This window comes from Taudactylus pleione, unplaced genomic scaffold (assembly GCF_031769625.1).
Source record: "Taudactylus pleione unplaced genomic scaffold, aTauple2 ptg000080l, whole genome shotgun sequence".
NCBI classification, from domain to species: domain Eukaryota; kingdom Metazoa; phylum Chordata; class Amphibia; order Anura; family Myobatrachidae; genus Taudactylus; species Taudactylus pleione.
The window spans coordinates 8765166-8897149 of NW_028284482.1; the positions used below are offsets into that span (position 1 = coordinate 8765166).

The 131984-nt window shown below is 44.2% G+C and overlaps 1 protein-coding gene across 1 annotated transcript; it reads left to right on the forward strand.

Annotated features, from left to right (window-relative positions):
- The first annotated feature begins 66788 nt into the window (after positions 1–66788).
- EMP1 (epithelial membrane protein 1) lies at positions 66789–120053 on the forward strand. The gene is made up of 5 exons (XM_088468047.1): positions 66789–66876; positions 114544–114655; positions 115552–115654; positions 116721–116864; positions 118994–120053. Exons 2-5 carry the CDS (start codon positions 114578–114580, stop codon positions 119146–119148), a joined length of 480 nt encoding a protein of 159 aa, XP_088324173.1. The 5' UTR covers positions 66789–66876; positions 114544–114577; the 3' UTR covers positions 119149–120053.
- Positions 120054–131984: the final 11931 nt, after the last annotated feature.

Consider the following 131984-nt stretch of genomic DNA (forward strand, 5'->3'; position numbering starts at 1 on the left):
TAATTTGCCAGCAAACTTGGGGTACCTCACGTGCTGCAGACGTCCAACAGCTGCCCTTCCACTGTCATCTACGCATTTCACCTAGTAAATAGACTTCCTCAGGATGTAGTGTAGATTGTACTCTTACCTCTTTATAAACCTCCTGGATATCCGGATCTATGATCATGACTCCGCCTTAGCATTGCTTCATTCACTTGCCCCCGGCAGGATGAAGACGTCATATCCGCCCGGCAGGTTAGAGACATCACTTCCACCAGCGGGGTGGCTGCGTCATTTCCTTTCCACAAGTCAAGGACGCCACTTCCACCCGGCGGGATGGAGAACCCATTTCCACTTACAGTAAGGGCAGGCCAGGATATGTAATGGCCGCACAGTTACTTCCGCCTGGCTTGGAGAAAGTATCATAGCTGCTGCTAACAAGGGCGTAATTGGGAGTTGAAAAAGACCATATGGTGTCTTATTTTTGGTATCACATTCCATTCAATGCAGGATACAAAAATATGTATTCTGCACCATTTCAGTATATATAAAAAAAACATATAGTCCTAAAAGCTGGTATCAATCACTATCGGTATCACCATCATCATAAAAATACCAATATACCATGGGATACATAGGAATCTATTTAACAATCCCACTACCAGCTACTATCATCATCTAGTACAGTTCCAGAACCAGTTATAACCACTGTACAGGATTCAGGTATACAAACTCGATAACATAACATAAACAAAAACAAAATAATATAGACATACCCAACAAACATACAACATGCATAGTACATAATATAATAAAAGGCCCCATAAAAAAGTATATTCTAAATATTACTAGATGTTTAATCTAAGAGTTAATTCTTAAGAAAAGGTGTGAGCTCAAAATCAATATTAAGTCCCCTTGGTTGGAGTGTCTCTAACTCAAAGATCATTTTGTTTTCTTCTTTGAGTAAATTATCACTCAAATCTCTCCCTCTCCATGGTACCTTTATTCGTTTAAGGCCTACAAAAGTTAGCTTGGAGGGGTCGCTATTGTGTTTAAGGCCTGCAAAAGTGGGATGGAGAAAGATCATCACTGGAAAAGTTCATTTCCTCTATTAATCAGAATGATGACAATTTGGAATTCACCAGTGAAATTAGTGACACCACGATGAATTTCCTTGACCTTACAATCTTCATCGAGAATAATAAAATCGAAACAAAGACCTTTTCGAAACCAGTGGATTGCAATAGCTATCTTAATGCCAATAGTAACCATCATCACCAGTGGATAGCCAATATCCCTAAAGGACAATTTAAATGGCGAAGGAGGAATTGTTCCAGAAGGAAAGATTGGGATGAACAATCTAGAGTTCTCGTCAAACATTTTGAAGAGAAAAATTATGATAAAAACAGATTAGAGAAGAATTGTAAAGATGTCTATCAATTAAATAGGAATACCCTCTTACAATATAATAAAAAGAAAAAAGAAAATATGCAAGAGGAGAGCATCCTTTTTATTATAGAATTCTCAGGATAGAGTAAACTCTTAGAGAAATCACAGAAAAAGCACTGGCACATTCTGATGGCTGATGAAGTACTTGGTCCTTTCCTACCAAAGATACCCAGGATTATATACAGAAGAGCTCCAACTATAAGGAACACCTTGGTGAGAAGTCATCTCCATAAAGAAAATGAAAAAGGAACATGGTTAAAAGGGAACACATTCTACAAATGTGGTGGATGTATTGCATGTAAAAATACCAATAGCCATACGACTAAACCCATATTAAGTGTAATTTCCTATACCACAAAAAATTGTTTTAATATCAAACAAAAACATTTCTGTCATTCCAAAGGAATTGTCTACATGCTATCATGTCCCTGTGTATATCAGTACGTAGGAAAAACTATACGGAAATAATCGATACGTGTCAATGAACATCTAAACAATATCAAAAACAATAAAGAGAATCACAGTGTGTCTAAACACTTTCAAGAAAAACACTATAGCGACCCCTCCAAGCTAACTTTTGTAGGCCTTAAACAAATAAAGGTTCCATGGAGAGGGGGAGATTTGAACAATAATTTATTCAAAGAGGAAACCAAAATGATCTTTGAGTTAGTGACACTCCAACCAAGGGGATTTAATATTGATTTTGAGCTCACACCTTTTCTTAAGAATTAACTCTTAAATTAAACATATAGTAATATTTAGAATATCCTTTTTTTGGGGCCTTTTATTATATTATGTACTATGCATGTTGTATGTTTGTTGGGTATGTCTGTATTATTTTGTTTTTGTTTGTTATATTATCGAGCTTGTATACCTGAATCCTATACAGTGGTTATAACTAGTGATGAGCGAGTTCAGTTTCATGAATCCGAACCCCCCCGAGCCCCCCCGTTCCGAGCCAGGAACCGAGTCCGGCTCGGGTTTTCCCACCTGACTCGGATCTGAAATCGAGGCAAAACATCATCATCCTGCTGTCAGATCTCGCGGATTCTGGATTCTATAAAAGGTCCCCGCGCGGGCGCCATTTTTCACTCCGGCTGTGGACAGTGAAGAGAGAGGGTGGGAGTTAGGGCTGGCTGGGCTGTGTTGTGCTGCTGTTGTCCATAGGGGCTGTGTCCACTCAGTCTATAGGGGCTGACTGGGCTGTGTTGTGCTGCTGTTGTCCAAAGGGGCTGGCTGGGCTGTGTTGTGCTACTGTCATAGGGGCTGGCGGGGCTGTGTTGTGCAGTCAGTTGTCCATAGGGGCTGTGTCCACTCCAAAGTCTATAGGGGCTGGCTGGGCTGTGTTGTGCAGTGTCCCATAAAGGCTGTAGTCCTAAAGGGGTGCTGTAGTGTTGTCCAGGGGGGTGATCTGTCCATCAGGGGTGCTCCCTCCAAGTGCACAAAAAACAATTATTTTTTCTGTGTTTGTGAATTGTGTGCGTTGTAGCCGCACGTGCATCAACAAAGTAGCATCAAGTGTGCGCCTGTGTCATAAATTAAGGGCCGGCTGGCTCATCTGTTAAAGGGTGGTTTAGCCCCCAAAGTGCACTCCAAAAAAAAAAAAAAATTCTTCTTTTCTGTGTTTGTGAATTGTGTGCACTGTAGCCGCACTTGTATCAACAAAGTAGCGTCAAGTGTGCGCCTGTGTCATAAATTAAGGGCCGGCTGGCTCATCTGTTAAAGGGTGGTTTAGCCCCCAAAGTGCACTCCAAAAGAAAAAAATAAATTCTTCTTTTCTGTGTTTGTGAATTGTGTGCACTGTAGCCGCACTTGTATCAACAAAGTAGCGCCAAGCGTGCACCTGTGTCATAAGTCAAGGGCCGGTATGGACATCTGGTCTGGACTGAAGGACCTGCCAACAATTTCTGACATGTCTACTGTCACTGCATATGATACTGTCACCATTGACAGAATGGTGGAGGATTACATCGGTGACAGCATCCAAGTAGGCATGTCAGACAGTCCGTACCTGTACTGGCAGGAAAAAGAAGAAATTTGGAGGCCCCTGTACAAACTGGCTCTATTTTACCTAAGTTGCCCCCCCCCTTCCAGTGTGTACTCCGAAAGAGTTTTTAGTGCAGCCGGGAACCTTGTCAGCAAAAGGCATAGGAGGTTGCTTCCACAAAATGTGGAGAAGATGATGTTCATCAAAATGAATTATCAATTCTTCCAGGAAGACCAGCCTCTAGAAAGTACAGAGGGACCTGTGGTGGTGAATTCCAGCGGGGATGAACTAATACTCTGTGAGGATGAGGACAACACTGAAGAGGGTGAGGAATCTGTGGATGAGGAGGATGAGGATGACATCTTGCCTCTGTAGAGCCAGTTTGTGCAGGGACAGATTAATTGCCAGCTTGTTTTGTGGGGGCCCAAATGAACCAATCATTTCAGCCACAGTCGTGTGGCAGACCCTGGCGCTGAAATGATTGGTTTGTTAAAGTGTGTATGTCCTGTTTATACAACATAAGGGTGGCTGGGAGGGCCCAAGGACAATTCCATCTTGCATATCTTTTTTCTTTGCAGTATATACTCTTTGGGGCCTAGTTTTTCAAACTGCCATCCTGTCTGCCACTGCAGTGCCACTCCTAGATGGGACACTTGATTGTGACGCCCACTTGTGTCGCTTAGCATAGTCATCCAGCCACCTCGGTGCAACCTTTTGGCCTAAAAACAATATTGTGAGGAGTAAAGTGTTCAGAATAGACTGGAAATTAATAGAAATTAATGTTATTGAGGTTAGTAATCGCGTAGGAACAAAAAAAACCAATTCTGTGATTTTAGCTGTTTTTATGCTTTTTTTCCAAAAAAATACAAATCCAAAACACAAAACCCAGAACCCAAAACACCGAAGGGTGGTTTTGGCAAAACCAATCCAGATCCAAAACACAAAGAAAGATCCAGATCCAAAACCAAAACACAAAACACGAAAAGTGGCTGGTGCACACCCCTAGTTATAACTGGTGCTGGAACTGTACTAGATGATAGTAGCTGGTAGTGGGACTGTTGAATCGATTCCTACGTATCCCATGGTATATTGGTATTTTTATGATGATGATGATGATACCGATAGTGATTGATACCAGCTTTTAGGACTATATGTTTTTTTTATATATACTGAAATGGTGCAGAATACATGATATTTTTGTATCCTGCATTGAATGGAATGTGATACCAAAAATAAGACACCATATGGTCTTTTTCAACTCCCAAATACGCCCTTATTAGGAGCAGTGATGATACTTTCTCCAAGCCGAGCGGAAGTTACTGTGCAGCCATTACATATCCTGGCCTGCCCTTACTGTAAGTGGAAATGGGTTCTCCATCCCGCCGGGCGGAAGTGGCGTCCTTGATTCGTGGGAAGGAAGTGACGTGGCCACCCCGCTGGAGGAAGTGATGTCTTTATCCCGTCGGGTGGATATGACGTCTCCATCCTGCCGGCCGGAAGTGAATGGATCGACGCTAAGGCGGAGTCATGATCATAGATCCGGATATCCAGGAGGTATATAAAGAGGTAAGAGAGCAATCTACACTACATCCTGAGGAAGCCTATTTACTAGGTGAAACACGTAGATGACAGTGGAAGGGCACCAGTTGGATGTCTGCAGCACGTGAGGTACCTCAAGTTTGCCGGCAAACTACTCTTACTGATTGGACTTACAATACCATCCTCTACCAGGACTTACTTTGGATTAAGTGAGACTGTCTACATGACCATCCAGACTACTGATTGATTTTTTCTGGACTATACTCTGGGAGTAGGACATCTCACATCACTCCTTTTGGATTCACTTAGATCCATACCTATTTATAAGGAGACAGAGTAAAACGCTCAATAGATTGTCTGTCCCTTCTTATTCATTAGCAGATCCTATAGAGCTACTGCACTGTATGTTTTATGTTCTATGTTTTGTGTTGTGAGTTTGTATGTTTTTATTTATACCGGTATTACCTTTTTATTTATTCAGTATATATTTATTATGATATAAAATAAATTAATTTACATTTCGCATTACATTGCTTGAAGTTATTATTATACCACACGGACATTACAGGAAGCTCTAGAGGGCTTCTGGTTTTCTTGTTTAGCTATTCTAGGGAAGGTGAGCCCCTATTTCCCCTCTTAAGCAGCATCCTGTGCTTTGAAACATTTGCGCTACCTGCAGACCGCTTTCTTTTAATCTGCAGATAATATACCTGTGATCTAGTATGCCTCTAGCTCTTATGGTCAGGAGCGCCGAGAGGAGGGGGGGAGGGAATGGGTACTAATTACCTGGGCCTGGAATTGCTGGAGGGGCCCGGCGGGGGACGGGTCAGATGTCGCCCATTCTCCCTCTTACCTCAGAGGCAGCCCAGCTGGGCTGCACTGCAGTGGGAGACTGCTCATTGCTGCAGCAGCAGGAGCAGTCTCCTCTCCCAGTGGGGGGAGCGATCACACTAATCGAGCCCCCCCTGGATTTGCGCCAGACTGAGTGTCTCACAGTGCCCCACTCCCCACCACGTATAATCAAATCAATCATAATGTTTAGAGGTGACTTGATTTACAAGCTTCCTCGTTAGTTCACATGGTTTGGGCCTAGAGTCCTAGATTTAGATTTTCTGTTCTGCTCATATGTTTTGTATCTCTGGAGCATAGTTACTGAGTTTGTGGCTGCCCCCTCAGTAAGAGAGCAGTCAAGTGGGAGGTGAGGGAGGCGAGGTGTAGTCAAGTGGGCGGTGCGGAGGATATGATGGCGCAATTACATAATCATCGCCCCACCACAATGCCACAATTACCTGAACTGGAAAGTAGGGGTGGGCCATGATGACGCAATTTAGAATGAATCGCATCCTCAACAAGCCTGGACCATTCACTTCATTCAGGAAGCTGCTCGGTAGCAAGGGGGCTCTGAAAGACTTGCCTACTTTCTGGGAGATTAGGCAAGAGGTATTTCCAAGTGAAGTCCCATTATCCTTTCTCAGCCATGCCTGACCACAGATCCACTAAGGAAATAATTACTATGTTAAATTATAGGACCAATACTCTTAGACAATAAATTTAAAAACTACAGAAAGGCAAAAAAGCAACTGGCTCTTAGTTATATGTAAGAGGTGGTGCGGTGCAGTGCCTGCTGCCGGGCAGGTGTTCTTCAGTTCCTTACCTTGCGTTGCACCCTCTCACCTTCAGGCCGTGTGTTGAACGGACGGTCCTGGAACTCCCGAATAGGACATGGACATGATGACCTAGGAGGAAGGAGACGATGTGAGTGCCGTCCCTCCTCACGTCGACCGACACGCCCTACCGAACCAAGGGATAAATTCAGGTTTTAAGTGAAGATCATCATTGGCACTTTTGGCCTCAGATCCCGAATTTTCACCTATCGGTACTCACGCACCAGGTGAAGATCCGTCCTTGCATCGGGTTGCAAGGTTCACCGTCCGCCCAGAAGGAAGGAAAGATAGGTAGTGACAAACAAATAGGGAGAGACAGTACACACAGATATTTCTCACCGTGTCCACTCGTGCTCTTCGTCCGCTCACTCGCCTACAGGTCCCTGTAAGGAGATACACAACACAGCCGTGCAGGGCCTAAACCTATGTCAAGCAACTACACATACTAAAACGGCATCACCCTCAACCTGCAGTGTGTGTAGTGCGACAGATATAACAATAACTAAACTTTTGCCCTGCATGGAACACCAACCACAGACTATAAGTATACAAGAGCAAAACACGGTGCTGTCCCTTTAAATGCCTGCTTCCTACCTTTCCAGAGCTGGCCAGCTCCTCTTCTCAGTGACTGGGGAAAACACTACCTCATTGGTGGGAGCCGTACAGCTCTCCACCACTGCTCACACCTCTAATCATCTATGCGGGGCTACCTTTCTATATGAGCGGCACACCTAATGGGCTCAGGGCCCTGGGCCTAACGCCCAGGGTCTTACCAGCTGCTCAGGGCTTATGCCTGCCTACTGCAGGGTACTCAAGGGACTTGGGCCTACCGCCCAGAGTCCCCTTTTTCTATATTGTAGCTCAGGCCTAGATGCCTGCCTAACGGTGGGCTCTGGTAGTGGCCTGGACCTAATGCCCAGACCACTTTTTAATCGGGCTCAGGCCTATTTGCCTGCCTATCTGTAGGGCTCACTTAGCGGTCTGGGCCTAATGCCCAGACCACCTTATATCTTGGGTGGCTCGGGCAGTTGCCCGCCTACTTTATTATTTAGAGACCTGGGCCTAGTACCCAGGCTACTCACACCTGATTAAGGGCCAATCCTTTAATGGGGCCTAATGCCCGCTATTGTGCCCCGGGCCTTGTGCTCGCCTATTTGCGCACGAGCCTAGTGCCCGACAATGCCCCACGGGCCTAGTGCCCGACAACCCTGGTGGTCTAGGGAGGGGGTAAAAGGGTAGGCCTCACGGAGGGCCTACCTACTATGTTGGAAGAGGCTGCGGGGGGGAACTTCGTGACGCTCTTTTACTTCCCTCCCCCGCAGTCCTCTCCGGTCCTCAGCCGAATTCTTCGGCCGCTGGCCTGTCCTGGCCAGCGGTGCCGCCTCTTCTTTTCTTCTTCCAGTCGGCGCCGCCTGTCTTCTCTCATGACAGCGGCATCTTCTGGCCTCTTCCGCGGCCGCCGCCCCTGTTGACGCGCCGATCTTCTGCTCTTCGGGAGGTATTCTCTCCTCCCTCTCCGCCGCCGAACTGACTTTTCCCACTCGGTGCCGACTAATACAAGATGGCGTGGGTGGGCGGGGCTATGATGCGGCCAGAGCCAAACACCCGCCGCACGGAGCGCCACGCCCATGCTTGACCGGCGCTGGGAGCAGGTACTCTGTCCCAACGCCGGCTACCCGCCGCTTCTTGACTGCTGGACACCAAGCTCCGCTGAGCTTGCGCCCGGAGCCAAGCTTCTCCCGGCTCCACAGTACCGCCGGCACTGGTGAAAGGGACCAGGCGGTCCCTTCACCAGGTGCCCGCGGCGTCTGCACCGACACTGGGGACATCACTGTCCCAGCACTGGCAACAGATGAATCCCACAGAGGACACATCACCTGCCCCTGCAACTCTGCTGATGCTGGGATCAAACACTTGATCCCAGCACAGCCTTCCACATATATTTCAGTTACAGTTAAACAAATCACAGCACACTAGTTTGCATCAAATTGGGGATTAAAAAAGGATTCATAACATTCTTTGCTAGAAGAGTTTTGTTACTACTACACACAGCAATGCCATGAGGCTCCTTTGAAACCTGAGGCAACTCCTGCACTAGGTAACAGAGCTAAGCTTCACTCCCAGATATCTCTATTTCTCCTAGGTCCAAATCTATCATTGATGTAAACATCTCTCACTCACAGATCTCTGTGGGGCCTATAAATCTCCGGGGCCGCATGTTGGTGGTGGATACCTAACTGCTGGATTCAGAATTGCTCCAGTGAGGGGACAGATGTTCCAAAAAACAGATGTCCCCGTTATCCCTAACACTGCTACTGAGCTCACGCATGCGCACGGCCTCAGGGCTTGCCATGCACAATCAGACACATTTTTAAAAAGTTGGTCACCAGCCTGCATTTCAAATTCAAGGGGCAGGATGCTTAACAGTGCAAGCTGTGACTGACTCTCCCTCCTCCCTCACAGGATCATCTAATGCATTGCTATCCAGCATTTCAGTCAGGTCATTATCCAACAACCCAGTGGGGGGTGGATAGCTCATGACTGGGTCAGTGGTGTGTGACAGGATCACAAGCACAAGCTCAGCAGCAGGGAGTTTGAGGCTAAGGTTTTCTCTGTCATAGTTAGTTGGGGCTAGAATCCTTTCTTCCCTCTCATGACCCATCTTAGCACAGAAGGACATTACACACTGGGAATCATGTACTTTGGCTCTGATCTCTGGACCATCAGTTGCCATACAAACAGGGGTAGATTCTAACACATCACTGACGCTACCAGGTTCCATCTTGAAAACATCCTGTCTTCCTAGATCTGCTGGAATGAGGGTCTGTGTGTGAGTGTGGGGAAACTTTGGATACGCAATGTTACTGTCCTCTGTGACTGCTAGCAGACCACTGGTTATTCCTTCAGGGATTACTGCACAGCTCCTCAGTGCTGCTTCCTCCCTGGTACTTATTATTATGGCAGGAATCACATCAGACATATGTTTACACATTTCGTTACCATCAATCCCTGGTACTTGTAACTTTGCCAGATTATTTGCACCAGGGACTGGAGTAATTCCACCAGTACCATATACCGTGGGACACTTGGCTATGCCAGTAACTGCACCTTGTTGCACAACCCTGACACTTCTCTCCAAAAATATGTAATTTTCCTCCTATATGATATCTGGTTTACCTTCCTGGTATTACTGGCTGATTCTATCATTTTTCCCTTCCTGGGGCGGGATGCAGTAAAACTTACCGCCGGACATCGCCATTGTACAGATCGCATTTGCACTAACATATGCGATCTGTACAGCAAAGGACAGCTCTTTCGATAAGAGTTGTCCTTTGCGATCTCTCCTGCACAGTGGACTTCCGGGTTTATGACCCGGGAGTCCATCTGCGCATGCGCAGTGACGGGACGGCCGTGGGGCATCCTGGGAGGGATCTGATCGTATCCCTCATAGGCAGCGCAATGCGGTAGAAGCCCATAGGCTTCTATAGGGTAAGGACAGCAAAAGCTGGCGTTTCCCTCCGCATCGCAGCCCGGCGGCCAGGAGATTGCTGCATACGGAAAATGCGATAAACAGGGGTTTTACCGCATTTTCCGTTTGGTGCATCCCGCCCCAGATCTGCTCGACTAACTGTTGCTGTTACAGATTCCAGGCTAGGGTCAGTTTGCTGTTCAGATTTGAAAGCATCCCTCTGGAATACCTGGGCATTGTGAGGAGTTAGGGCAGTAGCTGTCCTGCCCTTTCCAAATTCAGTGTCTGAGATGGAATTGTGTACAAGGAGGGAGGGGAATGAGGGGGACTAACCTTTATTGAGCTGGTTTTCACTCCTGCAAGGGTTAACTCACAGCCCTTCTGTGCTGCTGTGGGCCGGGTCATTATTGTAAATTAAGGGGTTGGACTCATTGTTGCATACAGTATTAACCTCAAATACCAATAAGGGAGCAGTTATCAAATCATTTGCTAACCCCATATCACACATATTTGCAATGTAACACGTTTCTGCCTGCCTAGATTCTGGCCCTGATTCAGAGCCGGACGCTCTGACAGAGCGCTCGCTCTGAATCAGGGCCGTCCCTCCTCCTTTTTGGAGCGGCCTCCTGGCCGCTCGCATAGCTGTGGGTGACCACCCACAGCTATAGCGAGCGGCCAAAATGATGGTCGCGATGGTCAAGACCATCGTGACCATCGGGCTTGCGACGAGACCCTGCGGTAGGGTCTCGCTGCTGCAAGCCCTGGAGTGATTTTGGTTCTATCAGAGCCAAAAGCACTCCCACTGACATCACTAGTGATGTCAGTGGGGCCGGCCCCAGACGGTAGGCGTTCCCATGGGAACGCCTCCGTCTGGGCAGCCACGCCTCTGGCACGCCCACCAAAGGGGGCGTGCTGTCAATCACCATCGACAGCACGCCCCCTTTGGTGCGAGACCCATAACGACAGCTTGGCCGTCGTTATTCGGGTCTCGAGCATGCGCACGGCGGAGCCGCCTCCCTCGTGCGCATGCGCACTTGGGCAACATCGACCCGCTCACGACCGCTCAGCGCTCGCAAGCGTGTCTGAATCAGGCCCTCTGTCCTGGGAATTTGCAAAGGGTTAGTCTCTGGGACAGACAGATAAGCAGTATTTTTGTCATCACATACGATTGTACTCAGGCTGGGCTGGTCAGCAGCAGGCACCTGGGGGAAAACTGGGTTAGATTGTACTGTTGCATTACTGAAAACATCACTCTCAGTTACATATTTAGTTTGCATTTTCCCCAAGTCACATCCAAGTAACACTGTAGCAGGTAAAATGTCCAGCACCCCAACATCCCGGATACCTCTCCCAACTCTCCAGTCAAGATACACTCAAGCCATAGGCACCTCTGGGTGCACCCCACCCACTCCCCCACAGCAATAGTCTTCTGTCACGACCAGGGTTTCGCGGCGTGGAGGTTTGCGGTCCTTACCGGTGAGGGCGCTGTGGAGCGGTCCTTCTGTCGGGGGAGCTGGCATGTGGAGACTGGCATTGGCTGTACGCAGAGGTCTGCCAGCATTGGACCATCCTGGAAAGGGTAAGTCTAGTGGCATTTCTGTGTCACAGGTGTCTGGGCGACGCCATGTTGTCTTTGGCCATGTAACTTAGCAGGCCAATCGTCTGTATGTCATCTTCTCTCTCTGGCCTATCACGTTCCGCTACTGGGTACTTAAGGGTGTTTGGAGCTCCCTATAGTTGCCAGTGCAACGTGTTCACTGCATAGCTGTGAGAGAGAGTTCTCTGCGCTTCTGTACCCAGACTGGTGTTCTGGTGCTAGCCCTAGCTCCTTGTCGGTCTCTGGCTCCCTGTATAGCCTGCACCGCTCTGCCTAGCCTTGCTCACTGCTAAGATCAGTCCTGTGCCTTCCACCAGACTCACTCCTCCCTGAACCTGTCTCCTCAGTTAACCCACTCCTGCCTGCACCACTCTCCACAGTTCACGCTTCACAGCATTTCCGGATCTCCAGTTCAGCCAGCGTCACTGCATTATTGGATATCCCCTTCAGCCACTTTTCAGCAAACCAGGATTTTCACTTCACTCCCACAGTTCATCTGGATTCATCTCTGCCACTGATCTGGACATTTGTTACTCCCATTCCCTGCAGATCCCTTCAGCCACATATATCAGTTTATTTATTACTGGACTTTAGTTTATCTTTATTCATGTCTGCAAACAACCACATTAAAACAACCCACCTTTCAGTTTAAACCTGTGTCTGCTCCTGTTTCCACCCCAGGTCCACAACAAATACAGACTCTGACATCTTTCCTGGAATAATATTCTCTGGGCCCACTAGGGCTGGGTGGATGAGTGTCAGGTCTGCACCAGAGTCTAATAACCCAAATGCAACTTGGTGTCCTACCTGGACCACTTGTAGATTGTCCCAGGAGCATCCTTGGGGCCCTTCCACACAGAGGATGGCTGGCACAGGTTTCCCTGCCAGGCCACTCACAGGAGAGGGTGCTGATTTTTTCTTCTTGGGGCAATCGACACTGATGTGCCCCATCTCATTGCACGTAAAACACCTGCGGCCAGTTGCCAAAACAGGTTTTTCCCCCACCCCCCAAAAGGTGCAACAACAGTTGGTTTTGCAGGGTACCACAGGGGTGATCCTCCGGGTCGTCTCTCTCTCCATGCTGCTTGTCCTGGCGTCCCCCAGCTCTTCTTCATCACAGAAGCCCGAGTGCTGGTGTACTTGTCTGCCAGGCTGGCAGCCTCCTGAGACATTTTGGGATCCCGATCTAGGACACACTCTTTGACATCCGCTGGACACAATGTGAGGAACTGTTCCTGGAGAAAGAGGTCTTTTAGCTGGTCAAAGTTCGTCACCTGCAATCCATCAACCCACTGATGCAACAGGGTTGACAATTGCGCTGGACTGCACTTTGAGTCTCTGGACTTTTGTCGGTAAGCCTCAGGGGTGATGTTGAATCGCTGAAACAAGGCTTTTTTAATCGCAGTATAATCACCATCCAGTTCCTGGGGAAGATCTGCAAACACTTCCAAAACTTTTCCTCTCAGCCCAGGGGTTAAATAACTTGCCCATTCACTGGGGTCCAGTGCAAAGTGTTGGCAAGTCTTTTCAAACCCCTTCAGGAACATATCAAGGTCACCATCCTTCTCCAACACAGGGAATTGGTCGTCCTGGTGCCTGGCGCTCCGCAGCCTCTCAGTCTGCCCTTTTCTCTGCAGCTTCAGCTTCCTCATCAGCTCAGTGTGCAGCAGCCTCCTGGTCAGCTCAGCGTGCAGCAGCTTCCTGGTCAACTCGGCGTGCAGCAGCTTCCCTTTCCACAGATGCTTGGTAGTGCTGCATCAGCTGCAGAGTTATGGCAGGGTCCACGTCCTTCATATGCCAGGCAGCAGTTTGAAGGTAACTCTCTAGTGCAGACTCACTTGATCCAGCAGAGGTGTCCGACCCCACTGGGCATCTGTTGTAAGATCCAGTACAGACTGTGCCTCTGCAGCAGGGTTGTCCATTGTCTGGCTACGTTCAGCAGCAAGACTCCGATCCGCCACTTGGAGTAATTGGGCCAGTCAATCCTTGTTCTGGCCCTTCCAGGCAATATTTCTCTCCATACACATGAACACAAGGTCATCCCTTTTCTGTTGCAGATACTCTGTGGTCATTATGGACCTCAAACTAATTGCCAAATAAAATATAAAAGAAAAACAAGGGGGGAAGGGAACAGAAACTATTTGCTATGTATGTCCATTTAAAAATCTAAACCTTGAGCGTAATTCTCCAGTGAATTTATGATGTAATATCTCTCAAAAATCACACACCATTAATTCACTTAAGTTCTTGTGATAGAAACAAAAATTATCAACATCCCACTGCTGCCACCAATTTGTCATGACCAACCAGCCGATTCTCCATATACCTCAATCTGAGAATCGCCAACAGTGACTTATGATTACCTCAGCATGTGCGGCTAATCTAACACGGTACTGCCACCACCACCGAAGTTCACGGGAGTTGTTAGGTTCTCCCCTAAAATATCAATAGTGCACACTCACTTACATATAGGTATGTGGCTTTGACCTCACAGACTTGTGAATTTGATAAGAACATGGAGAATACCCTGGATTAAGAATGTTTAATCTGAAAAATATTTCCAAGGTTATTGATTACAGAAAAAAGTAATACAAATATGTATAATACAAAAATATCACAAATAAGTTTCAGAAAATAAACCCAGAGTCTTTACACTTCTTTGACCCGGTTGTGAAGGAGACACAGAAACATTGGATCCAGGCCAGTTGTCAGGACTCTCCTTAGGCACAAGAACCTTTATCATTTTGGGAGAAGCACAGTTATACCCTCACAGCTGCATTAGCCTCCACCCTTGGGGTTTTTAACTCTTTCTTTGCTGTACCATGGACATTAAGATATGGGACACACCTTTTCACATCATTGTGTATAGGAGGTAGGGTGTCTATAAACGGTGGATGGGGTTTTAGAAACCAATATGCAGGTAACATACTAAACATTCCTGTCATCTCCCTCCTAAAGGATTTTATATCCCATGACCTGGGTTGACCAGGTCTGACCATCTGCATTAAGGATGTATCTCTCCCCAACTTTATGGCCTGTAGAGATAAGAGATGGTTATCTGGATGCCTGGTTCCAGGAAGACAGAAATCTCCCCCAAGCCTTCTAGGAATACAGGTCAAATACAGGCCACTCCCTAGAAACAATTTTGATACACACTTATATGTACTGTATATTTACATTCACATTACATCAGTCCTGGTGATTATTATCCACAGGGATCCTATCAGATGTCTCTTTGCAACCTCGGACCTCCTTCCCAAAGGAAAGAGGGAGGCTCCGGGAACCAACAGCATCTGAAAATGACATTGGTTCCTGCAGATAAACTTTCAGTTTTCAGAGTTTGCTGAATACTAGGTGGCCCCATCAGGCTCCCTAATAATGCATGAGCCCGTTACTAAAAACATGTGAAAACTTGCATCCCATAATGGATAATGAATAGGCGCCTACTGTATGTCTGGAATTACATCCATCTCTTCCTGCATAAATAATCCCTATTTATGTACACCAAAAGATATGCACTGGATCTAAGATTCAGTTAAGGATTATAAGGGAGATTCAATATCAGTTAAAACTTTGAATTTTGCCAACTAAATTGAAATCTTATTTTTTGGGGGGCAATTTCCATACTCTGATTTCCACAGGCTGAAATTACAGATAACATTGAAGCCTCCCACCTGCTTAACTGTAATATGTCAATTAAGGTTCATATTTAGTTTGGTATTTGGCAAAATCTTGTCAAGGGATTTAGCATTCAGCCAAAGCCTAAAACCTGGATTTTATCAAATGTCTTCTTCCTATTTAGCTCTGTATATCTTCCATTTGTGACAAGAGTGGGTGTGGTATGACTTGTCGACATTCAGTATTTAGACATCAGAATGAAGTCTGGTTCTAAATGTTGACATTCAAATTGTCAACATGGTCATTAGGTCAGGGCCGAAATTAGGATTTCTGTCGCCCGGGGCAAGACAGTAATTTGATGCCCCCCACCAATAACAAAAACAACAACATAGAGCATAAAAAGGATGTGTGGTTTTGTGACACAGTAATGCCCCTTACAATACATTATGCCACGGTAATGCCCTTTACAACACCTTATTTCATAGTAATGCCCCTTAAGGGTATACATTATGTCACAGAAATGCCCCTTACTACAAATGATGGAACAGTAAGGCCCCTTACACATTATGCCACAGTAATGCCCCCCAGTGACAGCAGTCCCCCCAGAACTGATGTCACAGCACTGCCCAATACAGTTCCCTCTTACCTGGTCCGGCGACGCTGGGGTCCGGGCTGGCATGGGACAGTGGGCGGGAGATCCCCGGCGCCCACTATCAGCTGTTTCCCTCCTTCACTGGCAGCTGTGTGCAGGTGGCCGCAGCTTCCATAGGAGCACGTGCGCCGCTTTGCTAAAAGATTTATAGAGGCAGGCACAATAATAGGGGACTAATTTGAACTCTGACCTATAAAAGGAAGTTCCTGGGAGTGCTCCAGTGACAGAATATAGGCTCCATTACCATACTCCAGCATTCCTGTGCGTATCCTGATTATCGGTTCTGACCTTGGCATTACTCTGATTCTGTTTGACCCCTGGCTCTGTGTTTATATCTGGTTCTGACCTCGGCTTCTCCCTGTGACCCTTTTCTGCCTGCTCCCTGGTACCGATTTGTCTGTTTGGCTTTGACCCGGCTCGTCGACTATGCTAAGTCTCCTGCACTCCAACCAAAGTTCACCAGCACCTGTATAGGGAAACCTAACTTGAGGGCCGTGACCTGTGTGTCAGACGCAGCCAAGTCCATACCTTCTTGCGAGGGTCCCTGGTGAATACCGCCAGCACATTAGACTCTGCGCCTCAGGCCTCAATTCCCTGAATACAGGGCCTGATTCAGAGATGGATGCTCTGAACGAGCGCTCGCTCTGAATCAGGGCATTTTTTTTTGTTGTTGTCCGGCCTCCTGGCCACTCGCATAGCTGTGGGTGACCACCCACAGCTATTGCGAGCAGCCAGGTTGATGGTCACGATGGTCAAGGCCATCGCGACCATCAGGCTTGTGACAAGACCCTCGTTGTAGGGTCTTGTGGCCGCAAGCCCTAGAGAGATTCTGGCTCTATTAGAGCCGGAAGCTCTCCCACTGACATCACTGGTGATGTCAGTGGGGCCACCCCCAAATGGCAGGTGGCCCCACTGGTGATGTCAGTGGGGCCGCCCCCCAATGGCAGGCGTTCCTTCAGGAATGCCTCCGTTTGGCCAGCCACCCCCCCCTTCCCGCCTACCAAACGGGGCAAGCTGTCAATCACCTTCTTTGGTGCGAGATCCGGAGCGACGGAGCACCCGTCGCTAGCCGGATCTCGCGCATGCGCATGACGGAGCCGGCTCCATCGTGCACATGCCCAGTGGGCAAACATCAACCTGGTTGCGAGCGCTCAGCGCTTGCGACCGGGTCTGAATCAGGCCCACAGTCTGCATCCACAGTCCATCCGAGAGTTTGTGACAACTGACAGATGCAACACTATTAAAACCAGACTTTCACAGGGATCATCCAGTAAGCAGCCCGCGTGGTGGGTGAGCTAGAACAGGGATCTGTCAGTGCCACTGTCATTCTAATGTGGCGCCAGTCGCGAACCGATTGGAGCTCGGGGACCGGCAGCCACTGTTTGGATAGGCAAGCTCTGATAGGCTTGCGACCGGAATCACATTAGACAAGTGACTGTGCAGTGTCTCTCAAGGCAGGTCTGCAGTCGGCTGCCTGCAGGTCCCATTGTGTGGCCCAGACCCACACGTGCAACTACCTGGGGCTGCCCCACCTTGGCAGCCTCTCCTCATCACCCCCTTATGTCCGGTGCCAGGGGCACGTGCCCCTTTCGCCCTCCCCCTAGTTGCAGCCCTGATTAGGTCAACAATCAATATGTAGACTTGTATTAGGGTCGTCATGGTTAAAACGTCAACACGTTAAGAATGTCCACATTTAACGTTTTTATACTAACATGTCGACATATGTTTTTTTTGTTATTTTAGACTAAACCTAACTCTGCATCTAACCCTAAACTTACCCCTAACCCTGAAAATCAAAAGTAGAAACTATCTACATTTTTGTGTAAACATGTTAAATGTTGACATTATGAATGTGTCGACATTTTAACTAAGTCTACGTAAATGCTTGTCAACATATTGATTGTCGATCTCATGACCAAGTCTGGTGTTGACATTCTGACTGTCGACCAGATACCATCAAAGGCCAGGGAAAAGTTGTTGATGGGAGGTATTTATGTCCCAGGTTCTTAAATTATGTGTGGTATTTATCTATGTAATGAGCAGCCTAGACTGCCAGACCACCTGTGAGAGGCTGATAAAAGGTGTGGGCAGCCTTTCACTTCCTGGGGAGCAGACTGACAGACCTGTTGAGAGATGAATTTAAGTAATTGCTATATTTAAATATTTAAATGCTGTTTTGTGTTAGTTGGACATTGTCTTCCCACCTTAGAGAGGGAGATTTCTGTTACTTAAAGCCAGACAGGTAAGGATTTATTTTTATGATTCTATTTTGCTACAAAAATAAAACTAGCTAAGGGTACTTGTACGAGAGCCCTGGTCTGGCAGAACCATAAGAAGACTTTTTGGTGCCCGGTGCCAGAAAGAGCACTGGCACAACCCCTTTCCCTCCAAATTGTTCAAATAGGGACATAAGACGCGTGCCCCAAAAGAGGGCGTGGATTCATGGGAAAGGTCCATGGCAAATCTGATTTGTCCCATACGATGATGAAGATATACTGATCCCATTGTACTACTGTCATCAAGGTGTCACTAACAAATACAGTGTGAATCCAATGGCTGCAGTGATGGTACACAATAATTATGCAGTATAACTCACTAGCTCTAGATGCAGGAGAGCACTGCAGCAGGATTTGTCCATCAGAACAGCCGTGCACAAGCCTGGAGTTGGCAGTGTAGATCACCAACTGAAGCTATAGAAAGAGTGCTACTTGTAGCGTATATACAGCAAATTTCAGAGGCAAAGGTACTCGAGGTGTGCTGGTAACGCCTGTGATGGGAATCGGTGGCTGAGTTCATGGCAGTCATCAGAAATTGTGATGCCCAGTACACATGTAATAGACAGGGCCCCCCCTTATTCTTCCTCATCCCGGCCTGTTGGACACAAAGGACCTGATTCAGACCCGTTCGCTAGGGTGCGTTCGTTCGCAGCTGTATGATTTTCGCATTCTGCGCATGCGTATGCATTGCAGTGAGCGAACCAGTGCGAGAGATCGGGAAGCGTTCACTTGTTGCGCATAGACTGTCCAGCAGAGTGAGTGACAGGAGAGGCCGCCTGTGGGTGGTGACAGAGGCTGGTTGCTAGAAACGGGGGAGTTGAGATGCGAACGCAGGCGTGCCTGAGCATCTCAACACCATGCATGTATTATAGGCAGCGTCATGTCACCTGGCTGGTTTTCACACTGAAGTGCTCGCAATGCTAGCGGTAAGGTATGGTCAGCCTCAAGCGCTGCGATCGCATCCGATTGTACCCAATGTACCGATGGTTGCATACACTTCCTGGAGATGACGTGCGCAAGTGGGCGTCTTAAGGCTGCCTGCCAAAATTTGCATACGCTGGATGTGAGCGTATGCATCTAGCGAGCAGGTCTGGATCGAGCCCAAAGTTCTAGCTAGCCCTGGCGACCAGAGAAAGCACATACTAGCCTATTCCCATCATACATTTATAAAACACCTACAGATGTAGCCAGAGGCGTCACTTTCCTGGGTGACACCCGGTGTGGCTGAACTGAGTTCCTTTGCATGCCGTAAGTGCGCACTTTCAAAAAGGGGCATGGCTTCGCTGAAGGGGGCATGGGCGTGACTTACGAAGCCATGCCCCTTGTGTGGGGATTTTGGGGGTATTACCGCCTCCCATTCTTGGCACACAGTGGGCTGCCCCAGCACTCCTGCAGCTTCTGGGGCAGCTCACAGTCTCTCACCTGCCTCTCTCCATGTCCTGGCTTCACGGTGACACCATCCGACAGGGTGATAGCAAAATAGCAGAGCAGCTCTGCTATTTTGGTGTCACCCCCTCATATGTTGTCATCCAGTGCGACCCGCACCCCCCTAGTGACGCCAGTGGATGTAGCTAAAGCATTGCAGCATGGAATGCGCTACTAGTGTGCCCGCATCTGTGACGCGCCTGTGCATACGCACGCCATAGACTTCGGCACCGGCCGATTATGTGTACTGCACATGCTAATTTTTCACACATTCATATGCACTGCAGCAGAGCGGTAACTAGACTTTTTGGTGCCCTGAGCCAGAGAGAGCATTGGCGCCCCACCCCTCCATTTTTTAAATAGGGACATAAGGTAGTGCACCTGAAAAAGGCCATGGCTTCATGGGGAAGTGTCAGGGAAGATATTGGGGTACTCCTGGGGCAGCCAGGAGATGTTGGGGATAAAAGAAGAGGAAGCTACATGTAAGAATGATAATAAACAGGAAAATTGGCAGGCCCAAACAGTGCCCCCTGCCCTGCGGTGCCCTGTGCACTACCCTAGTTACGGCCCTGCACTGCAGTGGGCGTGCCTGAATTGGCTTTGTGAATGCACTGAGGTCACCTACGCAGATAAGAATCCATCACAGAGTGAGTGACAGGCTGTGAGCATTTGGGAGTGGTGATGGGGAGTGGTTGGAGAAACGCAGGTGTGTCTGTACGTTTGAACGCCGTTGCATGGGCGTGCATAAATTATCCACACAGCGATGGCATACGCAACTTGAGTACTAACTGCATGTGATGAGGTTAGCAATTTAAGGTCTGACTTGTTGTAATTGTGCGTGAGATGTCGATGTCACTCGATGTTCCCGATGTATACGCAGGACTGCAAGTTATTACGGTTCTGAGATAGCGGTAGTGGGCGGCAGTGGGCGTCTCTATGCTGGCTATGCGACGGCTGCAATCGCAATAGTGATTAATAGTGAATCTGGCCCAATGTACAGCTCTTTCACAGGGAGCTCTGTCTGTGTTTATATTTTATTTTCTGCACTATACTTTCCATTTATTTATAAATATTTTCTGCTCTGAGGCACAGAATACTGAATTAATATGGTGTTAAGTAACTGTGACCTGTAAATAATAGCAACCATTTAAACATAAGTAATTCCTCTGCATGATATAGATGTTGCACAATTGTGATTCTTATTATGCCCCACAAAGCCTTTAGTGTTTTCATCCTTCCTAAAAGCGGTTATGTAATCCTTGTTTGACTGCTTGCGTTTAAGCTCTTCTTGCTCTCACCCCACCCAATATTATTCATGACTGAGATAAAATATACAATACAGGGCCAGTACCCTTACCTACTGAATCCCTGTGAGTCACTAATTCAGTTAAGTTATATTGAGAAATAGGTGAACCCAAAAGCCTCCTCTTGTTCTTCTACGTTTCAGGTAGAGGCACCAGTTGTCACAGCAACAGTCTTGTCACATTAATGTAACAGGTTCTAAGGGAATCCCACAGAATGCATAAAATGCAATTACTCATTTTAATGTCATAAATTCTACCTCTTCAGTGCTGCTAGAACCAAAACTATGACGTAGTTTTTGACAGAGGGGATCGCTGAGAGAGAGGGGAATGTGATTGCTGAGAGAGAGAGAGAGAGAGAGAGAGAGAGAGAGAGAGAGAGAAGGGAATGTGTGGGGGGGGATCCTTGAGAGAGAAAGAGAGGGGAATGTATGGGGGTGTCACTGAGACAAAGGGAAATGTGAGGGATCACTGAGAGAAATGTGTGTGGGGTGATTGCGGCTGTCTGGTACAATAAAGTTATTTTTTTTTACTTATTGACACAAGGCGCATGTGATATCATTACATCATGTGCGCCGCACCACCAACAGAGGAACCAGCCCCAGCGTGAAGAGACGCAGCCAGAAGACACAGGAGAAGGTAAGTGTGTGTGGGCTGTAAAGGCTGGATGCAGTGACTGGCTGGAGAGACAGAAGTGGTGCTGGTTGGGGAGACACTGGGGTTGGAGTTGCAGTAACACAATGAAGGTGGGGGGATCCCTGCCTATTTTGTCAGTCCAGGGCCCCACAATTTCTGATGGTAGCCCTGCTGGTGAGTAAAGGGTTTCAGTATGGCTAATGCCATCCTGAGATGGTTTAGCTAAGCTTTTCACCACTTGTATTTATTGGCTAATGCTTCTGCCCCATAAAGGTCTATAGGGAAAACGGTAATGGGCGGAACAAAGGTTACCACCATAAAAAATCTCTTTTAACCTCTTTTAAAATTGAGAGAAAATTATATAAGCCAAATCTCCACATTCCCCTCTCTCTCAGTGATCCCCTCCATATTCCCCTCTCTCTCTGTGTGATCCCCTCCACATTCCCATCTCTCTTTCTCAGTGATCCCTTCCACATTCCCATCTTTCTCTCTGTGATCCCCACCACATTCACCTCTCTCTCTCTCTCTCTCTCTCACTCTCTCAGCAATCCCCTCCACATTCCCCTCTCTCTCTCTGGGCCTGATTCAGACCCGGTCGCAAGCACTGAGCGCTCGCAACCGGGTCGTTGTTTGCCCACTGGGCATGCGCACGACGGAGGCGGCTCCGTCGTGCGCATGCGCGAGAACTGGCTAGCAATGGGTGCTCCGTCACTCTGGGTCTCGCACCAAAGGGGGTGAGCTGTCGATGGAGATTGACAGCTTGCCCCGTTTGGTAGGCGTACAGGGGGGGTGGGTGGCCAAACGGAGGCGTTCCTGAAGGAACGCCTGCCATTTGGGGGCGGCCCCACTGACATCACCAGTGATGTCAGTGGGAGAGTTTCCGGCTCTATTAGAGCCAGAAGCTCTCTGGGGTTGGGGCCACGAGACCCTACCACAAGGGTCTTGTTGCAAGCCCAATGGTCACGATGGTCTTGACCATCGCGACCATCAACCTGGCCGCTCGCAATAGCTGTGGGTGGTCACCCACAGCTATGCGAGCGGCCAGGAGGCCGAACAAAAAAAAAAAAAAAAAAACGCCCTGATTCAGAGTGTCCGGCTCTGAATCAGGCCCTCTGTGTGATCCCCTCCACATTCCCATCTCTCTCTCTGTGATCCACTCCATGTTCCCCTCTCTGTCAGCAATCCCCTCCATATTTCTCTCTCTCTCTCTCTCTCTCTCTCTCTCCCTCTATCTCATCCCCTCCATATTTCCCTCTCTCTCTGTGTTCCCCTCCACATTCCCATCTCTCTCTCTCTCTGTGATCCCCTCCACATTCCCCTCTCTCTCAGTGATCCCCTCCTCATTCCCCTCTCTCTCTCTCTGTGATCCCCTCCAGATTTCCCTCTCTCTCTCTATGATCCCCTCCACATTCCCCTCTCTCTCAGTGATCCCCTCCATATTCCCCTCTCTCTCTCTGTGATCCCCTCCACATTCCCATCTATCTCTCTCTGTGATCCCCTCCACATTCCCATCTCTCTCTCTCTGTGAACCCCTACACATTCCCATCTCTCTCTCTCTGTGATCCCCTCCACATTCCCCTCTCAATCTCTCTGTGATCCCCTCCACATTCCCCTCTCTCTCTCTGTGTGTGATCCCTTACACATTCCCATCTCTCTCTCTGTTATCCCCTCCACATTCCCATCTCTCTCTCTGTGATCCCCTCCACATTCCCATCTCTCTCTCTCTGTGATCCTCTCCACATTCCCCTCTCTCTCAGCGATCCACTCCATATTCCTCTCTCTCTCTCTCTCTCTCTCTCTCTCTCTCTCTCTCTCTCTCTCTCTCTCTCTCTCAGTGATCCCCTCCATATTTCCCTCTCTCTCAGTGATCCCCTCCACATTCCCATCTCTCTCTCTCTGTGATCCCCTCCACATTCCCCTCTCTCTCTCAAAGATCCCCTCCACATACCCATCTCTCTCTCTCTCAGCAATCCCCTCCACATTCCCATCTCTCTTTCTCAGCGATCCCCTCCACATTCCCCTCTCTCTCTCTCAGCAATCCCCTCCACATTCCCATTTCTCTCTCTCTCTGTGATCCCCTCCACATTCCCCTCTCTCTCTCTTTGATCCCCTCCACATTCCCCTCTCTCTCAGCGATCCCCTCCACATTCCCTCTCTCTCTCTGTGATACCCTCCACATTCCCCTCTCTCTCTCTGTGATCCCCTCCACATTCCTCTCTCTCTCTCTCTCTCTCTCAGCAATCCCCTCCACATTCCTCTCTCTCTCTCTCTCTCTCTCTCTCTCTCATCCCCTCCATATTTCCCTCTCTCTCAGCGATCCCCTCCACATTCCCCTCTCTCTCTCAGCGATCCCCTCCACATTTCATGATATTGGTTTTACATGCATGTTCATGTCAATAATAGTGAGGACAGTTTCAGACATTTTAATATCTCTCCATGAGATCATGGAAGATCACTTTATTACAAATAATTTATTTTTTTATATTTTTTAATATCAATTGTTGTTTGACATTTCCTGTTTAAATATAACTCACCAGTATGTAGTCATTATATCAGCATTCAGTATGTCAACACTGGAATGTCTGTACAGCACTAATCGCCAAGGCAGCAGTCAAAGAGCCCAAAGTTAATCTGCAACACTGACAGACTGGCCGGAACCAGTTACACCACACAAGGTGTTAACTATAACCAGATAAAAGACCCTCCACCAATGAGCTGCGGGTGCTCAGATTGATTGATGTCTGACAACTGGGACATTGTACATCTATCTGGCAGACCCAGCAGTTCCAGTTCAGCCACCATGTTGCCTGGTGACCAGAGGATACGGCGTGATGGTGACAAACTGCAGGCCAAATGCCCATGTCATGCTGGGAGGCAGTTTTCTGGAAGCTGAGGCTTGATGCTGTGGGAGGAAACGGAGGTGAGGGGCCTGAATGTACGCCCTCCGCATCCACGGGTCTTGGTCATTGGCGAGACCTAGTCAAAGGTGCGGAATCTAACCCACGAGATGGTGTTCTCCAGTGACCCCACCAATCGGGATATGAGCTTGAGCTGCACCCTGAAAGCAGGTCGCGGTCCTTTGGCTAGGTGACCAAAGCCTGCGGGAAAAAGGAGAGATGAACACTCGTAGCCCAAAGGGTCTGTGCCAGTAAGGGGCACGTAGGGACACTGTACTTGAGGTACAAGGAAGTGTGCACTGCGGACACGCTCTACCGGGTTGCCGGTTAGAAAGAGTGGTACTGGAGCCAGCCAGAGATTATGACGCTGGAGAGGTGGGTACGTATAACTTCACTCAGGCTGTGATGGTAAAGCACTGGTGAAATGGATAGTATACTGCACACAGGCAGCGGTGGTAACGCACTGGTGGAATGGAGGTATACTGCACACAGGCATGGTGGTAACGCACTGATGAGATGAATGATATAGCTGCACACAGGCTGAGATGGTAAAGCACTGATGAGATGAATGATACAGCTGTACACAGGCTGAGATGGTAAAGCACTGATGAGATGAATGATATAGCTGCTCACAGGCTGAGATGGTAAAGCACTGATGAGATGAATGATATAGCTGCACATAGGCTGAGATGGTAAAGCTCTGATGAGATGAATGATATAGCTGCTCACAGGCTGAGATGGTAAAGCACTGATGAGAAGAATGGTATAGCTGCACACAGGCTGAGATGGTAAAGCACTGGTGAGATGGATGATATAGCTCAACACAGGAATAGATCACTGGAAGCAAGGGAACCTGGAACGAGAGACCACTAGTAACACTAGCAGCGACAATGGTTCTTCAGGCAACTACCTGATACAAAGGAGCCGGATATATACCCCTGGAAGCCCACTGATTGGTCCACAGTGTCAGCTGACCGGCCAGACTGTCAGGGAAGGAAGGATAGTCAGAGAAGGAAGTGTCATGGCGGCGCCCATGACAGGAACTCCGATCCCCGCGCATCAGGCCGCCTGAGACACCAGCATCAGGGAGAATGCTCAGCACCTCCCCCGTCGCCGCACCAGCCGCCTGACTGCCCGGGAAGTCAGAGGAAGCCGGCGGGACGGTAAGGGACGGCCGATCCCCGGCTGAACTCTGACAGCCCAGGTCTGGGGGTTTCCATGAAGAAGAGAGATGACAATTTCCACACGCTGAGCTTCAGATCCAGAGGCATGTGGTTGGACACGGAAGTACAGTTTGCAGCTCTCCCGGAAATTCATAAAGGTTTTACGGTTCCCAGAAAACCGATCAGGCAGATTGACTTTGGGCTCTTTGACTGCTGCCTAAGTGATTGGAGCTGTACGGACATCCTCAACCCAAAGGGACAGCTCCTGAACCTTCTCAGTCAAAGCCTGCACCTAGGTTGCCAAAACTTGTGCTGGAATCATGCCGGGATCCATCCCTGCTGTAAAGTTTTGGTGGCCGGTGATTAATGTTATGATCAACAAGGAACCACCATGTAAGACCTCTAGGGGTATATTTACTAAAGTGAGAGTTTTTAGAACTGGAGATGTTGCCCATAGCAACCAATCAGATTCTGCTTAACATTTAACTAACACCTTCTAGAAGACAATAGCTAGAATCTGATTGGTTGCAACATCTCCACTTCTAAACACTCTCACTTAGTAAATTTAACCCAAACTTTCTGAGAATTTTCCTTAATCATATTTTACAAGGAGCTTAGAAAATGCAGCACATTAACAGCTGCGGGGCTGCAAACGGGGGAGGACAGACCTGATTACACAGGTAAGCTTCCCCTTCCTCTCCCTACCCTCTACCCTCCCTTTTTCCACCCTCTCCCCTCACTCCACAGCGATCAGGAGGCAGGGTGGACGGGTGCTGATTTATGTGCTGCTCCCTGCATGAAGCATGGCACCCTACACACCAGCGTACTGTGTGTAATGGTCAGGCTGGCACCATGCATTCCATTCCATTCAGCATTGTAGGTATGGCATATGTGCAGCCGCAAAACGTCCCATTAGTGGATAATAATAAGCTGGTGAAGCCTGATTTAAACTCTTTACCTCTCTGGTAGGTTGTCTATGGTTGCCTTTGTTTGACGGATTGCTGGGGGCTATGAATGTATCATGGTAACACCTGGTGTTATCACCTAGTGGTTCCGCGGTAGGCCCACCTGCCCATTTTACTTGTACGTGAGGCATGTGGTTGGAGACGGAAGTACAGTTTGCAGCTCTCCCGGAAATTCATAAAAGTTTTACGGTTCCCAGAAAACCGATCAGGCAGATTAACTTTGGGCTCTTTGACTGCTGCCTAAGCGATTGGAGCTGTACGGACATCCTCAACCCAAAGGGACAGCTCCTGAACCTTCTCAGTCAAAGCCTGCACCTAGGTTGCCAAAACTTGTGCTGGAATCATGCCGGGATCCATCCCTGCTGTAAAGTTTTGGTGGCCGGTGATTAATGTTACGATCAACAAGTAACCACCATTTAAGACCTCTAGGGGTATATTTACTAAAGTGAGAGTTTTTAGAAGTGGAGATGTTGCCCATAGCAACCAATCAGATTCTACTTAACATTTAACTAACACCTTCTAGAAGACAATAGCTAGAATCTGATTGGTTGCTATGGGCAACATCTCCACTACTAAAAACTCTCACTTTAGTAAATTTACCCCCCAGAGTCAAGCTGGCAAGGTCTTCTGCCTATAGCAGGCAACGCTGTTCTCTTAGAGCTGGATGCGCCCAACGGTACTTATGTAACCATCTGGTCCAAAATTCGGGACAGTAGGGGCTTAAACGGCAATCCCGGTGATCCCAAGATGTTAGGCGACTGGTGATGGTTCAGGTGATATGATGTGGCTTGGTGAGCCAGATATGGTTTTGGTGGCAAGTTGCCACATAGAGGGTCAAGATGCAGTACTGATGCCGAGGTCCGACCTTGAAGGCTGAGGTGCGGCCTGGAGGTCCGAGGTGCAGCCTTGAGGGCCATGTTGTGGCACTAGGGCGAGGGTGCAGCCTTGAGGGTTGAAGTGTGGCTTTGCTACCACAATGCGGCCTTGAGGGCCAAGGTGCAGCACTGGAGCCAAGGTGCGGCCTTGAGAGCAGAAGTGCGGCACTGGTGCCGAGGTGTGGACTTGAGGGCTGGGGTGCGGCTTTGGTGACCGGATGTCTGCATTAATAGTTTCAACAGGTAGCACCTCCTTATATATATATTCAGGGTGTGCAGTCTAGGAATTTTTCCCATATGCTCTAATCAGTGTGCTTCTTTGCATGTGACACATTCAATCTGGACTAACACCCCTGCCCCATTGGTTTAAAGCATGGAGTCTGGCATTGTGATGCACACTAGTACAAGGCACAATATAGGTAAATCCTTCAAATTATATACTGTAGTGCAGCTTTGGGTTGATTTTTGGGGCGTGGGTCCCCTGGATTGCTTTGGTTGGTCTGCTTCAGGGCATCGCATTATAACACTTTTCCTTTTTTGCACATTTTAAACACTTTTACTGTTTGTTTATTATATATGTATTTTCACTTTGCTACTCCTTTTATGCAGCCGTAGCTGCTATAATCTATCTTACTCTACACTTCACCTTTCTCATTAGAGCGATGCCCTGGGGTGGCTTGGCTGAGCTGGTTTGGGGGTGTCCTGCACCCTGGATTTGAACCCCAGTATGTTGGGGACCTACCCTACAGAGGTTACCTGGATATAGTGGGTAGGCCCATAACACAGGCCATGATTATGCTAAAAACCTCTGTTTATTGCAAAATTTAATTTCAAAATGTATTTATATATAATTAGCACCTGTTGTTGTGCACCTGTGATCTGTCTTTTTATGTGTCTGCATTAATATTCTCAACAGGTAGCACCTCCTATTATCGTGTATATATATATATATATATATATATATATACAGGGTGTGCAGTCTAGGACTTTTTCCCATATAGATTTGATATTAAAATGATTAGAATAATACAAAGAAGATATTTATAACTTATACACATTTTCTTTGTTTATTGTAATCATTTTTATAGTTAACACTCACCAGCTTTGTGGAGCGCCCTGGGAGATGAAGGAGCAACAGCTCAGCCTCGCTTCTGTATAGTCAGACATTGCTTGCAGAGCTGGGAGCAGGACTACACCATGGGCATGCGTGCGGCATCCATTCAGCTTCACCCGCACCGCTGCTTAGCAAAGCAGAGTTGCGACAGTATGTGTCCCCAACCTCCCAACTGCCCGCGGGACACTTCGGCCGGAGGGTGGAACAGTGGCAAAAACTGCCCTGCTGAAATCGGGAAGGTTGGGAGGACTGCACCCTCTATGGGGTGGTGCCCCAGTTCGGACGCACTGTTCGAACACCCTAAAACCCGGCCCTGGGCCTGGTCCAGCAGTCATTGATCAATAATCTCCAGAATTTGTTTTGGCCATGTAAGATAAAATTCATATATATTTTATTAGCAGTAGAGACCCATTCTTCAAATGCAGCAGAAAATTTTCCTGCCCCACTTTTTTAAAAATGTTTATTTCCTGGATGACTTGTGATTTGATTTTCAGGGCATAATTCACAACTCATTGGCAGTAAGGGTGGAAGATAAATTAAATAATTGCCTTAAATCCTGTGATGTAGAAAAAATGTTGACTGCCAGTTTCTCTAAAGCTGCCCTCCTTTAGTAATGTATTTTCTGAAGGCCCAAATTAATAGAACATTTTTAATTTCATAGGTGGACCTTCATCAATATTCATTTGATATGAACTTGGAATGACCATGGCCTCTTTTGGTCGTACTTTTATGTTTGGCAGTTAAATGTGTATGCACACCTTTTATAGAACTGCCTAAGGTTTTTAAAATAGCACTACAAGACTTGCATTTTGCTCTTTCTGCTAATGACTGTGCCAGACTGACAGTCCCAGGGGGAGAAAATAGTAACTCCCTCTGGGATTGCCTGTCTGATGTGTGATTAGCAAAAAGGCCCTCATTCAGAGTCGATCGCTAGATACAAGCGGTGGCTCTGAATGAGGGCAGCCGCTTGTGGTGTGAAGTGCGGCCTCCTGGTTGCTAGCTAAGCTATGGGTTACCACCCACAGCTCTAGCGAGCGACCAGGTTGATGATCGCAATGGTCAGGACCATCGTGACCATCGGGGCTTGCGACGAGACCCTAAGGTTGGGTCTCGGCAAGCGCAAGCCCCAGGGAGCTTCCTGCTCTGACCGAGTTGGAAGCTCCCCACTGACATCATTGCTGATGTCAGTGGGGCCGCCCCCAAACGGCAAGCGTTCCGTCGGGAACGCCTCCGTTTGGCCGGCCACCCCCCCTGCCAGCCTCCCAAACGGGGCGAGCTGTCAATCACCATCGACAGCTCGCCCCCTTTGGTGCGAGACCCGTAGTGACGGAGCGCCCGTCACTAGCCGGGTCTCGCGCATGCACACGTTGGAGCCGGCTCCAACGTGCGCATGCCCAGTGGGCAAACATCAACCCGGTTGAGAGCGCTTAGCGCTTGCGACCGGGTCTGAATAAGGCCCAAAGTGCTTTCAATGGGAAGCCACTGCTAATTCACATAATGATGGACTGGGAGCTCACAGGAGTGCTGGATTTAACTGGGGGGGGGGGAGGGCTGCACACCCACTTGATTGTTTTTGCCTCAGTCCCATATGACCCTTAATCCAGCCTTGAAATAGATTAAATACTTAAGCTGCATACACACAAAACGATTTTGTTACCAACGATTTTATGAACGATTTTATGAACGATTATCTGACAGATTATCTGTCAGATTTTTTAAAGTGTAATGAATGTTTTTTTGAACTACAAATTATTTTTATATATACCCTTAATGAAATCGTTCAGTTGGTCAGTCTGACTGAACTACAAACTACAAACGTGAACGCGCATGAACGATAATCGTTCATTGTTTTAACTCAGAAAGTGAATGATATTTACAACAATTGAACGATAAACGATATCATTAACGATTATCATTCAAAAAATCGTTGTGTGTGTATGCACCTTCAGAACCACAGTAAATGTGAAGGTTTGCAGAGAGCTGGTCTGGGCACCGGTACTTTTTGGGGGCATGGACTAATTGCTGGAGGTGTGACCATGCCCCCTTAGGAAATAATATAAAGATATATTTGCAGCGCTGTGCGTTTTACAAAGGGGCACTGTGAGCCCCTAAACCAGGGGCAAATCCAGGAGGAGGGGGGAGCGATGAAGCAGCCCAAACAGAGACTGCTACTGCTGCTGCTACTGCTCACCGGTAGCAACCTCCCTGGCCCCACTGCAGCCCAGCACACAGCATCATGAATCTTTTTTAAATCAAGTTAAACTTAAAAGTGAAGCTGAGCCCCAATCATTATTTAAACATTTGACAAACCTCAGTATTATTAGTAATGCGGCACCAGATGAAAATCATATCACTATACTGTTTATAGAGAGTGTGATCTGTGCAAAATGGGTTCTTTTGGCAGATATACTTTTCATTCAAGTAAGACATGTATAGATCAATAAAACAAAGTTAGATTTCTCGATACGTATAATTCTGGATCTTAAAAACAAAATAAGTAACGACGAAAGAAATGCAAATTCAAAGGAACTTTACTGGTATGGTAGACATAATGGAACAGATAGCAAATGATGATTGCTGCTGGAATGTTTGCGTAGTGTAGAGATGTCCAGTGTTAGAAAGTGGTGGCTCTAGTTCCATTAAAAAGTTAATCAAGTTAATAATAAGTGAGCTGAGGGCCTGATTAAGAGATGGACGGTATTATACTGTCACAAGGAAGTGACTGTACAATATCGTCTAACAAAGTGTAAGTGCAGCAGAAGAGGTCTTTAGGAAATACAGCCATGGCCAAAAGTTTTGAGAATGACACAAGTATTGGTTTTCACAAAGTCTGCTGCTTCAGTGTTTTTAGACCATTTTGTTAGAAGTTACTGTGGTATATTGAAGTAAAGTTACAAGCATTTCATAAGTGTCAAAGGCTTTTATTGACAATTACATTAAGTTTATGCAAAGAGTCAATATTTGCAGTGTTGACCCTTCTTTTTCAAGACCTCTGCAATTCGCCGTGACATGCTGTCAATCAACATCTGGGCCACAAACTGAATGATGGCCTCCCATTCTTGCCTAATCAATGCTTGGAGTTTGTCAGAATTTGTGGGGTTGTATTTGTCCACCCGCCTCTTGAGGATTGACCACAAGTAATCAATGGGATTAAGGTCTGGGGAGTTTCCTGGCCATGGACCCAAATTTCTATGTTTTGTTCCCCGAGCCACTTAGTTATCACTTTTGCCTTATGGCAAGGTGCTCCATCATGCTGGAAAAGGCATTGTTCATCACCAAACTGTTCTTGGATGGTTGGGAGAAGATGCTCTTGGGGAATGTTTTTGTACCATTCTTTATTCATGGCTGTATTCTTAGGCAAAATTGTGAGGGAGCCCACTCCCTTGGCTGAGAAGCAACCCCACACACATGAATGGTCTCAGGATGCTTTACTGTTGGCATGACACAGGACGAAGACTTTTGGGGGATGGCCTGGTGTCAAGAAGGGCAGCAAAGAAGCCACTTCTCTCCAAGAAAAACATCAGGGACAGACTGATTTTCTTCAAAAGGTACAGGGATCGGACTGCTGAGGACTGGGGTAAAGTTATTTTCTCTGATGAATCCCCTTTCAGATTGTTTGGGGCATCTGGAAAAATGCTTGTCCAGAGAAGGAAAGGTGAGCACTACAATCAGTCCTGTGTCATGTGTCGAAACTAGATTATTGGCTGAGACAAGATCAGTTTAAAATTGAATCGCAGCAACACCATCTTGCGACTGGCCGCAAGACGCCATTTTGCGAGATGGCTGCCTAAGCGCCATTTTAGATAAACTCACACTTTAGTACATGTGGCGATAATACTATTAGCAAGTTACGGCGATTCACCAGAAGCCTATTTCATGACTTTACGTATTATAAAGGATATATTTCAGAAATGACTTTACAGTATGCCAAAATTGATTGCATTTGCTGAATAAAGCAAATGACTACGTGACAACTAGCTTGTGTAGATAAGCTTCCTGCACAGTGTCTGCCCTCACTACAGGAGGTCTGGCTAGAATACACACCTACATTAGCAAGCTTCCTGCAATGACATGACTTCAAAGACTAGAGTGTCATCTTAGGTCTGTCTCTTGTAGCTGGGCTATTTGCATTTCACACAAGAGACTGGGAGAATAAAGAGTTTTTCCTTTTGAAGCCTGGGACAGGTGGGGGGGGACTGCTGGCAGAGTGGGCATGTGGAACTATCTGGCTCAGCATGTCACACTGTTAAGATATTCACTTAGTGAGAGTTAAGTGCACCCTTCCTCATACAGACATTAATACATCTTTATATCAAACCCCGAATACTCACACATTACATATTCACACATAAGGTTTAATAAGCTTTAAAGTATATGATTTAAGTTAGTTCAGTTAGTTTAAATGCTGAGAAATAAAGATATTTGATAACTAAGGTTTTATACATGTTAAGACAGCCATGTTTGGTTTTGAACTGATGCGTATTCTTTTTATAGTATTCCGGTGTTATCGGTGGGGAGGTCGCATCATACATTCTCTAGTTATGGATCGCAGAGGCTACAAGCAACAAAATGTATATTTCACGAACAACTGTTAGGATGCTACAGGGGGTGGGAAGGGAAAGACCCCAACTGTTAGAGGCAGGGAGAGTCTATTTGAAGCAGCCTGTTAAACGCTCTGTAACAGACGGTTCCCCCATGGGAACCAATGGCATAAGCAAGAAACTTCTCTATTGTCCTGTCTATTCTGGGGGGGGGTATAAACATGTGTGCTCAAACACTGGGTCTTTAGTCTTCTTGCTGAATGCTGATAGACGGAGGTTTTCTTTCTGAATGCCGGGATCTGGTCCAGAGCGCATGCGTATGTATACTGTACTTGGGGTCTGTATAATTCCTTTGCGCTAAATTGTACACAGATCATAGCGTGTAACTGACTGTACTTTTACTTGAATAATACTTTGTGCTTTGGAACCACATGTTCTGAGTCTGGAGTCTCTATTTATTGTATGACTGTGTACGCAAATTAACGTCATTGTTACAGGTTTATTGGAAGGATTTTAGAAGGTATAGGCAGGGGTATATAGAGGTTCATTTTAATATTCTCAGATGGGGCTCGTCCGGGATGAAGTCACTTACCTACTCACATGGCACATAAGGCTATCGATATCTCAGCAAAGGGTGGAGTGGTCACATGCAGGGTTTTCCTGCAACCACTTTGTGCTGAAAAATCGCTATCCGTTTTCGTGTGAGCAAAGGAAGCTGACTAGAATCCAGGGACAAGAAAGGAAAAAGCTTGTTTTCCTTTGTTGATAGAACCTAATGTTTAAAGGGGTGCAGCAGTATTGAATACTCGGATGAGTCGCAGCTTTGCGCACAGCAAAGACTCACTTTTGCGTACGCAGTTAAAAAGTCCATATACAGTTGTGTGGTAGTCGCATTATTGTGTATGCGGCTGGTCACACAATAGTGTATACGTACTTCTGGTTCTACTGCCACATGTTTAAACAAAGCCGTCGAGGTTTACCTTTTTCAATTGTTATCAATATCTGGGTTAACGTTTATTTTTCTGCGCAGGAAAAAGTGTGTAACAGTGAGTATGTGTTGGACAGTTAAGGGTATCGTATGATCCTTAAGGGCTAGGTGCAAGGGTTAGTCTAGCCTCTCGGTAAGCAGCTTACTGTTCAGTACACAGAGCAGGTGTATGGTTTGTTATTTTTGTTAGGGACCGGCTCTCAGTGTGACTGCAATGTTCAATAATATTTGAGCATTGTAGTTGAGCCGCACTAGGTGTGATTGTGAGCTGAGAGAGAATAGGTGAGCGGAGGCATCTAGAATTTCTTCCATAGGTGAGCGGGGGCATCTAGAATTTCTTCCATAGGTGAGCGGGGGCATCTAGAAATTTCTTCCGTAGGTAAGTGAGAGTATCTAGATTGTCTTTCACCAGTTTAAATCTTTATTGAAAAGCGTAGGATTTTGTCTCAGAATGGGAGCCATGCAAACAGTAGAGATGTTAGACAATGATGTGCTGCTAATGAAAGCTCCGATTGGATCAGTCCGTCGTATTATGCATGCTAAGTACGGTACTTATGCAATAAGGTATTGTGATGTATGGTTTAAAATGACGATGAAGAGTGTTAGACCGTTTCCCAGAATTGGTGGTTTTGATAAGGATGTATTAGATAATGTCCGGGATCACATCAGTTTGATACGCTCCCGAGAGAAAAAGGTCAAATATTGTGAATGTTTAAAATTGTGGCAGCATGAAGGGGATGCGTGGCTTGAAAATGTGCAAGCGACGCAAACTAGCGTCGCGAGCGCATTGCCAGAAAATACATCGGCGACGCTAAATTGCAATACGGGCGAGCCGCAAAATGGCGCGCACGTGCGGCAATGTAGCATTGTGGAGAGTATTGCCAGCAGTTCACGCTCACCTCCCCCACCTTATGTGGATGGAGGTGCAAGTACAGTTACCAAAAATACCCATAAAAATGTAACAAGCAATTTGTACCCTCTCTTAAGCAACCATAAAGAAAATGTTTATGATGTGGATGATGAGCCTATTGTAATGTCTGCCATTTCCCATGCTGTGCAAATGATAGATGCTGCATCACCACAACCACGGGTGGTGCCGCCATCTCCATCGGTAACAGCAAGGGAAGTGTTAACACACTCTGCACCCGTAGAGAAAGTTGTTAATACCATACGTAGCAGCAGATTAAACCCCCAGCTAGGTAACCAGGTCAGAGGTAGCAACGCTACCGGTCTGCATCCCATTCGGACGATAACTGTTCCAAATGGAAATGCAGATGCGAACAGTGTAGTGCCCACGAGGGAAGTAGTAATGCATTGTCCCTGGACAAGAGCAGAACTAAATTCCATCATAAATGATTTCCCCGATCCCAAAAAGGAACTAGCCAAATGTCAAAGAGTTTTGAGAAATTTGGGTAGTTCACATGAGCCAACTAATAAAGATTGGCGTGTGGTGTTAAGGGCCTGTCTGCCACGCAATACCGACGTGACAAAATTTATCACGGATTGAGTATTGGATGGTGATGTTCCCTTAACAGACCAAGTAAACCAAGGTAACATTTCCCGCATTGTAACTCAATTGGGTATATATCTTCCAGTAGTAGTTAACTGGAACAAAATTTTCACAATCACGCAAAAGGAGAGTGAAACTGCAGAAGACTATCGCGACCGGGCTCTGCAGGCTATCACCCAGTACACTGGGATAGAAGATATTAAAGATAGCACTCACCACAGGGGAATGATAGTCACGGTACTCATGGATGGTCTGAAAGACTACTTAAAGACTTGGGTTCAGACCTCACAACCTGGCTGGAGGGGAATCACAATAGATAGCCTCATAGAGTCTGCCATAGAACATGATAAAAATATCACAAAAAAAGAGAGAGACCCAGAGCGAAAAACTAATGGCTGTCAGTATCCAAGCTCTGGAAGGAATGACAATAACATCACAGCCAACCTACACACCTGCACCCACACACACACCTGCACCTGAACAATTACACGTCCTCACCAATCCCACACCACAGCAAACACATCCTTACCCCACATATCATACACAACCACAGGTCTCATACTACCCACAAACTTCATACCTCCCAAAATACCCTTATCCTTCACATCCTTACCCATACCCACCACCTTTCCCTCTTGCTCAAAACCCACAACAATCTTTTCATCCACCCCGCTCAAAAACATGTTTTAACTGCAACCAAGCGGGACACATAAGTAAGTACTGCAAAGTAAAGAACACCACACCGGAACACTAGTTTCCCATGGGTTCATAGGCAACCCCAGTATCTTCTCCCAGGCCTTATATGACTGTTTACAATCTTTTCAACCTGCCGATGGATCTGTTCTAGTGTAGAATGTGGACGATTTATTGTTGTATTTAGGTCATGTTTAAATGATATTAAACTGTTGTGCTTTGTCTCCCACTCACAGGACACAAGGTTGATAAGGATAAACGGCAGCCATGCCAGGCTAAGGTCGACTACTCTGAATATTATCCAACCCAGTGGCCCAGGCATTATTCAGAGCAGTAGCTTTTAATAACAAAATTTAATTGCAGGAACCTGTATGCAGATACTATATCCCTAGAATTATTAAAAATTATAGGGGGACTTATTTTACAGGTGACGTTTCCAAGAACATGTGTAAGGTGATGGGTAACAACACTAAGATTATCCCAGACTGTCTTTTCCTTTATTTGCCCCCCTTTGAGATACTGTTCAAACAGGCAGCCTCATGTGAAAATATGATAATGAGGTTACTGTAAAGGGTCTCACGAAGATGAATGCGAATAACAGAAATTGAAAGTGTTATTAACTAACATATTTAATGCAAACTGTCATGATGTCAAATCTGGAGAATTTGTTATGATCCAAATTTTTTTAGCTCAGATTGTTTGACTGATCGGTGGAAAGGTCCATATCTGACGATACTACATCCACAAAGGGTGGCCGAGGAAGATACATGGGTCCATTCCACTCACTATAGGGAGGTTAACCAACCGGTGGAGATACAAGGCGGAGACAAGGCCGATAACGTGGACCTGTCGATTGCAAGCTTGTAAAAAAACATACCATCACCATATCTTCACATGCAATATGAACACAGAGGCAAAAGAAACATGATACCTGGTGATGTGCATAAAGCCACTCAGTTAATTAGTGAGGCAACTGGCTTTCACGTTTTAGTTGCACTGGATCCCACCAGAATTGCTCGGGGTACATTAAATTTTAGATATATTCAGGAACTTGCTAAATTGATAGATAATATCACCAAGATGTACAATGACACATTCAGGTATACAGGGAGAGAATTGAAAGCGTACAAGAAAGAACTGGTGCAACACAGGCTAGTGTTGAATTATTTAACTACTGTTACTGGAGGGTATTGCGTAACGTTAGCCACCCAATTTGGAGTAAAATGTTGCACCTATGTCACCAATGATACCAGCAACCCTAAGGAGGTGATAGACCGGAGGATGGATGAAATTCTGCAGCTAAAATGGGAATTTCGTAAGAACCATAATGCTTCAGTGGCTGAAGTGGGGGAGAAGATAGAAGGATGGGTTTCATGGCTGAACCCAGTGAAATGGTTCTCAGGCCTAGGGGAATGGGTCCAGGAAGTGATCGCCAGCATAGGCAAATTCTTAATCCTTATACTGATTGTCATCATAATAATTGGCATATGCGTCCAGTGTGTTCCTATTGTGTGAAGTGTGGAAAATGTAAAAATAGAGTAAAACGAAAGAATGAAATTATGATAGTGGCCAGTATGAATACCGAGGAAAATACAGAACTGCATTACAACCCTGAGCTAGGAAATACCATCATTTAATGTATTATATTTAGCCATGCATAGAATTTATTATTGAAATGTTATTTTTAAAACACCTCAGATAATGTAAAGTCTAAATTCCCCTTCAAGACTGCTTTTATAAGGCTGGTGCATCCCCACACCTTTCACATGATCTTCCAAGATCCGCGGTGTGCGTATAATAGTAGTTTTATGTCCCCAAGAGACACATTATCGATGGAATAAGAACCACCTTGTGCCATCCCATAATAACACTAAATAATATTTAAATGTAAGCCTAAATTAAATTTTAAGATCAGATTGTGATAGCATGTTGTTTGCTATCAAATGGTGGACTGTCGAAACTAGATTATTGGCTGAGACAAGATCAGTTTAAAATTGAATCGCAGCGACACCATCTTGCGACTGGCCGCATGACGCCATTTTGCAAGATGGCCGCCTAAGCGCCATTTTAGATAAACTCACACTTTAGTACATGTGGTGATAATACTATTAGCAAGTTACGGCGATTCACCAGAAGCCTATTTCATGACTTTACGTATTATAAAGGATTTATTTCAGAAATGACTTTACAGTATGCCAAAATTGATTGCATTAGCTGAATAAAGCAAATGACTACGTGACAACTAGCTTGTGTAGATAAGCTTCCTGCACAGTGTCTGCCCTCACTACAGGTGGTCTGGCTAGAATACACACCTATATTAGCAAGCTTCCTGCAATGACATGACTTCAAAGACTAGAGTGTCATCTTAGGTCTGTCTCTTGTAGCTGGGCTATTTGCATTTCACACAAGAGACTGGGAGAATAAAGAGTTTTTCCTCTTGAAGCCTGGGACAGGTGGGGGTGACTGCTGGCAGAGTGGGCATGTGGAACTATCTGGCTCAGCATGTCACACTGTTAAGATATTCACTTAGTGAGAGTTAAGTGCACCCTTCCTCATACACACATTAATACGTCTTTATATCAAACCCCGAATACTCACACATTACATATTCACACATAAGGTTTAATAAGCTTTAAAGTATATGATTTAAGTTGGTTCAGTTAGTTTAAATGCTGAGAAATAAAGATATTTGTTAACTAAGGTTTTATACATCTTAAGACAGCCGTGTTTGGTTTCAAACTGATGCGTACTCTTTTTACAGTATTCTGGTGTTATCGGTGGGGAGATCGCATCATGCATTCTCGAGTTATGGATCGCAGAGGCTACAAGCAACAAAATGTATATTTCATGAACAACTGTTAGGATGTTACAGGGGGTGGGAAGGGAAAGACCCCCAGCTGTTAGAGGCAGGGAGAGTCTATTTGAAGCAGCCTGTTAAACGCTCTGTAACAGATGGTTCCCCCATGGGAACCAATGGCATAAGCAAGAAACTTCTCTATTGTCCTGTCTATTCTGGGGGGGTATAAACATGTGTGCTCAAACACTGGGTCTTTAGTCTTCTTGCTGAATGCTGATAGACGGAGGTTTTCTTTCTGAATGCCGGGATCTGGTCCAGAGTGCATGCGTATGTATACTGTACTTGGGGTCTGTATAATTCCTTTGCGCTAAATTGTACACAGATCATAGCGTGTAACTGACTGTACTTTTACTTGAATAATACTTTGTGCTTCGGAACCACATGTTCTGAGTATGGAGTCTCTATTTATTGTATGACTGTGTACGCAAATTAGCGTCATCCTTAGAGGTTTATAGGAAGGATTTTAGAAGGTACAGGCAGGGGTATATAGAGGTTCCTTTTAATATTCTCAATTGCCAACAGTAAAGCATCCTGAGACCATTCATGTGTGTGGTACAAACACACAGCAGTATATAACACATCTATGAAACATTGTCATACAGCAGAAAAGAAAAGTGTTGTAAGATGGAATTGTCATTGAGCTCTCCCATCCACCCCTATGTTGGATATTAAAATGCACATTTTAACAAATCAAACACTTCAGCAACAGGAACTGCCACTTTTGTAGCTGAAGTACTTGATTTAGCCCTAAAGTGGCAAGATGTCATCGTCATTATCATCCTCACCCTTATCAGTGTGTACATCCTCCTCACACTATATTAGTTCGTCCCCGCTGGAATCCACCATTACATAAGTCTCTGTACTTTGATGTAATCATCTTTTCCACATTTTGAGGAAGTGGCCTCCTGCACCGATCGCTGAGTACACACTGGAGGGTGGGCAGCTTAAGTAATTCAAATCCAGTTTGTACAAGGGCCTCCAAATCGCCTTTTTTTCCATCCAGTACTCCACCATTCTTTGGATGGTGACCAATTCTTATTTTTACTCGCAGTTCTACTTTTTTTTTTTACTTTTTCATTTTCTATTGTATTTTATTTATTTTAACTTTTTCGCAACAGACAACACACTGTGGTGCTTATATGTGAATGCAGTGTTTGGGGTATGACTTGCAGCATCAGTGCAGCACCATGTGTGACAGAATTAGACTGGGGACTGGACACAGCTTCTGGATGGACACAGCACAGCCACTTAATGGACACAGAACAGCCAATTTAGATAGACGCAACACAGTCATCTGTATGGACACAGTGACAGCACAGCCACTTGCATGGAGTCTGGACACAGCACAGCCACTTGTGTGGAGTCTGGACACAGCACAGCCACTTGTATGGAGTCTGGACACCAGACAGCCACTAGTAAGGAGTCTGGACACAGCACTGCCACTTGCATGGACACAGCACAGCCACTTGCATGGAGGCTGGACACAGCAAAGCCACTTGCATGGACACAGCACAGCCACTTGCATGGAGGCTGGACACAGCACAGCCACTTGAACCAGCAGAGCTCACAGCAGCATGCCTGAGAAATGGCTCCGAGTCCCTTATATGGAATCCAAAACTCATGAGAATTCGACGCCGGGAGGATGATGCTTTGCCTAGATTAGGAATCCAGTTGAGAGTGAGACTGAGTAAGTAGGTGCAGTGGATGTGGGAAGGGCAGGGCCAGATTAACAATGGGGCGGATGGAGCTACAGCTCCAGGCCTGCACATAAAAATAGGCCCATCAACATGACAGCATGATTATCAGGTGCCTAACTGGCCATACATTTTAAGTATTTAAGTCATTTTTCTACTCCCCCCCCCCCCCAACCCAAAAAAAAAAATTGTGCAATTTTTCTATTTCTATGTAGTTAGGGAGACATTGTGTTCATAGTGTAGGGGGGTACACACCAAGGTGACTCTGACCACACCCACACAGCACCGATCACAGCTCTTCCCCTTCTCCTTCATCATAGTAAGGGACCAAGATGACTAGTAGTTTAAAACAACAAATGACTGTGAAACAATCATTTGTTGAGGAACCAAGTATGAAAGCAGCCATCCTGTTGCACAGCATATTTCAGAAGCCATAACAGCTATGCTAGCATTAGATCTGTGTCGAATATCCACCATCAATGCATTTAGTTGTAGACACTTAGTTGAGGTCATATGTCCCGATACCAAATTCCATCTTGATTCCATTTTACCAGACAGCAATTCCTCACCTGTATCAGGATGTTAAAAAAAACTTATTCTTGGCCTAGGAAATGCAATTGTACCCATAATCCACTTAACCACAGATATGTGGACAAGCGGTACTGGTCAAAAAAAAGGTTTTATGACTGTGACAGCCAGCTGGATGGGTGTATCACCTTCAGCAGCAGCAGTATCTAACACACAATGCCAGCTCATTTACAGGCAGGTTGCTCTCTGTATCGGCTTAACTAAGAGCCATACCTGTGTCAATCTGTTGGAAAAACTCAGGGATGTAATAGCAAAATGGCTTACACTGCTAATGTCAGACTAGTATTTATTTGTAAACAAATATTCATCTGTGTTGGTGTCTGGAGGCATGTAATGAAGGCTGGCAGGCCTAAGGAGACCGCCTGGCATGTAGTGAAGAACACTTCCCTGACCGGGAATCAAACGGCAGAGAGATGCCAGATCGTACCCACTAGACCACCAGGGTTGAAAACAAGTTGTTATTTGCAATCAGAGGAGAGTGTGGCAGTAGGTTGACCAGGCTGATACTGGATTAATACTGTAGATGCATAATAAAAAGCTCTTCTTACTGTTACTGGAATGCTGGGTTGGTAAATCTTGGCAATTTATTCACCAGGCTGAAACTGGGTTGTCGCTGTAGTCCAGGATCCAGTAGCACTCAGATGGTAGCAGGACCGGATGCAGACAAAACACCAGAATGGGTAGTAGGTGTTGATACCAGGAATGGCATCAAATGGAACAGGAACCAGGAACACTCACCCCGTAGTGAGAATGGTACACACAGGTGAGTTGCAGGAATGGATAGCTGGAACAGGCTGAGATTCTCTGTGCAGGCAGTGGAATAGCTGCCCCAGGTGTAGATCACTTGCAGGAATCCATATAGCAGAAGGAAGCAAAACTGCACAAACTGGATACAAGTAAGCTCACTCAGCAAGAACTAAGGTTAGACATTATACCGGCAATTAGGGAGAGTCAGCAGCTGGGATATATACCCCTGGGTTACCTGGGATAGGCTGAGCAGAGACAGGTGGTACAGTGAGGCTCAGGCTATCACTTAATTGGCTGTTGATTGGCTGTTGCAGACAGGTGATCGGGACTTGTCACTGCAGTACTCTGTAGCAGGCTTAGGTCTTGCCTGTGCATCTGGGATGTGTTAGAGTATGCTGGCAGAATCGGTAAGTGACCCGATTGCAGGGGAAACAGACCCGGGTTGTGACAGTACCCCCCTCCTTGAGAAGTGGTCTCAGGACATCTGTTTGGTTTCCTAGGAAACTTGGCATGGAAACTGGAGACAAGGAGCATTAACATCTTCAGAACTCACCCAAGATCTCTCTTCAGGACCGTATCCCTTCCAATGGACCAGATATTGGAGTTTCCCATAACAACATCGATCGTCGGCAATGTTCTCAATCTCAAATTCAACCCCTATGAAAAAAGGGGGGAGTGTGCAACGCTGATAATAGATGCAATTTATTATAGAATTAAAACATAACAAACACAAGTTATAAAAACATATAAAAATGATATGGATCCACTACAATTGGTTGAATAGAGATTCTAATAACATGAAACCTCATAAATCATGCATGATATTAACCCTATAGGCACTAATTGCTGCAGCAATATTAAAGGAATGGACACTGATGTAAATGTCTTTCAAATGGAACTTGGAATATGGTTGTAAATCCAACAGTGGGAGAATGGTTTACCAGCTTGTATTCAGATGAAACGAGGATCCCAAAATTAGCGATGGTATCACAACCGACGAACATCCAACGCAAGGAAATGCCTCTAGGAATTAATGCTGGAACCAGAGATGACATCCCAAGTCCAACCAAATGCTCCAGTACAGTTCCTGGGAAGTGTCCAAATAATAGGTGCCAGATATAGGGAGAACCACCAACGCGTTTCACTACCACCTGGTAGCTTTTTCAAGGTGTCTCTATGGCTGATACACAGCCTTCTTATACTACCTTTCATTAGGCTCAATCATCCACAGGTGAATCCAATCAGATATATAAAAATTACACAATAGTAAAAAACAAATACTAGGAGGCAGACACAGACATACATTAATCCAAATTATTAAACTCACTGTTTAAAATAAATATGATACCCAGTCTAGAAAATCACCACGGGTGTATTCTATGTTGATAGGTATTTGTTGTTCAGTAATGGTCACATGACCGGATCAAATTTTTATATGGAGCGTTATAGAAACACATGTTGCGCTCCAAGCCTCTGGCTGATAGCCGATCCCTGATAGACGGTGGATCACGTGACCCGCTCAGATCTTTGTATGGAACGCTACGACATACTGCGCTGCATTCCACACGTCCAACCGGGTCTAATTCCCCATTCAATTTATTATGTTGGTCACATGGTTTCATTAGACTGGAATGCTGCGTCCTCATACACCGCGTGTCAAGTTAACACTCAGATATTTTTAACTCATTAGTCCACATACACCAAATCAAAATAATACATAGGAATGTAATACCGACCTTCTGTAAATTTAATAAACATAATAACCAAAGAAAAAGAAAAAGAAAAAAAGGGAGGGAGAAAGAAAAGTCAATTAAACTATAAATAAATAATTTTTTCCAATTTAGGGGTGTATCAAAAATAAAATAGCACAAAGGACGTGTGGAAAGCAGCGCAGTATGTCGTAGCGTTCCATACGAAGATCTTAGTGGGTCACGTGATCCACCGTCTATCAGGGATCGGCTATCAGCCAGAGGCTTGGAGCGCAACATGTGTTTTTATAACGCTCCATATAAAAATTTGATCCGGTCATGTGACCATTACTGAACAACAATTACCTATCAACATAGAATACACCCGTGGTGATTTTCTAGACTGGGTATCATATTTATTTTAAACAGTGAGTTTAATAATTTGGATTAATCTATGTCTGTGTCTGCCTCCTAGTGTTTGTTTTTTACTATTGTGTAATTTTTATATATCTGATTGGATGCACCTGTGGATGATTGAGCCTAATGAAAGGTAGTATAAGAAGGCTGTGTATCAGCTATAGAGACACCTTGAAAAAGCTACCAGGTGGTAGTGAAACGCGTTGGTGGTTCTCCCTATATCTGGCACCTATTATTTGGACACTTCCCAGGAACTGTACTGGAGCATTTGATTGGACTTGGGACGTCATCTCTGGTTCCAGAATTAATTCCTAGAGGCATTTCCTTGCATTGAATGTTCGCCGAGTGTGATACCATCGCTAATTTTGGGATCCTCGTTTCATCTGAATACAAGCTGGTAAACCATTCTCCCACTGTTGGATTTACAACCATATTCCAAGTTCCATTTGCAAGACATTTATATCAGTGTCCATTCCTTTAATATTGCTGCAGCAATTAGTGCCTATAGGGTTAATATCATGCATGATTTATGAGGTTTCATGTTATTAGAATCTCTATTCAACCAATTGTAGTGGATCCATATAATTTTTATATGTTTTTATAACTTGTGTTTGTTATGTTTTAATTCTATAATAAATTGCATCTATTATCAGCGCTGCACACTCCCCCCTTTTTTCATATTGCTTTATAGGAGGCTGACTACCTCCTTTTTGCAGCTGCTGGGAAGACTTCTCACCTCAGCGCCCTATATTCTATATCTTTATAGTTTTTTTCTCATCTACACATAGGCCCTGAATCAGAGCCGGACGCTCTGACCTCCTGGTCGCTCGTATAGCTGTGGGTCACCACCCACAGCCTATATGAGCGTGCAGGATGATGGTCGCGATGGTCTTGACCATCGCGACCATCGCCAGTGCGAGCAGAAGCCTGCGGTTGAGTTTCTCAACCGCAAGGCCAGGAGTGATTTTGGCTCTATCAGAGCCAAAATCACTCCCACTGACATCACTAGTGATGTCAGTGGGGCCGGCTTCTGAGGGTAGGCGTTCCCTTGGGAACGCCTCCGTCTGGCAGGCACGCCCCCGGCACACCCACCAAAGGGGGCATGCTGTCAATCAACATCGACAGCACGCCCCCTTTGATCAAACACAACGAGCGAAGGAAAGTCCTTTGCTCGTCGCGTCTCGCGCATGCGCACGACGGAGCTCCCTCCATCGTGCGCATGCGCAGTGCACACCATCGACCCACTTGCGAGTGGACAGCCGCTCGCGAGTGGGTCTGAATCAGAACCATAGTACAGTGGGCTGCAGTAATGAGTTGTTTTTCCAATTTTGATAATAGATACAATAGGAGGCAGACATATATATCCAATTGGGATCACCCAGGGAATGAGAAGATTAGTCATAAGGAAGACACTATGAGAGATGAATTCTTTAAATTAGAAGAATTGTTAAAACTAGAAACAAAGAATTGGCTTGATAGTACCAATCTACAGAAATATGTTGATAGGAAAATGATTCCGAGGGGGTTACGGATCTTCAAACCCTCCATTTTTTCTGATCAATCTGAGTTTCAGAAAGAATGGGAGGATATTCTTGACAACTGTTCTATGTTACTTATCAAATTGGTTATAAAATATAGAAATAACAAACTTGAACAGATTGTGAAGGAGATTGAAGATGCAAAACAAAAATTAGAACCAATGAGTACCCTGTCAGGTTACAGTCAATATGATTGTAAGATTACTGAAAAGATACTTAAGTTTGAACAATCTATTACCGATACTAAATGTAAAAAATTTCAAAGGGATCTAGATGATTATACTAAGGGACAAGTAAGATCATATAAGGATAAGATAAAAGAAAGGAAACAATTCTCTAAAACATCTCAAGATCCTTTACATTATCCTATTAGTAATAGGACAAGTTTTGATCATCATCCCACTAAACAATCCCAATATGGACAAAAAATGGTGAGGCAGAGAGTTTTCTCTGATCAACAAAAATACCGCGAGAAGGGTTATAATAGTGATAATAGGAAAACAGAACACCTACCTTTATTATCTCCATCCAAGGAGATTAGGGCCTTTGGGGCACATCCCAAATCTAGACCTATTGGTTCTATTCATACCAGTGAGGACAAACCGGAGGTTTTTTTAGGGAGATCACCCCCATACCATTGAGAATCAGTTTGGACATCCAAACGATACACTCCCACAATCAAAAGAAGCAGAAATCCAAGTATAGAGGGAGAAGAGCAGGGAAAAAGGAGAAATCTATGAAACTAAGGTATAAATATTTGAATAAAACTAATAATTCGATTTTTAATTTGTCATCGAAAGTACTGTCAAAAGACGAATTATCTCTCCTTAATAAAGGTCTTAAATTTGCCCCCTCAGCCCCACACAACATATTTGATCTTTATGTTGATTTAAATCGCTTTATTCGTACTCTATGTAGGAAAAGATTTTTTGCGAAGAAATCTCTTACTACTGAGAGGGATGTTTCGTTTCCAGTACTCTTGGACGCAGATGATGACAAAATATTAAATATATTAGAAGAATTACAGCAAGAAAATGACCCCGATAATCATATTTCCAAAACACAAAAAATCTTTGATGTCAATAAGAGTGGTTGTAAATTAAGATCAGATTTTTTTCCAGTTAGCTTTAAGAGCACTAGTGTTGAGACCTTCTATAAAACCACCTTAGAGGGTTTCAGGAATCTTTGCTCATCTCAGTCCACTAATGCTAGACAACATGGAAATTTGACTAGGGGTGAGAAGAGGGCCCTTAGAAATCTAACACAAGATACCAGTATCATGACCAAAGAAGCAGACAAGGGGGGAGGTTTGCTCATCCAAGACAAGGCTGAGTACATCAAGGAGGCCCTTAGACAACTTTAGGATGCTTATTTTTATACGGTCCTCATGAAAGATCCTACCGCCTCCTTTCTATCTGAACTTGAGACCATTCTTACTTCTGTTTTGAATGATGGGGTCATATCCAGAGAAGAATATTGTTTTCTTTTCCCTTCTTTTCCCACTGTTCCAATTTATTACCACTTACCCAAGATTCACAAGTCCGTCACTTCACCCCCTGGACGTCACATTATTTCGGGTGTTAATTCTCTTATTTCTGCTCTTTCTGCCTATGTGGATTCATATCTACAACCACGTGTCTGTCAGTTGAGATCACATATACGTGATACGACACATTTTTTGCAACTTATACAAGATATGAAATGGAAATCTTCATATGCTTTTCTTACGCTGGATGTACAGAGTTTGTACACCAATATTCCACATCAATTGGGTGTCCAGGTTATTTGCGATATTCTCAATAAAGATGGAGATCTGACTGACAGACACAAGGAATTCCTCCTTGATTCTATCCACTTCATCCTCACTCACAATTATTTTCTTTTTTCTAACACCTTCTATCTACAAACTATGGGAATGGCCATGGGAACCAGGTTTGCGCCAAGCTATGCCAACCTCTATGTGGGCAGGGTCGAGGACCAGCTCATATGGGGGGGCGGGCTTGGAGGCCACCTGGTTCTCTATGGCCATTACATAGATGATCTATTTATAATTTGGGATGGGGATTTGGACACAGCTCTTAATTTTCTACGTTTTCTCAACATGAACACTTTTAATTTGATTTTCACTCACCACTACAATAAGAGTGCTATAAACTTTCTGGATGTGACCCTTGAGTGACAAAATCATCACCTCTAACTACATTAAAGATGTTGGGACAGATGCCTATTTACATTTTCGCAGTGCCCATTATATGCCATGGAAGACAAACATTCCTAAGGGACTTATTCTCAGAATTAGGAGGAATTGTTCAACGGAAGAAGGATTCCGGGAACAATCCATTAGGTTTTTGGAATCTTTCATGAGCAGAGGATATCCCAAACATATTTTAGAGAGGGCATTCAAAGAAGTATCAGAGATTGATAGGGACTCGTTATTACATCCAAAAAAGGAGACAGTGTCAGAAAAAAATGATAATAACCATAAAGAATCCAGAGAGTTGGCCTTTATTAGTAAATTTAATAATCAGTCAAATGCTATCAAACAAATGATCAAATCCAATTATCATATACCAAAAGTTGATCCCATACTCAATCAAGTTCTTCCTACTCAGCCTGAATTCATTTTCAGGAAAAACCGCTCCCTAAAAACCATCCTTGCCCCAAGTTTTATTAAGTCTGTTTCTGAGGTCAAAGACTCGGACAACTGTAATAATTCTTGGTTAAGTAAAAGAACAAAAGGTTTTTTTAGGTGTGGAAGCATAAGGTGTACAACTTGTAAATATGTATTGAATAAAACTACATTTGTTGTTACTATGACAGGAGAAGAAAAAAGAATTGCCAGCTTTATTAATTGTAATACTAGTTGAGTAATCTATCTCCTCCAATGTGATTGTAACCTTAAATATAAAAAAGAAAATATGGAGAACGCTGGACAGAGGTAAATGAATTTAATGTTCAATTAGACATAACATAATATTAAAAAGCTGACATTTAAAACATATATAACAGTCAAAATACATGATTCCTGGATAATAAAATCACCTGAGATCTCCTATAGGGAAAATATCTTATGTTATAGCAAAATGGTAGCATGCACCAAGCAGTTTGTGCAAACATAAAGTTAGTAGCAAAGCATCCCATACATTCCACACAGGAACTGAGGAGCGTAAATATATCAGAATGTTAGTCAACAAAAGGTTTGCATGCATAAAGTAATTCCAGCTGTAAAGAGCTTAAATATGTTGGTCGAACAACGAGACCTCTTAAGGTGCGTTATATGGAGCACTGTAGGAATATCATAAATAAAAAACATAATCATAGTATCCCTAAACATTTCATGGATAAACATAATAGTGATCCGAGCTCTTTAAAAATTATCGGTGTAGAATTTATTCCACCAACCCCACGAGGAGGTGATAGATTTAGAAAACTCTGCCAACAGGAGATTTATTGGATATTCCAACTTAATTCTTTATTTCCGAGTGGACTCAACGAAGCCCTAGAACTCAATGCCATTTTATAAACCAGGGATTTACAGGTGCCACCCTTGGGTGGTTGTTGGTGACTATCCCCAATTGTTTAGTTGGTTGTAGTTGGGTTACTAGATATATGTCATTTATTAGTGTTTTATTTGTAGTGTGTTACATCTATTAGGTTCAGTAGTCTATTTATCCTATTTCAGTACTCCATACATTTTATGATATATATGGCTCATGTTTTATTGATTGGGCTTGATATCTATATCTGTCTTTTGTGTTATTTTATTTTTGATACACCCCTAAATTGGAAAAAATAATTTATTTATAGTTTAATTGACTTTTCTTTCTCCCTCCCTTTTTTTCTTTTTCTTTTTCTTTGGTTATTATGTTTATTAAATTTACAGAAGGTCGGTATTACATTCCTATGTATTATTTTGATATGGCGCATGGGGACTAATGAGTTAAAAATATCTGAGTGTTAACTTGGCACGCGGTGTATGAGGATGCGGCGTTCCAGTCTAATGAAACCATGTGACCAACATAATAAATTGAATGGGGAATTAGACCCGGTTGGACGTGTGGAATGCAGCACAGTATGTCGTAGCGTTCCATACGAAGATCTGAGTGGGTCACGTGATCCACCGTCTATCAGGGATCGGCTATCAGCCAGAGGCTTGGAGCGCAACATGTGTTTCTATAACGCTCCATATAAAAATTTGATCCGGTCATGTGACCATTACTGAACAACAAATACCTATCAACATAGAACACACCTGTGGTGATTTTCTAGACTGGGTATCATATTTATTTTAAACAGTGAGTTTAATAATTTGGATTAATCTATGTCTGTGTCTGCCTCCTAGTGTTTGTTTTTTACTATTGTGTAATTTTTATATATCTGATTGGATGCACCTGTGGATGATTGAGCCTAATGAAAGGTAGTATAAGAAGGCTGTGTATCAGCCATAGAGACACCTTGAAAAAGCTACCAGGTGGTAGTGAAATGCGTTGGTGGTTCTCCCTATATCTGGCACCTATTATTTGGACACTTCCCAGGAACTGTACTGGAGCATTTGGTTGGACTTGGGACGTCATCTCTGGTTCCAGCATTAATTCCTAGAGGCATTTCCTTGCGTTGGATGTTCGCCGGGTGTGATACCATCGCTAATTTTGGGATCCTCGTTTCATCTGAATACAAGCTGGTAAACCATTCTCCCACTGTTGGATTTACAACCATATTCCAAGTTCCATTTGCAAGACATTTACATCAGTGTCCATTCCTTTAATATTGCTGCAGCAATTAGTGCCTATAGGGTTAATATCATGCATGATTTATGAGGTTTCATGTTATTAGAATCTCTATTCAACCAATTGTAGTGGATCCATATAATTTTTATATGTTTTTATAACTTGTGTTTGTTATGTTTTAATTCTATAATAAATTGCATCTATTATCAGCGCTGCACACTCCCCCCTTTTTTCATATTGCTTTATAGGAGGCTGACTACCTCCTTTTTGCAGCTGCTGGGAAGACTTCTCACCTCAGTGCCCTATATTCTATATCTTTATAGTTTTTTCTCAAATTCAACCCCTCCTGGGTCTTGACTGGAGGAGGATTTTGTGGAGAAGATTGGAACCAGTTAAGAATAAGAGGTTTGAGGAGAGACACATGAAAGGAAGTGGGGATCTTGAGTGATGGAGGAAGCTGTAAACGGTACGCCACTGGATTGATGATCTTGATAATAGGGATTGGACCAATAAAACGAGGTGCAAACTTCATAGATGGAACTCGAAGTCTGAGGTTATGTGTGGATAGCCAAAGATGATCGCCCACTTTAAGATATGGAATGGCCCTCCTCTTTCTGTCAGCAAAGATCTTGTAACGAGCTGAGGATTTTTTCAAAGTGGCATGAACTTCCTTCCAGATGTTTGAAAAGTATTGAAGAGATGCGTTGGCCACTGGTACATCAAATGTTGGAAGAGATTGAAACTCAGGGATACGATGATGTTGCCCATAGACTGTTCCAGATGAAGTGTGGTGTGAGTTGTTATGGGCGAATTCAGCCCATGGCAGGAAATCAATCCAATACTCCTGAGAGGAAGTAATATACATATGGAGGAAGGTCTCAAGATCCTGGTTAAATCTCTCAGTCTGCCCATTGTACTGCAGGTGATAAGCTGTGGATGACCATGTTTGATTTTGTAAGGAAGAACAGAGAGCTCACCAGAAACAAGCAACAGTCTCAGTTCTAAACTATTTCTTTGGGTAGACCATGGAGACTAAATATTTCAGCAATGAAGAGCTGAGAGAGATGTGGAGTAGATGGTAATCCTGAAAGAGGTATGAGGTGTGCAACTTCGAAAAACCTGTCGACTACAACCCATATGGTGGTAAATCTTTTGGAGACCGGAAGATTGGTAATACTGAGAGCATGAGGATACAAACTCTTGTACATCAGATCACATAGAAGGCCAACAATAGGATCTTTTAAGAAGTTGCAAAGTCTTTTTAACCCCTGTATGGCCAGAGAACTTGGAGTCATGAGCCCATAACAACAGTTGCTTGTGAAGTTCAGGGGAGACAAATGTTTTCCCTAGAGGAGGTGTAACCACATCAGTTGCGGCAAATACAGTTGGGTTTAACATCGGATATAGGGCCTGATTCAGAGCCGGACGCAATTAGCGCTCGCTCGTCCTGAAAATAGTTGTGGCTATTCAAATGAACCGTTCGCTGTTTGTGGTCTGTTCACGCCTCTAGGTCTGAAGGAGCGTACAAAACTTGCGGTCGTTTTTTGGGAAACTATGCCCCTGGCCGCTCGCATCCTACGTCATGTCCGCTATTTATTAGATTAATTGAGTACATCGAACAGGGTATGAACTGCTCGCTATTCTTGGGGTTGGTTTTTGCTACCACAATTTTGCGAGCAGTTCTGGCTTAAAAAAAACCCAGTGACGTGGTCAATGACGCTGCTGTTTTAAATATGCACACCCATAAAACGCCCATTTTGACCTTTAAGCATGCCTGCGGTCGGATCTCCAGTCCCCGTTTTCAAGCACCTTCCCCTGTTATCACCAACATACGCCTCATTCTGTCACTCAAATTAGCAGGCATTCGCTATTTTGCGAGCACATGAATTTCGGCCGCACTGACTGGTTCGCGCATGCGTATAACAATCCGTATGCATGCGCAGTTGGGCAAACATTGCTCGGGGCGAACGAGCTGCCACTTACGAGTGGCTCTGAATGAGGGCCATAGTTTGGGAACTTCAGATTCGTCCTCGGAATTCAAGGACCGAGATAAGGCATTTGCATTACAGTTGCGAGAGCCAGGATGGAAAGAAATTTTAAAATTTAATCAGGAGAAGAAAAACACCCACCAGGCTTGTCTGGGCATTAGGCATTGGGCAGTCTTTAGGAACAGAAGATTCTTGTGGTTGGTGAATACTGATATTGGGAAACGGGCACCTTCCAGCAGATAACGCCATTTATTTTTTAAAGGCTAGTTTATTTGCTAATAGTTCTTTCTCACCAATGGGGTTGTTTTTATTGGCAGGCAAGAATTTTTGGGAGAAAAATCCACATGGGTGTAGTTTTTCTTCAGATTTTTATGCTAACACTGCTCCTACTCCTTCAGAGGATGCGACCAACTCAAGGAAGAAAGGTTGAGTGATGTCAGGTTGGCAGAGTACCACAGCAGAAATGAATGCCTGCATTAATAACTGGAAGGCTGACTTTGCTTCTGGAGACCATTGCGTTGGGTTGGCACCCTTATGGGTTAATGCAGAGATAGGAGCTGCCAAGGTAGAAAATCCTTTAATGAATTTCCTGTAGTAGTTGGCAAAACCCAGGAATCTTTGGATGGCTTTTAAAGAATTGGGTTCAGCCCAGGAAAGTACTTCTTGAACCTTTTCGGGATCCATCTTGAGGCTGTTACCTGAAATGATGTACCCTAGAAAAGGAATGTCCGGTACTTCAAACACATTTCTCAATTTTACAATAAAGCTGGTTAGAACGAAGTCTTTGGAGGACTTCTTTCACTTGGTCATGATGAGTAACACGATCACTGGAAAATATAAGGATATCATCCAGGTATACAACCAGTGAGTGGTATAGGAGGTCACGAGAAATTTTGTTCATGAAATGTTGTATTACAGCTGAGGCATTGCTTAGACCAAAGGGCATGACAAGGCATTCATAGTGCCCATCTCTAGTGTTGAATGCTGTTTTCCATTTATCACCCAAGCAAATACGGATTAATTATATGCACCCCTTAGATCTAATTTAGTGAAGAATGTAGACCCTTTCACCTTATCAAAGAGCTCTGTTGTCAGTGGTAATGGGTAGCGATTCTTGATGGTGATTTCATTGAGTCCCCTATAATTAATACAGGGGCTAAGTCCGTCATCTTTTTCTTAACGAAGAAGAACCCTGCACTGACAGCAGATGATGAAGGTCGAATTAAACCTTTTGCAAGATTCTCTTAAATGTACTCGGTCATTGATTTGTCTCTGGCATGGATAACGGATAAGTCTGACCCCGGGGAGGCATTTTTCCAGGTAGTAACTCTATTGGACAATCCCACTCCCTGTGGGGAGGCAAAATGTCAGCCCCCTGTTTGCTGAAAATGTCCAGATAAGACTGGTATTGGGATGGTATTTTCTCAGCCAGAGCGGCATCAGAGACCTAGATGGGAACCACTTTCACCAGACATGCTTTAGCACAGTTCTTACCCCAAGACAGGATATGCATGGTAGACCACTCGACCTGGGGATTGTGCTTCTGTAGCCAAGGAAGTCCGAGTACAATAGCATGTGTAGCCTTAGGAATGATGAGAAATGTAATTTCTTCAGAGTGCAATGCTCCTACCTGGAGTTTAACAGTTGACATGCAGTCAGTGATGGAACCATGAGGAATCAGACTGCTGTCCACAGCCGACAGTGATATTGGATGGGACAAAGGGCCTCATTCAGAGGCGGTTGGAGGATGCAAGCGGTTGCTCAGAAACTGGGCGGCCGCTTGCATCCTGACCGCCCGCCTCTGTTTCGGTCGTTAGGCTGTGGGTTTACATCCACAGCTCTAACGACTGCTAGGGTGATGGTCGTGATGGTCAGAGACCATTGCGACCATCGGGGCTTAAGACAAGACCCTAGGGTAGGGTCTCACTTGTCGTAAGCCCCGGAGAGCTTCTGGCTCTGTCAGAGCTGGAAGCTCTCCACTGACATCACTAGTGATGTCAGTGGGGCCTCCCCCAAATGGTAGGTGTTCCCATGGGAACACCTCCATTTGGGCTGCCACCCCCCCGGCCCGCCTTCCAAACGGGGCGAGCTGTCAATCAACATCGACAGCTCGCCCCCTTTGGAAAGAGACCTGCTACGACCGGCGCATGCGTGAGAGGGTCTCACGCATGCGCACGAAGGAGCTGGCTCCCTCGTGCGCATGCGCACTTGACAAACATCGAGGTGGCCATGCGGTCGTAGACCGTACGGCCGCCTCTGGATGAAGGCCAAAGTCACAGTGGGAATATGATGCTTGATGACATCGCTTTGTGTTATAAAGTTCTCAGCAGAACCAGAATCCTGAAGAGCAGAAAGAGAATAACGTTTATTGGCAAGAATAAGAGAGAAGAGAAGTAGAGAAGATCCCAGATGTATTCCTCCTAATCTATTTGCTCTCTGAGAGATTAGGAGTGACCATTTCCCAGTCGTTTGGTATAAGAAGAAATCATATGTCCAACTTCACCACAATATAAACATAAATTCAACTGACATCCTCTTTGACGTTCTTCATGCGAGAGATGGGACCTACCAATTTGCATAAGTTCCGTATCATGCGTGGAATTTTTAACAGGATTAGAAGGAAAACCCCTGTTTTTGCTTTTTATACCAGAACGCTCTTGGAGGTGTAAGTCAATTTAGATGGGAGATCGTGGATTGCCAATTTATCCTTAATTCTGTCAGAAACTCCATTCCAGAATGTGGCTATGAGAGCTTCCTTGTTCCATTGCAATTCTGATGCTAAAGTCTGAAATTGGATCACATATTGACCCATAGATTTACTGCCCTGGTGTAGCCATAATATGTGCTCTAGAAGCTGATGTAGATCATCCAGGTTTGTCAAATATCTTACGGAAGGTGGCAATTAAGTCAGTATAAACAGACAGTAGTGGGTCGGCTTGTTCCCATAATGGGGATATCCAATCCAGAGCTGGACCTAAGAGCAGGGATACAATGTAAGCAGAAAAAGGGGGGAAACTGATGCATGCTCTAAGTACTAAGAATAATAAATATCAAAAATATATATATAATAAACTATCAATTAACACATGGTTTTCTATAGAGATTCTTAGTACATGTTTGGTCAAAGATGTTTGCCAACCTACCACTTAATGGAGTACTGCAATGCACAGGACCAATACTAATTAAAATCACCTGGGGCAATTAGGAGGAGTGCTAGCTCAGGAGAAGGGGTATCACACCTTCAAGTGTACCTTAAATTAGGGGTGAGCGGGTTCGGATTTCTGAAATCCAAACCCCCCCGAGCCCCCCCAATCCGAGGCCGATCCGAGTCAGGCTCGACTTTTCCCGCCTGACTCGGATCTGAATTCGAGGCAAAATGTCATCATCCCGCCTTCCAGGTCTCGCGGGTTTTGGATCCTATATAAACTTCCTAGTGCTGAAGCTGCTGCCACTAGTCATGACATAGACGATAACATGCCATCAACATCGTCTGCCAAGGCCGATGCCCAATGTCATAGTAGAGGGCACATACAATCCCAAATTGAAAAAGTTCAGGAAAATGACCTTGAAAAAAACATTTAAATCATCTGAAGAGAAACGTAAACTTGCCAATATGCCATTTATGACACGGAGTGGCAAGGAACGGCTAAGGTCTTTCCCTATGTTCATGACTAGTGGTTCAGCTTCACATGACGATGGAAGCCCTCCTCCCGCTAAAAAAATCAAACGAGTTAAGCTGGCAAAAGCACAGCGAAGAACTGTGCATTCTAAGACGATATCACAAATCCCCAAGGAGAGTCCAAGTGTGGTGGCGGTTGCGATGCCTGACGTTCCCAGCACTGGACGGGAAGAGGTGGCTCTTTCCACCATTTGCACGCCCCCTGCAAGTGCTGAAAGGAACACCCACAGTCCACTTGCTGATATGCAAATTGAAGATGTCACTGTTGAAGTACAACAGGATGAGGATACTGGTGTAGCTGGCACTGAGGAGGAAGTTGGCGAGGAGGATTCTGATGGTGATGTGGTTTGTTTAAATCAGGCTCCGGGGGAGACAGTTGTTGTCCGTGGGATGAAAAAGCCCATCACGGTCATGCCTAGGCAGAAGACCAAATATTCCAACTCTTTGGTCTGGCAATATTTCTATCCAAATCCGGACAACAACTGTCTTGCCATATGTACCATATGTAAAGGTGAAATAAGTAGGGGTAGGGACGTTAACCACCTAGGAACATCCTCCCTTATACGGCACCTGCAGCGCGTTCATAAAAAGTTACTGTCAAGTTCAGAAACTTTGGCTAAGACCGTAAGCAGTCCAGGGACACCTAAATCCCTTTTTCCTGTTTTATCCAAGGAATCGGTGGATGAGGAGGATGAGGATGACATCTTGCCTCCATAGAGCCAGTTTGTGCAGGGACACATTAATTGCCAGCTTGTTTTGTGGGGGCCCAAACGAACCAATCATTTCAGCCACAGTCATGTGGCAGACCCTGGCGCTGAAATGATTGGTTTGTTAAAGTGTGCATGTTCTATTTATACAACATAAGGGTGGGTGGGAGGGCCCAAGGACAATTCCGTCTTGCACCTCTTTTTTTTCTTTGCAGTATGTACTGTTTGGGGCCTAGTTTTTCAAACTGCCATCCTGTCTGCCACTGCAGTGTCACTCCTAGATGGGCCACGTGTTTGTGCTGCCCACTCGTGTCGCTTAGCATAGTCATCCAGCTACCTCGGTGCAATCTTTTGGCCATAAAAACAATATTGTGAGGTGTGAGGTGTTCAGAATAGACTGGAAATGAGTGGAAATGAAGGTTATTGAGGTTAATAATTGCATAGGAGCAGAAAAACCCACAAATTCTGTGATTTAAGCTGTTTTTATGCTTTTTTTCAAAAAAATACAGATCCAAAACACAAAACCCAGAACCCAAAACACGGAAGGGTGGTTTTGGCAAAACCAATCCAAATCCAAAACACGAAGAAAGATCCAGATCCAAAACCAAAACACAAAACACGAAAAGTGGCCGGTGCACACCCCTACCTTAAATACACACATACATAGGTCCTGTGCATTGCAATACACACATGTAATGGGCACTATTACAGTTAAATCCTAGATAAATGTATACATTCTATCAGTATTAGGGATGTTAGGGACCCACCTGATGAGGTCGCCATGACGTGGTGGGGGGGCAAACATCTTTGGCCAAACATGTACTAAGTACCTCTATAGAAAACCATGTTAATTGATAGTTTATTATATATATTTTTGATATTTATTATTCTTAGTACTTAGAGTGTACATCAGCTTCCCCCCTTCTTTCTGCATTAGAACTACAGGTCTCAGCATGGTAGCACCTCTTATTATGTTGTAATTAGGTTGTGCAGCCCATCCACCCCCTTTTTGTGCAATGTAAGCAATCTTGGTTTTGCCTGATGGAAAATTGGCAGGTTAAAGGGTAAAGTGCACATTGGTTTAATAATCCACAACATAACTTGAGGTTCCTGTCAAATTTATTAGGAGTTGGTAGGTGAAGTCTGGGTGCAGGAGAAATAGTCGATGCAGGAGGGGTAGTAACTCCAGGTCCTGCGGTATAATTTAGGATCATATCCTGATGAGTGGAGATTTCCTGAAGACATTGCGCCAGCTGGTGACTTGTTACTTCCACCAGACATCCCGCAATATTGCTGAGGAGGTTCGGTGTAAGAAAAATTCCTTCGGCCGGATCTATGTGGCCAGTACAAACTGTCAGACTAGTATTTATATGTGAACCCGGTGTCTGATATTCGTCTGTGTTGGTGTCTGGAGACATGTAATGAAAGCTGGCAGGCCTAAGGAGACCTCCTGTTAATGAAGAACACTTCCCTGACTGGTAATCGAACCCGGGTCTCGGCGGAGAGATGCCGGATCATACCCACTAGACCACCAGGGACATTGGTGTTGAAGACAAGTTGTTATGTGCAATCAGAATAGAGTATAACAATAGATTGAACAGGCTGATACTGGATTAATACTGTACAGTAGATATATAATAAAACACTCTTCTTACTGTAACTGGAATGCTGGAGCGGTAGATCTTGGCAACTTATTCACCAGGCTGAAACTGGGTTGTTGCTGTAGTCCAGGGTCCAGGAGCACTCAGATAGTAGCAGGACCAGATGCAGACAAAACACCGGAATGGGTAGTAGGTGATGATACCAGGAATAGCATCAAATGGAGCAGGAACCAGGAACATTCACCATGTAGTGAGAATGGTATACACAGGCGAGTTATAGGTTTGGATAACTGGAACAGGTAGGTATTATCTGTGCCACTAGTGGGATAGCTGCTTCAGGCACAGACAGAACCAGATGCTGTCCGGACACCGGAATGGATAGTGGATGCTGATACCAGGAGCGGCATCAATGATGCAGGAACCAGGAACACTCACCATGCAATGAGAATTGTATACACAGGCGAGTTGCAGGTTTGGATAGCTGGAACAAGTTGAGATTCTCTGTGCAGCCAGTGGAATAGCTGCCCCGGGTGTCGATCACTTGCAGGAATCTGTATAGCAGAAGGAAGCAAAACTGCAGAAACTGGATACAAGTAAGCAACAGGAGCTCAGTATAGCTCAGTCAGTAGGAACTGAGGTTAGATATTGTACTGGCAGTTAGGTAAATTCAGCAGCTGGGATATATACCCCTGGGTTACCTGGGAAAGGCTGAGCAGAGACAGGTGGTATGATGAGGCTCAGGCTATCACTTGATTGGCTGTTGCAGACAGATGATTGGAACTTGTCACTACGGTACTCTGTAGCAGGCCAAGAAACACTGAAGCCTATGCATCTGGGATGTGATAGAGAGCACTGGCAGAATTGGTAAGTGACCCGGCGGCAGGGGAAACAGACCCAGGTTGTGACAGCTAAGACTCTTCTCAGGATTTGTCATTTCTAATGACACAAGTAATATTGTACAAGCATTATAACTAGGTGAATTTGAACATGTACCATGTTTTGCACACATAATAAATTTGGTGGTTCAGATTTTCTTAAAGTGACAGGTGCATGCAGAAGATAGTGACTCTGGGCCAAAACATTTCTGTACATATTTGCCATTCAGCAACTGCAGTTAGAAGATTGCAGCAGTTGCAAAAACAGTTCCATTTGCCATGCCACCAACTGAAGCAAGTCTTAATAACCAGGTAAAATTCCACCCTTGATATGCTTCAGTGACTGGAGAAACAGCAACAAGCCATCCAACAAGCAATGACATAGGGACTGGGATTGGCGGTTGTACCTTAGTCCAGCACAGTGCAGAATACTCTCTGTTTTATGCAAGCTACTGAAACCATTTGAAATTGTAACCAATAAAGTGAGTTAGGTCACTGCCAGCCTGAGTCAGGTGATTCCCTTAATGAAACTACAGGAACAGCAGCTAGAGAAGCTAAAGGAGGAGATGAAACAAAGAGATTCCCCCAAGTATGGGACCAAAGGGTTTACAACATCTTAAAATCAGATCTTTACATTTTGCCAACCATGCTTGATCCTAGTTGTACTTAATGTCTTTCTTTCCAACCAGCACAGATCTTAAGAAATGCAAAGCGCTCTTTGCAAGCAAGTTGACAGCTCCAGTGGCACATGACATGATGATGTCTTCTGCTTCAGTTTCTCCTGCAAATGCTGCTGCCAAGAAAAAAATGACTTTTACCTAGAGACCCACTAGTGATGATAATGAGTCAACTCAGTGCACCAGAGTGAAACAACATAATGACATCTGGTCAGGATTAAAAGAAATGCCCATAATTATTGACACATTTACCATGACTCAATCTGATACCGTAATCATCAATAGATTAGTGTAGGATTATTTTAATGACAGATTAAAATTAACATCTCACACAGGGTCTCATTCAGACCCAGTCGCAAGCACCGATGTGCTCACAACCGGGTCGATAGTTAGCCCTGCGCGTGCACAGCGGGTGCACTGCACGTGCGCAAGCCCCGGAGCGAGAGAGAAACTCTCTCGCTCCGGAGCTCTCTACAAAGGGGCAGCTGTCGATGTTGATGGCCAGCTCGCCCCGTTTTGTAGGCGGGCCGGGGGGTGGTTTCCAAAATGGAGGCATTCCTTAACGAACGCCTACCATTTTGTGGGCGGCCGCACAGACATCATCAGTGATGTCAGTGGGGAGTTTCCTGCTCTTTCAGAGCAGGAAGCTCCCTGGGGTTTGCGGCTGCCGAGACCCAACCTTAGGGTCTCGTCGCAAGTCCCAATGGTCGCGATGGTGTTCACCATCGCGACCCTCAACCTGGTCGGTCGTTAAGCTGTGGGTAGTAACCCACAGCTTACCTAAAGACCAAGAGGCCGCACTTCAAAAATGAAGTGGCAGCCCTCATTCAGAATGAGCGCTCGCTTCTTGCGAGCACCTCTGAATGAGGGCCACAGTGCTGGGAGGATAAGAAAATTTGAAGCCCCTTGTACAAATTTACTTTTGTTTAATTAAAATGACCACCCTCCAGTGTGTACTGGGAAAGAGTGTTTAGCACAGCTGGGAACCTTGTGAGCAATCAGCAAAAGGTGTGAAAAAGTAGGTGTGGAAAGGACGTGGAAACCAGCATACATAGAGGAAACTAACCGAATACTACAAGATACAACTACATATAAGAAATTGAATGCAGATTCCACAACAAACTACAATAATCTTCTGAAGACTCTCTTCATTGAAGGCCGGAGCAATGGTATAATCCCTACACAAGGAAAATATTTCATATACAATCCACACTCCACAATCCCAGTATTCTATTTGTTCTCAAAAAATTAATTAACACCCCACCATTCCACCAGGGAGACCATCAACTTAGGTGTCAACTCCAACAGCTCAAATCTTTCGCAGTATCTCAACTACTTTCTGCAATTTTATGTACAACAGCAAAATTTATATCTTAAGAATGCAACACACATACTGCAAGAATTAGCATATGTTACATGGAACCCGAATATGTGGCTGGTCACCGGTGATGTTACTGTGCTCCACACATCAATCAACCATGAACAGGGCATTGAAAGCATCTTACAGATCCCTACCAAAGACAAAATACTGGAAGAAGAACATCTAAAATTTATGCTGGATAGGATCCAATAAACTGTATACTCCAGCAAAATAATTTATGGTGTGAAGGTAACTATTCCTTACAGCAGCAGGGAATTGTAAGAAAACCAAGTTTGCACCAAGCTACGCAAATCTGTTTATGAGTGTATTGGTTATGAAAGAGGTTCATAGATGACATCATCTTCATTTGGGAGGGAACAGAGGAAGCACATCAACAATTTATACTATTAATGAACTCCAACAACAAGAACCTAAAATTAACATAAAGAAAGAAGGTTTATGTGAACAGCTTCATATTTGCAACAAGTGACCATTACCCAAAATGACTGGATAATATTCTGAAAGGACAGTTTACCAGAATCCGATGCCAATATCGACAACTACATTACACAAAGTGAAGAATTGAGAGACCAATTCTTACAGAAAGAATACAATGAAGATTTAGTGAATCAGGTGTATCAATAAGTTCTCCATAAGGTCAGGGATGCACTGCTGAAGTACAATACTAAAGACAAGACCACCTCATCTGAGCATAATCTACTGACTGAAGTCACCATCTACTCAGGGAGGAACAATTTCTTCAGAGGTTCCCCATTGCAGAGAAATCACATAAAGGTAATGAAGACTCTTGATCGACTGACCTGTACTTGCCGGGAACCTGCTGATTAATTTCATATTATCAAAATCCCGAAAGCTAACAGATGCCTGAGCCGGTCCCCAGCCGTTCTATTCAAATTTACATACCCCCACTTCTAGATTCGCACTTTTGAGCACTAGTTATTGCTATATAATTACAATTACCAGTTCACTATACTACACAAATATATATATATATATATATATATATACATATATATATATATATACAGGGCCGCCACTACCACTAGGCAAACTTAGGCATTTGCCTAAGAGTGTCGGCCACTGCAGGGCAGTAGTGTGGACGGCACATAAGTACCGTCTGCACTACACTACTAGGAACAAACACACAACCGCCAAAGCCGGCAGCTGTGTGTTTGTTTTAGCAGCCGATGAGAGTCAGACAGACTCTCATCGGCTGCTGCGTCCACTGCCGGAGCCGGGCTTCCGGCTCCCGCAGTGGCTGATGGGAGAGACGTCATGACGTCTCTCCCATAATGCAGAGCGGGCCAACCTGGGAGGACGCCGGACAGAGGAGCATCCCGGAGTGGGGATTAAGGTAAGTGGAGGTTTTTTTTTTTTTCATGTGTGTGTGTCTGGCCAGGGGGGGGACGGACTACTGCTGGAGTACTACAAGGGGAACTGCGGGGATACTACTGGGGCACTACTAGCGGCACTGATGGGGGTACTACTAGGGGCACTGTTGGGGGCACTAATGGGGGTACTACTAGGGGCACTGTTAGGGGCACTGCTGGGGGTACTACTAGGGGCACTGCTGGGGGTACTACTATGGGCACTGCTGGAGGGACTACTAGGGGCACTGCTTGGGGGACTACTAGGAGCACTGCTCGGGGTACTGCTGGGAGCACTTCATAGAGGGGGATTACTACTAGGGGCTCTGTTGGGGGGACTACTAGGAGCACTGCTGAGGGTACTACTGGGGGCACTGCATAGAGGGGGATTACTACTAGGGGCACTGCTGGGGGGACTACTACTGGGGGCACTACATAGGGGGGATTACTGCTGGGGGCACTGCTGGGGGGCTAATACTAGAGGCACTGCTACTGTAGGAACTGCACTGGTGGGACCACTACTGGGGGCATGCATAGGGAGGGCTGATACTGGGGGGATTACTACTGGGGCACTGCTGGGGGGGAGACTACTACTGGGAGCACTGCATCGGGGGGACCACTACTGGGGGTACTGCATAGGGAGGGTTACTACTGGGGTCACTATATAAAGGGCACTGCATAGGTAGGGGACTACTACTGGGGGCACTGTATAAGGGGCACTACTGAGGGCACTATATTGGGGGCACTGCATGGGGGGACCTCTACTGGGGGCACTGCATAGGGGGGATCACTACTGGAGGCACTGCATAGGGGGCCGCTGCTGGGAGCACTCTATATGCAGAGATTGATGTATAGTGAAATAGATACAGAATAGAGGAGAAAATTGTTCAGAATAGCTGTTTAGTTATAATAATTTTTTAATGAATAAACATTTGATGATAACAGCGTAAGTGAATAAAACAGTTGAACGTTAATGACTACTGTGGTTCATTTTGGAAAGAAAATGTGTTGTACAGTGAGTTATACTGGAAGGAAGTGCTTCATGCTTTTTCAGGGTCAAGAATGGCATGTCTGCTCACTGGGCCTGATTCATTATGGATCGCTATTGCGTTCGCAGCTGCAATTACGCATTTAGGTCTGCTGCAGAAATATGCTAATGAATGCAATCACACAGCCAGCATAGAAATGCCCACTACCACTATCTCACTTCCGTAATACCTTGCAGTCCTGCGTATACATCGGTATCATCGAGTAACATCGGCCCCTCATGCACAATTACAACAGGTCTTACCCTACACAGAAATTGCTAACCTCATCGCACACAGCGAGTACTCAAGCTGCGTATGCCGTTGCAGTGGCTAATTTATGCATGCCCATGCAACTGCGTTCAAACAGACAGGCACACCTGCGTTTCTCCTACCTCTCCCCTGTCACCACCCCCAAATGCTGATGTCCTGTCCCTTGATCTGCGATGGCTTTGTATCTGCATAGGTGATCGCGATGCCAACTCATGTGCAGTACTTACCATAAGCCGATTTGCGTACGCTGTTGCAGTTGCAATCTGTAATGAACCAAGCCCACGGTTTACTGTGCTGGTTTCTGAAGTGGCTGCTCAGGTAAGTCCTGTTCAATTCTTTGGCTGATAATGCATGTCAGGGGTTTTACTCAGTGTCTCACTACCTGGGATAGAAGGCAGCAGGCTTGTTAAGAAACACTGTGATTAACTGACTGTGAGTAATGTACCAATTTTGAGAGAGGGAACCTGTGTGTTTAGTCAGAGCACAGACGGGTTAGGATTTTGTTTTATGTTTTTTCTTTTACTGCACAATAAAATAGCATTGGCTATTTATACAGAAACCCTGGACTGGTGTGCTGTTTCCTGGCTGCTGTGTGTTTGGAAGTGCCCATCTACCCCAGGAGAGGGCACCCCTACCTTGATCCCCTAACAATATAAATATATATATATATATATATATATATTATAATATACATATCACAGCTGTAACTAGACATTTTGGTGCCCTATGCCAGAAAGAGCATTGGTGCCCTCCCCATTTTTTAAATATGGACATTAACCACGCGCCAAAGGGGTCATGACAAATCTGATTTGTTTCATACAATAATGATCACTTCGTACAAACTGCCTTATCCACTGTTATCCAGGTGTCGTTGCATAATAGTGTGAATCCGATGGTTGCAGTGATGATACACAATAATTATGCCGTATAATAACTCGCCAGCTCTAGAGGTAGGAGAGGGCTGGTGAAGCTGCACCTGCAGCAGGATTTATCCATCAGAACAGCCGTGTACAATCCGGGAGCAAGTAGTGTAGATCACTGACTGAAAGAGTGCTGCTTGTAGTGTATATACCCTGCGCTAGCAGTTGAACTCAACAGCAGGGGTACTCGAGAAGGTGTGCTGGTAACTGTGCCTAGGTAGGGCATCAGTTGTTGTGTTCAGAGTCGGATTAGTGCTTCGGGGGGGCCTGGGGTGCTTAAGACAAGGTGCCCCTTTGACCTAAAATACAGGCTGCGCCCTATTGTACTGATTAAGTGTTCAACTTGCCGTGAGTTGCAGCAGTGGATACTTAATTACTGGAGCAATTCAGTATTGCTCCAGTGTAGGGACAGCTGTTCCTATAAGCAGCTGTCCCCGCGATCAGTAACCACTGTTACTTCAGTAGCAATGAGCAGTGATACTTACCAGTGCCGGATCTGTCCTAAGCACATCCGTGCCCTGAGGTCATGCATATGTATGGCTGCAGGTCACTCACTGCTGAGGGGTCGCTATTGCTTATGAACTGAACATCTCAGTGGGTACTGTGGACAACATTGTTCATGCAACTGGGGAACAAGAAAAAGTGTTCACGAAGCAACTCACAGAAGATCACAAAACCAATAGGATGGAAATATCTCTCATGCACTTGATGCCGTACCATGAGGAGGGAGTGCAGCTCCTGCAGTGTATTGTTACAGACGATGAAACGTGGGTGCATCATGTGACACTGGAAACACACATCATCCCCACCTTCAAAGAAATTCAAAACAACTCCATCAGCAAAGAAGTTCACGGTGACCGTATTTTGGGACCACAACATCGTGCTTCTTGGTTATTTCCTCACTAAGGGAGATACTGTGACTGCTGCCATCTATTGTGACACATTGAGCCAGCTGCAGAGGGCAATTCATCGAAAACGACCTGGGTTGCTGCAAACAGGCATCATATTGCTGCACTCTAACGCCAGGCCACGCTCAGCCAACCTCATGTGTGAGTTATTACGGCGCTACCATTGGGAGGTACTGGACCATTCTCCCTACAGCCCTGACCTGGCATGAGTGATTTGCAACTGACAGTGAAGTTCAGCAAGCCAACATGCCCTGACACTGATTTCTTCTATGCTGGGATAGATGCCTTGGTGTACTGCTGGAACAAATGCTTAGACAAGTATGGGGACTATGTGGGAAAATAATCTGTACCAAGGCCATACTATTGATTATATATGTACAAGTTGAATAAATTATTGTTACCTTATTGAACCACCCTAATAAAATAATTTTGCACTTTATAATTTATCATACATTCTATAATAATCATTTCCCCATTCATTCTCAATTCACTACCACAAGACCGTCTACACCTTAATTTTTCTCTGGTTGTAAATCTGTGTTGTTGTAAACAAATCCGTTTCTCAGTGCATCATCATGCATGGTTTAGTCATTCATTTTTTTCCATCCAAAAAAAAAAGTTACTGTGACTCCATCTGTACAGATTGTATTATAGCTTTCAGCCTCCTCCCATTTCTTGCAACTGTACAGCTGCCAGAACTAAGGGTGTAGCTGCATTTTTTCCTCTGTTATGCCTATGGAAATTGGTTCCTATAAAACACACTCAGGCACCTCCTTAATTGCATCACAGAAAACTTATAACTGTGAAATATCACTATACAAGCATTGCCATTCACACTGCAAGGGAGAGAGGACTTCCAGACTCTGAGCTGGTTATACAAGGTAAGATCTCCAGGGTAGGGAGAAACATATATTGCAGATTACACAACTTTGTGAATATTGGTGCAGAGCAGTTATATGGTGGTTGAAAGAACAGTGCTAAATGACAATTAGTTTAACACCACTGTATTTTCTTATTTATAGAAATGTCCCCATTTTATAGGAGCTACATATTAAAATCAAAATGAGTTTATCACATTTAAAATCAACTTGTGGTACACATCCTAGGCCTCCTGGTGGCAACGAAATTCTGCAGGACCCGTTTTATAATAAATCTTGTGGAGACAAAATGTCTTTGCATTGTTTTATGACAAGCAACACAAGTTTATACATGGAATTACATATTTAATAGCAAAATCACAATTTATTACACTAGCATAATATAAAATGTCCTGTTATACTGATTAACAGACAAAAGTTATTCTCTTTAATAATAATATTTGCTTACTATTACTGCTATGCCATATGCTGCTAGTTCCCAAACAAATTTGACAAAAGAAATCTAATAATATTCTTTAAATGCTTTATGTTTTTTTCATGCTTTTCACTAGCAGTTTATTATGGGGAATGACGGCAACATAACACTATTAATGTAATTAGACACTTTCCTAGTGTTATTACAGTAACTATGTTTCACAATTGATGTCATGTTATCAGTGAGCGTTAGGTAGAACACCTACTGTATGTTTCTGAGCAGTATATTTCTACAGCGTACAAACACTAATTACAAACTGTAGACGCATATTCATGAGAGTTTGCAATCATCTATTATCTGCTCTATCTAACACAGCAAGGGATTGGGCAAAGCATTGTTATGCTCCTATATGACATTTTCTATGCTCATTTCAGAAAATGATGGCCCAAATCATGTACTTTCTGGGTTGTGACTCTCAAAACGGAAAATAAAGAAGGATTTTGTACTAATGATGGTTCTGGTCTTTGTGATGGAGATACTGTATTACAGATAGTGGAAAGCAGACAAAATGACCTATCTAATATGTAATATAGAACCACAACATTTAAGCCATTTTTATGCTGTCAGTGCCAAGAAAAACTTTTTCCATTACTCCAAAATGTATTTTATTTCCTTGAGCAGATTCTTAATGCCAGGTGAAAACGTTCCATGCACTATTCATGCAGCTTAGATAACACTAGTGTGACAGCAGCACAAGGCAGAAATGGTAGACTGTATTTGTATCACAGTCATCTCCAGCATATAGATATATACAGCTGTTTAATATTATATCATTTACAGTGTGCAAGACACTTATTTACCAGCAGCTTTAACATTGAATTGTACTTAACCTTTATCAAGTTAAGTTATCAAGTTATAGTCCCGTACAGTTAGACATACGCTGTGCACTCAGAAATCAGTGCAACAATCCTGATGATTGCAAATTAGTACAGAGATTAAGAAATGTGGGTGTGGCTCTGCATACGGAATTACAGTCGTGTAGGGTGAGTCCCAGGATCATCTTTTTCATAAATTATTATATTTTACCATATGAATTACTTATTAATATTATTTAATATTTTGCCAATTAAATGGCTAATTACTGTACATACCAGAAACAGAGAGAAATCACAATTTGGGGTTTGGGAGAGTTTAGGTGTGAGTTGGGTCCTGCGAGCTATTCTCACAGCGAACTCAAACTCCAAATTTAATTTGCAATCCAATCCTAAACTCACCCTGATTTATAGGAAATCACATCTTTTTGTGCACACCCCCTGAGCAGGTGAGAAAGTAGGGAAAACTTTATTTTAAGGTAAAAATGTCGGGACGCAGTGCAGAACATCTTGTACTGTACATCCCTCCCAATTAATAATCACACACTTGGAGGAGTTTCAATAGCATAATTTGGCAAATAAAGACATGTTACTTTTTATATGAATTTCCCTTGAAATCACAATAATGGGTTACATGATGTGGGACAGGTATGTGGAGGTTTTTGCATTGATGGCAAAACGGTTTTTACAACTTGCACATGATAGGTAAAAGTGTTTACTCCAACTTTTTACTAATGCCCCCCACCTTTCATGCACTTCTCCCAGTTCATTTTTTTAAGAAATGACGCACAACCTTGCTGCAAGTACCACAAATTGTCATCTCTAATTGGATCTCGCATATCTCGGGTGTGCGTATTCGAGAAATGTATGTAAATTTCATGAAGCAAACTCACTTATGCAAACTCGCACCTAATTGGATTGACCATGATGGGTAGAAGTAGAGCAAACACATCATACAAGGTTACTCTATCTGATTGGTTGGGATTTCTATCACACACATCTCACCATCACACACATCTCACCATCACACACATCTCACCATCACACACATCTCACCACTATATCAGTGAATGTTCAGCCCTGTCGGCGAAGCGTTTTTTGCGTGTATTTGCACTGCAAGTATAGGAGATGCAGAATCCTATGTATTACAAACACATCACCATTTATGACTGAAGAGGTGTAACTGGGCTGTAACTGGCGTGCTCACATAGGCAAAGATCAGTGAGGGCGTGTCAACACATCTGTGGCCATGCAAAGTTGTACAAAAGATGTATTTTTTACACCACGTACAGTGTAAGCTGATTCACGTGCGGACTGATGATCACTAGTACTGAACCAAGTATACGAACAGGTGGTGGGCACACTGCAAATATGTGTACAGCTCTGCATATGGGCGAATATATTTGCAATTATTTTTATACACCCAATGCAGAATCACATACACCTGATTGAGATTCCAATTCAGATTCAACTCAGCTTTCCGCTCGTCTGCAGTGTACAGATTCGTCATCTCTGGATGGCGTAAACTGTACTGCGACATGTAAAAAAGCAGGGAAGTTGAATACTTCCCTGCTCTCTGTCCATCACCCGTCGCTTACTCTGCCCCCTTTAAACCAGCATCTTTTGCAGCAGGTCTGATGTCACTTGCAGGCCTCATAGGCCGGGACTCGCGCAGTGGGAAGAAGACATATCAGACTCCCGATATGCCTGTCTTCTTCACGCTGCGTCCTGGGATCACGGAGGGGCAGTTTACCGGAGGATCTCGCCGGGCAGGTAAATTTACATGAATGGCTAGAAAACATTGCTATATATCGCATCGATGTGATGGGATATATAGTTATATTTTACAGTAGCCATTTCATGTTCTAAATGGATAGAGCCCACTATCCTTATGGTGGGTACACACTACACGATATGCTCCCTGAGCGATATCGTGTAGTGTTGTCCCCGGCAGGCTGTGCTCAATGTCGTTCATGACATTGAGCACAGCCGCTGAATGATATCATTAACAATATCGTTCAGCGCCGGGCTCTCTCCCCCATTCCCTGACATGCAGCAACCTGATGAGATCGTCAGGTTGGCCTGCATGTCAGCCCGATGAACGATGATGATGAACGACCCGCGGGAACGCGCATCGTCGTCATCGTTCATCTTTTTGGTGTTAAAAATGGACGATAAAGTGGACGACTGAACGATAACGATATCGTAATTGTTCAGTCGTCCACTTTATCGTCCAGTGTGTACGCACCATTACAGAATTTCTATATCCAACTGATCTGATAAGATGCTTCGTCATTTCTGACAAACTAATGGTGGGTACACACTACACGATATGCTCCCTGAGCGATATCGTGTAGTGTTGTCCCCGGCAGGCTGTGCTCAATGTCGTTCATGACATTGAGCACAGCCGCTGAACGATATCATTAACGATATCGTTCAGCGCCGGGCTCTCTCCCCCATTCCCTGACATGCAGCAACCTGACGAGATCGTCAGGTTGGCCTGCATGTCAGCCCGATGAACGATGATGACGAACAACCCACGGGAACGCGCGTCGTCATCATCGTTCATCTTTTTGGTGTTAAAAATGGACGATAAAGTGGACGACTCAACGATAACGATATCGTTATCGTTCAGTCATCCACTTTATCCTCCAGTGTGTACGCACCATTAGGGGTCTATTTACTAAGCTGTGTTAGGAGACAAGAGTGAAAAGTGATAAGGTGCCAGCCAACAGCTCCCAACTGTCATTTTTCAAACACAGCCTGTGAAATGACAGTTGGGAGCTGATTGGCTGACACCTTATCACTTTTCAATCTGCCTCCTAACACAGCTTAGTAAATAGACCCCTCAATTGTATATCTAATATTTTTAATCAGGAATATCTAGATGTTATAGAAATTGGTAGCTTCAGTAAGGTTTTTCATTTGCTTTATACTGTGAGTCTCCTAGCTGAAGGCATTGGCTAGGTATGTGAAAATATTTACTTGTGCAGTGATTCTAACTGTAACGCTACAGAGATCTATCTCATTGTGGATATATTTCTCAGGGCAGTATTATCCCAGCAAGCAAGAACATGCATCAGAGTGCTTTATCACTTTAGAAAGAGATTTATATGCAGCTTTTAATACAGCAGAAAAATTACATATTTACATATGTGTTATCTATCATCTGTTTAATATTATTAACAGAAAAGATTAGTAATACATACTAAGGTCATGTATGAGAAATACTTTCCAGTGGATATGTCAATGTCTTTTAAACTCTGAATACAGTAAATGCACAATCATATGTGGTTTCTGTCTGTCAATGTCTACATCCCACAAGATAGGTTGGGCTGTAATAGGATTTTGTTTTGCAATGTGTTATGAGTCAGAGAATCTCCCAGCTGGGTGGGGAAGGTAGCTGGTGTAATATTTGACATTTTATATCACACAATAGCAAACAGACATTTGCATGACGTATTTTTTTCACCCTATTTATCCATTTAGCACAATATGAACTTGGAAATACCTGACTGGTAAATGTAAGAGTATAATACAATTCCACACTTGTTTGCGTTTTCACTTGAAATGCAAACCTGAACAGTTGTGTAACATGTAGTGTAAGTAGCAAGTGAAGGACAATTTAATAGTGCATCTTATAGTCATTTTCTTAGCTGTACTAAGTTATTATATCATTTTCAAAATCTCTTTAGAGGAAAGTCAAGTATGGCAGCCAGTCACAATCACATAGACTCATGCCTTGTTTTGTAAATGCATAGGATGAAGGATTTTACAGGGCAGACAGAGCTCAGAGAGGTGTTCCAAAGCCTCCCTGCTCCTAGTCAAGTGCCACGTGACAGTGGTTGCCATGGCAGTCACATGACACTGTGGAAACCATACAAATTATAAATAATAGATAATGGCACTCTGAATAAACAGACTAAGAACACATTTGTTTCATGTGATTACTGATTTAAAGTAGTTACAGTTAAATAAATGATACAAATAATTACAAAATAATCACATATGACTTGCTAAATATTATTAAAACACAATTCTACGGCAACAAATTTGAGACATATTGATGGTGCACTAGTGTATTTTATTATTACAAAACAAACAAAACTATTTGATAAATTATTTCATTGTGCTGTGTGTTCAATCAATGTATAATCCCATATAATACCATATTGTCCTTAATTTTATTGTGTGATTTTTGTATTTTTAAAATGTCATAATGTAGTTATACTTATGGTGTGTGTTATATATGCAATATATGCAGTTACATAATAAATGCTAGAGAGTTAATACTTCTGACACAACAAAATGGGGATCATTATGCCTAGAGCTGTATTGAGTGTGGTGCAATGGGTGCCGCCGCCCAGTGCAGATGGCACCAGTGTCCATCTTGTGGGATAAGTTGGGAGATGCCCGGCTGCCAGGAAAGGTGCTGGATTCCCAGCTTCCTGATCTTGAACTGTGCAGTTGAGTGATGTGAGGACATCACATGCATTGAGCAGGAAGGAGGGGCCTTCCCTGGTATGCTACACTGTGGTTATGCTTATTGTTATTATGTATGGCATGGTGTCATAGCCCAATAAACTTTTCCATTTATTTTGATGCCGAGGACATAGAAATAGATGTGTCAAACCTTGGAAAGAGATCAAGTGGAGAGAGATAAAGTATCAACCAATCGGCTTCTAACTGTAATTTGACAAACACAGCCTGTACAATGACAGAAGATGACTGGTTGGCACTTTATCTATCTCCACTTTATCACTTTCCAAGGTTTGTTACATCTCCCCCAGAGAGACAACTTGTAACCTGAACAAGTTAACAAATGACTGATACCGTGATTAAAACTGGGATAACTAAAAAGTCTCTGATTGACATCACCATACAGTCCTCACACTAGTATCTCCATAGGTACAGTATTATCGGTGTAGTCCACTGAGGACTTTGTTTATACTCTAACTGGGGTACAGTGCATAGTCAACCCAAAAATATACTTTAACTAGAACAATGGTGCAAAGAACAAACAAGGAATCGGCCAGCAGAGAAGCAGAAAACTGTTATAGTGTCAGATAAATCATCCTGTTCCCCAGAAAGAGTATGAGGGAATATGTGGCATACGATAAAAGAGGTCTACAGGCTTGAATGCTTGTTTCTCCTGGTGTTCTGGTGTCTATAATAAGGTGATGGTGTATTTATTTCACATGGTTAAAATTCTGCCTTACATTTAGACGCCAGGTAATTTATCACTCATTCTGAGTGATGTTCTTCATCATAAAGTGATATAGTCCAAATCTGTAGGTCACTGCATAGCTTGACTGATTGACATGAAAGCAATGTACACCAGATGCCATGACCATCCCAGTCATTAGGTATGTGAAACTGTGGAGTAATGCCTGATACATTCATGTACTTGTAGGAAATATGCCAAGGTATAACATTGTAGCTGCACTTGTCTTGTGACTCATGGGTACCAACGCCCTATGAAAACTATTTTTGGCAATTACTTACATAGTACTTACATGATAGAATGAATAAGCAAGTTTTTACTATTTCTTTCCCTATGCCTGATGTACATATTTTATGTTATTTATGTAACAAACAAGAACAGCAAAGTTGTTTATCAGGAAACATTATTCAGTGCATGGAAGTGCTTTGTTTTATTGATTTAGTTGTTTCAAAACATAGGATGAAACACACTGATTAGAAGACACGTTCTGTATCTTTATATCACACTCCTTGCTCAGGTTTAAATATCTATTCTCAGTATTATTGTTGTGTAAAAATCATCAGCTATGTTTTGACAAGCATCAGGAAACAAAGGAGTGGACTTAAATATGACAACTGCGGTGAGCTAGATTGGTATCAGATAGACTACTAGGCTGTTGTGTTGTGAGATCAAATGTCCGCTGTGCTATTTTGCTGATGGCAAATTATTCCAGTGGGGAAAATTGCAGAGTTTACAGTTTAGAAGGTGAGATGTTTACTTTCCATTAATAGGGGGTCTCAGTGTTTCATCTTTTTCTGTCTCATGCACATAGAAGCTCATGCATGGTTACATTGCATTTATGATGGAAATCTTTTGTTCAATACATTTATAGGATACTGTAGATCTTCACAGTATTAGATCTACGGTATTTTTCTCAGTAACAAAAGGTGTTTTATATCTTACAGCTATGTGTAGCTAAACTAACTGCTATGCTGACCACACACTGCAATAATAGGCAACTGGCCCCATGACTGTCATATCTGATAATGATTCTAATAAGATGCATAACACCATTATCAGACACATTAGTAAATGCAATGAGGTGGTTTTAGTCTGTGTGTCTGTTGTATAATATTTTCAGGCACACAGCACTTAGTGACCCAGTAAGTACCCAGTGGTCTGATCTTGTCAAATTTACACAATTCAGTATGTGGCCAAATTGGAAAGTGATCCTGTTTCTCAGTCCCCATGGGACAATTTACCTATTGAAAATGAAGAAGAAAAGAAGAGAATAATAGAGTCCTTCTATTACTTTGATGGTGTTAATAATTCTTATTGTGATACAATTAAAGGAGCACAGTGATCCTTTATAAAATTTGCTGTAATAGAATAGACATCAGCTTATTGTATTGTAATACATGTATGCATTTCAAAGGCTATACTGAGTATAGAAAAACATATCCTCATCTTGAATTTTCTTTTCAAAGTACTTCATTTTTTTAGCAATGGTACAGGCAGAGAACATTTTACAGTTATAGTATATTATGACACATTTTACAGTTATGGTATATTATGACACAATTATTTTTTGACACTCCATTATGCCTACTGTAAAAGTAGTAAGATTTAAAAGGATATATCTTATATAATTAAGATAAACTGCACATGATGTCAGATTACCCACCAATTTAGATTATATTCCATAGACTAGAATTGTGCTTCACTGCACCATAGGCAAGCCTCAGAGTGTAATGGGAGCACCATAGGCAAGCCTCAGAGTGTAATGTAATGAGAGCACCATAGGCAAGCCTAAGAGTATAATGGGAGCACCATAAGCAAGCCTCAGAGTGTAATGGGAGCACCGTAGGAAAGCCTCAGCGTGTAATGGGAGCACCGTAGGCAAGCCTCAGAGTGTAATGGGAGCACCATAGGCAAGCCGCACAGTGTAATGGGAGCACCATAGGCAAGCCTCAGAGTGTAATGGGAGCACCGTAGGCAAGCCGCACAGTGTAATGGGAGCACCATAAGCAAGCCTCAGAGTGTAATGGGAGCACCATAGGCAAGCCTCAGAGTGTAATGGGAGCACCATAGGCAAGCCTCAGAGTATAATGGGAGCACCATAAGCAAGCCTCAGAGTGTAATGGGAGCACCGTAGGCAAGCCTCAGAGTGTAATGGGAGCACCGTAGGCAAGCCGCACAGTGTAATGGGAGCACAATAGGCAAGCCGCACAGTGTAATGGGAGCACCATAGGCAAGCCGCAAAGTGTAATGGGAGCACCATAGGCAAGCCACACAGTGTAATGGGAGCACCGTAGGCAAGCCTCAGAGTGTAATGGGAGCACCATAGGCAAGCCTCAAAGTGTAATGGGAGCACCATAGGCAAGCCTCAGAGTGTAATGGGAGCACCGTATGCAAGTCTCAGAGTGTAATGGGAGCACCGTAGGCAAGCCTCAGAGTGCAATGTAATGGGAGCACCATAGGCAAGCCACACAGTGTAATGGGAACACCATAGGCAAGCCTCAGAGTGTAATGGGAGCACTGTATGCAAGCCTCAGAGTGTAATGGGAGCACCATAGGCAAGCCGCACAGTGTAATGGGAGAACCATAGGCAAGTCACAGAGTGTAATGGGAGCACCGTAGGCAAGCCTCAGAGTGCAATGTAATGGGAGCACCATAGGCAAGCCACACAGTGTAATGGGAGCACCATAGGCAAGCCTCAGAGTGTAATGGGAGCACCGTATGCAAGCCTCAGAGTGTAATGGGAGCACCGTAGGCAAGCCTCAGAGTGCAATGTAATGGGAGCACCATAGGCAAGCCACACAGTGTAATGGGAGCACCATAGGCAAGCCTCAGAGTGTAATGGGAGCACCGTATGCAAGCCTCAGAGTGTAATGGGAGCACCATAGGCAAGCCGCACAGTGTAATGGGAACACCGTAGGCAAGCCTCAGAGTGTAATGGGAGCACCATAGGCAAGCTGCACAGTGTAATGGGAGCACCGTAGGCAAGCCGCACAGTGTAATGGGAGCACCGTAGGCAAGCCTTAGAGGGCAATGTAATGGGAGCACCATAGGCAAGCCACACAGTGTAATGGGAGCACCATAGGCAAGCCTCAGAGTGCAATGTAATGGGAGCACCATAGGCAAGCCACACAGTATAATGGGAGCACCATAGGCAAGCCGCACAGTGTAATGGGAGCACCATAGGCAAGCCTCAGAGTGTAATGGGAGCACCGTATGCAAGCCTCAGAGTGTAATGGGAGCACCGTAGGCAAGCCTCAGAGTGCAATGTAATGGGAGCACCATAGGCAAGCCACACAGTGTAATGGGAGCACCATAGGCAAGCCTCAGAGTGTAATGGGAGCACCGTATGCAAGCCTCAGAGTGTAATGGGAGCACCATAGGCAAGCCGCACAGTGTAATGGGAACACCGTAGGCAAGCCTCAGAGTGTAATGGGAGCACCATAGGCAAGCTGCACAGTGTAATGGGAGCACCGTAGGCAAGCCGCACAGTGTAATGGGAGCACCGTAGGCAAGCCTTAGAGGGCAATGTAATGGGAGCACCATAGGCAAGCCACACAGTGTAATGGGAGCACCATAGGCAAGCCTCAGAGTGCAATGTAATGGGAGCACCATAGGCAAGCCACACAGTATAATGGGAGCACCATAGGCAAGCCGCACAGTGTAATGGGAGCACCATAGGCAAGCCTCAGAGTTTAATGGGAGCACCATAGGCAAGCCACACAGTGTAATGGGAGCACCATAGTCAAGCCTCAGAGTTTACTGGGAGCACCATAGGCAAGCCGCACAGTGTAATGGGAGCACCATAGGCAAGCCTCAGAGTTTAATGGGAGCACCATAGGCAAGCCGCACAGTGTAATGGGAGCACCTTAGACAAGCCGCAAAGTGTAATGGGAGCACCATAGGCAAGCCTCAGAGTGTAATGGGAGCACCTTAGGCAAGCCTCAGAGTGTAATGGGAGCACCATAGGCAAGGCTCATATTGTAATGGGAGCACCATAGGCAAGCCGCACAGTGTAATGGGAGCACCATAGGTAAGCCGCACAGTGTAATGGGAGCACCATAGGGCACCATAGGTAAGCCGCACAGTGTAATGGGAGCACCATAGGCAAGCCTCGGAGTTTAATGGGAGCACCATAGGGTGGAAGAGAATTGATACATTTGGCTGTACATTATGTGTTATATGTGTCCATAAAAAGGGCGGAAAAAATTATAAATTGTAATGATACAGGGGTTTAACATAGATACTGCAGGTACTGTACTGCAGTTAATGAAAAATGTAATGCAGCATTTGAATGGACTCTAGTAAGAGAAGCAGAAAATTTGGAAGATGTGTGTTACCACACCCTTGCAGACGGGTGTTGGTTCAGACCTATAAATATTAGGAAGTGTTCTATGGAGCAAGCAGCTCAAGCTGAGCAAACACATTAAGGGCGTTGAGTAAGTTACAGTACAGAGTGGATCTCTGCCAGTACATGTACTCTAGACATTTCTGTAGAGTTTCCATATGCTGGCTCCAATTTGATTCAACACTCTTATCCCACCATTCATTACATAGAAACAGAGCATCGTTTTCAAAATTTTAGGCTTCCAAGTAAACCTAAGTATTACTTCAAGTAAGGCACAAAGTATCCTGGTTGTCTCAGTACAGTGACTGCCACCTGAAATTCATGTTTAACACACTAGATGATATATTGGATGATTTGCCATTTTGAGGTGAATCGGAATGACAAATCGTCCACATCATACAGTGTGTATGCACTATTGCACACTCCTGCAATAGAAGATCCGGCGGCCGACACCATGTTTCTGGATGTGTGGGGGTGAACGATATATAGGGCAGTCATAGAGCAGATCGTGCAGTGTGTACGGAATGCCCCGATATATTGTGCCTCCACATCTGCCGTCACTGGGTACACACATCGCCTAGTGTTTACCCAGCTTAAGGGGTTTATGTATCAAGCAGTGAAAAGCGTGGAGAAGTGGACCAGTGGAGAAGTTTCCCATAGCAACCTACCTATCATTTTATAGACTGTACTTGATAAAATGCTACTTCAGAGCTGATTGGTTGCTATGGGCAACTTCTCCCCTGGTCCACTTCTCTACACTTTTCACTGCTTGATACATACACAGCTATGACTTTTACTGAATTCAGGCTTAGAATTAGCATGCATAAGATTGTGTATTGACGTTTTTGCATTTGAAACTTTTAAGCGCTCTAAAACCAGGATAAATTGTATGTGCAGCGATATGAGAAAATGCTCTAAAAAAATATTAGTAACTACTATTGTCTGTTGGCGGCTGATGTCACCATTACCCAGAGAATATTGGCATTAATGAAAAACTTGCAATGCCATTATAAAAAGGGATGAGCGGTAGCCATAGAATATTGTTTGCTTATCTATTTATAAGAAGTTGGTCAATTTAAAGATAAAAAAGTAACTGTGAAATGTAACATTAAATATTAATGTTACCCTCTCAATAAAGTAGTGTCAGCATATACATGGCACATGCTGTATTCTAGACCTGAAATCAAAGATAAAGAGTACACATTTCCATGGTGAAACACAGAAAGCTATTTCGGATCTATTTACAGCCATGTGCCTCCTAGAATCAATCAATCAATCAATCAATCTATCTATCTATATATATATCTAATCGTTCATTTGTATGTATGTTTGTGATAAACTTTTGATTTGGGTTTTCACTGAATTGTTCCTTGAGATCCTCTGAGTAACATAGGCTATACACACACACCAATCCTTTCTCCTCATCAGGAAGCCATTACAGAGATAACTTACTGGGCTTCTTCCAGCAGCATCTCCTTATCGTGTAATCTGGGGGTGGGGGGGCAGAACTTGTGACTGACAGGCTTCAGGGGACCTCAGTGCAGGAGAGGACTGAAGGAGAGGGTAGGGATGGCCACCATACTGCCTGCATGGCTTTAAGTTGGCAGACTGACTGTTCTCACGGAAAACCAGGTGAGAGAGTCCTCATCCACATAATACTTTAATTGTCAATTCAATATCATTGATTAAATTAATAATCACTCGGCATCATTTAATAAAATTAATAATCACTTGCAACAATGGGTAGGCACCGCTAGTATTATATATAAGATAACTTATATATTTGTGTGTACTTATATAATTAGTATTTTTACTATAATCAGGCAGCAATTAATACATTTGATTCTACAAATACACATTATTCCCAAATGGATTCACTGTAGTGTGAGATAGTACAGCCATTGCCAAAAGTTTTGAGAATGACACAAGTATTGGTTTTCACAAAGTTTGCTGCTTCAGTGGTTTTAGACCTTTTTGTCAGATGTTACTATGGTATACTAAAGCAAAATTACAAGCATTACATAAGTGTCAAAGGCTTTTATTGACAATTACATTAATGTTATGCAAAGAGTCAATATTTGAAGTGTTGACCCTTCTTTTTCAAGACCTCTTCAATTCACCTGGGCATTCTGTCAATCAACTTCTTGGCCACATACTGACTGATGGCCCACCATTCTTGCCTAATCAATGCTTGGAGTTTGTCAGAATTTGTGGGTTTTTGTTTGTCCACCCGCCTCTTGAGGATTGACCACAAGTTCTCAATGGGATTAAGGTTTGGGAGTTTCCTGGCCATTGATCCAAAATTTCCATGTTTTGTTCCCCTAGCCACTTAGTTATCACTTTTGTATTATGGCAAGATGCTCCATCATGCTGGAAAAGGCATTGTTCATCACCAAACTGTTCTTGGATGGCTGAGAGAAGTTGCTCTTGGAGGATGTTTTGGTACCAATCTTTATTTATGGCTGTGTTCTTCGGCAAAATTGTGAGTGAGCCCACTCCCTTGGCTGAGAAGCAACCCCACACATGAATTGTCTCAGGATGCTTTATTGTTGGCATGACACAGGACTGATGGTAGCGCACACCTTTCCTTCTCCAGACAAGTGTTTTAACAGATGCCCCAAACAATCTGAAAGGGGATTCATCAGAGAAAATAACTTTACCCTAGTCCTCAGCAGTCCAATTCCTGTACATTTTGCAGAATATCAGTCTGTCCCTGATGTTTTTCCTGGAGAGAAGTGGCTTCTTTGCTGCCCTTCTTGACACCAGTCCATCCTCCAAAATGCTTCGCCTCACTGTTGTGTGAAGATGCAATCACACTTGCCTGCTGCCATTCCTGAGCAAGCTCTGCACTGGTGGTGCCCCGATCCCGCAGCTGAATCAACTTTAGGAGATGGTCCTGGAGGTTACTGGATATTCTTGGTCACCCTGAAGCCTTCTTCACAACTATTGAACCTCTTTCCTTGAAGTTCTTGATGATCCGATAAACAGTTGACTTAGGTGCAATCTTACTAGCAGCAATATCCTTTCCTGTGAAGCCCTTTTTGTGCAAAGCAATGATGACTGCACGTGTTTCCTTGCATGTAACCATGGTTAACAGAGGAAGAACAATGATTTCAAACTCCACCCTCCTTTTAAAGCTTCCAGTCTGTTATTCTAACTCAATCAGCATGACAGAGTGATCTCCAGCCTTGTCCTCATCAACACTCTCATCTGTGTTAAGGAGAGAATCACTGATATGATGTCAGCTGGTCCTTTTGTGGCAGGGCTGAAATGTGGAAATGTTGTTTTGGGGATTAAGTTCATTGTCATGGCAAAGAGGGACTTTGCAATTAATTGCAATTCATCTGATTACTCTTCATGACATTCTGGAGTATATGCAAATTGCCATCATAAAAACTGAAGCAGCAGATTTTGTGAAAACCAATAGATGTGTCATTCTCAAAACTTTTGGCTATGGCTGTAGTTCTCAGTGACATAACATGCATCAGTAGGTCTCATAGCAAAATCCTAGTAACGTCCCTACAAGGCCACTATAGTCTCCCAAATCAACGAAAGCTCTATTTTCTGAGGATGTGAGAACAAGTGCATGAGCCAGCTCAGAAATGCCCTCTGCTCTTGTCTTGGGGGGAGAGTTGGCTAGGCTTGCCAGACACCCCTCACCTTCGGGCCCCATAGTATATGTACCCTCTGAAACCAACATACTCCTGCCACTGTTGCTACTGTTTGCTTTGATATTATGCTGCTTATGTTTTGCCTTGTCATTATTTTTGATCAATTTAGTGTCAATGAGATTATAGCTGGCCACATTCTTGCCAATCAGTCCACTCACATGTTGGGCTGCCAGATTTATGTCAGATATAGCCAAACGTGTACATAGACATACCTGTTCAAATCTAAAAGATCCAGTGTGATAGAGCTACTTTATTATGGTCAGATGATGCCCAAATGCACAATCAAATGTCTGACATTTACTTTATGACTCATTGCACATGTCATAGGTGCCCAAAATCTTCCTAATTGGATGCCTAAATCACATCATGTATGGACACCAACAAACAAGTGCATTTGCACTCTATAGATAGTAATCAACAGCAGTGGCGGGCTGGGCCGGGGGGCAGGGTGCCATGTGCCCCCCGGGCCGCAGCGTCATGCGGGCCGCGGGCCGGTGCAGTCTGTGTCACTGTGATACAGACTGCACCGCGTGTGTAGTGCTGACCGGACGGTGTTCGGTAACCGCTACACTGACAAACACACAGCCGCGGGCTCCGGCAGCTGTGTGTTTGTTGTAGGCAGCAGCCAATGAGAGTCTGTCAGACTCTCATTAGCTGCTGCTGCGCCCACTGCGGGAGCCGCTCCATCTTCCGGCTCCCGCAGTGGGCAATGGGAAAGACGTCATGATGTCATATGACATCTCTCCCATAATGCAGAGCAGCCCGGCCCAGGAGGACAGACGGAGAAGCAGATGGTGGCGGCGGGAGCGGGGATTCAGGTAAGTGGGTTTTTTTATTTTGTTTTTTATATTATGTGTGTCTACTGGGGGGGGTGTCTGGCACTACTGGGGGCACTACAAAGGGGGGACTACTACTACTGGGGGCATTACAAGGGGGGTGGGGGACTACAACTACTGGGGGCACTACAAGGGGGGGACCACTACTGCTGGGGGCACTACAAGGGGGAGGGGACTACTGCTACTGGGGACTACTACTACTGGGGGCATTATAAGGGGACTACTACTACTACTACTGGGGGCACTACAAGGGGGGTGGGGGACTACTACTACTGGGGACTACTACTACTGGGGACACTACAAGGGGGGACTACTACTGGGGGCACTACAGGGGGGGACTACTACTACTGGGGGCACTACAAGGTGGGGACTACTACTAATGGGGGCACTACAAAGGTGGGGACTACTGCTACTGGGGGCACTGCAAATGGGGGGACTACTACTACTGGGGGCACTACAAAGGGGGGGGACTACTACTACTGGGGGCACTACAAGGGGGGGGACTACTACTGGGGGCACTACTGGAGGCCTGCATAAGGGTGTTCTCTCCTGTGGCACACGGGGGCACTGCATATGGGCACTACGACAGGGGGCTCCCCTAATCTTTATTTTTACCTTACATTAATCTCATATGGACCTGCCTCCTCCCTGGAACACTGGAGGGGGGACGCCGTAGCACGCATATTCTTCAGACACACACGCTACCCTTCTCCCAGGGCCGCCTGCATGCATTTGCCCCCCAGGCTAAATGTTGCCAGCCAGCTTTTATATCTTTTAAAATAAGATTGCAGAACAGGTGGGATTATAAAAATAAGAGATGCTTATGGCCGGGACAGGCAACATAATGGTAGAATTGATCATTTCATACTTTGACATCCTGAAGCCTGAGGAAGTGGCATGCTCTCCATAAAAAACGCGTTTGTTTATTAATGAACAAAATTCTCCATTCACTTCTATCTGCCTTTGACTGTCCTGATTGGCGTGCAGAAGAAGAATTGCAAAGACTTGCATTTGGCAGTATACCGTTTTCTGCAGAAGCTTGATTTGGCATTTAGGACATATGTTTATATACAGCTAACACCCAATTTCCCCCACATCCCACCCAGCCATACATTTTTATTGTCCCACTGCATAAATAACTACAGTATTGTCAAATAGATAGAAATAATCCTGGCTTAATTGTGCCCAAGGTTACACTTAGTAATATCTTACTAATAAACTATTACTGTACAAGATAAAGAAATCAAGCCCAAATACTGGGGGGTGTGGCCAGATCTGGAGGTGTGGCCACATCCCATAGGGTGCCCTCTGTGAAAATCCTATGATGGTTGCGATGGTGGTGCAAAGCAGCGTCTATGGGCGCTGCACTCAGATCGCAGTTGCATGCAGAAGGCTGTAAAGTGACAGTTAGGAGCTGATTGGTTGTTACTTTATCTCCATCCTCTTTATCTTTCTCCAAGGCTTAGTACATAGACATCTGAATTCTTCTGAATCAGACGTATTCAAAGATGAATTCCATGACAAACTAAACATATCGACTGCCACAAAGTGAACAATAAACAATAAAATATTCCAAACACTTGACTATAAAAGACTACATTGTTATGTGTTCTCCCCATGCTTCCTTTATGATTCACAGAGAACAGCTTAGAGGAGCCAAATCAAATGGTGAGACACGCCTGACAATCTAATTGTAGAGATACTGAGTATTTAATCCATGCAAACAGAACATTACAGTGTTTGCTTGTATGCTTAAAGGAAATCACGCTCTGATTTTAAAAAAATATATTTATGAATTCCCTTTTCAGATACATTGCCAATTTAACAAAACAAATTTCCTGACTTCCATTTATAACACTGGTACTTTGCAGCATCAAGTTTTTAGTCGCAATTTAGCACATTCAGTCCAGTTTAGTCTATTTATAATTACACATTATTTTAAATATAGTGTACTATTTAGACTTTAATCCATTCTCGTGTTCTTATCCACCCGAAGAGACTTTACCACACAGATGTAATATACCTGTTAGTGTGCTTGTGTGGTAGAGATCTGACTGTGCCTGTCAGAAATCCATTAACAAATGATTACAACTAGTAAGATTATATGTACTATGATATACCTACACACACAGCAGGAGCAGCCATTTTGTTGGTATTCATGAAAATGTAATCTCAGTTCACTAGCAACCAGTGACTTCATTTTGTGTCTCATGTCTTACTAGTATTGCTAATTCTTTTTGATGGTTTTAAATGTGTAAGCAAGAAATCTGGCACTTAACACACTGCCATTTTGTAGGATGAACCAATATTTATAAGGATGTTGCCTCCAGTGGCGGCTCCAGAGGTGAGGCTTCAACTGCAAAGGATATGACTATGTCAGAGAAAGAGATCCAAGATGTAAATAAAATTACATTATATTTAGCATCAGTCCAAATGACCCAGTAGTCAAATCCTTTCCAGAGCCAACACGAGGATCCATAGAACCAGTGAGATGAGCGATTCATGTTGTTTTCTTGCACGTAACTTTCAGAATAAAACAAAGACAATAAAAGGAGAATCAGGGGTCTATTGCATGCTTTTCTCTTCTTCGGTGCATTTAAGTTAGGGGTGAGCGGGTTCGGATTTCTGAAATCCGAACCCCCCCGAGCCCCCCCGATCCGAGTCCGATCCGAGTCAGGCTCGACTTTTCCCGCCTGACTCGGATCTGACATCGAGGCAAAACATCATCATCCCGCCTTCCGAGTCTCGCGGGTTTTGGATCCTATATAAGGTACCCGCGTCGGCGCCATTTTCTCACTCGGCTGTGGACAGTGAAGAGGGAGGGTGGGAGTTAGTGCTGTGTAGTGTAGTGTAGTGTAGTGCTGCTGTTGTCCACTACTTCAAAGTCCATAGGGGCTGGCTGTGTTGTGCTGTGCTGCTGTTGTTAATAGGGGCTGTGTCCACTACTTCAAAGTCCATAGGGGCTGGCTGGACTGTGTTGTGCAGTCAGTTCCAAAGTCCTGTGCAGTGTCCCAGTCCTAAAGGGGTGCTGTAGTGTTGTCCAGGGGGTGCTCTGTCCATCAGGGGTGCTCCCCCCAAGTGCTAAAAAAATAATATATTTTCTGTGTTTGTGAATTGTGTGCGCAGTAGCTGCACGTGCATCAACAAAGTAGTGCCAAGCGTGCGCCTGTGTCATAAGTAAAGGGCCGGCTGGCTTGACCGTTAAGGGTGCTGTAACCTCCGAAAGTACACTCCAGTCCAAACCAAAAAAAAAATTATTTTCTGTGTTTGTGAATTGTGTGCGCAGTAGCCGCACGTGCATCAACAAAGTAGTGCCAAGCGTGCGCCTGTGTCATAAGTAAAGGGCCGGCTGGCTTGACCGTTAAGGGTGCTGTAACCCCCGAAAGTACACTCCAGTCCAAACCAAAAAAAAAATTATTTTCTGTGTTTGTGAATTGTTTGCGCAGTAGCCGCACGTGCATCAACAAAGTAGTGCCAAGCGTGCGCCTGTGTCATAAGTAAAGGGCCGGCTGGCTTGACCGTTAAAGGGTGCTGTAACCCCTGAAAGTACACTCCAGTCCAAACCAAAAAAAAATTATTTTCTGTGTTTGTGAATTGTGTGCGCAGTAGCCGCACGTGCATCAACAAAGTAGTGTCAAGCGTTCGCCTGTGTCATAAGTAAAGGGCCGGCTGGCTTGACCGTTAAGGGTGCTGTAACCCCCGAAAGTACACTCCAGTCCAAACCAAAAAAAAAATTATTTTCTGTGTTTGTGAATTGTGTGCGCAGTAGCCGCACGTGCATCAACAAAGTAGTGCCAAGCGTGCGCCTGTGTCATAAGTAAAGGGCCGGCTGGCTTGACCGTTAAGGGTGCTGTAACCCCCGAAAGTACACTCCAGTCCAAACCAAAAAAAAATTATTTTCTGTGTTTGTGAATTGTGTGCGCAGTAGCCGCACGTGCATCAACAAAGTAGTGCCAAGCGTGCGCCTGTGTCATAAGTAAAGGGCCGGCTGGCTTGACCGTTAAAGGGTGCTGTAACCCCCAAAGTACACTCCAGTCCAAACCAAAAAAAAATTATTTTCTGTGTTTGTGAATTGTGTGCGCAGTAGCCGCACGTGCATCAACAAAGTAGTGCCAAGAGTGCGCCTGTGTCATAAGTAAAGGGCCGGCTGGCTTGACCGTTAAAGGGTGCTGTAACCCACAAAGTACACTCCAGTCCGAACCAAAAAAAAATTTATTTTCTGTGTTTAGCCGCACGTATATATCAAATCGATATAACATAAATGGAGGACCAAACTTTCTCCGATAAAAATAAAATAGAGAAAGATCAAGAACCACTTCCTCCTAGTGCTGAAGCTGCTGCCACTAGTCATGACATAGACGATAACATGCCATCAACGTCGTCTGCCAAGGCCGATGCCCAATGTCATAGTAGAGGGCACATACAATCCCAAATGGCAAAGTTCAGGAAAATGACCTTGAAAAAGACATTTAAATCAGCTGAAGAGAAACGTAAACTTGCCAATATGCCATTTACGACACGGAGTGGCAAGGAATGGCTAAGGTCGATCCCTAGTATGTTCATGACTAGTGGTTCAGCTTCACATGACGATGGAAGCACTCCTCCCACTAAAAAAATCAAAAGAGTTAAGCTGGCAAAAGCACAGCGAAGAACTGTGCTTTCTAAGAAGATATCACAAATCCCCAAAGAGAGTCCAAGTGTGGTGGTGGTTGCGATGCCTGACCTTCCCAGCACTGGACGGGAAGAGGTGGCTCTTTCCACCATTTGCACGCCCCCTGCAAGTGCTGAAAGGAGCACCCACAGTCCACTTGCTGATATGCAAATTGAAGATGTCACTGTTGAAGTACAACAGGATGAGGATACTGGTGTAGCTGGCGCTGAGGAGGAAGTTGGCGAGGAGGATTCTGATGGTGATGTGGTTTGTTTAAATCAGGCTCCGGGGGAGACAGTTGTTGTCCGTGGGATGAAAAAGCCCATCACGGTCATGCCTGGGCAGAAGACCAAACATTCCACCTCTTTGGTCTGGCAATATTTCTATCCAAATCCGGACAACAACTGTCTTGCCATATGTACCATATGTAAAGGTGAAATAAGTAGGGGTAGGGACGTCAACCACCTAGGAACATCCTCCCTTATACGGCACCTGCAGCGCGTTCATAAAAAGTTACTGTCAAGTTCAGAAACTTTGGCTCAGACCGTAAGCAGTCCAGGGACACCTAAATCCCGTTGTCCTGTTGTATCCAAGCGCCTGCAAACCACACCGTCAACTCCCTCCTCGTCAATTTCCTCCTTAGTCAGGATCGGAAGTAGTCCTGCAGGCCATATCACTGGCATGACTGACTCTCCTATCCGGGATTCCTCCGGAGGATCCTGCATTGCTACGCCTACTGCTGCCGCTGCTGCTGTTGCTGCTGCTGCTGGGAGTCGTTCATCATCCCAGAGAGGAAGTAGGAACACCACTACTTTTACTAAACAATTGACCCTCCAACAGTCCTTAGCGAGGAGGATGAAGTACGACAGCAGTCATCCTGAAGCAAAACGTATAACTGAGGCCTTGACTGCTATGTTGGTGTTAGACATGCGTCCGGTATCCGCCATTAGTGCAGTGGGATTTAGACAATTGATGGAGGTAGTGTGTCCCCGGTTCCAAATCCCGTCTAGATTCCACTTCACTAGGCAGGCGATACCGAGACTGTACAGAAACGTCAGAAAAAGTGTCCTCAGTGTCCTGAAAAATGCCGTTGTACACAATGTCCACTTAACCACGGACATGTGGACAAGTGGAACAGGGCAGACTAAGGACTATATGACTGTGACAGCCCACTGGGTAGATGTATCACCTTACGCAGCAACAGCAGCAGCGTCACCAGTAGCAGCATCTCAGAAACGCCAGCTCGTTACAAGGCAGGCTACGCTGTGTATCACCGGTTTCAGTAAGAGGCACACCGCCGACAACCTCTTAGAGAAACTGAGGGAAATCATCGCCCAGTGGCTTACCCCACTTAGACTCTCCTGGGGATTTGTGATATCTGACAACGCCACCAATATTGTGCGGGCATTACATCTGGGCAAATTCCAGCACGTCCCATGTTTTGCTCACACAATAAACTTGGTGGTGCAGAATTTTCTGAAAAGCGACAGGGGCGTGCAGGAGACGCTTTGGGTGGCCCGAAAAATTTCTGGCCACTTTCGCCATTCAGCGACTGCGTGCCGAAGACTGGAGCGCCAGCAAACACTCTTGAACCTGCCCCGCCATCACCTGAAGCAAGAGGTTGTGACGCGGTGGAACTCAACCCTCTATATGCTTCAGAGGATGGAGGAGCAGCAAAAGGCCATACAAGCCTATACATCCACCTATGACATAGGCAAAGGAGGGGGTATGCACCTGACTCAAGCGCAGTGGAGAATGATTTCCGTGTTGTGCAAGGTTCTTCAGCCCTTCGAACTTGCCACACGTGAAGTCAGTTCAGACACTGCCAGCTTGAGTCAGGTCATTCCCCTCATCAGGCTTTTGCAGAAGCAGCTGGAGAAAGTGAAGGAGGAGCTAAGACGGAGCGATTCCGCTCGGCATGTGGGACTTGTGGATGAAGCCCTTCATTCGCTTTGACAGGATTCCAGGGTGGTCAATCTGTTGAAATCAGACCACTACATTTTGGCCACCGTGCTCGATCCTAGGTTTAAAGCCTATGTGGTGTCTCTCTTTCCGGCCGACACAAGCCTGCAGAGGTGCAAAGACCTGCTGGTGAACACACTGTCAGCTGAAGCGGAACGTGACACGTCAACGGCTCCTTCTTCATTTTCTCCCGCAACTGGGGCTGCCAGGAAAAAACTTAGGTATCCTAAGCAACCCGCTGGCGGTGATGCAGGGCAGGCAGGACCAAGTTTGGACATCTGGTCCGGACTGAAGGACCTGGCAACAATTTCTGACATGTCTACTGTCACTGCATATGATACTGTCACCATTGACAGAATGGTGGAGGATTACATCGGTGACAGCATCCAAGTAGGCATGTCAGACAGTCCATACCTGTACTGGCAGGAAAAAGAGGCAATTTGGAGGCCCCTGTACAAACTGGCTCTATTTTACCTGAGTTGCCCCCCCTCCAGTGTGTACTCCGAAAGAGTGTTTAGTGCAGCCGGGAACCTTGTCAGCGAAAGGCGTAGGAGGTTGCTTCCACAGAATGTGGAGAAGATGATGTTCATCAAAATGAATTATCAGCTCTTCCAGGGAGACCAGCCTCCAGAAGGTACAGAGGGACCTGTGGTGGTGGATTCAAGTGGGGACGAGTTAATACTTTGTGAGGATGAGGATGTACACACTGAAGAGGGTGAGGAATCGGTGGATGAGGAGGATGAGGATGACATCTTGCCTCCGTAGAGCCAGTTTGTGCAGGGACACATTAATTGCCAGCTTGTTTTGTGGGGGCCCAAACGAACCAATCATTTCAGCCACAGTTGTGTGGCAGACCCTGGCGCTGAAATGATTGATTTGTTAAAGTGTGCATGTCCTGTTTATACAACATAAGGGTGGGTGGGAGGGCCCAAGGACAATTCCATCTTGCACCTCTTTTTTTCTTTGCATTATGTACAGTTTGGGGCCTAGTTTTTCTAACTGCCATCCTGCCTGCCACTGCAGTGTCACTCCTAGATGGGTCACGTGTTTGTGCCGCCCACTCGTGTCGCTTAGCATAGTCATCCAGCTACCTCGGTGCAACCTTTTGGACATAAAAACACTATTGTGAGGTGTGAGGTGTTCAGAATAGACTGGAAATGAGTGGAAATTAAGGTTATTGAGGTTAATAATAGCATAGGAGCAGAAAAACCTACAAATTCTGTGATTTTAGCTGTTTTTATGCTTTTTTTCAAAAAAATACAGATCCAAAACACAAAACCCAGAACCCAAAACACGGAAGGGTGGTTTTGGCAAAACCAATCCAGATCCAAAACACGAAGAAAGATCCAGATCCAAAACCAAAACACAAAACACGAAAAGTGGCCGGTGCACACCCCTAATTTAAGTAGACATAACACCATCCACAGATTGATAAATTACTTAACCCCCTTACATACTAAGGGGGAGGAAGAGTGGATTTACTCCCTGTTTTACGTTTGTTAAATGTGTAGAAAAGTAATAATTTTTCCAGCAAACAAGCTGGATTAAAGGCTTTTGTGCATTTAATGCTGGGCACACACTATACAGATATATCTGCAGATGATGGTTGTTCATACACACTAATGCTGGGTACACACTATACAGATATATTTGCAGATGATGGTTGTTCATACACACTAATGCTGGGTACACACTATACAGATATATCTGCAGATGATGGTCGTTCATACACACTAATGCTGGGTACACACTATACAGATATATCTGCAGATGATGGTCGTTCATACACACTAATGCTGGGTACACACTATACAGATATATCTGCAGATGATGGTCGTTCATACACACTAATGCTGGGTACACACTATACAGATATATCTGCAGATGATGGTTGTTCATACACACTAATGCTGGATACACACTATACAGATATATCTGCAGATGATGGTCGTTCATACACACTAATGCTGGGTACACACTATACAGATACATATGGAGATGATGGTTGTTCATACACACTAATGCTGGGCAAACACTATACAGATATATCTGCAGATGATGGTTGTTCATACACACTAATGCTGGGCACACACTATACAGATATATCTGCAGATGATGGTCGTTCATACACACTAATGCTGGGTACACACTATACAGATATATCTGCAGATGATGGTCATTCATACACACTAATGCTGGGTACACACTATACAGATATATCTGCAGATGATGGTTGTTCATACACACTAATGCTGGGTACACACTATACAGATATATCTGCAGATGATGGTCGTTCATATACACTAATGCTGGGTAAACACTATACAGATATATCTGCAGATGATGGTCGTTCATACACACTAATGCTGGGTACACACTATACAGATACATCTGGAGATGATGGTTGTTCATACACACTAATGCTGGGAAAACACTATACAGATACATCTGGAGATGATGGTTGTTCATACACACTAATGCTGGGCAAACACTATACAGATATATCTGCAGATGATGGTTGTTCATACACACTAATGCTGGGCACACACTATACAGATATATCTGCAGATGATGGTTGTTCATACACACTAATGCTGGGCACACACTATACAGATATATCTGCAGATGATGGTCGTTCATACACACTAATGCTGGGTACACACTATACAGATATATCTGCAGATGATGGTCGTTCATGCACACTAATGCTGGGTACACACTATACAGATACATCTGCAGATGATGGTCGTTCATTCATACACACTAAAGCTATGTACACATTATACAGATATATCTGCAGATGATGGTCGTTCATACACACTAATGCTGGGTACACACTATACAAATATATCTCCAGATGATGGTCGTTCATACACACTAATGCTGGGTACACACTATACAGATATATCTGCAGATGATGGTCGTTCATACACACTAATGCTGGGTACACACTATACAGATATATCTGCAGATGATGGTCGTTCATACACACTAATGCTGGGTACACACTATACAGATATATCTGCAGATGATGGTCGTTCATACACACTAATGCTGGGTACACACTATACAGATATATCTGCAGATGATGGTCGTTCATACACACTAATGCTGGGTACACACTATACAGATATATCTGCAGATGATGGTCGTTCATATACACTAATGCTGGGTACACACTATACAGATACATCTGCAGATGATGGTCGTTCATATACACTAATGTTGGGTACACACTATACAGATACATCTGCAGATGATGGTCGTTCATACACACTAATGCTGGGTACACACTATACAGATATATTTGCAGATGATGGTTGTTCATACACACTAATGCTGGGTACACACTATACAGATATATTTGCAGATGATGGTTGTTCATACACACTAATGCTGGGTACACACTATACAGATATATCTGCAGATGATGGTCGTTCATACACACTAATGCTGGGTACACACTATACAGATATATTTGCAGATGATGGTTGTTCATACACACTAATGCTGGGTACACACTATACAGATATATCTGCAGATGATGGTCGTTCATACACACTAATGCTGGGTACACACTATACAGATATATCTGCAGATGATGGTCGTTCATACACACTAATGCTGGGTACACACTATACAGATATATCTGCAGATGATGGTTGTTCATACACACTAATGCTGGATACACACTATACAGATATATCTGCAGATGATGGTCGTTCATACACACTAATGCTGGGTACACACTATACAGATATATCTGCAGATGATGGTCGTTCATATACACTAATGCTGGGTACACACTATACAGATACATCTGCAGATGATGGTCGTTCATATACACTAATGCTGGGTACACACTATACAGTTATATCTGCAGATGATGGTTGTTCATACACACTAAACGTCCATCATCTCTGTCTGGCCATGGGTCCCAGGGGACGTGTCTGCCCCCCTCCCCACGGCCTCTGCTGCATTTGTTCTAACGGTCGGTAGTCTGCCCGTACACACTGGGCGAAGGCCATATATCTGGACTCTGGAGATATATCTGCCATCGGCTCTACAGCACAGCAGACACGATATGTCTGTGAACGACGTCGCTCACAGACATATCGCTGGTGCACACTGGCTGACGGGCAGCAGATATATTGGCCACACAATTGATAAGCCAATATCTCTGTCAGTGTGTACCCAGCTTAATAAATAGATCCCTGAGTCTTGGGAAACACTAGATCATTATTTCACTAATGAGATGGGTTTTGGTAGTTTAACTGCTATTGCTTCCCTTTATTTTACTCCTTTCAAACATACAAATAATATAATATCATCATTTATTAAGGAAGTTCGGTTACATGACAAAGTAAAAGAAACAGTAGGACTGAGATATTTGAAGAATAGCCCAGTTGTTCTAAACCCCCCTGCCTACAGCTAAACTGCTGACTGAGCCACACATACTCTTGTGAGGGAAACTTTACCCATTCACTGTGAGGTGGATTTGGGTAAAGGGAGAAATGGGGTTTGCAGAACATAAGGATATTTTGCTACCAAAATCTTACCACCCATGCTGGCATTTATGTTGGCTATTCACAGTCAATATTGGCCAAATGGCCTGATATTGCAGTTTGGGGAAACCTATAACACATGCCAGATAATTATGTGACTCCATCAGCCATTTAAGACTCCAGACCATGGTGTGGATGGCCAAAATAGATTGGTGAACCTGACTAACATATGATTAGTGGGGATCAGCTGCTGGTCAGTATGGGCAATACATTCACTTGTTCCAATCACACTAATAGTAGATCCTTGTATTTGCTACACATATGAAATTATATGCATGCTGCCAAATCAAGTTGAAACCGAGCCTTCAGGCCTGCCCAGCCTGCGTATAGGTACCACACGGAAGATGCATTCAGTAATGGCACTGCCACTAGGTGTTGTACTTTTGGAGCATTTAAGTTAGTATAGATTGCATTGTACAATGCTACACATATTTTCATCAAACCTAGTAACAGCTGAGATGTGCCTTGGGTGTGTGCTCATCATACAGAACAAACTTATATGAGAAATAAACATATTGAGACAGTAAATGAAATTTAAAAGGTCAGATATTTATTTCAAGAATTTTATTTAAAATAAAAATGGTATGGTGGCAAGAAAGGTCGGCCCCTAAACAGTGCAGCCTAACAATGCAAACTAAACAACTAAACACTGCATTGTGGGCGGAATCCGGCCAGTGGATGCAAAAACCAATCACTAGGGTACTAAGCACAAACCTTCGACTCTCACAATCCCATCCGAAGATGGCTATACTGCCCCTGTAAAGATGGTACAGTATTTCTCCACTGTGGCCAGACTGAGGTGCACTGTGTATAAGTGACTTCACACTTCAGTGGTTATTTTCTGAACTGAGTCTGGGTGGGGGTGGGGTGTTCAAATCCCGACAGCGGCAGCCCGACAAGGGTGAAGATCCCGATTGTCCCTAAGGTAAGTATCGCTAACCTCATTCCCCCACTAACCCTAACCCTCCCTTATGGGTGTCTAACCCTAACCTCCCCCCAAGTGTCTAACCCTAACCCCCCCTCTAAGTGCCTAAACTTAACCCCCCCTTCCCCGCAGCCTAAACCTAAGTGGGTGCCTAACTCTAACTCTAACCTCCCCCCGGGGGTGCCTAACCCCCCCTTCCCCTAGCCTAATTCTAAGCCTCCCGGGGGGGTGCCTAACCCTAAGTCCCCCCAGGAGCCATAAACCTAACCCTCCCCCCCCCCCCTCCCCCACAGCTGTCCGTGCCCGGTTTACCTTCGTTCGGTATGCCGGGCGTCGGTCTTCCGGCGTATGGTTAATGACAGGCGTTGAGTTTTCGACGCCTGTCATTAGTACCACACCGGGATTAGAAAGTCTGGAAGCCGACGGTCGGCATTTAGACCGTCGGCTTCCAGACTACATGCCTCAGGGAGAGTTGGCAGGTATGGCTGAGGAACACTGTGTGTGACCACAGTGAGCAGGTGGAGTGTGTGTGATTGTAAGGTGTAATATAGATGTGACTCACCCAACCAGGTCACATCTATATTTCAGATTAAAATATGCTCCATGAGCAGTAAAGAATACATAATTTGAATTTAGAGGACAATGTGTGTTTTCTTTTCCTGCATCAATGTTTTTTTCCCTGTGGATTAATTTATTTTTATTAAAAGATAGGAAATATATTAATTTTGTTCAGTTAACAAAAGTATTGGGAGGGCGCTCCAACATTTCTCGCACAGGGAGCTAGTAGACCTGGAGCCGGCCCTGTAAATAACAGATTTTCCATGGAATCATTTCATTTCAGCAGGAAAAGTACTTTTCAGAAAGCATATATTTATATTACGCTGTGTCTGTTTGGTTGGAACATAAATCTCTTGTAAAGTGTAAAGATACAGCAGCATGCTTGCCTGCCATACTGTACATTTAGTACAATGAATAACTTTTGACTCCACTGTCTATTGTTGCAAGTAATTACAATGAAAAGGTAAATTGTTTCCTTTTTTTGTATTTTCAACTCAGTTGCTGAACATGTATTGACAGTGACACTAAATTGTCTGTGAATTGCTGAGCAGTAGACCTCTCCTATTAAATGATAAATTAGCCAAGTGTGAGACAAAACAGTAGCTTCTATGGGCACGTTCACACATAAGTACAAGGTGAAATCAAATGAAAAGTAGTGCAGGCTTTCCTCGTGTCTTTTCAAAACATTCCCCATGCGCTTTTCATATTATTTGTGCTGTTACCAATATAATCTATAGTGTTGGTTGCACACATTAATGCATTAGACATTGGTTAGGCTGCACTCTAAAATGTTGGTGAAAACCAGAATTGCCCATTCCTGAGCTAGAGAAACATTTGTTTGTCATTTTCTGCCCTTCCCTAAAAATTTCAAATGACTGTGACAAGTTTGGTTTTGGAAATCAATATGGAACTACTGAGATAAAAGTAACGCCTCGGGCTTTTTTACCTGCTGAAATAAAGTGTATTTTACAAAAATCAGTATAAGCAATAAAAATGGTGACCACGTGTTTGCTAAAATTAGTCTTTAACTCCGACAGCCCCAGGTGCGTTTCTGTCATTGCAGAGATGAAAGTTTACATGCCGGAGGCCACTGTACAGACAGTGTTACTGGCTTCCACAGAGGAGCTGGATCAGGACACATGACAGATGACAAGATGACCATTTTCAGAATGAAGGCTGAAAGGAAATTAAGCCCCTTTCTGTCCTCTCCACTGAAAGGGTGAAAGTCATGTTCATTCTCTTTTGAAATGCTTTTGCTAGGTCTTAATTATAGTACCGCTTTAATAAATGACCTATCAGGGCTATACAACTAGCTCTCGATAAGTGCCTGATTTAGGGGCTGATTCGCACATAAAGTGGCAGTAATTGTGGGCAGCAGTGGAAGCCAGATTTATCTTATGCTAATGTGAATTTCCAGCCCATGCAAAGTGCTAGAGATCTGTCAGAAATCGGCTTCCCTTCCCTGTTCATATGACTCAGAATTGCACAGAGCATTATATACATGCACACAACACTCCCATGACACTCCCACATGTGAGGGCACTTATCTGCGATTGCATTGTCACCGCCCAGTTCTACCGCCAAAATGCCCAACTGCATAGACAAACAGATCCTACCAAGTACCGTCCGGACTCAGAATAGGATGGGCATACGCAAAAAAGGCATAAATTTGTATCTGTGCATGTGCTGTAAGCAAAAACGAACCATTCTCATCCATGCACAGACATTCGTCTGCCTCAGAATCAGTCCCATTGGGGTAGATTTACTAAAGCTTCTAAAAATGCTAAGAGGTGTTGTTACTCATAGCAACCAAGCAGATGCGACCACACCAACACTTTTCATTTTTTAAATCTTAGCAAATTTAACCCATAGTGTGTATACACTAGTGATAGAGCAATGAATGCTTGTATACATTATTAGGGTCACATGACCTCTCAAAGGCCCAGACTCCTATTTTTTACCTTTATTAGTTTTGTCCAACTATTATCCCTGACACACTTCTTCCATCATGTAGCTATACAGTACCTTTCCCACAGAGGCAGAAGCTCCTGAAGGGCTAACTGAGGAAGCTAGTGTATTTCATGCTGCCGTTTATAGGGAAAATCGGTTAAAAAACAAATGCTACTTTACAAGCTGCAAACATCTAAATTAGTCTTTTCAAGGGTTTCAGCAGCTGGATTAATGATAACAGTATTGATATATATATAATACAGTGCACACTATAAATATACAACTTTTCAATTTAGCTTACTTAGAGGGATGAGACAGACGTCATTGCAGTTGCTGCCTCGGGCAGTAGAATAACTAGACCCATATCTGAATCCAACTCTATCCCATTAAGAAATTTATGGAACTGGTAAGGGGTATCTTTGTGGAAGGAGATAGTTTGTTTAATAAAAAGTCTCCTCACAAAACTGACTTTAAATCATTCATTGACTATTTTTATAACACTTATAAAATATTGAAAACAAAATGTCATATTACAGAAGGAGCAACCATCACATTAACATTCAATGCAAGGGAATATATGGTGTGTTATTTCTACATCTGTATGCTACATGATGGCTAGAATAATGCTGACAATATTTTTTTGTAAGTTGTTAAATGCCTACTTACTGATCCCCCCTGTGCTTGGTCATGTGACCTGAGAGTCATGCATTTGAGGCAATCAATAGTGATAAGGACTCACTCAGCCACGTGATAGAGGTTTGTAATCTCACTTCATGGTTCGTAATTCATAACCATTTATAACAAATATGTCAATAGCTTGAGATCTGCTTTGTTAATCATGACAGTTTTTCCGAGCCCTGTACTTCACTGGCGTCAATTTGCATTTGTAAAGGGTCAAAAAGCAATACCTATTTGTATAGTAACTGTGTTTGGTGTATAATTATTAACTCAAACAACTCATCTGTGATACTTTACCTATAAAAAGCATAGATAACAAGACCAGTTTGTGATGCGCTGTTCAACAGATGGAGAAGGTGACTTTATGGGTTCAATATAAGTTACATAGCGAGAGAGAGAGAGAGAGAGAGAGAGAGAGAGAGAGAGGCCAGCACATCCAAAATTCATGCAAAACAATTTATCTGAACAGAAAAACTTTTACAGACATGTTCACATACAGTGCAAATTGAGGGATATCAGGCAACTTAGCAGCAGATTACATGCTGGCATGACATAGGGCTAAAACTTATCAGCATCCACAGAAAATTCAGCATACAACAACGCAGTGCCTTTCCCTTCTAAGCCAAAACCGGTCAGCTCTATGTGAATGCTGGCTGGGGCAGGGTCTACATATGTGTGGAGGGAGGTTGATGGGGCAGGGCTGAGGAATGTGTGTGAGATGGAGATAGCAGGGCTGAGTATATGTGTGCTGATGTGGGGCTAGGGCAGTGGTTCCCAAACTGTGTGCCTAGGCACCCTTGGGTGCCCCAGGGCACTTACAGGGGTGCCTCAGGTTGGTGATCTAGCACAAAATCAAATTATATATGGTCAATGTAATTTAAATATGTGGACAAACAGAAGAGCAAACCTGTCCACCACCATATAACTGAAGCTAAAGAGGACAGGTCAGCACAATTTACTTTACTACAATTTTTTTCTGAATTTCTCAATAACAAACATTTGGCTTAGGGGTGCCGTGAAAACAATGCTGGTACTCTAGGGTGCCGTGATTCAAAAAAGTTTGGGAACCACTGGGCTAGGGTATCTATATGTGTGAGAGGGAGATGGCTAGGGCAGGAGCATATATGTATGAGAGGTAGCATATGTGTGTGAGGGAGGTGGCTGGGCATATGTGTGTGAGGGAGGTGGCTGGGTATATGTGTGTGAGAGGGAGGTGGCTGGGCATATCTGTGTGAGGGAGGTGGCTGGGGCATATCTGTGTGAGGGAGGTGGCTGGGGTAAATGTGTGTGAGGGAGGTGGCTGGGTATATGTGTGTGAGGGTGGTGGCTGGGTATATGTGTGTGAGGGAGGTGGCTGGGGCATATCTGTGTGAGGGAGGTGGCTGGGTATATGTGTGTGAGGGAAGTGGCTGGGTATATGTGTGTGAGGGAGGTGGCTGGGGCATATGTGTGTGAGGGATGTGGCTGGGGCATATGTGTGTGAGGGAGGTGGCTGGGGATATGTGTGTGAGGGAGGTGGCTGGGTATATGTGTGTGAGGGAGGTGGCTGGATATATGTGTGAGAGGGAGGTGGCTAGGGCAGGAGCATATATGTATGAGAGGTAGGTGGATGGGGCATATGTGTGTGAGGGAGGTGGCTGGGTATATGTGTGTGAGGGAGGTGGCTGGGGCATATGTGTGTGAGGGAGGTGGCTGGATATATGTGTGAGAGGGAGGTGGCTAGGGCAGGAGCATATATGTATGAGAGGTAGGTGGATGGGGCATATGTGTGTGAGGGAGGTGGCTGGGTATATGTGTGTGAGGGAGGTGGCTGGGGCATATGTGTGTGAGGGAGGTGGCTGGGCATATCTGTGTGAGGGAGGTGGCTGGGTATATGTGTGTGAGGGAGGTGGCTGGATATATGTGTGAGAGGGAGGTGGCTAGGGCAGGAGCATATATGTATGAGAGGTAGGTGGATGGGGCATATGTGTGTGAGGGAGGTGGCTGGGGCATATGTGTGTGAGGGAGGTGGCTGGGCATATCTGTGTGAGGGAGGGGGCTGGGTAATTGTGTGTGAGGGAGGTGGCTGGGGCATATGTGTGTGAGGGAGGTGGCTTGGTATGTGTGTGTGAGGGAGGTGGCTGGGTATTTGTGTGTGAGGGAGGTGGCTGGGGCATATGTTTGTGAGGGAGGTTGCTGGGGCATATGTGTGTGAGGGAGGTGGCTGGGTATATGTGCGTGAGGGAGGTTGCTGGGGCATATGTGCGTGAGGGAGGTGGCTGGGATAAATGTGTGAGAGGGAGGTGGCTGGGTATATGTGTGTGAGGGAGGTGGCTGGATATATGTGTGAGAGGGAGGTGGCTAGGGCAGGAGCATATATGTATGAGAGGTAGGTGGATGGGGCATATGTGTGTGAGGGAGGTGGCTGGGGCATATGTGTGTGAGGGAGGTGGCTGGGCATATCTGTGTGAGGGAGGTGGCTGGGTAATTGTGTGTGAGGGAGGTGGCTGGGGCATATGTGTGTGAGGGAGGTGGCTTGGTATATGTGTGTGAGGGAGGTGGCTGGGTATTTGTGTGTGAGGGAGGTGGCTGGGGCATATGTTTGTGAGGGAGGTGGCTGGGGCATATGTGTGTGAGGGAGGTGGCTGGGTATATGTGCGTGAGGGAGGTGACTGGGGCATATGTGCGTGAGGGAGGTGGCTGGGATAAATGTGTGAGAGGGAGGTGGCTGGGTATATGTATGTGAGGGAAGTGGCTGGGTATATGTGTGTGAGGGAGGTGGATGGGCATATGTGTGTGAGGGAGGTGGCTGGGGCATATATGTGTGAGGGAGGTGGCTGGGTATATGTGTGTGAGGGAGGTGGCTGGGTGTATGTGCGTGAGGGAGGTGGCTGGATATGTGTGAGAGGGAGGTGGCTAGGGCAGGAGCATATATGTATGAGAGGGAGGTGGCTGGGGCATATGTGTGTGAGGGAGGTGGCTGGGATAAATGTGTGTGAGGGAGGTGGCTGGGTATATGTATGTGAGGGAAGTGGCTGGGTATATGTGTGTGAGGGAGGTGGCTGGGTATATGTGTGTGAGGGAGGTGGCTGGATATATGTGTGAGAGGGAGGTGGCTAGGGCAGGAGCATATATGTATGAGAGGTAGGTGGCTGGGGTAAATGTGTGTGAGGGAGGTGGCTGGGTATATGTGTGTGAGGGAGGTGGCTGGGGTAAATGTGTGAGGGAGGTGGCTGGGTATATGTATGTGAGGGAAGTGGCTGGGTATATGTGTGTGAGGGAGGTGGTTGGGTATTTGTGTGTGACGGAGGTGGCGGGGCATATGTTTGTGAGGGAGGTTGCTGGTGCATATGTGTGTGAGGGAGGTGGCTGGGCATATGTGTGTGAGGGAGGTGGCTGAGCATATGTGTGTGAGGGAGGTGGCTGGGGCATATGTGTGTGAGGGAGGTGGCTGGGTATATGTGTGTGAGGGAGGTGGCTGGGGCATATGTGTGTGAGGGAGGTGGCTGGGGCATGTGTGTGTGAGGGAGGTGGCTGGGTATATGTGTGTGAGGGAGGTGACTGGGTATTTGTGTGTGAGGGAGGTGGCTGGGGCATATGTGTGTGAGGGAGGTGGCAGGATATATGTGTGTGAAGGAGGTGGCTAGGGCATATGTGTGTGAGGGAGGTGGCTGGGGCATATGTGTGTGAGGGAGGTGGCTGGGTATATGTGTGTGAGGGAGGTGGCTGGGCATATGTGTGTGAGGGAGGTGGCTGGGTATATGTGTGTGAGGGAGGTGTCTGGATATATGTGTGAGAGGGAGGTGGCTAGGGCAGGAGCATATATGTATGAGAGGTAGGTGGATGGGGCATATGTGTGTGAGGGTGGTGGCTGGGCATATCTGTGTGAGGGAGGTGGCTGGGTATTTGTGTGTGAGGGAGGTGGCTGGGTATATGTGTGAGGGAGGTGGCTGGGTATATGTGTGTGAGGGAGGTGGCTGGGGCATATGTGTGTGAGGGAGGTGGCTGGGCATATGTGTGTGAGGGAGGTGGCTGGGTATATGTGTGTGAGGGAGGTGGCTGGATATATGTGTGAGAGGGAGGTAGCTAGGGCAGGAGCATATATGTAAGAGAGGTAGGTGGATGGGGCATATGTGTGTGAGGGAGGTGGCTGGGCATATCTGTGTGAGGGAGGTGGCTGGGTATTTGTGTGTGAGGGAGGTGGCTGGGGCATATGTGTGTGAGGGAGGTGGCTGGGGTAAATGTGTGTGAGGGAGGTGGCTGGGTATATGTATGTGAGGGAAGTGGCTGGGTATATGTGTGTGAGGGAGGTGGCTGGGTATATGTGTGTGAGGGAGGTGGCTGGATATAAGTGTGAGAGGCAGGTGGCTAGGGCAGTAGCATATATGTATGAGAGGTAGGTGGCTGGGGTAAATGTGTGTGAGGGAGGTGGCTGGGTATATGTGTGTGAGGGAGGTGGCTGGGGTATATGTGTGTGAAGGAGGTGGCTGGGTATATGTGTGTGAGATGGAGGTGGTTGGGGTATAAGTGAGTGAGTGAGTGAGTGAGTGGAACTGCCATGAGGGTATTTATGGGGTCTATTTATCAAGCAGTGAAAAGTGTGGAGATGTGGACCAGTGGAGAAGTTGCACATAGCAACCAATCAGCTTTGAAGTAGCATTTATCAAGTACAGTGTATAAAATAGGTAGGAACTGATTGGTTGCTATGGGCAACTTCTCCACTGGTTCACTTCTCCACACTGCTTGATAAATAGACCCCTATGTATCATACAGAGGTAGCTGAGGAAGGGCTATGGTATCATATACTTTATGATAGATTGACAGGTTATAATAACACCCACCTCCACAGCCTAAACTTTGAGAATGTATTTTAAACTGGTTTCTGCACCAATTGATGCCCTACCCCACTGTAGCTCCACCCACATTATCCACAGATCCTACTTTGTCAGTCTCGGGCCCTACCATTTCTGATGGCAGCCATGCCTACTGGCACATCCTATATGCTGTATGAGGTTATCAATGAGGTCACCAAGAAAGAGCTGGTAGGGCACTTCTACAATAACAGTGTCTGTCCATGGAGGCTCTCCATTTGTTTACTAACATTTTCTAGAAATTCATTGCTTCAGTCTCACATCTCATAATGTATTCTCAGTATCAGAGAGGCTGCATTACGCTGAATCCTTGAGAAATATGAGCGGCAGGTTAATCATCCTGTTAGCTTTTCATGTTTGATATAGTGACAACTTTATTCCATGGATGTAATCAATTTGTAAGTTACATAATCAATTTTGGTGTGACATAAACTGGGGTTGAGAAACACTACTTTGGACAAACTAACAAATCATTTTGGAGCATAATAGGTAGAAATATGAATATATTCATTTTATTTCTTGTTAGATCTGCAAACCTGAATTTAAAAAAAAAATACAAATGTAAACTGAAGATTTTATCAAATCTATACATTGTTACATCCATACCGTGCTGTGCAGTCTCATTATCATGCCACATGTTCTCTGCACATGTGAATCATAGTTTCTTGACATGTCACCTGAGGCCATCTGCATAACGTTGTAACATGTTTCTGTATTCCTATACAAGCCAAGTAGGATGCCTGCCCAAGCATGTTAAATAGATGAGAAGATAAGCTAGTCCTCCCACTTGGAATAATAAGGGAGGTTATGTCTAGTGCATTTTCCCACACAGCAGAAAAGCTGATTGCAGAGATATAACAGCAGATAGGGAGTGCCAGTGGGGAGCAGTATCTAATACATAATCAATGACAGCACATTTATATTAATGTATCATTCTTAGTATTAATACATATTTATGTGGAACATTTATGATTGGCTCATAGATCATATGATTTAGAAATGTTTACCTCTGTTTTGCTGATCTATAACACTGGGAAAACATTTATGCGAATATCATTTGTGTTTTTACTTAATGTGTCAGCCTGGCATGTAGCCAGGATGATGCCTATGTGAACACGACAGAGTCGCCGAATACTTTGCAAAGCATAAAAGAGTTTATTTATCATGCCCGGTCCAAGGGTTAAGCAGAATTTCAGCAGAGCAGTAATACCCCTTTTCCACCAAAATTCCGGGTCTGACCCGGATTTGGAACAGGGTTCCTATCCGGATCAGACCCGGCATTTTGCCGGCGCCGACTCGGGATATTCCCGAGTCGGCGCTGCTCACACCGGAGTCGGGTCTGCATAGACCCGGCTTTTCCAGCGTGTGTGGTCGCTTGGAGATGACGTAATCTCCAAGAGCCAATGAAGCCGGACCAATGGGCAGCGCAATCCAGGTGATCGTGACCCAGAGTGCGCTCTTCTCACAGAAGGGTTTCACCGGCTAGGCCCGTGTTAAACCCTGCTATTTACCTGGGTTGGATCACCGGGTCACTTGACCCGGCGATCCAACCCTCTCCCATTTTACACCAGGGAGCTGCCCGATTTAACCCTTCAATAACCCGGGTTTTAGCTCCTGTGTAAAAGGGTTATTAGTGACCTGTGCATGTATGCACACACATTATCATTGTTTAGCATTCATAAGAGGCTAGATTGAGCAGTAAACATCTTCAGTAAATTCATTGTAATTTATGGGCCTATGTATTAATGATCAATAACAATATCCCCGCTATCAACTAACTAACTCGCGATAACCACTGTCCCTGCAAGTTACATCCTTGGCATATTGGAGGAGTCTTTCACATCTGTAAAGAACTGTTACGGGGAAAATCTGACACTGCACATGCGGACAGCGTCAGTATCTGGAACCGGCCTGAGGCTGTGGGAGAGGGATCCCTCTCCAGCGAACATGCCCCTATAGGATTAAAGAGGTTAACACAATCTGATGATGGCGTAAACCCATGGGGCCAAACTCCAAAAACTTTTGGATTTTTGGAGTTTGATACATAGGGGTCAGACCATAGTCCCTATTGATAATGATGGGGACTGCAGTCTGCAGCACTAATTAGTCATCTGCAGATTTATGTGAAAACTCCTGCATTAGGCTATATTAGTGTATAGCAACATTTCAAAAATTATGAAGAAACTGCAGTTTCTACATAATTTCATGAGAAAAATGCTTGCTAAACAGGCCCCTTATTGAGGGGAGTGAGAGAGAAATTTAGGTATGAAGTGCTGACACATAACATTGCTCATTGCACATGGAAGTCACATGTGTTCAGTTTGCAATCAGGAGAGCAATACTATGCCAGACAACACATAAACTTAAAGTGATATAAATGAATGAATACCCCTACATATAAGGACACCATCCATCTCCTATGTCAGGTTACATTAGTGCAGTGTTTCTCAAACTTGGTTCTCATGGAACTCTAGCAGTGCGTGTTTTCAAGGTGCCCTCAGGAATAATTAGTACCACCTGTAGAATAGAGCTCCATGAGAACTGGGTTTAAGGGGCCTATGTATCAAGCTGTTTGTTACATAGAATTATGCAGAAACTGCAGTTTCTGCGTAATTTTATGTATTGTTCCTATGTACTAATAGCACAATGCAGGAGATGTCACAGTCATTTATTATCAATAGGGACTACGATCTGACCACTATGTAATAAACTCCAAAAAGCAAAGTTTTCAGAGTTTAGCCACGGTAGTTTACACCATCTTTAGATGGTATAAACTACTGTAAGCCTATGGAGGCTCCAGGGGCAGAAGAGAGATCTTTCGATCTCTCTCGCAGCCCCCGGTTGGCTTCGGAAGCTGGCGCTGTGCGCATGTGTAGTTTCAGCTTCCCCCTGAGAAGTCTTTCACTGCTGTGAAAGACTTTTGTAATTTGCAGGGGATATAACTCGCAGGGCCACGGTTACCGCAACCACTGTTCCTGTGAGGTCCCATTTGTACAAATATGAAAACATGCCCTGCGAGTTGTATATATAATAATCGCGTCAGTACCGCAATTGTTAGTACAGAGACCCATAAGTAACACTGCTGGCGGGGTCTATTTACTAAGCAGTGTTAAGGTGCATACACATGTAAAGATTTTCTGTCCAACCATCCAACTAGTTGGCTGGTTGGAATGAAAATCTGGTAAGGTATGGGAGTAACTGATGATCAGCAATTTGCTCCTAAATGCCAGAAAACAGATGAAAATGGTCGTTCAGACAAGTTTGTTAAATGTTTGATCTAAACAATTTGTTCAAACAATAGTTTTTGTCAATTTTCCGGCGTTTGGGAGCAAATTGCTGATTGTCATTTGCTTTCATACCTTACCAGATTTTATTCCAACCAATCAACTAGTTGGATGGTTGGACAGAAAATCTTTACGTGAGTATGCAGCTTTAGGAGACAAAGTGAAAGGAGATAAGGTACCAGCCAATCAGGTCCCAACTGTCATTTTTCAAACACAGCCTGTGACATGGCAGTCAGTAGCTGATTGGCTGGCACCTTATCACATTTCACTTTGTCTCCTAACACTGCTTAGTATATAGATCCCTAAATGTTTAAGGGCTGTTGATTTGCAGTAACTGTTGTTTAGTGTGTAAGTATTTGGGTAAAACTTAGTTTGTGAACACATTTTGGCACATAGGAAATGATCCTCTTCCAGACATCTGTATCATACAATGAATTTATAAATAACTGACTAGACTAAGAGCATATGTCATAGAGGAAGAAACAACTGTAATCCCAGATGTATTATGTGTGTCAGGGTGCTGGTGTGTTGGTGCTCATATTACAATATTATTTGTAGTGAGTCACAGCCTTTGTTATAATCTGACATGTCACCGCCCTTCTCCATCTGCATTCACAGCACACGCAAACTACTGCACATAGGGTATGGGGAGCAGAGCACATTATTATCAGTGAGGAATTGACTGAATGTCTGTGTTTAATGTACTTAGTGTGCAAAGTCAAATTCAGACATTTTATTTTTGCTACTACATCAATATCCATAAACTGCGACACAATGTAATATTTATATGTTTTTAAGATATAAAACATATATATATTCTTTGAACATGGCAACATGCAAACATTTACCTTAGGGTGACTGACATCCTGCTGTGTAAAATACACAATGCCTCTTCATCTTCCTGATCTACGCATTCATGGAAGTCATGTACTGTAAGTTCTTGTTTTATTTATATTGTACCTATGGTTTTCTCATAAAATGATGACTTTTTGCTCTGTGCCAGTCAGTCCACACCCTGTGGAACAGCCCTGGCGAGTTATTACAAACACTCCTGGCCTGGACCCAGAAGAGATTCAGGCTTAGGTGTGGTCTCCAGTGTGACTTTAGCTCATGTAAATACAAGCCCACAAAACAAATGTATCGTTAATGCTTCTATAATGTTACATTATCATGTAAGAAAATGTAACATTCACCAGCTGAAAGACACTAAAAGCTGCTATTGTTTAGAAAGTGTCTAACCATCATACATTTACTGAAAGCTAGAGAACATGGTTAATGCATGGTAGGAGCATGTGTGATCTGACTCTTAATATTTCTTTTAAGCGTGGTCTTTGCTTTATACAACAATCCTGCAGTAGCTACAGTCACACTAGGAAAAGTGAAGGCCAGCCTTATTGCTGGAGCTAGGCTAAGTGACTCCAATAACAGAAACGTTGCCATCACTGCTGACAAATGGTGGTAGGACATAGAGCAAAGAGAACGCTCATAAGGAAATTAAGAGGTGACGATGAAGCTTGAATAAAATGATTACAAGAAAGCAGCTAAATCTGTAAAATGCATGGTATTGTGTGGCTCCATTGTGCCATTATGCTAATTGAGATGTCACAAGTTCTCATATAGGCTCCAATATTGGGAAGTATTTATTACCATTGTATACATTCTAAAATATTAAGTTGTCCTCTAAAATATCCATCTATTAGTAGTGTTTTTATTGAAAAAATAGCTGTTGTTTTTTTAAATAAAAAAAAAAACTGTATTCACCTACTGTAGGTAATGATTCCAACACATAATGAAACTCCTTATGGGGTTATTTATCAAAGTCTTGAAAACCATTGCAACAAACATTGTATCAAAGAAGCACATCCGTCCTTCCTGTGATTATTATGTAGCAATGAGAATTTGACACATACACTAATCTGAGCGTGAAAATGTAGCAAACAGACTTTGTGCTAAACCAAGACACTTGGATCAATTGATTTAAATAATTTAATAAATTAGCTTTTATGCATTGAAACAGTTAAGGACAGAGGGCATGATTCATTACGGATCACAACTGCAACAGCATACGCAGAACGGCCGATGGTGTATACTGAGTATGCTTATGCAGCACAGTGCGCGTGCATTAGTTAGCATTGTGATCACCTACACAGATAAGAATCCATTGCAGAGTGAGTGACAGGCTATTCGCATTTGGGGGTGGTGACAGGGGAGTGGTTGAAGAAATGCAGGCATGTCTGTCCGTTTGAACGCCATTGCATGGGCGTGCATAAATTAGCCACTGCAACGGCATATGCAGCCTGAGTACTCACTGTGTGTGATGAGGTTAGCAATTTCTGAGTAAGGTCAGACCTGCTGTAATTGTGCACGAGGAGCCGATGTTACTCAATGTTCCCAATGTAAATTTAGGGCTGCAAGGTATTACGGATGTGATATAGTGATAGTGGGAGGCAGTGGGCGTCTCTATGCTGGCTGTGCAACGGCATTGTGATAGCATTCATTAGCATATTTTCGCAGCGGAGCTGGGGGCGTAATCACAGCTGCGGTCGCAATAGCGATCCGTAGTGAATCGGATCAAGAGAGCAGACAATCTCGGTAGACCAATAGAAGGAAAACCACAATTTTACCTGATAGATAAGCAGGAACAAATAAGACAAGTGTTTGGCTTGGCTTCGATCCAGATTCTGAAATTTATATTAATGGTTTTACTTAGTGCTAAAATTATGACCTCTCTGGGTAAATGGATAAATCTATTTACTCAGCAAACAACAGCCTGCCACACTGTGACTCTAGAGCACATTTTACTGTTATGCATTACAGAATATCTTTATTGTGAACAACCTTGTGTAAAATTCATAAATATTAATAATATATACATTTAATAATAAATATACATTGGAGAAAGCAGTCATTTTGTAAGCTGCACCAATATTCATGGGACTGCATCCTATCAATTCACTAGGAACTGAAGCATGAGTTACAAAGCGATGTGACTGTCATGACCACGCACTGGGGAAGCTCAGTCGGAGGACTGGGAGTCGGGGTACTAGGGTGTGGAGTGACAACAGATGAGGAAAAAGTAGGTAGGTCTTCCTCCTCAGTTAGATTCGAGTGTTGGCGAGAGCTGACCAAAGGTGTGGAGTCTAACTCACCAGTGACCCCTCCAATTGGGCTTCACAGCACCCAGCGAGCAGGTCATGGCCCTCTGGTCAGGTACCCAGAAACTAGAAATAAGACAAGGTGGCAGGGTTGAGAAGAATAACTACTTACATTGGAGAATACACTGAAGGAAAACACGTTGAGAATACACTGGAAGTGTCACATAGAGAATATACTAGAAGTGTCAAGTAGAGAATACACTGGAAAATGTCACATAGAGGAATCACGTAGAGGATAAAATAGAGAATGGCATGTAGAGAATACACTGGAAAGTAACATGTAGAGAATGTACTGGAAGTAACACAGAGAGAATGCACTGGAAGTGACAGATGGGCCAACACAGGAATAGGTAAAAACTTGGGTGTCACTGGAGATCCAGAAGCAGGATTGAGTAAACACTTGAGTATCTCTGGAGATCAATATGCAGATTTGCACTATGGACACCACTGGAGATCAATACACAGCTTTGCACTATGGATACCACTGGAGATCAATATGCAAGTTTGCACTATGGATACCATTGGAGATCAATACACAGGTTTGCACTATGGATACCACTGGAGATAAATACTCAGGTTTGCACTATGGATACCACTGGAGATCAATATGCAGGTTTGCACTATGGATACCACTGGAGATCAATATGCAGGTTTGCACTATGGATACCACTGGAGATCAATACTCAGGTTTGCACTATGGATACCACTGGAGATCAATATGCAGGTTTGCACTATGGCTACCCCTGGAGATAAATACACAGGTTTGCACTATGGATACAACTGGAGATAAATACGCAGGTTTGCACTATGGCTACCACTGGAGATCAATATGCAGGTTTGCACTATGGATACCACTGGAGATCAATACTCAGGTTTGCACTATGGATACCACTGGAGATCAATATGCAGGTTTGCACTATGGCTACCCCTGGAGATAAATACACAGGTTTGCACTATGGATACAACTGGAGATCAAAACGCAGGTTTGCACTATGGATACCACTGGAGATAAATACGACGGTTTGCACTATGGATACCCCTGGAGATCAATATGCAGGTTTGCACTATGGATACCACTGGAGATCAATATGCAGGTTTGCACTATGGATACCACTGGAGATCAATACTCAGGTTTGCACTATGGATACCACTGGAGATCAATATGCAGGTTTGCACTATGGCTACCCCTGGAGATAAATACACAGGTTTGCACTATGGATACAACTGGAGATAAATACGCAGGTTTGCACTATGGCTACCACTGGAGATCAATATGCAGGTTTGCACTATGGATACCACTGGAGATCAATACTCAGGTTTGCACTATGGTTACCACTGGAGATCAATATGCAGGTTTGCACTATGGCTACCCCTGGAGATAAATACACAGGTTTGCACTATGGATACAACTGGAGATCAAAACGCAGGTTTGCACTATGGATACCACTGGAGATAAATACGAAGGTTTGCACTATGGCTACCACTGGAGATCAATACACAGGTTTGCACTATGGATGCCACTGGAGATCAATACTCAGGTTTGCACTATAGATACCACTGGAGATCAATATGCAGGTTTGCACTATGGCTACCCCTGGAGATAAATACACAGGTTTGCACTATGGATACAACTGGAGATAAATACGCAGGTTTGCACTATGGCTACCACTGGAGATAAATATGCAGGTTTGCACTATGGATACCAATGGAGATAAATACGCAGGTTTGCACTATGGATACCACTGGAGATCAAAACGCAGGTTTGCACTATGGATACCACTGGAGATAAATACGAAGGTTTGCACTATGGATACCACTGGAGATCAATACGCAGGTTTGCACTATGGATACCACTGGAGATCAATACACAGGTTTGCACTATGGATGCCACTGGAGATCAATACTCAGGTTTGCACTATGGCTACCATTGGAGATCAATATGCAGGTTTGCACTATGGATACAACTGGAGATCAATACTCAGGTTTGCACTATGGATACCAATGGAGATAAATACGCAGGTTTGCACTATGGATACCACTGGAGATCAATACACAGGTTTGCACTATGGATACCACTGGAGATCAATACTCAGGTTTGCACTATGGATACCACTGGAGATAAATACGCAGATTTGCACTATAGATACCACTGGAGATCAATACGCAGGTTTGCACTATGGATACCACTGGAGATCAATACGCAGGTTTGCACTATGGATACCACTGGAGATCAATACGCAGGTTTGCACTATGAATACCACTGGAGATCAATACGCAGGTTGCACTATGGATACGCAGGTTTGCACTATGGATAACACTGGAGATAAAATACGCAGGTTTGCACTATGGATACCACTGGAGATCAATACACAGGTTTGCACTATGGATACCACTGGAGATCAATACACAGGTTTGCACTATGGATGCCACTGGAGATCAATACACAGGTTTGCACTATGCATACCACTGGAGATCAATACACAGGTTTGCACTATGGATACCACTGGAGATCAATATGCAGGTTTGATCTCCACTCTAGATCAATACACAGGTTTGCACTATGGATACCACTGGAGATCAATACACAGGTTTGCACTATGGATACAACTGGAGATTAATACGCAGGTTTGCACTATGGATACCACTGGAGCTCAATATGCAAGTTTGCACTGTAGGTGTCACCAAGAGCAATACGCAGGTTTGTGCTGAAGATATCACTAGAGGATCAGTATGCAGGTTACACTGTGGAAAGTATAGATGTTTAACACTGAAGATCCAGACGCGGGATAGCTCTGGGAGGTAACATGCAGGGTAGCTCTTGGAGGTAACACTGGAAATCAGTATGCCAACTGAAGTATATCTCGTAGAAAGTAACACTAGAAATCAGTACACCAACTGAAGTATATCGCATAGGAAGTAAAACCAGAAATCAGTACACCCACTGAAGTATATCGTAAGTAACACTGGAGATCCAGATGCAGGATAGCTCTGGAATATAACACTGGAGAAAGACTCTGGAAGTGAACACAGCGTGGAGCCTGGAATGATATTACAGCAAAAAGTGAACACAGGGTGGAGCCTGGAATTATATTACAGCAAAACAGTCACTGGAATAGTGAAGGTGTTCAGGCAACTTCCTATTTCCTGGAGTCCTGCTTTATACCCCTAGGTAGCTGTCCATTGGAGGAGAGAGTCAGCTGAGAGCTGGCAAGGCTACAATTGGGGGAGGGACAAGTCAGGATATGCGCCCATGACCGCCACAGTGAGAACCAGGACGCACACATGGAAGTCCTAGCAGACCCTGGAGAGAATACTCAGCATGCCTCCAGAATGTCTGGGAGATTCCCGAATCTAGGGTGGCTCTCCCAGAAGCCCGGAAAAGTGGGCAAGCCCCCCGGAGTTCCCTGAGTGCCTTCCACTTCCTGACTGAAATGAGTGGTCCAGACGACTTAATTACAAATTCGTACCTCTCCCTGTTTCACAATGCCAGGAATAGCTGCTGTGTATAGCGAGGCCAGTGCCACAATGATGCAATTTCTGCACCATACCACCACAATGCCCACTTTACTGCATCAACCTTCGGACTTCCCACCTGTCTGCCCCCTCCTGGAGGGGATAGCCTGGATGGCGGCAACTGGATTGCAAAGTGGAGCAACAGTATGGGTTAAGATTCAAAACTAAAGGTGGCCATAAATTGCATGATAGTGCAGCCCAACAGCTGAAATGGAGAATGGGAGGTGCGACGGTATGATAATCTGAATGCCTGCATACACTGCACTATGTATAGAGGTGATTTATATTCACAGCATGGAGTTGACTGAACAACGGTCGGGTGGATTGGACATGTTAGATAACCAAACTAAACTGTCTTAAGTCTGACCAGTTTAAAACCATTTTAAGACAATGAACAATAATCATTCAGGCACATAATAATAATCTGAATAATAATCTGAATAATAATCACTCAAACTAGTCATTTTGTCGGTTAGTTGCATGATTATTGTACAGTGCATAGCCAGCATTACACTTTAGCCTCATCTTATATATAAAATTAATTGGTCTGTTTGTTTTTTTGTCTGTCCGGTTATGCATTTGGTCACCTGCTCCGATTGGGATGAAACCAACTTGAGGTGGTCCAGTTGAATCCTGGCCAAGTTTTAGGTTGGTTAGGGTCCTGGTCGGATCTCCCGTTGGTGTATGCTGGGCAGAATTTTTACCTGGGGAGTCTGTTCAGGGCTTTCCACTGGATGGATTTGGATGAAAACTTCACAGAATGGTGGCAATTGGTCTAGGATTCCTGGCAACTGGTCAGGGATGCCTAACTTAATAACTTACAAATTAGGTTCCAATCAGACCTCCAGTTGGTGCATGCCGGGCAGAACTTTGACCCTGGGAGCCTGTTCTGGGCCTTCCACTGGATGGATTTGGATGAAAACTTCACATAGGGGTGAATTGGTCTGGGATGCCTAATTTAATAACTTGAAGATTTAAATGCCGGGTACTTCAGCTAGTTGACAATAAATAAAATACAAACCTTAACCTAATTTTTCCCAAAGTCTGTTTTGTTTCTATACGTTAAATTTGTTGCTCAGTAACAAAGTAAATCAGTAAATAGAGCATGAATATAAAAACATGCCAATCAGTAGGGATAGTCTGTGTCATAGAGAAAAAAAAAAAAAAGAAACCGATATCTACGTTAATGGTAAGAGGTGTGCCTGCAAGTCACACACAGCTATGCAGAAGGGATAGCACCTCACCCATAACACTCCTTCAGGTAATGAGTTCAGGTTTATAATGGGAGAAACTACATCTGAACCAACATTCCTCATCAATAAATACCTAAACCTTTATACTTTATGTATTTATTCACATCAACCATTTTGTTTTTCACCCTGTCTCTTCTTTTTTCCTCCTGTGGGAAGTTACCTCTCTTCAGGCACTTGCTTTATTTGTCTAAATTACACTAAGCAGATAAAGACTCATTTGTGACTGGTTGCTGCAAATGTGCGCATAGATGAAATGTTGGTACTTTTCGATAATGTACATTTAATGTTATCATTTATAATATTCCAATATTTATTGCAATTTATAAATATGATAATGGAAAATTTATTTTGTCTAAATGCTTTTATTGAACACATGTATAAGTAAATAGTCATAATAGCTACTGTGTATCAGGTTTTATTGAATTATGTCAAACAGTCAGTTAATTCAGTAAAGTTTGTAACTGAAGCCAGCAGACAAGCTAAATAGTGGCGTGCCTCAGACTTATAACAGTGACTATTAAGGGATACTGATACCTACGAGTAGTACACGTTAAAAATACAGTACTAATGGGTTCTCTCTTATTCTATTATAAAGAAACTGGCCACAATGTAGTAAAGTTCATATCATTAAAGCACTTATAACTGCCACCAATAATATGGTTAGTTTTAGCATTGCTGTTGGGGTATTTTGCCAGTAGGAAGGCTGCTCCAAATGCTTTGTTTACTGCATATTCCATCTTGTAAACACAGCTCAAGTTTACTACCTTAATAGATGGGCTATAGAGTAAATCATATAAAAAAGGACATTTAGATCAAAATACTACAAAATCCAATGATCTTATATGTGGAATATACTCAGACCAAAGGCTTTCACACAAGATAACATATATGTTCAGTTTCTGTGATCCACAAACAATTGGAATTTAATTTCTTAATCTGTATAACAATCTTATTTCCTCCTAGGATCCCTTTGAGTCATCCCCAAAAAGATACCAACATGTTGGTCATCATGGCTGCCATCTTTGTGGTTCATATTGCCACCACCGTAATGCTATTTGTTGCCACCATTTCTAATGTACGTATTGATATAATACTTTTGCTGGTGTTAATTACATGTTATATACTGTAATTTAAGCATTTGAGATGTTTTTAATGGGAGTCTCAATATAAACCGTATTTATCATGTTTACATGTTCTGTATTGTTTTTCCTAATATATAGGGGCAGATGCAGAGTTGGCATTGCGGATGGTTCTTGTATGTTTTGTACTCTGCCTGCCCTGAAGCCAAGCAGACACATGTACAGATGTTGCAGAGACATAGGGGTCTATTTACTAAGCAGTGTTAGGAGACAGAGTGAAAAGTGATAAGAAAGTGATAAGGTGCCAGCCAATCAGCTCCCAATTGTCATCTCACAGGCTGTGTTTGAAATATGACAGTTGGGAGCTGATTGGCTGGCACCTTATCACTTTCTTCTCACTTTTCACTCTGTCTCCTAACACTGCTCAGTAAATCGACCCCATAGACAACTAAGTCACATCTTCACTTGTGGCTGTAGCGGTGTTACTGAGTGGTAGCAAGGCATTTGCACATAGGCAAAGGTTCAGAGAGGGTATTTAATGGAATTGCAGGCTATGCATGGTTGTGCTGGGGGAAGTATGATCTGAAAATGATGACCACTGTGAAACCAAGTGCATAAATGGGGCAGTCCTGCTGCAGAGATCCATACATACCGTTGAATTTACCCATTTAGTGGCATGCATGCAATGTGGTAGCCTTTATGGCCTAATTGTAATCAAATCTGCATCAGACCCCAAGTGTATATTAAGTTAGTATATAAAGATTACTGTCAGTATACAATAAGAGTAAACAGTATACAATACTATAATGTTAACAGTTCCATAAACAGTACAAATCACAGGTATATATACGGTACACATGTCATTGTACTTATTATCGTCATTTTGTTTCAGGTTTGGTTGAAATCGGACACTGGGACTACATCATATGGTATCTGGCTACAGTGCACCACTGGAACGTGTGACAGTATATTTACTGGCATGGATGAAGGAAACCGTAAGCTTTTTATTTTATATATACTTTGTGTAATAATAATCTAATCAAACAATCAGCAGTACCAGGGATCAGCACATGAAAACACATTACACAGCCACACACATACCAATGTAATAAAACCACTAAAATGTATGTGTGACACATTAAGTACAGGTAGCACCATTGTGCCTTTACCTTATAACACAACCAGCCAATGAGAAGTGCTCCAGCACCTGCCTTCTACTATGCATATCTGTGAGTGTGTTTACTCACTGACTGCACTCAGACTACACTTTTCCGTCCCCGTTTTAACTACTTAGGTGCAAAGAGAAGCAAGTCCATGTACACAACAAATGCTCATCTTACACAGAAAAATAAACATTGGTCATCTCTTGATGAGTTCTGTAAAGTGCAAGTGACCATTTGTGGGAACACTTTTTTTAAGAACTGCAGGTGTACAAGAAGTAATGGCATTTGGCTGTTACCCCTACTAAGACTAAAGGGGACACTTACTGTAGCAGAAAAAGAACTGAGGGAAAACATATGGTACAAGTATGTAGGGTGGTACATTAGTTTCAATCAATCAATTAATGAATTATAAAGAACACATTTTGGTGCTGTTCTAGTTCTGCTATGCCATTAGCTGAAGATGAGAAGTTTAGTTTCTACAAATTTTTCAGAATATATAAATATCCTATTTTATTAAATATTGTACAATCATTTTAATATATTAATAGCAAAACAATATTCATACTGTAGGTCATTTGTTAATCCAGTTGAAATATTGTTATTGGCCCATGACAATAATCAAACTATGGGAACCATTAACCTACTTTTAAATGTGTTTTATGAATAATTACCCATATATTTACTAATATCCACTTTGACAAGTTTAAACATTAGAATGTCCGTACATAACACAACAAGAAAGAAGGCACGTTTATTAGATAAGGTATCTGACGTTAAGTTCAGTATTTCAGTAGAAGATGCATAGTGGGTTTGGGAGGGGAATCTTTGGATACATGATTGTGTTATGCCCCAATTGATCCTATATGAATGTGCCACGTGTATACCTGCTCTCTTACAGATGCTTCTATGAAGGCTGTGGAAGCTTTCATGATCCTGTCCATTATCTCCTGCTGTTTTGCCCTGTTTACATTCATTGGACAGCTCTTTATGCTGGAGAAAGGATGTCGCTTTTACATCACAGGAGCTCTGATGCTTTTCTGCTGTGAGTATGCTCTGACTATGCACAAAATGGAACCATACATACATATAAAGTTCATGATAATCTACTCTTACAGTATCATCAAGCACATGGCTTAGAGAATAGATTTTGTCCAAATAGTTGAGTATTTTATTCAGCCAGCAGTTCAAGAACTTAAACTATTATTTAAAAATTAGCAATATAATACAAAAAGCCAGAAATCTATGTCACTAGCTCTCATTGTTCTGAATCATAAAGATTGTCATGTGTTTTTTAAAAGATACGTGTTATTATTGCTCTTTCATACTGTGAATATGATACTGCTATCATAACTGACTTTTTGTTTAGTCTCACTAAAGAAGCATTTACCATGTAATATATTAGTTCTGTAACCACCGCATTGCCAGGCTTAGTAATAGGGCTCATACATCAGCAATCACATAGATTCTGCATTTTCCCACGATATAACAATTCTGCAATCCACCAGTATGCGCCCATATGTTGGCGATATCTTTCTGTGATTTGCAGATTTTTTCATCTAAAGACCAGATCTGCAAATCATTAAAGTGCCCATTTTGCTAGAAAATATTAATAACGGTCGGCAAATCGTCTGATTGTTACCATACACTAGCAATCTACAGCCCTGAGTTTTGGTGAAATCCAACATGTTGGACAACCAATCGATGAACCCCATACATTGCTGATTATTTTACATAATCATCTGCAAAACTCAGAAGTGCCCCAATTGATTACATGGGCCCCATTAGCTACAGAGTACAGATTTTTTTTTGGTTTAATCTTGCAAAATCTTACCTAATGTAATCCATAGCATAGATCCAAGCAGCATCTACAGTTGATTGGGTTTCGCAAGCATACCGTAGTCTCTGAGATACATACACTGGAGATGACAAATGTCATAAACTTTCTAACATTTTGAAAGCAAAGGGTAAATAGCAAATGATTTAAATAGTCTACAATGATTTAGCTTCCTTGTTGGGTACTGCAATTTTCTGGGAGAGCTCCTGAAACATGAAATAAGATTTATGCATGAAATTGCATGTTGAAAACTCAGATTCTGGGTTCCATTTAACAACAAGATATGATCCCTTTAGCACTTGCTATGTCCTCCTTTCAGTATTCAACAAACAGTTACAATTACAGCTGTTTGTCACTGTATCACTTACTCCATTTATACATGGCAAGAGTGATGCAGTCCCCATTGCCGGTAATGGGGACCCAGCAACAGACTTTCCAACTTGAGAGAAGCCTCCAGGCACTGCTGGGCTCCCTTCAGTTGAAAGAGTCACATGCATGAGCAGACTGGCCGTCGTGCATGCGCAGGACACTGGAGACCGTCGCTGGCAGCGGTAGGTTGCCAGCAACAGAGAGGAGGATGACCAGGGGCGTCTTAAGAGAGGAAGGGGCCTGTGTGCACTCCCCGTGTGGGGGCCCCTCTTCTTTTTGAAGGATGCGGCTGGCCAGCCACCGGAGCATTAGTAGACTCTGGGCACTAGAGTGTGCCCAGAGTCCACTGCGCATGCGCAGAACGCCGGGAAAATGGCCGCAGCGGCCATTTTCTGTTGTTCTTAGCAGCGCTGACACCCACCGCAGGACCACGGACAGGTAAGTTTAAAATAATATGGGTGCAGGGTGTGCGGTGCAGGGCCCCCCTGGACCTGAGGACCCATGTGCCCCGCACACACTGCACCCATTATAGATACGCCACTGAGGAGGACATCGCTGGACCTCGCCGGAGTGGTAAGTAATATTGAATACCAGAGGCATATTTGTTAGTATCCCTGTGAAACTAAATTCAATATGCCATTGGTATTAAGACTCGCTGCTAAATGGGGCCCAATGCTGTTGCTATTTCACAGATATGGTGTGAATAATTCACCTTTCTTAGTAGTAACTATACTAATAGAAACAATCACTTATTTTCAACATCTGTCAAATTGCAGCAATACAGCCTTTCAGAGACTTCAAAGGACAATGGTAGAGTCCTATTTAAATTATCATGAGTTACACAAGCAAATACCCAGTATAATGAGTTTATCCATTGAAAAATCTTTACATAAATGTGATAACATTAAAAATGTGAGCTATAAAAGGAATGATCTGAAAGCTGATTACAAATTATTTCTCTTTCACAGGGCTCTGTATTCTTATTGGAGTGTCCATCTACTCAGCCAGATTTGCAAACCACTACGTAGGATTTTATCATGCATACTGCTTTATCCTGGCATGGATCTGTTTTTGCCTCAGCTTCATACTTGGAATCCTCTACATGATCCTGCGGAAGAAGTAATTGTGCTGCAGTTATGTACCATACCCCACAGCCTGTGAACCTTAATTTCAACAGAAGCTCCCAGTTTGCCAAAACAAACAAGAACTGTTCCATCGCAAAGTCACAGACACAAAGGGCAAATACTGTGGAATGGTTTTATGAAAGTCACAGAAAATGTTACAGTGCTTTAAAATGGCTGCCCCCATGTGAAAATAAAATTGGGCAGTGGGGAAGGCATCACAGTCAAGGGGGGTGGGGGAAGCTAAACAATTTTATCTATGACTAAAATTAATTCAAAAGTTAAAAATTAGGATATACTTGTGACTTGATAACAAAGCAGTCTTTTATTATTTTAATTTATTTGAAAGTTTAAAAGGTATTTTAGGTGCCGTATAAGGTGCAACAGTTTTTTGTCAGGTTGTGTTTTGGGGACACCAAGTGGCATGTTCAAAGTACTGTATGCTCAGTATACAAGACTTCTTTGTCAATAGATCTGCACAGTCTTTTAAACAGACAATGGTTAATTGTATTTTGGATAATTATCCATTTTACTATCAATATCATACAAAAGTCCTGAGATATAATAGAGATACCAGCACCTGTTAAAATATACTATATATATATATATATATATATATATATATATATACATATATATATATATACTTTAGATAGTATTGTTAAATATACATTACATTAAATAAGTCTCCTTTGCTACCATATAAAATAACCCATTTCTACAGGTCAGGACTGTACTTACTTTAGCAGTGGGGAATACTATATAATTATCTGATATTATATTTAGTCACTGAGACATGAGTGTTGGTGCTGTTTATTATGAAATCTAATCAATAATGAAGATATAGGGCTAAATGTAATAGACTACGAGCCGGCCCCGCTGCGGGAAAACATGCGAGTATGTCTGTATTTTTAAAGCAGCAAGCATGTTAAAGGCTAAACCAAGCTTGTTTAGCCTTTAACATGCTTGCTGCTTTAAAAATACGGTCATACTCACATGTATTCCTGCAGTGTCGCCGTCTGGCAGTCTATTACATTTAGCCTATACTGTATATTTGCACACAACTTATACAATACATTGTCATGTAAAACTAAAATGTATTTAAATTTCAGAGTTTTAGAATAAATGGACTCTTTATTCCATGTGTGTCTTTATCTCAGCCATATCTGAGAACAGAGACAGTTGATGAAAATATTGGTTATTTGGAAAGGCTCCATTTCTGTTCAAGCAGGAATGATAAATCATGACCTATTATGTGTACTAAGAAAGCAGTGTTACATTTAGAGTAAGTGTAAATCCAGCTATAAAGTGCAATTATGTACAGTGGCAAAACCAAATTGTGCTGAATGGAATCAAACTTAAATGTGGAGATAGATTTAGGTTTGGGAGGTGGACGCATTCTTGCTGAACTCTAAATCGCAGTGTTAAATACAGCTGCCCTAATTTATGTGCTACAGCTACATGATAAAACAGGCAGCATCTTCCTTATTGCATTTGAAGAACTCCTATTTCACAACATGCCTTGTCCTGGGGTAACTTTGTACCTCTTAGCTGGATTTCCTCCCAACTCTAAAGGCCTGATGTAGAGTTGGACATACACCTCTTTTTTGCACTTCACATGCACACAGAAAACCACTTCCAGCTATCTGCAGCTTCATCTGCCACTTACAGAAGTGGGGGCAGGAAGGGGTGTGGAGTGTAGACAGAATGCAGTAACGGCATGTTCTCCTAAATGCTACGTACAGTAGCCAGAACAGAGCACAGACAACAATATGCATTTGTAAGGAGCCATATATTTAACCTCTGGTGCTTAGTATGCACTGGTGATGACGATGATGAGTGGCAGCCTCTTGAGTGGCTGAGTGCATCTTGATTACTCCCATTGATAGTATATAAACCAGGGGTTCCCAACCACGGTCCTCAAGGCACACTAACAGTCCAGGTTTTAAGGATAGCCATAGTTGAGCACAGGTGACTTAATTAGTACCTTAGTTATTTTGATTAAACCATCCGTGCTTAAGCATGGATATCACTAAAACCAGGACTGTTAGTGTGCCTTGAGGACCGAGGTTGGGAATCACTGATATAAACTGTTAGTGTAGCTGCTGCAGACTATTCACACAATTGAAATGATTTCTGCATTTGGTCCGCAGCAGAAAAGAAGATCCCATTTGCTTTTTAAAGATGAAGATGTAGACAATTGGGAGTAGATGAGCTAATCCTTGGAGAGAGATAAAGTACCGATCAATCAGCTCCTGTCATTTTTCAAACAGTCTGTAAAGTGACAGCTAGAAGCTGATTGGCTCGTACTTTATCTATCTCCACTTTATCTCTCTCTATTTATTTAAACTTAATTAGTACTTTTATTTTGTACAGTACTTGTCTGTATGTAATTGTATCTTACATGGTAAATGCGACTTCAGTATTTATAAATAACACTGTCAAGACACAGACAGACTGTCTTATTTAGATGACACATCATTAAAGTACAATATTAAACCTAGATGGATCTTGAGATGCCTCCGATTTGGCATACTGCAGAAAATGCAACTTTCTTTATCCAGGTACATTTAATGTCTGCGGTTTTACATACAATGTGTCTAACCCTACGCCGGCCCCTAAGCACGTTCCTAAATGTCTAGGAAGAATTGTATGATTACCATGGAGTAAACCCCAGTAGTAATAAAACTAGCACTGTACATTTTGGATAGATGAACAAAAAGACTTGAACGATTCTTTCATAGTGTAAAGTTTCAGTAAGTATCACACAGTATCTTAAGAAAAGCATTATAAATTGTGTTCCGATAAATGTAATTCAGAAGGTGCTGAAGATGTGAGCAGCTGCCATCGCTGGGCCTCTGGCCTGAGGTGGCGCAAATCCCGTTGCTGAGATTTTTATTGAGACGCCCACTAGCGGTGTCTCAAGCCTGCCGATTACGTACACAGACGCACCATCGGTCAAAGCATCGATTTTCTGAGCAACCTTATGGTCGCAGAGAATATCAGTTGCAAGTAAGCTGCTGGAGCCTTAACCACTGCATGCAAGTTTGCAGATGCAATCACAGACACGCCACCCTACAATGGTTGCTGCAAGTCTGCGTCTGAGTCGCCCTCCCCTGCCAAAACACCACCACATTACCTCCCACAAACACTGACTGTCAATCGCTCCTCACTGCATCCGCCACCGGTAATGAAACTTGTCACAATTTACAGTACGCTACATACTTCGTTCTTTTGTACCCACCAAAGATTTCTGTAATATTGACTCATGATATTTTTAGATCAGATTCAGTGAAATATACAAGTTCCTCAACTTTTAAACAGGACAAGTATAGGTGTTGCCCATACCAGCCAATTAGATGCTAGCTGTCATTTATCTTGTAGCACAATACATAAAGTGATAGCTGAATCTGCAATGGGCTACATCGCCACTTGTCTTATTTAAACTTACACTATTGATTTTGAATGAATGAAAGTCTGGATCCTGAACCACCATCTCAAATACAATTATTGTATTGCTTTTTATATTACACAACAGTTAATATATAGCACCAATATCACCTGCTATGTACTATGTACTTACCTAGGTAGACCTGTTGTTTTTTTGGGGTTTTTTTACTTTCTGCTAATATACTCCTACTGTACTTATGGGCATTGTATTTTTCATGGGGGCTATTGCTTTTTTGTGGAATAGAATAAATATGTATCCTATGCACTAAATGTAAATATTTTGATACAATATTAAATGTCCCCAGAGATTGAAACATAAATCTGCTTTATCCAAAAACATCTGTCTGGCCTTTGTTTTCTTTACTTAATAATCCACAGTAAAATGGTTACCAACTGCAAATCACAGAACAACTAAAAGCCATGTAGCACATATTGGTGGATAGATATGGATGACTCACATAGTAAAAATTAGAGACGAGCGGTTTAGTTTTACTCGTTTGTGTTCGGATCTAAAAAATGACATCTTATTAGTTATCCGGCACTCACGTATTTTGGATAGCCAGTAAGATAAATTTGAACTTTCGCTAATTTGGCGAAAATAACCGACTCAAATCCGAAACACTCATCTCTAGTAAAAGTATCACATTTTTAAAACGGTCACATAGAAAATTCTAAGTATTTAGATAGGGAGTACAGAATACGTTTTCACATAGCATAAAAGGTACTGTACTGTAAATGCTATTTGGGAAGACATGAACACATACTTTCGCACAATAAAACCTGCTTTTTTGGAGAAAGTGCAAAGATTTGCGAAGTGTTGGACTGGCCCATTAAAGGCCCATCAGGGAATGCAGTAGTAGGAGCCCAAGCTTACGGAGTGTTGCTAGTCACCAGAGGGGGAGTGGCCAGCCAGCGAGAGTGTGGCCAACCTATAAAGAAGACATAGTCAGCCTGCAAAGACAGGGCCGCTTTATAAAGGAGAGGACAGGGGTGTATTAGGACCACCCACTTTGATTAGCAGGAGGACTACCAGAGATTTCCCATGTAAACCTGTGTGCAAGGCTGATAATGGATTTATAGGATGAAATGGTTGCTGTGATTGTACAAATTAATGGCATTCCATGCTACTGTATGTACGGATCAGATGCATGGGTGTGCCTTGCACAGACCGCACAGCATTTATTCTCCAATTTGGGGGTCATACAGTTCAGGGCTTTCAGTATTTATAATAGGATACATTTTGCAAATTCCAGTTGCACGAAAGAGCAGATTTCTAGGTGCTCTTCAATCAATTTAATGAAAAACTACAAACACATTAAAGACACATGTAATAAAGACAGCCCAGTGTTCTCTTACTCTCATAATTAATGTAAGACATCATTAAAAATGTAAATGAAGGGGATGGTTCTACATTGAAAGTGAGCTGGACCTTTATTGGTAATTATTTTGGCTTTGGACTATTTACTTTGTTTGTGGGATTGTTTGATCTTAGTTGCAGACTGATTTTATGAGGGTGTTTCAGATGCAAGTAACATGGGTGGGTAGCTTGAATGGTACAAGTCAGCACAGCAGATCCATAGTCTTTGTAATTTACCCTTGGTGACAGGGGCATAACTAGTTATTTGTGGGCCCCATAGCAACATATGGAAGAGGCCAATGTACTGCCCAAAGCAAAAAAAGCTCACACAGAAGCATGGGAAAGACAAGGAAGACAGGCCCCCCTCTGCTGTGGGCCCCAAAGCAGCCGCATCCGATGCTCCAATGGTAGTTACGCCCTTGCTTGGTGATCTTGCTTACACACAGCAGGTGATCCATGAGTGGTCCATGTATTACCCTCCTGCACCATTCCCCTCTGCTCTATCAGCCACCCTTCTAAACAAAAGCCTGCTGACATGTTCTTCTACCTATAGCTGGGAAAAGGAGTGTTGGTGGAGATAGGTGTGAATTGTTATCACACACATAAAAGAAACAGCGGGAGATGTATCAAACTTTGGACAAGTGGAAAGTTGCCCATAGCAACCAAGCAGCTGTCCCTATCATTTATTAAAATGTACTTGATAAATCATAGCTAGATGCTGATTGGTTGCTACTGTATCTGTCACTTTTTCATTCTATGTACGGTATAATACATCAAAGCCTCACTTGGGTAGAGAACAAGAACAATAGTTCAATAGTTTTGCCACACACTGACTGTTTAATGGGACTATTACACATTCTAATGCAGGGGTCAGGGAACCTTTTTACCTTTTACCCCAAAATATATTTAGATACACCGAAGTTACCCCCTTGATTTGAAAGGAAGGAAATAATATAGTAGTGCCCCATATAATGCCCCTGTAGTGCTGCTTGTGCAAAAAAACCCACTTACCTTAATCCCCGCTCCTGCATCCGCCGCCATCCTGTCCGCCCTGCTGCTCCTCAGAACTATGGGAGAGACGTCACGACGTCTCTCCCATAGTGAGCATGGAGAGAGGTGGAAGCTGGAGTTCAGAAGAGAACTCCAGCCTCCGGCTAACGCGGCGCTGCAGGGAAAGAGCCGGGCGCCTGCTGGTAATAACACCTCAGCGTGCGTCCGGCTTAGAGCCTCCCTGCGGCACAGCCGGGCATGCATGTGAATCATTCTATAGAAAGTACTTTTATAGGGAGGAAAAGGCTATGGGGTAGATTTACTAAAGCTTCTAAAAGTAGTAGTGCTGATGCCGATAGCATCTAATCAGATTCTAGCTTTCATTTCTATATTGCATCCTAGAAAATGATAGACAGAATTTGATTGGTTGCTATGTCTCTGTAAACATGTCCCTGTAACTGGGCTCTCACCACCCCTTTATCTCATTTACAATTTCTAATTTCTACGTATGTGGGTGCAAAAGTACCTAATCCATACTCTGCCGCAGCTGGCACAATGTTATGTTTATTCACTTTTGCAAATGAACCTTATAGTGGTGGTGTGCTAACGAAGATCCTGCAATGTTTGGCTGCGCATACAGTATATCTGACTGTTATGGTAGACTCAACATCTCTACTTTTCCTGTGCGCCGCTATGGAATACGTGGAGAAAATAGTGTAAAAACACATGGTTGCCAAACTGCTAACTGAATTGCCCCCTTGATTTGTAAGAAATGCTCTGTAGTCTTCTGCCTCCTTGTGGCAAAGAAGAGAAACACACTATTGTAGTTGCAAATGTAGAAATAAAATAGTTAATCTTCAATTATAAATCTGTAATTACCCACAAAGGAATTGAAGGGATGTTTCAAAATAGGCTGAATTGATAGAAATTAAAAGAATCCCTGGTTTACATAAAAAGTGTACAGCATCACCAAGTATACTGCGTAAGTGCCCAATTCTACTTTATATGAAAAAAAAAATTTGGTTTTCTTTGCCATGAGATAAAATAATTGGAGATTAAATTAATTCTTGTTGACTTCAATCAGTAAGAAATTATTGGTGGTCAATTGCTAGGTCATATCACCAAAAAGATTACAGAGGAGGATCTCTGATGATTCCCATAATCCTTTGGCTTCTTTATATCTTTCATTCAGTGCTTTCAATCCCGTTTCATAACTAATTTCCCCACAGTTTTGAAGGGAACGCCTAATCCCAGGATTACAGATAAGGCCATGATTTGTTTATTGGGGATTATGTAGTCAAGGTTAGCATGCCTCCAACATGTGCAGAGCCAAAGGTGGGGAATGAACCTTTAAATAATCTGGCATTGTTTAGTTATGGCTACATCCAGAAATGTGTTCAGGTAAATTAACCCATTGAAGGAAACGTCTTACTCGAAATTAAAAAGACGTTTTTAGACGAGTTGCCCTCATAAATCCCAGTATACATACACAGTATATAGTACATCTGCCAGTGCAATTTTGCTACAGTATTATGTAAATAATTTTTTTAAATACATATTTACAGATCACAATTTAGGGCAAAATCCAATTAAAAATCTCTCTAATATACCGATCAATTACAGTTAAGGGAACAATTCCATGTTTATTAAATATGCTGTAAAACGGTCAGATCATTATTAGATACACAGTATGCTAGGTGTTTATGCCAAAATTGGGTGCTAAACAATTAAAACTTCATCCCCTTTAGCCACTTTCCTATCATATTAAGGCCGGAGCATATTTCTTAATTATTCCTTTCGGGAATCCATTGCACTACTACACATGCGCGGTCTGCTGACCACTCGTGCGAGCCACTATTGCTGGGGAGGGATCCTATATATTCCACTCCTGTTAAAGTCTATAGAATAGGCTTAGAAAACCTGAAGAGGGCGTTAGCTGCGCATTACGGAGCTTGGTAAATTTGGCCGTTAAGCACCCTCATAGGAGCTGCTTTTTGCAGTTGAAAACGGGGGATTGCAGCATATATCTGCAGCTAGTCCTCCCAAGAACTAAAGTATTTGCAAATATTCTGCAAATATTTTTGATAAGTATACCCCTTAGTCTCTGCTGCTTTGTCATTCAGTCCACATTTTCCTCCACTTTACTGTGCAGAACCTCTGGAAGAATTATTCTCCTTAGGATGCATACTTCCTGGTGTTTGTGTCAATAGATATTTGAATATATTTTATCTTAAACACATTGCATTCAATGCCCTAGTCCACAGCACTTGTTGCACTTGTGTTGATATATAAACAACAATAAGCATGTAGTTTAAGCAGAACAAAAATATGAGATATGGTAAGAACTTACCCTTGTTATCTCTATTTCTACGACGTCCATAGGGTTCCACAGGATACCTTGGGTATAGGTGTGACGTCAGTCGCTGGGCACCATAGAGTTAAGCTTTTCAGCCTCCCAGGATGCACTAGGGTCACCCTCCTATACCCCGCCCCCGAGCCAAGGCACCTCAGTTAGTTATCAAGCCATAGGCCGGAGGAGGAGAAGGAAGAGAGAGAAAAAAGATCTGGACACATACAAGAATCACATTCTCACCAGAGGGAGACGGAAAACTGGTGACCAGAGCAAAGCCCATCTGCAGCACAGGTGCGACACGGCGGGAGTCCTGTGGAACCCTATGGACTTCTTAGAAATAGAGATAACAAGGGTAAGTTCTTACCATATCTCATATTTTCTACTTCAGGGTCCATAGGGTATCCACAGGATACCTTGGGGATGTCCCAAAGCAGTATCCTTTAAGGGTGGGGACGCTCCTGTGCAGAAAGGAGAATCCGCCGCCCGAAGGAAGCATCCTGAGAGGCGAAGGTGTCAAACCTGTAATACCTCACGAAGGTATGGACAGAGGACCACGTAGCAGCCTTGCAGATCTGAACTGCCGAGGCACCACGTCGAGCTGCCCACGAAGGACCCACAGACCTAGTGGAATGAGCCTTCAGAGAAGGAGGGACCGGTAGGCCTTCATGAAGATAAGCTTCAGAAATAGCCATACGGATCCAGGCTGCCAAAGTTTGCTTTGAAGCAGGCCAACCCTTTTTACGGAAGCCATAGAGGACAAACAAAGCGTCCGACTTCCTAAACGAAGAAGTGCGGTCAACATAAGTCCTTAAGGCCCGCACAACATCCAAAGAGGCCTCACCCACGGAAAGACCCGGTGAGTTAAAGGCCGGAACAACGATTTCCTCGTTTACATGAAACTGGGAAACAACTTTGGGAAGAAACTCGGGCCGAGTGCGGAGCACTGCCCTGTTCCCATGAAAAACCAAGAAAGGGGGTCTACAAGAAAGAGCCCCTAACTCAGAAACACATCTGGCCGAAGCAATAGCCAGAAGGAAAACAGTCTTAGCTGTTAGCCATTTAAGATACACTGAGCCCAGTGGTTCAAACTGCGGTCCTTGGAGAGCCCTCAGGACCACAGCCAAATCCCAAGGTGCCACAGGTGGAACAAAGGGCGGCTGAATGCGGAGAACACCTTGCATAAAGGTGCGCACATCCGGGATTGTAGCAATCCTACGGTGAAACCAGACAGATAGGGCCGAAACCTGTACCTTCAAAGAAGCAAGGCGAAGCCCATGATCTAGTCCCGCTTGCAGGAAGGCGAGAATCCGAGACAGACGAAACTCCCGCGGTGCATAACCTCTCGGTCGACACCACTGGAAGAACGTATGCCACACGCGATGGTATATCCTCGCGGAAGACGGTTTCCGAGCTCGGAACATGGTACGCACCACAGAGCTGGAAAACCCCCGGGACCTCAGCATGGCCATCTCAACAGCCACGCCGTCAAAGACAGCAGAGTCAGGTCCGGGTGAAGACAAGGACCCTGAGACAGGAGGTCCGGTCGTAGCGGCAACCGCAGAGGACTGTCCACAGACAGACCCTGAAGGTCTGAGAACCAGTGCCGTCTGGGCCACGCGGGAGCTATCAACAGGAGCGTCCCTCCTTCCTGTTTGAATTTCCGGATTACCCGTGGAAGAAGGGAGACCGGAGGGAACAGGTATGCGAACCGGAACGTCCACCGGACAGACAGAGCATCCACCAGAGACGCCCCTTCGTCTCTTGTGCGAGACCCGTACACCGGCAACTTGTTGTTGTGCCGGGACGCCATGAGGTCGATCTCTGGAAGACCCCACCTGTCCACCAGCAGTTGAAAAACATCCGGGTGCAGGGACCATTCCCCCGGATGAACGTCCTGGCGACTTAGAAAGTCCGCCTCCCAATTTAGCACTCCCGGGATGAAGACCGCTGATATGGCCGGAAGATTGCGCTCCGCCCAAACCAGGATCCGAGAGACCTCTACGAGAGCTGCCCAACTGCGAGTTCCTCCTTGCCTGTTTATGTAGGCCACGGTGGTAGCGTTGTCCGACTGGACCTGCACCGGGTGACCCTGGAGAAACCGATGTGCCTGCTGGAGAGCATTGAAGACCGCACGGAGTTCCAAGATATTTATTGGAAGCTCCGCTTCTGTCGGCGCCCACCTGCCCTGGAACAAGTGTGGACCCGAAACTGCTCCCCAGCCCCGAAGACTGGCGTCCGTTGTCAACAGGACCCAATTTGGAACCCAGAACGGACGTCCCTTGTTGAGGTGGGTCGTCTGTAACCACCACGCAAGGGACAGGCGAACCTCCGGGGTGATCACAATCATCTGGGACTTCAGAGACTGAGGCAGCCCGTTCCACTTGGACAGGATCAGGTGCTGCAGAGGTCTGGAGTGAAACTGGGCGTATTCCACCATGTCGAACACCGACACCATGGAGCCCAGTAACCTCATCGCCGAGTGTAGGGACACCCGGCGGCTGTGCAGACAACTGCGCACCCTTGACTGTAAAGCAGAAATCTTGTCCTCCGTCACGAAGATCCTTTGCTGTCCCGAGTCCAATAAGGCTCCAAGATGCAGAATCCTCCGAGACGGGATTAGAGTGGACTTCTGCCAGTTGATTAGCCAGCCTTGCCGTTGCAGCAGTGCAATGGTCAGGTCCAAGTGGCGTAACAGGAGCTCTGGAGATCCTGCCACCAATAACAGGTCGTCCAAGTACGGCAACATGCGGACTCCCTGCAGCCACAGAGAAGCCGCCATGACCGCCATCACCTTGGTGAAAACACGTGGTGCTGTCGCCATGCCAAAAGGTAACGCCCGAAACTGGAAGTGGTCGCTGCGGATTGCAAACCTGAGGAACTGTTGATGGCGCAAAAGAATAGGGACATGCAGGTAAGCGTCCTGTATGTCCAATGACACCATGTAGTCCCCAGGTTCCAGCGCCAGAATGATGGACCGTAGGGTCTCCATCCGAAATTTCGGAACCCGCAAAGACTTGTTGAGTGCTTTGAGGTTGAGAATCGGACGATACGACCCATTGGGTTTCTGTACCAAAAATAGATTTGAATAGAAACCCTGGCCCCTTTGGGAGAATGGAACAGGCACTATAACTCCAGCCTGGAGCATAGTGTGCAATACCTTCCGCAGCTCTGTAGCCTTGTTCCGGTCTGATGGTAGACCCGTGGTGAAGAATCGAGCCGGGGGTCTGTGCCGGAAGGAGAGGGCGTACCCATGGGAGACCACCTCCAGAACCCAAGTGTCTGTCGTAGTGGCCGACCAACACTGGGTGAACTGCAGCAGGTGGCCTCCCACCCTGGGATCCCCCAAAGGGAGGCCCGGACCGTCAGGCCACAGGCTTGTCATCTGGCTTGGGGGCCGGACGTCTGGTACTCCATGCCTGCTTCCGGGGCTTGGCCGATTTCTTAGGGCCAGCCTGTCGAGGAAACGACTGTGGTTTGGGCCTGCCTTGGGCACTAGATGACCGAAAGGATGATGGTCCAGAACCAGAAGGAGCAGCGGCCGACGGGAGACAAGCCGATTTGGCTGCCACCAGCGTGGCCACAATCTTATCCAGATCCAGACCGAAGAGAACTTCTCCGGTAAACGGTAACGCCTCCAGACCCTATTTGGAATCTGCGTCCGCCTTCCAGGATCACAGCCACAAGGTGCGACGAGCAGCCACCGCTGCTGAAGAAATTCTAGACACCAGAGTACTAATGTCTAGGGCCGCCTCGTTGATATAAGTGGCCGAATCACGGAGATTACCAATCAACTCCACCTGTTCGGCCGGACAGTCGGAATCAAAATAAGCCTCTAATGAATCCACCCAGCGCTCCATCGCTCTGGCAACCCAGCAAATGGCCATAGCCGGCCGTGCTGCCCCCCCCCGCAAGGGAATAAGTGGACTTCAGGCAGATCTCCACCTTGCGGTCCGTAGCATCCTTAAGGGAGGACATAGATGGCATCGGCAATGTGGCACTACGGACAAGACGGGTCACGTGAGAATCCACCTGTGGAGGGGATTCCCACTTTGCAAAATAATTATCCGCGAACGGATAAGCCACCGCCAGGCGTCTCTGCGGCTGGTATCTTTTGCCAGGCTGTTTCCACGCCTCCTCTAAATGGTCCACCAACTGACCCGAAAGAGGAAAGACTGTGGCATCGCCCTTCACATCTTTGAAAAAGGCATACTTAGATTTAGCCGCTGGGGGAACTTCGTCCTTAATCACCAAGGCTGTGCGGACCGCCCGAATAAGTCCAGGAATATATACTTTGGACTTAGCATCAGCGTCCTTAGTATGGAGAGGTTCCTGATCGTAAGGATCCAGAATCTCCCCATCATCGGACGTCCCCTCGTCATCCTCATAAGGAGCCGACAGAGACGCCACCGGCCGTTTATGCGGCCGCATCACAGACTCCCCTTGCAACACATCCGACAAGTGCTGTACAGAACTCGTCAGGGAGTTAACCCACGCTGGCTCCTGAGAAACCGGGAGCGGGGAAATAGGGAGACTGTGGGGTACCACCAATTGTCGTGGGAAACCCTGCATGGGTGACAACACCACTGACTGCTGGGATAAACCCATCGGGGTAAACGCAGGCTGCGGAGCTAACTGGCCCACTAAGGCTGTAAGTGCCTGAGCGAAACAAGCCCAGGGCGGCTCCTGTA

What these genes read in the sequence shown, in the direction of transcription:
- EMP1 (XM_088468047.1), top strand. Translation starts at nt 114,578, where the DNA reads ATGTTGGTCATCATGGCTGCCATCTTTGTGGTTCATATTGCCACCACC. An exon ending in TTGTTGCCACCATTTCTAAT is followed by an intron (nt 114,656 to 115,551) that starts GTACGTATTGAT and finishes ATTTTGTTTCAG; the next exon opens with GTTTGGTTGAAATCGGACAC. An exon ending in TGGCATGGATGAAGGAAACC is followed by an intron (nt 115,655 to 116,720) that starts GTAAGCTTTTTA and finishes GCTCTCTTACAG; the next exon opens with ATGCTTCTATGAAGGCTGTG.